The sequence below is a fragment of the Crotalus tigris genome, unplaced genomic scaffold (assembly GCF_016545835.1).
Source record: "Crotalus tigris isolate CLP2741 ecotype Arizona unplaced genomic scaffold, ASM1654583v1 scf7180000019587.205037, whole genome shotgun sequence".
Taxonomy (NCBI): Eukaryota; Metazoa; Chordata; class Lepidosauria; order Squamata; family Viperidae; genus Crotalus; species Crotalus tigris.
In genome coordinates this window covers 25,668-165,000 of record NW_024097608.1, presented here as the reverse complement: position 1 = coordinate 165,000, position 139,333 = coordinate 25,668, and the positions used below count along the sequence as shown (strand labels likewise).

The 139,333-nt window shown below is 39.8% G+C and overlaps 1 long non-coding RNA gene across 1 annotated transcript; it reads right to left on the bottom strand.

The window, feature by feature from the left end:
* Nucleotides 1-17,710: 17,710 nt before the first annotated feature.
* LOC120317291 lies at nt 17,711-80,697 on the bottom strand. The gene is made up of 4 exons (XR_005559204.1): nt 79,986-80,697; nt 72,849-72,925; nt 42,688-42,810; nt 17,711-18,014 (listed from the first exon to the last, which is right to left on the bottom strand). It is a non-coding gene; the product is annotated as an uncharacterized LOC120317291 (long non-coding RNA).
* Between the last annotated feature and the right edge of the window lie 58,636 nt (nt 80,698-139,333).

Below are 139,333 nucleotides of genomic sequence, written 5' to 3'. Positions count from 1 at the left end.
GTAAGTGATATATAAAACTCATTCAGGAACCATATTTATGGCTTCTAATCAAAGGATTTAGCAGTCAGAATTTTTCCTCATTCATAATGGATTGCCTGGTATAATTAGACTAATTATGTATCCATCTTACAGTTGCTCTGATTTATGAACCTAGTTGCCTGGCTTGTTTCTATAATGAGTGGAAATATCTCAGGACCCTGATTCACTAAATATGATTTAGAGCATACCTCTTTGAAATGATAGGCAGTCGATATTCTTTCTTGACCTTTCATGCTAGTTGAGGCTTCACAGTTAATTTGGTGTAGCATGATGGGTAAGAGGTGATCTATCATAGTACCGACACAATTTTCATTTTGTGATACAGGTGGCAGGTCTGAAGCAGGAGACTCTGACTAGAGCTGGACCTCACAGGATCAGACATAAAGAACAGATTGTAAAAGGAGATTTTGACAGATGTCATTCAAAGAAGAGAAAAGCTGTACCAATGAAAATTCATAAGATAAAAGGAACAGCAGGAAAGAGTAAACTGCAGGTATGAAGAGGGGAATCTATTTCTTTTAATGGAACTGCAGAGGGAATCTTTCTAGTTAGAGTCCTAAATTGCTTGGCTCCTATGTCTCTGCTGGCCAGCATTTGTTGGGATTTTGTTTAAAAATGTATTTATTTATTTATTAAATTTGTTTTGTCACCCATCTTATCACAAGGTGATTTTGGTTGGCTTACAATGTTAAAAAGAATAAAACTATACAAAACATGTATATAATATGAAATAAAGTAGTATAAAAATGCAATACAATAATTTTGTAGTTATTGTTATTGTTTGATCCAACTATGGCCCATAGAATCAGTAAGGTATCCTCAACCCTAGAAACTCAACCTTTACCTCTCAGCACCTTTTCAGATTTTGTTCCAATTGGAAAAACTCCCTATGCTTTCCCAAATCCTACCTACAGTTACACAACATTTCCTTTCCTTTCTCCCTTTTAAAAAATGTATTTAAATATCAATATATGGAAACTGATACTTTGTTTCCATGGAGCTGAACTATCAGTTCTTGTTGCAAAGTTACTACAAACCTAAAGAAGGATATAGAAACCAAAGAGCTGTTCTCCTATTGCTTTAAATATTGTAGCATCAGAACAATAATTCTAATTGTTTGGAGAGTTACTTTAGCATTGAAGGGGATAATGTGAGCAGGGAAAGTGAATACTACCATATGTGCAAACATCTGGGAAAGGAAAGGAAAAGCATAGAGACTGGAGAGGAGGGACAATTCCTAAAAAAAAAAAAGCAGGCAGTGGACGCTATCCAGGTTTACCTTCTCTGTATTGATAGAAAGGCAAGAAGAAGAGCGACAAGTAATCAGACCTTGTGTTAGTCATAGTCCAGCTCAGCCTTATTGTAAAGCCACTGCAATTCCAACTAAAATGCCTGAAGTTGGCATAAGAAACAGCTGGGAACAACACGGAGAAAAGCCACGAAGGAGGCAGTAAGGAATTGCCCACTGATGTACAGAAAAGCATATGTATTGCTGTCTGTAGAGTGTGATTTTTCTTATTCTCTGTTTGCTGGTTGCAGAAAAACATGAATGGAGCGTGGAGTGCATTATGGCAGGAGCAGTGATGTCATTATCCCTTTAATGCATGAAGGAAGCTTACTTTAGCACTTAGCCAGTTAGCTCACTGAATGCTAGATGTTGTAGCCCCTCCACATGTAATCAATGAACCACTACAAATCTTCCATACTTCACTTGCTATGCATCCAGAATCACATTTTATAACTGACTCCGTCATAATATCCATTCAAATGTTATTTTTCCTATGTAAGGGAAAAATTCAAGGATTTGAAAATACAAATGCATGAATGGATGCATTTCAGTCAAGAAAAAAATGTGTTCTGAACCATTGAATACTTTCTAGATATATCTATTTGTGATTATAATTTTCATTTGAATCTTCTTCCAATTTCTTACCACTGTGTATTATATCAATGTTATTCTCTTCCATAGGCTGTTCTCCATTGAAATCAATGGACAATACTATACAAGAACATGTACAGAAACCCAAAGTACTCAATCACACTTAAGATTATATTTTAAATTAATATCTTCAGTGCCCAGGCTATATTGATCCATCTGATCATTTCAGGTTCTGAAGCTTACTTTAAATGTGCTGTCCCTATTCAGGTCTGGAGGAATTTGCCCCTATTTTCCACCTTTACATATATAAATGGATTGTAGACATCTAAAATAATAAGTAATGAGGTAAGCAGAATCTTCTTCCTAAAAGTTACCTCTTCTTACTTCAGATATCTAGTGAAAGAATGAAAACTTTTTCAAATGCCTGAATTTAACTGGAGGAAAACATATCTGACACTCAATTTTATATGACTTTTTATATGTAAGTTTCAAGGCAAACCTAGAAGCTCCTTCTTAAATGATGAAGCATCCAAGAAATTTCAAAGGAACTTGCAGAGAAAAAAGGTCAGTCTTAATTTGCCACAAAGTTCAGCCCAATTTTGAGACAAATTTGCAGGTTCCTCGTAGCAACGTGAGTGAGAAAGTTTAAGGAGGAAGAAAAAGGAAAACAAATCAGCAGGTTGCTTCTTCAAGCTCTTCCAAAACCCAGAAACACAAAGGAAAGTCTATTATCTGTGATTTATTAGTAATCTGCAATTCCATTGAAAACAATAAAGGGAATGGAGCTACAAGTTTTCCCTTGCCAACTTCTCATCACCAATCATATTCGGACTTTATCTTATATGGATTTCAATAAAATTACAAACATAAAGTCCAACAACTGTATTGTTGAACTAGATGTAAATGAGAACTGGAGCATTTTGTATCACCAACATACAAAAACAGCATTAATTTGTGGGGAAAGTGTCAGCATTTCTGCTATGGCCAGTTTCCTTACCTACAGCTTCCCTATATATTCTAGAGTGCCATTGACATTAGCTACTGTATACATGTTATTTTCAGAGTCCTGATATTATTATTTTTTTCTAAAGACATGAAAAATCACAGGAACCTTCATAATAAGCCAATAAACAATTTTTATGTCTTCCCATTTAAAATGTTAGCATCAAATCATCCTTCTAAATAGCAAAACTATTTCTAATAATCCTTGTATATATTTTTTAAAGCATTTTACAATCCTGGTTCTGTTACACACTCCTTTTTATAACACGGGTAGTGAAAGAATATGCTTGCCTGCTTCATAATTAATCTTCATTCTTTTGACTGCATTAATACTGTTTTCTAGTGTTTGCCACTTACTAGTCAAAACATCACACAAGAGACTTATATATGCAGGGATGTTATGTACAGCAACAACAAATTGCATTAGACTATGTAATAGGAGTTATTACATATTTTAGAAAAAGAACTGGAGAAATTTACATTTACATTAGGCAAACTATGAAAGTCTTACAACTGCATAGTTTCTAGAATTCTTTTCAATATTTTAACATCCTAGCCATAGTAGACATCTGCATTTTTTTAAAATAAAGTATTGTGTATTTTCATAGAATTATTGTAGTGACAGATAGAAATACTAAGTTCTGAACTCCCATATATAATTTGTTTCCAAGACTTTGTAGATTGGGAAGAATGAGACGATTTGGTGGGGAAAATGTACAATGACATTTGCACATATTTGAAAAAAACATATTATCAATAAAGCTCAATTTAATAGAAAAAAACTGGGATATGCTAAAAAAAAGTTACAAAATTACTGAAATAGATTAGTATCTGAAAATGTGCAAGACTAAGGGGCTGCATTTTTATTCGTTGTCAGCCTCACTACACTAGTCTATCTCTTTGCAACAATAGTGTCAAGGCAGCTGAACACAACCTACTTCCATTCTTCAAAATGGTTTAGTTTTGTTTTACTTCTGAACCCAAAGATTGTATCAAAAATGTAACCACCCTGCCCAGGGCCATTCATTATAGGACAATAAAGGCAATGTTCATGTCTATTGTCCAAACTCTCAGCCAGTTCAGAATCCAACAACCAGATGAATCAGGCAATAAGTATAATGGGTCTAGGACAGGGGTGTCAAACTTCTGGATGCATCATAGCAAAATCGCACCCACCTCATTGCCGGCAATGGCAAAAAAGTCGCAATTTGTCGCAACACATCACGTGACATTGTGAGTTTGACACCTCTTATCTAGGACAACTGACTTTGGCCAACTCGCCAAAACCAACTGTGTCCTTGATGGGCAAAGCAGATTCCATTTTTGCTCCTGGACAGGATGAATGTAAAAAGATTAATGATGATGACAATGAAGATAATAATTACCCTTCAAGCAAAGAATGCTATTTTGCTGTAAGAGATGCAGAATAAGTGCCTATTCCATTATGTTCAATAAACTCAGGACAGTCATTTCTCTCAGCCAAATGATACCATCTAGCCAATCTTGGCTGTTCCCAAAAGATTAGGAAAGTTGGACCTAGTAACTACATGAATGGAAACTATCAGAAAATTCCTGGGCTGTAGCTTAGGTAGCAAAGCTAACATCCTCAAGGAAGGCAATGGCAACCATTTCTATATGTTGCCAAGGAAATGGCATGAGCATAACCTTGAAGTCACCGGGAATTCACTCAGCTCAAAGAAGATTTTAATGTACCCTAAAGGTTTGTTACAATGATATGCCTTATGAGCAAAGTAGGATACTGGATATATTTAAAATAAACAATTAAGTAAAGTTTGTAGGAACCACAGATCACTCTAACAGACTGTTTGTTTGTTTTTTATGTGAAATGAAATCCTTTGACAACTAATCCTTCCAATGCAGCTTCTTGCAATCTGGTACTCTCCAGATGTGTTTAGATTGCACTTCTCACGATTTCTAAGAAACATAACCACACTAGCTACATTTCTGGTGAATTCACTGTATTAGATCCCGCTAATTCAATTCCATAAATTCCACTGTATCTGGAAGGCACAAAATACAGAAACACCTCTTTACATGGAGTTGAGAAGATATGACTGCATCACAGAAGTCTGATGTTGTAATCATTGTTGAAATACAACATGCCAAAAGCTTTGCATGGTTTGGAATATTGCTCTACAAATGCAAAACATCATTGTTCTTCTTTTTCTTTTAGATATTCTGGTAAATATTTGCCATCAATCAATGCAGCCTTCCTTTAATTCTACTCTCAGGGAAAAACATATTTTAAGTCATAATTCCTCATCATGAATTGTGCCCAAAGACACAGCTTACTGCAAGTTATGTTTTCTTTTAAATTTAAAAAATGCAACTTATGGAAAATAAGTTAAAATATTCATACAGTATATGTATGAATATGTAGTATGTATGTGTTTTCTTTTAAATGTTTAGGTAAGACGATTATGTTGAACAGGTTTTTAGGAGCCCAATTTTCAGTAAAAATGCATTAAGACATCTCTGCTTCATAACATCAGATTTTACTTGGTTGTATGTTTTAAATCCCAATTACATATTGGGGAGTCATATGCCATTTAATTGTACACAGTAGTAGATATAAAAATGTATATGTGCAATCTGCAGATATAACCAAACTATAAGTAAATTAATAAATACAATTAAAGTCTTGTGCTCTCCTATTTGCTTGTTCCTTGTCTCATGTTACCTTGCACTATAGTTATTTATAAAAACATGCAGCCACTTCTGCAAGAACATGTGGGGGGAGTATAATGTTTTGGTGGTGGTGTAAAGAGAGAGAAAGAGGCAAGAAGGAAGGAAGGACCAAATATTAGTCATGTATACATTCCAGCCCTTGTCTTAAACATTTTTAAGTATGCCTTAGATATGAATGCAAAATTAAAAATGTGACTGCAAATTTAAGATTCTGAGCATTCTGTTTGCAAGAGACATGCAAAACAACGGGAATAGGTGATAGAACAACCAGCTACTCAAACCATTCATATTCATTTTTTCTGTGTCTACCAACTTTCCTAAATGTGTTGAGATACAGGATTTTCAGAATTTCCTGGGGGGTGTGTGTGAGGTAGAGCACACCAAAAAGGACTTTATTTCTTCTCTGCTCCTTTATAGCCATTAATCAGATGAAGAGAGGCAACAAAAAGAGACATGTATATGTCAAATCAAGAAGAGCCTGGAACCAAAGGGAGCAAACAATCCCTAAGATAAATTTTGAGACTGTCACATCACTTAGACCCTACAAATCAAAGATTTGCCCAAGATAGTTCATAAGTACCTCTAGGAATAAATATATGAATGCAGTAGAGATTAAGGTCAAATTCAGATATCTACCATCCATATCCTGGTCCAATCTTCTCATTTTCAATCCTAGTTAAATGTGGGAAGTAAGATCAAATACCTTCAAAGCCAAGCAGATACCAAGGAAAGGGAGAGCTGCAGCTTACAGTATTTATGCTTGCATAAACACCTTTTAAAAGGTGTTCCTTATCTAGTATCTTGTTAATTTCTTACTAGTACCTTGTAAATCTTTAGTCTGACAATCTCCTGTTGATTTATGCTTCCTTGCCTGGGAATTATTCCCTCAGCTTTCATCATATTCACTATCACCTCATGCTCATTGGTTCTGCAAGACATTGAATCAGCCCATGGACAGTGGAAATGAAACAGAAAAACAACAAAGGAAAATAGAACCAGTGCTCTATCCACATTGTTTTGTTTTTTCCTGTGATTCCTATAACCTAGGTTCAGTTAAGGTACACATGGCACTCACAATTTTATGTGATTTTTTTAATATGAGCAGTCTGTTATGGTGTAAACTGTTTTTGTAAAATTTATTCCTTTTTTAAAAAAAAAATCATTTTTAAAACAAGAATGGGATGGTGGAAGGGTGAGGTTAACATGAAGTCTAATGCATTTGGAGAAGGCTCTATGAGCCCCTCTTATGGTCCCTGTGGGTAGGTGCTTGAGAAGAGGATAGCTCTTCACTTTCGGAATATGGAACTCAAGTTTAGAGAGGCTTGCCTGTAACCAACTTCATTGTCTTTTCAGCAGCAAAGGCCCTTTTTTCTTACTGGCCTTTGAGAACATTAATTTACAAAAATCCCTATTCATGCTGCCATGTGTTTATTTCTGCTGTGTCAGCTTCTGTTGCTGTCAAGCGCTGGGGAAATCAGGAAATCCAGTCAGTTCAAATCAGTCTGAAAGGTTATTGCAAGCCTAAACTTTCTATAAGAATCTGAACCACTAATGGTCAAAGCAAATTGGCACAGATAAGAGTAAATGAAACTCAAGATGGGCTGGACTTAGATTTCTTATGGGTACAAAGGTACTTGTGACTGATGACATGTTTGATCCCCTCCCTCGCACTTAGCCTGGACATCTCCCGCATTGCTCAGTAACTGAATTAAACAATGTTGAGTTCATATTTACTCACTGAATGTATCCCACAGAAAATCTCAATTGTGCTTTAATGTAACTAACCTTGGAAAAACTTTTATACTAAAAGCAGCAAATACATTCTTAAATAAAAAATAATGGACATTTCCCCTCTTTTTCTATAGCTGGATGTAGCTCTCATCCATTTTGTTATCTGGGAAATTAACAGTTGTTGGAAACTATTAGAAACTGAAAGAGATGCACATTCATGTTGTTTGATAGAAATCTCCAAGTAGAGCTGAATACAATCAAGCAATCTAATTCTAATGGTTTGTACTATGTAGTAGGCTAATATTCTGCACCACTCGATCAAAATAGGAGGTTTCTTTTTAACAATAACCAGCTACATGTTCTCTGGAAACTGACAAGCAAACCATGAAGGTCGTTGACCTCCATAATTGTTTATCTGCAGGATTTGTCCTTCAAAGATATAAAGCTATCACATTTCACAGTTTTTCTCAGGAATACAAAATGAGAACTGATCTGCATCCTACTGAAATAATATTGCTTTCAGGATCACCACCACTACCTCCTCCTCTTTCTATCTTTCCATAGCTAATTGGAACTGCAAATAGTTTTTTTACAATAGTAATTAAGAATTGTCATCAGAACCAACCCACCTGCTGGTTCTAAGGCCTTCTTTGAAATTAATTTCTCACATACACCGACTCAAACAAACATGCCCATTTCAGTTATGAACTTATTTAAACTATGACACCATAAACCAGTATAAGCAACCTTTGATTCTGGGTCTAATATTGTCTTAACCTAATTTCTTGTGGCCCTTGACCTGTTTTCAAAACCCATCTTCAATAAATTGAACAATTGAGAATGATATATGAGCCTTTCCTAGCAGACTTGTTGCCTAGGGAAATCAGAGATAATTAGACATCTGAGACACAAAGTAGAAGATGTTAATGGGTAAATTAGATGACTTCATTTTTTAATTTTTTTTTACTCACAGGGTACTTATTTCAATCTCACCTACTAATTGGTACGTGGCCCAAATATTTTCTCCAACGGTGGGTAACTTTCTATAGTTACTTTTGATATAAACACGTGGCCAGAGAAGCAATAAGTGTCTGGTACATAGCTGAACTTCCTTCAGATTTAAACTGATAAGCTTCACTAAATGAAACAGTTGCATGAAGGAGTCAGTAGCACAGAATGGGATTTTAGGGTAAAGAAAGACTATTCTATAGAAAAGGTATCTCAGACGTGCAGCCCATAAAATACAGTATTATTATTTTGCATGGCATATGCCTCCCTAACACATGTAGGGGAATATAGACTGGATATAGGGCATCAACTTGCAAATCTCAGCAAAGTACTATAGATGCTCCAGCTCAGAAGAAAGTGTAACTCCATGATCAAACTAGGCAGCCTGAGGATCAACTGTAGTCATATCTCCAACCCCACTCCACAAAGAACCATCACAGCTTAGGCCCCGAATTTTCAATTTACTACTTGCAGAGCAGGCAGAGGTGCAGCATTACCATTCCTGCTACTTAGATAGGAATATTATCCTAATTTGTTTTCTTTCTGCCAAGTTGTTGGCTTTCAGCTTCTACCTTTTCCCAAAATGTCCATTCACTTGCATTGCAATTAGTGGCTGAAAATTGCAAGGAGGCCCTGAAAAATATCAGCTTCATCACCCATCCTGGGATGAACAGAAAGAAGCTGTGGTGGGGTTTGTGGAAAGTTTTATATCAAAATAAAATCATCTTCCCTTAAACATTAACAGAATCTACAATGGACTCAAATCAGTGTCTCCATTAGATAATTGATAGTCAGACTGAAACTAAGTTAATCAAGTAAAAATAGCAAATGAGGGAAAATATTTTCTCAAACTTCCTTAAACCCCCAAATGAGTTACCCAAACATTAACTACATATAGAAGGAGACTGTCTGTAAAAACAAATCAAGTTAATTAAAGTGATCTCCCAGGGGGCCTGCATGTTCACAAGAATAAACATCATAGATGACACACACTCATGCCCCTCAAGTGTCACCCTAGAATCAGTGAGTTAAGGGGAAGTGCAGAGGAGAAAGGGAGCTGAGCTTCTGGTTGGATCTCCATTACATTTTAACTGCCTAGAGGCTGCTGAGAAGAGCTGCAAGCTGTGAGTTAAGGGGTATATAGGTGAGAAGCAAAAGAACCCACCATAACCTTAGAATAAAACAGGCAATTGATTTTGAGATTAAATATTTTATTACCTTTGCTAAAATGAACACATATGTTTGGTATCTCCATTATATGATGAATTGTAAAAAAATAGTTTTATTACAGTATCAAAATTTACATACTTATGTCAAAAGGCCAACATCACTCAAATTATCTCCTGCAGAACTTGGCTAAGATCCATCGAACAACAAAACTTGCTCCCAACCCTCAACCAGGGAAAAAAACAGCTTAGACATTTCTACCTTGAATAATAGCCAGTTGCAATCCATTTATTAGATTGAATGGAATATTTAAACACTTTGTGATACAGCATTAGGAAAGAAGACTGCTATTCAATGAAAAATAGTTTAATATCCCATAGATCCAGAAAAATACTTAAAACTTCTCTAGAGTTGTTCTTTGGATCTAGACATTGACCGCAGGCACAAATTCTTTGAGGGTCTCTCGCTTTCATTGTTCTCATGGAATAATAGGAATACAACAATTTTAACATAAATAATGAAAACAACTGTGTCAACTAGCATGACATAAAAAAATCTGATTGAATTAACTAAAGCACATTTTTGATAACCTTTTTTTTCCTGGAAAAAAAGGGGGCTAATTAATGCTGCACTATATTAGTGCTGGAGCCACCTAATACCCACAATCATAATAGCTGAAAAAGAAAAAAGGAAAACAAACAGGACAATATCAATTTTGAATTAAACCCTCTTAATCATCCCAATCTTGGGAATTGTTGCATTCCTATTGTTGCTTTAAATACTCGGGTATGATTAAAAAGTCAAAGCAACAGTGTTTAATCACAAGCCTGTTGCACATTCATACAAATATTACTGCATTTTGATATATATATATACACAAAATAGCTATCAGACATTTTAATACACAGAATCTAATATTATACAGTGGAGGGGATAGGAGGGAAATTTTAATGTCAGCCTATTTATGTCCAAAAACTCAAGCAAAATGAAAAAAGCATTTTCAACCTCAGGTTAATGAAGGACATGCTTTCAAGAATCCTCAACATTTCCTCTGAAAGGATGTGATCCTCTGCAAGAAAATTTCTCCCAAACTCCAAATAAATACAGTGTTATTCACAAATAAACATTTGTGAAATAAAGTTTTATCTTATAAAACTGAAGAAACTAGCTCTCTGGTACTTAGAAGGGACTTGTGGTAGGGTTGAATTAAAGATTTCAAATGCTTAATATCTATAGTAGCATGATTCTAAAACCCACATCAGCAAAAAAGCAACTGGGAAAGGGATTTGTTGAACAACAGACTATGAGCCATTTCAGTGTGATGATGTATAGGCTCAGTGCACGACTCTGCATCAGCACTGCTACTGAAATCAATTTCATGAAATAAGGAGCACCTAATATAGCTAATTATTTTCAGGTACTTCACAAACTTTCTACATGGTACAAAAATGACATCATATGGCAGGAGTTGAGCACCACCCTAAAGGTCAGCTAACAACTGTAGCATCAACTGCACTGGAGCACAATTACTATATAGGAAATTAGTATTAATGAATAAGAAATGAGTCAGGAAAGGGATGGCTTGGCTATACTTTGGTTCAAATTACCTAGGATCCAACCTAAAATTAATCTTAATTATGTCTATCAGAGGTCTTCCAGTTCAATGATTAAAATAGTGTAACAACCTTCAGCCTCCAAATGGATGATTTTGTTTCTTATATCAAGGAACTCACTAAACTAGAAGCATAATTGTCACATCCAGAACACTTGGATTCATAGGAACTACAGACACCATGAAATCCAGCAGTCTATCCTGAACTATACTACCGGTAGTTGTGCAATGTGCAGATAGGTTATACTGAAACTTACGTCCTATAGGCTCTCTTTAGAGAAGAGGCCTTTTGGCTGCTCATTCTCTCTATAGCAAATATAATGCAGACTTGTGACAAAGACCATAGGTTCCACAAAAGACTTGAATACTTATTAATATCCTGAGTAGCTGGACATTATGGGAATTTGAACTCCACTTAGTCTAGATGTCTGCATGGTACACAGTAGCAAAAGAAAAGGGAACAAGAGGCAATTGATCCTTGAGTCATAGCAGAGTATCAGTCTCCATATGCTGATGACCAGTAACAACAGTATCATTATATATACTGGACCTCAAATGATCCAGTCTGGATGTACTCTACAATTGATCCTGGTGCAAACTTAAGTGTACACATTTGTGTATGCCATTTTCATTCAAGCACTATTACAAAGATTCAGAAATAAAAATTTCCTATCTGGAAAAAAAAATCAGGTGAACCACTTGGGTGTTGATGTTAGTGAATTTGCTGAATTTTTGGAAGTCACCTCTAATTGTTCATGGATGATGTAAATACAAATACTGTTTCTGCCTGAATTGTATTCCCACCTCCCAATCATTCTTTGTACAACAAAGAATACAGGAGTCAGGATCTGTGTTTTGCATTTTGTTGGCATTTTCTAGATACCTGGAGATAAGAATTTATTTTAAAAACTGCAATGAATAAAAATAATAATTTCAGAGGGAATAGATCAGAGACTATTTTTTTTTCAGATTTACTGTAACTAGATAATTGTGTGGGACATGAAGATAACAATAACTTGGAGAAATTAAAACCTGGGGATGGTCCAGTCCTGAAGTGTTCTTATCTTAAGAACACTGCCTAACATGCCCAGTATCTTCTCCAGTAACAGGACATGTGATTCATCACACAACTATAAACATATCAGAGAAGATATGTTTTGAATACAGATACACTTGACTTACAACAATTCATTTAGCAACAGTTCGAAGTTACAACAGCTGGAAAAAGTGACTTATAACCTGTTTTCATGCTTATGAGTGTTGCAGCATCTCCACAGTCAGATGATCAAAATTTGGGTGTTTGGGCATGTATTGATCTTCCCAGCTGGCTTCTGACAAGTAAAGTCAATTGGAGAAACTGGATTTGCCTAATTGCATGAATCACTTAATTCAAATACTGTTTCTGCTTGAAACTAGATTCACACTTAACTGTGGAAAAAAAGCTAGCAAAATCAAGGACAACTCACAAGGATGACTCACAAAATCAAGGATGACTCACTTATAGCCTTGATTAGCAATGGAAATTCTGGTTCTAATTGTGGTTGCAAATTGAGGACTACCTATAAACCTAAATCTCCAAGATTGGATTAACTGTATTTCAGAGTACTGAAAAGAACTTGGTGGTCTGACTAAACTGTTGCCTATTAAATGCAGAATCCTGGAGACTGGGGAAATTGGTAGATAAGGGCATATATCCTTCTTTTCAACAAAATGAAAACCTCTTAAACTATAGCTTGATTTGAATACCTAGGAAGATTCTAGAGCAAATAATAAATCAATCACTCCACAAGTTGGTTCTTGGTATTCTCTTAGCTTGGTTGTTTTCCTGCAGATATTTCTAGATAACATCATCAATCATGGGAAATTAAAGTTTAATGTTGATTATGTATAGTAGTTTGTCCTGCCAGTCTTAGTTTGGTGTCATTTTTTTTAAAGTTATCAAGGAAGAAACTACAGTCCAATCAAGAGCAGGAGGGCACGCTACTATAAATAACTAATCAGCAAACTATACTCTTCCATGCACTGATATTATTTAATCTAGTAACTAAGATCTGCAGAAACATCTGCAGAAAAACAACCAAAGACTCAACATTCTCTATTATTAGATCTATAAGCCCCTTAAAAATATCCATAAATTTCCACTGATTTGTCAGGAAAAAGTCTTACCAGACATTTGCTAGGCAGATATTTCTTGACCTCAAGAAAGCAAATGACATTGGATACTATAGTATGATGATCAAATATGGGTTTTATGCTGTATTTATTAAGTGATCCAAAACTGGCTTGAAAACTATGTTCAAGGATTTATTCATTAATGGTTCCACATCATTAAAAGAAAATCCAATGGGATGCCACAGAGTCTAGTCCTGGGTCTATGTTTTCAACATTTTTATAAATAACTTGATTCAGGGAGTTGAAGGAATGCTTAAAAATTTGCAGATGAAATGAAGTTGGACGAGAAAGGTTATACTATAGAATACAGTAACAGAATTCAATTTTGAGATGATAGAGAAATGAGAAGAAAATAATTAAATGAAATTTGAGACAAAATATTTATGAAACAGAGATCAAATGCACAGAGGTAAGATGCAATGTACTTGGCTTGGTAATGGTGGGTATGAAAAAGATCTTGAACTAGTACTTTGTATCTTTAATATAAACTAGCAGGCTATAAAAATAAGCAAATGCAATTTTAGACCACATTAACACAAATATGGTTTCTAAATTACAGCAAATTATTATTCTTTATTCTGCTTCGGTCAGATTTCATTTTTAATATTATGTCTGGTTTGAAGCATTTCACTTAAAGAAAGATCCAGACAAAATGGAACATACCCAGATAGTAATAATAAAGATAGTGAAGGGATCAGAAACTAAGTCCTCTGAGAGGAATTGGCCATTTTCATGGTAATATTTTTTTAAGCACCTTCAACAATTTCACATACATAAAAAAGGCCAAGACCTATTCTTTATCATCAGAAGATATGAAAAGGGATTATGTTACAGGATGATAGATTCCAATTGAATATCATACAAAACAAAACAAATCCTTCCTAGCAACAAGAACAATCTGACAATAATATTCAAAGAAGTGATGGGTTCCTTTTAATTTGGATGTGCTCAAGTGGTGAATAGATGACTATCAATTAGGAATCATTTAATATAATTCCTGTACAGAATAAGGGTTAGAATCAGTGGTCTCATAAACCCCTTCTAATTCTATGATTATGCTAGTGTTCCGCAGTATGGATTTCAGTGTTCAGTAAACTTAACCTCCTCAGTCTTTATTCATTTATCAGAGTCAAAATATTATTTTTTTTTCTTGCATTATCCTTAAAGCCATGGAATATTTTGTATATCAGCCTTCAGTTTTGAATGTCAGATTTTTGAAAGTTAGATGATTCCAGCATCCGTCATAGTCATGAAGGGTTTGTCATTTGTCTCTACGTTTAGCCCAGGTTTTACTCCCAGGAGCTCCCTGAAATATTTTCTTAGTACTACCCAATTTCACACTATTTTCTGATCCACTTTTTCAAGAGCAAAAACCCCTTTCCTCTTTCTAATTCACCTTATTGTTTCATCTGCTCTGAAAAATACACTTACATTGTACATCCAAAGTGAAAGTATTACCAACCGATAGAGTTTGCTTTGTGTAAAGTCCTGTTCAATTTATGATACATATAACTTATTTATTTTTGATACCCTGCAGAAATTGTGTCCATTATATAAACTGCTGGTTTTCAGACTAAAAATAGTGGCCAAGGAAGGGAATTTATGATATTTGAGAAACTGTTATTGAAGGTCATAAATCAATGATATGGCCATCATTTAAACTTTTGGGATAACTTTTAATGATTTCCTTTCCTTAAATGATTTGTGTTTGTTATGCTCTTTAGTGTAGTCATGATTTAAGCTGAAGCCTCATTCTAACTCTTCATTTTCAACCTAATTTTGAATTTATAACGTAGAGATGAGAAGCCTATATCCATTTTTCCAATTATTGGTGACTTGTCTGGAAATGGTGCAAGTGTCTATATTTTCCACTTTACCTCTCAATCTATAATTGACACCCTCACAGATACTACTATTATTAGCATTCAAGCTTTCTTAGTGTATTGCTTCTTAGTCCTGATTGCCATTTTTATAGCATATACATCCATTCTTGTCCGCCAATTATTAATATCGCCTTTCCATCAAACTCTAATTCAAATTGATTAGAAACAGCATGCTGCTCCATGTTCCAAGAGCACAACTTTCCCCTTTTCATGTTTTTCTGTGTGGTTTGTGTGTGTGTTAAAAATAAAAGCCTGCAAGTTTGGTATTTGAGCTTTTTTGTTTTCTCTTTAGATATCAGCATTGTCTTAACTATTTAAACAGAATGCATATAAATGCAGTGTTCACTCCACAATTCTGGAAGCAGTCCCTCCCTTTCAGCATTCTCCTTAATGCATATGTATGGATCTCCAATCAAGATTTAGCCATGGGTGGTACAATTGCAGCTACCAGAAACCATGTCTCCAGAGCATTACTGCAGGTACCTTGTCTTCAGCCTGGCTCAAGGATCTATTTCATCCCTGAAATGCTTGCTTCTTTTAAAAGCAGCACAGGCTTTTGATGCCCAGTTACTAAGAGTGCTTCAGGACTTGGCTATAGAGGAAATATCTCTTTTAATACAAGAAAGGCTAGTTTTTTAGAATGCAATCACCAAAGTGGATAAGAATAAAGTGATTCTTGGTCTATGTTTTTAGAGCAATGAGGCATCAGAATTTTAGTGCTTATATATATAGTTTTTCTTTTGCTACACTATTGGCTCTTGTGAGACTTGAATGTTTGGGGCATTTAGTAATAATCTTAGCAATTGGAAAGAAAATGGTTTCAGCTGCAGTTTGGCTATTCACCATTAACCAATATTTAATACACTCAAATATAAGATTACTCTTTTTTCAAATTGTAAAGACCAAAAGCACAATTCATTGGAATCTCTCTAGTGGTGGGATTCAAATACATGAACAACCAGTTCTCTGTGTGGACGCCACTTCTGGAAGTCCATTCTGGGCTGGGGACACCTCCCAGGCCCAAAACAGCCTACCAGAAGTAAATGGACGCCACTTCTGGAAGTCCATTCTCAGCCTCGGAGGCCTTCAGAACAGACTTCCGGAAGTGGCGTCCACGTACATTCCTTCCTTCCTTCCTTCCTTCCTTCCTTCCTTCCTTCCTTCCTTCCTTCCTTCCTTCCTTCCTTCCACAAATGCACTTTCTCTGAGAGTTTTCCTTCTGAATTAATTTGAACAACCTTGATGATTGTTAGCTATATTCTCCTGTGTGTGTAAAACCAAGCAAACAAACATGAGCACCAGGGAGTATTTAAAAGTTTTTAGTAAAATTTAGTAAAATTTAATACAATATCAATAAAATCACCGTAAAAATTAATAACTAATAAAACGCCTAGCTTTTGTCAGCGATTGCTGACATCATCAGGGCTCAAGGTCAGTGGGAGAATCCTCTTTTATAGATTGGTCAGAGTCTGCACTCGGCTCCTAGATCTTGTCATTGGGCCTGATGCAATAGGCTGTTTCCCAATTGCCGGTTTCTTATTGGCAATGATTACTTTCTTGCGTTTTTTATTTGTGTAGCTGTCATTGGGTGTTTTCTCTTTGCCAAATTTGGGGTCTGATAAGACATCCCCCCTCTCCTTTTTTGCTTTACTGTCACCCCTATTTCGTTTAGCTGCACTCCTCCCTCCTCCCCTTTCCCCACTCCATTCTGATTGCCGCGTCACATCGCACTGTCTCTTGTTTTCTTTGTGTTTTCCCCAGTCATGGTCTCCGCAGATGTTGTTCGAGTTGATTACTGTCACACCCTTGTTTCCTCCTTGCTCCTTGCTTGCGCGGTATCGTTTTGAGAGCTCTTCCGTGCTGTCCGTTGATACGGGCAGATCGGCATTGCAAGGTGGGGTGGGCGGGTCTTATCCTCCAAACATGTTAATGAGGTCGTTCCTCCCCTCTTGGAGTGGGGAAAGGGGAGGAGGGAGGAGTGCAGCTAAACGAAATAGGGGTGACAGTAAAGCAAAAAAGGAGAGGGGGGATGTCTTATCAGACCCCGAATTTGGCAAAGAGAAAACACCCAATGACAGCTACACAAGTAAAAAACGCAAGAAAGTAATCATTGCCAATAAGAAACCGGCAATTGAGAAACAGCCTATTGCATCAGGCCCAATGACAAGATCTAAGAGCCGAGTGCAGACTCTGACCAATCTATAAAAGAGGACTCTCCCACTGACTGGCATTTTGAGCCCTGATGATGTCAGCAGTCGCTGACAAAAGCTAGGCGTTTTATTAGTTATTAATTTTTACGGTGATTTTATTGATATTGTATTAAATTTTACTAAAAACTTTTAAATACTCCCTGGTGCTCACGTTTGTTTGCTTGGTTTTAAATATGGATATACCCAGGGATCATATCTTTAGTGTAATTGTATATATATATATATATATATATATATATATATATATATATATATATATATATATATATAATGTGTGTGTGTGTGTGTGTGTGTGCATGCGTGTGTGTGTGTATACATTGAAAATGCTTGTGGCAAAAGCAGAATGGAGTATATTAGTTGCAGATCTGGATACCTCACACTAAAGTCTATAAAGAAAAGACTTCTATTTTCCAGTGGTGGCCTAGAAAGTGTTTGGCATTGTCTCATTACTACTAAAAGGATTGTTGTGAAGTCCACTGATACTTGGAATCCTTCTTCATTTTGATAGTCATTCACATTGGCCCTTTGTATTGGCTTCCAGACAAGTGCTGTCTAATTCCAGGACACGAGCCTGCAGCATCTCCAAGTTTCCTCCACACAACCTGAAAAAGTAAATGGAAAAGGCATGTTAAGTCACTCATTTTAGCAAACAGAGATTAGCTACAGAAGGGTTTATTAGGTAGATAGTATTATCTGGTGTCATAAAAATAAAAACAATAAGTTGTAGAACAAACATCTAGCTTATACTATATTCTTTAGCTGGAATACTACATATTCTTAAAAATTGTTTTAATATTCTAATTATTGAAGACATTTTATTCTATTTTGTGCATATCAATAATAATAATAACAACAACAACAATAACAATAATAATAATGGAAGGGGCCTTGGAGGTCATCTAGTTCAACCCCCTACTCAGACAGGAAACCCTATACCATTTCAGACAAATGGCTGTCCAGTCTCTTCTTAAAAACTTCCAGTGTTGGAGCATTCACAGCTTCTGGAGGCAGGTTCTTCCACTGATTAATTGTTCTAACTGTCAGAAAATTTCTCCTTAGTTCTAGGTTGCTTCTTTCTTTGGTTAGTTTCCATCCATTGCTTCTTGTCCTGCCTTCAGGTGCTTTGGAGAATAGCTTGACTCTCTCTTCTTTGTGGCAGCCCCTGAGATATTGGAACATTGCTATCATGTCACCCCTCATCCTTTTCTTCATTAGACTAGACCAGTGATGGCGAACCTTTTAGAGTCCGAGTGCCCAAACTGCAACCCAAAATCCACTTATGCATCGTTGGGTGCCAGGTGGGTGTGGCCCATTGGGTGGGTGTGGCTGTGGTGGTAACGGCAGACTGGGTGGGACTAAAAAGTTCAATCAATCAATTCCAACTTTGCAAGATCTTTTTTTCCCCGTGAGAAGTTGAAATTGATTGATTGAACTTTTATTTTTGCACACAGCGGTGAAGGCTTAAAGCGAAAAGGTTTCATAAAATCCAGCTGAAGGCCTAGGACTGGGACGATGGTGCGTGTGCCCACAGAGAGGGCTCTGAGTGCCGCCTATGGCACCCGTGCCATAGGTTCGCTACCACTGGACTAGACATACCCCAATTCCAATAACCGTTCTTATATGTTTTAGCCTCCGGTCCCCTAATCATCTTTATTGCTCTTCTCTGTATTCTTTATAGAGTCTCAACATCTTTTTTATATTGTGGTGACCAAAACTGGATGCAGTATTCCAAGTGTGGCCTTGCCAAGGCATTGTAAAGTGGTATTAACACTTCACATGATCTTGTTTCTATCCCTCTGTTAATGCAGCCGAGCACTGTGTTGGCTTTTTTGGCAGCTGCAGCACACTTGAGTGGCTTATGCATATTATCATTTTGTATCATCTAAGATACATTTCATAATAGTTTTCAGTTTAATGAGGAACAGAAAATATTTTTCCAGAAGACAATGCTGGAAGCTAATGCTGATATAACAAGAAAGTGACCTCTATCTGATGAGAAAGGACAGACTGCACAACTGAACATGCAGATTAAAGGGCAGTCAGTTTTCTTGTAAACTTTACACTATCTATGTGAACAGCAACAATTGTATTAAATCCTAAAGCCTTTTTAGTGCTCTGAAAATGATATTGTTATTTTAAGATGAAACATAATTACTATATAAATGTAATTTACATATAAAAGGTTGATTCCGAACTTGTTTTTATGTTCCATTAAATTCATTGTGAACTAATTCAAATTATTAACTTGACCTGCAGTTTTTAATATAAACTAACTGCAACTATTTATATTTTGAATTACCCCACAGATGTTATTATGCCAGAGAAGTTCATTAGCCTATAATATGATCACATTCATAGGGTATGACCAACACACAACTTTATGTATGTATAAATACATTGCACAGACCTCTTAGCTGATAGGATCAATGACAAATGAATATTATTTTGCAACCCAATTTCTAGAGATCTTAGCTTGCACTGAAAAGTGCAAGCGTTCATAGGGTAAAAGTGGACATTGACTCTTCTTCTTTATTGCATCATTAAAACATAGCAAAAATGGCCAGTGTTCTCCTTATACTTTTCACGGAATGCTGCACATGGTTTGATACATAAACACTATGTGAAAGTCACAACTTATCAAGGCCATGATGGGAGGTGGAGGTCAATATCAAAACTAGACTGCCCTTTATTTTTCTTACATCATGCCTTGACTTCTTTAGCTTACTGTTTCTTGCTTCTTGTCTGCATTTGGCAAAATATTGCTTATGCCAAAAGGAAATGATGTGATAGGTATGCAGGCATATAGATAATATACTGTAGCACTGTAAAAGACAGCAGGTTTGTGGACTTGGGGGATCTTTTTCCTTAAAGAGCCATACTGGAAGAAAACCTAAGTTGTTGCATCACCTCTCTGTTCCCTGAGCAATAATTATGTTTGCCTTAAGTAATTACTTTTCAGAAAATAAAATAATATTTTACGGATACATATTTGGGCTGAGGGGACCAGTTTAGTATAGTGGTTAAGCCACTAGGCTAAAAACTGGAAGACCATGAGTTCTTTGGCACAAAACCAATTGGGTGTTTTTGAGTCAGTCACTTTCTGTCAGCCTTAGAAAGAACAAGGCAAGGTCAAAACCACTTCTACTAATCCTTGCCAAGAAAATTGCAGGGACCTGTCCAGGCAGTCACCAGGAGACAATATGACTCAAAGGCGCCCCCCCCCCAAAAAAATTGTGCTGAATTTTTTCGTCTTTGTACCTGTCTCTTGATAAATAAATTGGCATACATTAGTATCAGCATTATTAATAAGTAACTTATCCCTCTCCTAAATAAGAAGCCTCCCAATTCAGTGGCCAGAAAATATGTTGCATTTTGCCTAATTCCAACTACTAAATTGCTTCAGACTGGATTGCCACCTGTATGATGGAAACTGAGAAATTTAGCAAGTGATCCAAAGGGATGTCCCCAGGGTGCAGAAAATAGTCAAGATCATAACCACAATGGTGTAACAATAGCACTTAAGATTTATATACTGCTTCATAGTGCTTTATAACCTTCTCTAAGCAGTTTACAGAGTCAGCATCAACAATCTGGATCCTCATTTTACCAACCTCGGAAGGATGGAAGACCGAGTCAACCTTGAGCTGCTCAGAATTGAACTCCTGAGTTAGGCTGAAGAACTGCATTCTAACCACTGCACTTTGTAATTGAAGCTCTGCCTGTTTTTATATGTATAGCTGACACAATACATACAAAAAAACAGGGAAAGCTTTTATTGCTTTCATGGCCTCCATCTTAACTTTTTTTTAACCACATTCTGAGAGACAGCCCTCCCTAAATCATACTATTGTGTTTTCATGTTTTGATATTCTGGAAGATCAGAAACCAAATCTGCAACTTCAATTTTTTTCCATTTCTTTATATAATGAAAAAGGAAGTATCAAATGATTGGCAAGTCTGCCTTCTCATTCAGAGTCTTTTCAATCATTATACTTTGAATGTGCCTAGTCTAAATAGGAATGTCCTAAAACAAATATACTATCATATATTGATATATTATGACTAACCACTGAGAACTACTAAAAGAGTGAAGACCCCATCTTCAAATCAAAGCACTGGCTATAAATACACATAAGCTACATTGTTTTAGGAATTATATCCAATTCATGTATCTAAATGAATAGAAGTTTTCCCAATAAATTACATTTAATTCTATCCAAAGTTCAAAAGATTGAAGCTATATTAGAAGACAAGAATGCACAAAATTTAAACATATCATTTTCATTTAATACTGATTTTTAGAAACATGAGCTTTTCCTTATAATGAGGAAAACATGTTAGGAAAAGGTACCAGAATTAAATCCAAGAGGTGGAGCATTAATCTTACTGCCAGAGACAATAAATAGTTGCAAAAGTGTTTTAGTTCTGATGTTATAATAAAAGTTCAGTTCAAGCTGTGCTCTGTAGCATACTGGGAAGCTTCAGACAAGTTCCCACTATCTAGGGAGCCTTACAAAAAAGTAGAACACAACAAAATCTATTATTTTATATTTTTTTAAATGAATACATATTTCTTTAGATTTCACCAATTACAATTAAATAATTATAAATGTTAATCTGATTTTCTTATCCCAAATTTATAATAACACTCTTTATAGTAATTTTGAATTTGGAACCGTTTAAACAGAAAAAAATTTAAAGGGTCTTGTTCCAAAATGCTAGAGAATTGGTAAAATGCCAGGCCACTGGAGGACAGCAAATGATAGAATAGAATTGCAGTTGGAAAAAATGGCTTAAGCTGAGTGCAGTACAAAAAAATCCAAATGAAAACATCCCATGCATATGGCTGTCTAACTTCTACTTGAATATGTATAATAAAGAGCTATATCTACATGGAGGGAAACAGGCAGTAGGGTACCTCTGCATGCTTGAACCTGATGCTCTTCAACATCTTCATAAATGGTTTAGATGAGAGGAACACAAGAAATTTGCAGATGACACCAAGCTGGGGGGAATTGCCAACACTTTGGAAGACTCAAGATTCAAAAGGATCTTGATAGACTTGAGCATATTCAACAAGATGCATTTCAGTGGTGAGAAAAGTAAAGTCCAGAACTTAAGCAGGAAAAATGAAATGCATTGTTATAGAATAGAGGGTACTTGGCTCAAAAATAATAACTGTGAGAGAGATCTATATATCCTAGTAGACGTAAGTATGAACCAGTAGTGTTGTAACTGCCAAAAAAGCAAACAAAGTACTAGGCTGCACCAACATAAGAATAGCATCAACGTCACAGGAAGTGATTGTACAACTCTATACTGTACTAATGAGGTCACATTTGGAGTACTGCATCAAATTTTGGTTAACACAAAAAAAGATGTTTGGGCCCTAAAAAGAATGCAAAAAAGACCAACAAAGATGATAAAAGGTCTGGAAACTAAATCATATGATAAACCGCTATGGGAACTAGATATCTTTAATCTAATGAAGAGAAGACTTGGGGAGACATGATAGCAGTATTCCAATACTTGAAAGACTGTCATAGGGAAGAGAGTGTCAATTTATTCTCCATAGCACTTAAAGGCAGGACAAAAAGCAATGGGTACAAGCTTGTCAGCAGGAGATTCAACCTGGAAATAAGGAGGAATTTCCTGATAGTGAGAACAATTAATCAATGGAACAGCTTGCCTCTCAGAGTTGTGTGTGTTCCATTGCTAGAGGTTTTCAAGAAAAGATTGGACAACCATTTGTCCAGAATTGTATAAGGCCTTGGGCTGGGGTTTGGACTAGAAGACTTCCAAAGACTTTCCAGACCTATGATTATATGATCTCTGTGGGCTAAAAGTTTCCTCATAAATTTCTTGCTTTGTGATACCTAATTTATGGGAAACATCTTTTGATGTGGATGGACAAAGACAAAGGCAACTCTAGGCTGCATCAACATAAGTCTTTTTGCCCCTAATTCATGCAAAATAATTACTGCATCCAATTGTGGCTATCTTAAGAGGGATTCAGAGAAACTGGAACAGGTTCAGGAAAACGTAACAATACTGATGGCAGGACTAGAAACTAAGTGCCACAGATCCTTGTTGAAGGAATCTGGCTTGTTTAGATTTCTTGTTAAGTCTTAGAGACTTAATAAAATAACTATCATCAAACTCTGAAAAGATATCATACCATGATCTGTTCTCAGTGGTTCCAGAGTGCAAGACACAGAACAATGATCTTAAAACAAAGAAAGGCACATCCTACTAAATGTTAGGAAAAAACCCTCCTAATAATAAAAACAGTGGATAGTGGAACCAATTACCCAAGTGAGCTCTCTTCACTTGATGTGATCAAGGTAGAGGCTAGACAGCCACCTGTCAAGGAAGTTTTAATTTGGATTCTTGTCCAAGAAACTGGAGTCAGTAATTTACATGGCCTTTCAACTCTATGAAGCAATGATTTGGAATTTGCCTTTTTTTTTAACAGCAGCTGCACATGGGGTGGACATTTCCATTGAACATAACTCCAATAATCCTTTCCTTTTAATTAGTATGGGAGAACCAGAGTTTCTCAGGACAGGAAACAGAGTTAACAATACTATAGTTGTTCACTGCAAAGCCAAAAGGTACAAGCAAAATGTCAATTAAACCATGTGAAGGGTGAGAGAAAGAAGCATCAAAATAAAATTACAATAAATATAAAGAAAAAAATATATTTTTATGTTATCAGAGGCCAACATGAATATTGTACTAGCCTGTTTCCAGCGTGCAACAAAGATTCTTATCTATTCATGCTGTGCTTTAAGTGTCAGAGAACCTATCACGTTGACCAGATCAGAAAAGAAAACTAGAACAATACATCATTGAAATATGCTGTGGTGACACTATCTTATAATCCTGTGCTTTTCCTCCCCTCCCCTGTAATACTCCAGGGAGTATGAGTCTTTTTTTAATATTTTCTCCTTGGATTCAATGCATGCTTCTGCACCTGCTGTGGCTTCTGGATGGCTTCCTCAAGGTCATCTCTATGGCTCTCTACATTAAGCTGTGCATGAATTTAGAGTCTAACCACATCAAACCACACTAGATTGAACATCCAAGAAACTCTGAAGTCTTCCAGTGAGCCTGACAGTCATTGATAATTCATACCTTATTAATGTGTAAGTTTAGATTTCTGTTCTGCCAACATGTATCCTTTTATAGTAGTTTATACTTTATTGAATTTGCCATTTTGAAGCCCTAGCTTAGTAAAGATAGTTTTTTTATTCTATTTACAATACCTTCTTGATGTTACTGCTCTCAATAGTTTAGTATCAGCAGCAGACATGTTCAGCCATAATTTTAGACCATCTATACTGTATGTGTACAAGTTTAAAAGTACTGGATCCAATTCTAGGGGACCATATCACATTTTGTGTGATAATTTCCCATTTATACATGTTCTGATTTCCATTGTTAACCAGCTGTCAGTTTATTAAAAACACTTGTACCCTTATTCCATGGCAGCTGAGTGTAGTGAGGGATTACATCAAGGCTTTGGGATAAAGGTCTAGTACAGTGGTGGCAAACCTATGGCATGGGTGCCAGAGGCGGCACTCAGAGCCCTCTCTGTGGGCACACGTACCGTCACCCCAGTCCTAGGCCTTCAGCTGGGTTTTATAAACCCTTTTCGCTTTAGGCCTCCACCGCCGTGTAAAAAAAAAAAAAGGTTGAATCAGTCAATTTCAATTTCTCACAGGAAAAAAAAAGATCTTACAAAGTTGGAATTGATTGATTGAACTTTTTAGTCCCACCCAATCTGCTGTTACCACCGCAGCCATGCCCAATGGGCCACACTTACCCAATGGGCCACACCCACCTAATGGGCCACACCCACCCGGCACCCGACGATGCATAAGTGGGTTTTGGGTTGCAGTTTGGGCAATTGGTCTCTAAAAGGTTCACCATCACTGGTCTAATAAATGAGATGATTCTTTTTATAAAATGGGAAGGAAATAGCATAGAAACAGCACACCATATACCAATTCTTAATGTCTGGTTTCACATAATATACTAAGTCCTATATCTTGAATAACAAAACACAAATGCTTTGTCAAGCTTTCTCATTGATGGCCCCTCTATAATCTAGAGCAACCTATTCCAAATAGCCAGAACATTATCATTATATTTTTTAAGAACCATGAAAGCATAGGAGTTACCAAGGTTTTATTTCTCATGAACAATAACACATAAGAGTTGTTGTTATTACATATGCTCTAAAAGAAACAAATAAAAATAACATGCTATGCCAAAACAAATATGAACAAATAACCAAATGTTCAGAATTGCTGGTTTAATAAAGAGACCTTGTATTAGATCAGCGGTTCTCAACCTGTGGGTCGGGACCCCATTTGGGGTCGAACGACCATTTCACGGGGGTCGCCAAACAACGCAGTCCACCATTTTTTTCCCCTTTTTCTTAGCTGTGTTACTCCCTTTTATTCTATTGGCTTTTGAAAGCCAATAGAATAGACTCTCTTGAATAGAGTCTAATTCTATTGGCTTTCAAAAGCCAATAGGAATTGTCCAGGCTGTCTCTGCCCTGCTGAGCCCACCAAAAGTTCCATTCTGCAAACGGTGCTGCAAGTTGTCTGCAGCGAAGGCGAGCTGTCTGGAAGTTTCCACCCTTCCCTGCTGAGCAACTACTAAAAATGTAAGTAAGAGGGCCAGAGGTGTGAGGTGGGAGGCCGGCAGGTGCAGGGACGGTTGCTGGCGTGCGTGGGGCCCAGCGGGTGCCTTACCTCCCTTGGGCTGGTCCAGCTGGTAGCCCAGCCAGTGGTCGGCCTGCACTGTCTCTGCCACTTGCCAGCTACGCCTCGGCCAGCGCAGAGGGCGGCACCAAGGATGCGCAGCGCTCCCGGGCAGGGAAAGTCCTTGACTTATGACCAGTTGGGTAGTCCTCAACTTACAACCGGTTGGAGGTCACGGCATTAAAAAGGTTGAGAACCACTGTATTAGATAATGTCTGTCTTATTCCAATTTACTATCCTGACTCCATTTTAATCTTATCAAGCATGTTATGAATGTTGAAATGAGGGAAGGTGGCAGGATTATCCTATCTTTTCAAAGAGTATACCTAATAGAGCTTTGAACTCTTGGATGTTATAGGAACAATTGTATTTTGACTTATTCTAAATAACTCTATTATATTGCTATTGTCAAATGCTGGCTATATAGTCTTACCACCAAAAGGATATATTAGCATTTTCCATTACTAATAAAAAGCAAGTGTTGCCTTAATGCTAAAATTTGCATTTTTTTCTTTTAAAAAATTTTTAATCAAATTTTGAAAGTGCAGGAAAATGCAAAACAAAAACAAAAAAGCCTACTGACCTTAGTAAAAAAAAAAAAACAGGGCTGGGATGCAGAGTTGTAAGAGAAATGTGCTTCAGCATACTTCATTTTGTCTTCTGTTTTTGAAGCTCAAAATTGTATTCTGGGAAATCTTATGAATTTTTTAAAATGCTGACAATGTACTTTGAAAGTATTTCAGTATGAAAATGCAACCAATTACTTTTTAATATTGTTTTGTACATTTACTGACTTTACAGGAATGTGGATATTGCAATGCTTAGGTCAGCATTATATGCTGTATATTTTTGTTCCATATAGAAGGTTGTCCAGAATCTAAGCAATCTGCTTTATAGCTCCATTTAGATGTTTATGAAGGACAATACAGTGAGACTTTTTTTCTTCTTCTGTAAATGTGGATATCTATCCAGTCTCATTCTCACAAATAGAAGGCTATGTCATAACTTTAAAATATATTTATGTAAAAAAATGAAAGCTCTAAAAGATTATATGGGGGGACAATTTATAAATGCATCTTCAGATCTTTTATTTCTCTGCCAGACAAGAGAATAAATGTTTCTGGAGGATTACCTCCATCTCTTCAGACTACTGGAGGAACTAGGCATGTAAAGTGAATGCAAAATTGAGTTCAAGGTTCAATGTGCTGCTTTTTGAAAAATAGTCTGAGTAGGTTTTGATCAAATCAATGATCTCCCATTTTTGTTTGAAACAAGACCTATACATTCCTTTCCAGGACTTGCTTGCTAGTTTCCCTATAATGTTTGTTGTACTTTTGGTTCTAAACCTGTTCCATTTTGTGTGAAAACAGGATTGGACACAATTCTTGAGGTAGAATATGACCAATGTAGAATAATGAGGAGATATTATTTCCCAAGATTGTGACATGAATGTAAAAAAGCATGTCTTCAACTACTATCTGAAGAAGATGAGGCAGGACTGTTCAGAGTTGTTCCAGAACAAAGGACAAGAAAAAAATGGGTTTAAAATACAGGAGGAGATGTCTCTCCATCGAGGCATTGAAACATAAATTGGAAGCTCAGCTGTTGGGGATGCTATAATAGTGGATTTCTGCAGTTGGAATGGATTATCCTGAAGATGATGTTACATTCTATGAATGAATCCACCAGTTTTGTTGTTTAGAAACAATTATTTTATTGATGCAGCTGAATTTTTTGTAACATTACCAAAGGATGTTGCTGAATCATTTTCAGCTTGCAGTCAATTGCTTTTTTTTAGCCCATTTCTCTACCCTATCAACTTCTTGAGTTCCATTTCTGAATTCTACTATATCAGCTATCCCCAAATTTGATTGGTATTCCCTTCACTCCTGCTTATTGTTATTATTATTAGTTATTAAATTTATTAAATTTAAAACATTAAAAATGTTTAATAGAGGCCCAAACTGTAATCATGGCATCCCACATACTTCAATTTAGTTTCATGAGGAATGAACAATGAATATTCTTTAATAATTCACATCAATTGAATTGTGATGCCACCTAATCCACACTTTTAGCTTTTTAATCAGAATAGTATGAGATGGTTTGTCAAATACTTTGTTGAAATTAGAATATAAGATGTCTCAAAATTCCCATAATTTACAAAGAAAACTTCCAATTAATACATGAAATAAGGTTAGTATGCAAGTCTGGTTCCTGACTAATCCATGATGATTTCCGTTAATAATTATTAGATCTGTACAAAGCAATGTAGATTCACTGTGATGAAATGACCGCCACCATGAAGCAAACGTGATTCACTTAATCAAAGTAAAAAGGCACCAATTTACCTAAACGAAGTAAATCATAAACCACTTCGGACCATCACCTCAGGATAAGACTTCCCTCAGCCTTTTCAACCTGTATTCACTGAAGTGCTTCCAGATATGACAGTTTCAGAATTGCCCATAGCAATTTTGGCAAAATACCCAGAAAAGCCTCAGGCTGGTTGCCTTTGAAGTAAGTAATCCTGCAGCTTTCATTGAAGCTATTCTGGAAATGTTTCAGCCAATGCTCTGGCAGAAGGTTCCTGAAGAAGGCACTTAATAGTCTTCCCCCATGGCTCAAACTCAGAGAGAGACTTTAAGAAAATCCTTGAAATGTAGGAAGATGAAGCCTCACAAGATCATAAACATTTAACATTATTATACGATTTTAGTGATATATCATTATTATTACTATTATTATTATTATTATTTCATAATAATAATCAAGTGCCTAGAAATAACAGGAGTCAGTAGAAACATCAGAAAATTTGTGCAAAGATCGATGGCACAATGGAAGACACAGTTGCAGATCAATGGTGAGAAGCTGGGAGAGGTTAATATCAAGAGAGGAATATTTCAAGGAGATTCATTATCACCATTACTATTTGTTATTGCACTGTTTCCTCTGTCAACAATACTGAATAACTCAGGACATGGCTATCAAACATCAAAAACATCTACCAGACTATCCCACCTCCTTTACATGGATGATCTGAAGCTGTATAGAAAAACATCATCTGAAATAGAATCGCTGCTCAACACTGTCCGTATATATAGCCAAGATATTGATATGGAGTTTGCTTGGACAAATGTGCCACACTTACTGTCAAACAAGGAAAAGTAGTGAAAACTGAAGGAATCAAGATGCCCCACAAAAATAACATTAAGAGTCTGGATGAGGAAGATTACTACAAATAGGTATCCTTCAAGCTGACAACATCAAGCACACTGAAGTCAAGAAAAAGATTAGAGGTGAATACATCAAGAGAGTAAAGAAGATCTTAAAGTCCAAACTCAATGGAGGAAATACCAGAAAGGCAATCAACACCTGGGCAATTCCAGTCATTAGGTACACAGCTGAATAGTGGACTGGACTCAAGCAGAACTAAAAGCAATGGATAGGAAGACCAGAAAAATAATGACAATGAATCATGCCCTTCATCCACACAGTGACATTGACAGACTTTATCTACCAAGGCAAATAGGTGGACATGGAATGCTACAAGTACATCAGATGGTTGAAGAAGAAAATATGGCTTTGGAAGAATATCTGAAGAACAATGATAAAGACGCACTGAAATTAGTATATCAGGAAGGCTTACTGACTACTGGAGAGACCAAACTGGCCTACGAGAAAGACCAAATGAAGAACAGAATAGAGGCATGGGAAGACAAAGCACTATATGGCCAATACATTAAAAAAAATAGCTGGGAAAGCAGATAATAACAAGACCTGGCAATGGCTAAGAGCAGGAAAATTGAAGAAAGAGACCGAGGGACTAATTCTGGCTGCACAAGACCAAGCCTTAAGGACAAATGCATATAAAGTCAAAATTGAGAAGACAGCAACAGACAGTAAGTGCCGCCTATGCAAAGAAGCTGAAGAAACAGTGGACCACCTGTAAGCTGTTGCAAGAAGATTGCACAGACTGACTACAAGCAGCGGCATGACAAAGTAGCAACAATGGTGCATTGGAAGATCTGCAAAAAGTATCATTTGCCTGTAAGCAAAAACTGGTGAGATCATAAAATAGAGAAAGTCATAGAAAATGATAAAATTAAACTGCTCTGGGACTTCAGAATTCAAACAGACAAGCACCTGCAACATAACACCCCATACTTAACAATTGTCGATAAGAAAGACAAAAAAGTCTGGATAGTGGACGTGGCAGTGCCTGGAGATAGCAGAATAGAAGAGAAAGAACTGGAGAAGATAACAAAATACAAAGACCTACAAATATAAATAGAAAGACTGTGGCAAAAGCAAGCAAGGGTAGTACCAATAGTCATAGGCTCCTTGGGTGCAATTCCAAAACAACTGGAGCACCACTTGAACACCATTGGCATTGACAAATTCGCTATTAGTCAATTGCAAAAGGCAGCCTTACTAGGAACTGCTTCCATCCTGCGATGATATCTGTAATACCATCAAACATCACATCTGCCTATCCCAGGTCCTGGGTAAGGACTCGATAGGTAGACAAAATGCCAAATCCAGTCTGAACATCTGGCTGACTGTGCAATGATCCATAATAATAAAAAATCTCGGAGGTGTTCTAGTCCAACCCCCTGCTCAGACAGGAAACCCTATACCAGCGGTTCTCAACCTGTGGGTCGCGACCCTTTCACAGGGGTCGCCTAAGACCATCAGAAAACACATATTTCTAATGGTCTTAGGCAGGGCTTGTCAACTGCCTTCTCTTCCCCCCCCCTCTGCTCCACCTCACTTGTTTGTGGAAAATATGCTGCTTGGTGGCAGTCTGCAAGAACTCTACCAAATGTGCCCTGCAGGGGGCGCATGAAGGGCGCAGGCGCAGAGGAAGGCCCTCCCTCCCCAGAGACTCATTGTGCAGCAACCGGATTGACTTCTTGTGCACGCAGGTCAGCGAAGGGGAGGCTGCCGCAGAACCCAACTCCTTCACCCGTCAGCTGGAGACCCCTGAACTTGCGCTTGTCAGCCAGGAGGTCTGGTGTCGGCCGCCAGTCTCCTTTGCCACCCCGCCCATCCTCGCCTCCTCTGCCCGTTCATGTTGAGCCCGCTGGGACTTGACAGGGAGAAAGGGAGGGAAGGAGGAAGGGACTCCTCCTCCTTTCCTAAGCTTCAAAGCACGATCGGCTTCCCAAGGGGGCAACAATACTCATGAAAGCGGGGGGGGGAGAAGCAAACGGGGCGAGAAAGCTTGCAGCGGGCTCGAAGGAGCACCTGTCAGCGTTCGTGATGAGAAATTCCCCACAAACACAGGGAAGGGGTGGAGAAAAGGAGCCCCCTTTGGGAGGAAACCGCCACCTTCTTCTCCTTGGCTTTGCACTCTTCTGTTCCTCGGCAGCTGGGCTGCCAAACCTCTGTTGGATGGAACTTCCTTTCCTTCCCTCCCTCTTGGTCTCTTCCTCCTTCCCTCCCTCTCCCATTGTCCCTTCCTTCCTTCCTTCCTTCCGCCTCCCTCTTTGTCCCTCCTTCCTTCCCTCTTTCCCCTTGTCCCTTCTGTCCTTCCTTCCTTCCCTCTTGTCCAGGATTGGGGTGAGCCTCTACAGCTGATCTGCGCTTCTGTAGCTGTAGCTGCTCTCCTTGGCTCCTGCCCAGCAAACTTGCTCGAGCTTTGCTAGAAAACATGCCGCTTGCTAATTTAGCAGAAGTGTGAATCAGCTGTAGCCTGGCGCTGATCTGGGAGCTTCTGCAAACTTAGTAAGCAGCATGTCTTTCGACAAAGCTGAGCAAGTGAGCTGGGTGGAGGTTTCCTCTGTCTCTGCCTTTGCACAGGCAGAGACAGAGGAGACCTCCACCCAGCTCACTTGCTCAGCTTTGCCGAAAGACATGCTGCTTGCTAAGTTAACAGAAGCTCCCAGCAGCCTATCCCCCTCCTCTTGTCCCTTCCTGGGCATGGAGGGGGGGGGAGGAAGGAAGGGACGAAGAGGGAGGGAAGTAAGGAACAATGAGAGAGGGAAGGAAGGAAGGAACAATGGAAGGGAGGGAGGGAGGGAAGGAAGGAAGGAAGGGAGGGAGGGAGGGACAAGGGGAGGGAGGTAGGGAAGAGACTAAGAGGAAGGGGAAGGAAAGGAAGAAGGAAGGAAGGGACAATGGGAGAGAGGTAGGGAAGGAGGAAGAGACTAAGGGAGGTGAAGGAAAGGAAGAAAAGAAGGAAGAAAGGGACAAGGGGAGGGAAGGAAGGCAGGCACCTATCCCAGTCCCATCCCAGAGACGCACAGATTCCCTCCCACAGGCACTCTGCAACCTGAGTGATCAGCTGGCCATGCCCCCTGGCCATTGATCACGTGACCCTGGGACACTGTGAATGTCATATGTATGAATCAGTTGTCAAGCATCCCAATATAAATCACATGACCCTGGGGATGCTGCAACAATCATAAGTGTGAAAAATGATCATAATTCGCTTTTTCAGTGCTGTTGTAACTTCTAACAGTCACTAAGCGAATTGTTGTAAGTCGAGGACTACCTATACTTTCCCATTTTTTCCTTTTTGGGGGGGGTCAAGTTTTTGATATCCCCCAGCCAGCTGGATGGGGGGTTGGGGGTCACCACAACATGAGGAACTGTATTAAAGGGTCGCGGCATTAGGAAGGTTGAGAACCACTGCCCTATACCATTTCAGACAAATGGTTGTCCAGTCTCTTCTTAAAAACTTCCAGGGTTGGAACATTCACAACTTCTAGAAGCAAGTTGTTCCACTAATTAATTGTTCTAACTGTCAGGAAATTTCTCCTTAGTTCTAGGTTGCTCCTCTCTTTGATTAGCTTCCATCCATTGCTTCTTGTCTTGCCTACAGGTGCTTTGGAGAATAGCTTGACTTCTTTTTTTTGTAATGTTTTTTATTAATTTTCTAATATTAAAATTATATCTTTGAAAAACAATGTGGCAACTGAGTTACAATAAATCAATTAAGTACAGATATTACTAATACAAATCTCCAACTATTTCAGCCAATAGTTACTCTCTTTTTCCCTTAATACGTACTGTCTTTTATTAGTATACTTATTTTATAAATCAGATACAAAATAACTTTCTTACATTTATCAATAACTCTTAGTTTATGTATGTCTTGTTTTAACATTCCAACTTTTAGACCATCAATAACCTAATAAATTTTCCCAATTTTAATTTCCATTAATATTTAAGTTTATCTTGACCCCTTCTTCTTTGTGGCCACCCCTTGAGACACTGCTATCATGTCACCCCTCGTCCTTTTCTTCATTAAACTAGACAACAACCGTTCCTTGTATATTTTAGCCTCCAGTCCCCTAATCATCTTTGTTGCTCTTCTCTGTACTCTTTCTAGAGTCTCAACATCTTTTTTACATCGTGGTGACCAAAACTTGTTGCAGTATTCCAAGTGTGGCCTTACCAAGGCATTGTAAAGTGTTATTAACACTTCACATGATTTTGATTCTATCCCTCTGTTAATGCAGTCTAGCACTGTGTTGACTTTTTTGGCAGCTGCAACACACTTTTGGTTCATATTTAAGTGATTGTCCACTAGGACTCCAAGATTGCTCTCATAGTTACTACTATTAAGCAAGGTACCACCTATACTGAACCTGTGCATTTGGTTTTTCTTGCCTAAATGTAGAACCTTACTTTTTCACCATTGATTTTCATTTTGTTAGATAGCGCCCAGTGTTCAAGTCTGTCCAGATCCTCCTGTATCGTAAGCCTGTCTTCTGGAGTTTTGGCCATTCCTGCCAGCTTGCTGCCATTTGCAAATTTGATGAGTTCTTCATCTAAATCATTGGTGAAGATGTTAAGAGTACTGGGCCAAGAACATATTTTACAGTATATGTGGCCCAAGACAATTCTTCTACACTAAGTGAGACTCAAGCAAGCCAAAAGTTGGACATCCACGCCTGAAATACTGGTTGCTGGGAAAACAATGGAAGGGGTCCATAACTCTCCACCACAGCATGTGAATCTAATTGGCTAGATTCATCTATGGCTTGATCCATCAGGACTCTTATATTCTTATGCAGGCCATTGCATAACTGAACTTGTTCCATCAGGACTGAACTACAGAAAACATACTTTAGGTGATGGAAAATCACAAAATAAGTAACTAGAGATGAATAAATGAAGACCAACCATGAAGCAGGAATGAAACAACATTTTTTTTACTTAAATTATTTTTTTACACACAAAATGCCTTTACTACTAGAATTTGTTGAACAAATCTAATAATGAACATGTATTTGGAAATTTTCTACATTTGTGATCTATCCTATTATATATAGAAGAAGAAGCTGAGCTGGAAGGCAGAGTTAAATATGTCATCAGTTTGGAGTAATTGCATTGTCACAAAATAACTAAGTCCCATCCCTTCTCCACTCCCCATGAATTTTTACCCTTATTTAGTGCCAATTTATCTTTGACCTTTAGTTGACTAGATTCTTGAATTACAGGTAGCAATAATAAACTTTTCTATGCTTTGCCTGAAAACATTTTGTTACCAAACTATCACAAGTACAACTGTCACAAACATTGATGATGTTATCTAGTTGGTAATGTGTGTTCCCTAGTTGGCTAATGAAACACGTGCAAGCAAACAACCAAGTCCGAGAGCACCAAGAACTCCACAGATAGCTAATTCAGCATTGTGCAATGTGGTTTATGCATTTATGCATAGTTTTTCTCCAAGCATCTTTCCAAAGTAATAATAATAATAAACTTAGAAGAGACCTTGGAGGTCATCTAGTCCAACCCCTTGCTCAGGCAGGAAACCCTACACCATTTCAGACAAATGGCTGTCCAGTCTCTTCTTAAAAACGTGCAGTGTTGGATCATTCACCGCTTCTGGAAGCAGGTTGTTCCACTGGTTCTGTCAGGAAGTTTCTTCTTAGTTCTAGATTGCTTCTCTCCTTGATTAGTTTCTATCTGTTGCTTCTTTTTCTGCCTTCAGGAGCTTTGGAGAATAGCTTGACTCCCTCTTCTTTGTGGCAAACCCTGAGATATTGGAATATTGCTATCATGTCACCCCTCGTCCTTCTCTTCATTAAACTAGACATAACCAATTCCAGCAACCATTCCTTATTTGTTTTAGCCTCCAGTCATCTAATCATCTTTCTCTGTACTCTTTCTAGAGTCTCAACATCGTGGTGACCAAAACTGGATGCAGTATTCCAAGTGTGGCCTTACCAAGGCATTGTAAAGTGGTATTAATACTTCACATGATCTTGATTCTATCCCTCTGTTAATGCAGCCTAGCACTGTGTTGGCTTTTTTGGCAGCTGCAGCACACTGCTGGCTCATATTTAAGTGATTGTCCACTAGGACTCCAAGATCCCTCTCACGCTTACTACTATTGAGCAAGGTACCACCTATACCAGTGGTGGCAAACCTATGGCACAGGTGCCAGAGGCGGCACTCAGAGCCCTTTTTGCAGGCACACGCGCCATCGCCCCAACCCTAGGCCTTCAGGTAGGTTTTATAAAACCTTTTCGCTTTAGGCTTCCACCACTGTGTACAAAAAAAACAGGTTCAATCAGTCAATTTCAACTTCTTGCAGAAAAAAAAAATCTTGCAAAGTTAGAATTGATTGATTGAACTTTTTAGTCCCACCCAGTCTGCCGTTACCACCGCAGCCACGCCCACCCAATGGGCCAACCCACCCAGCACCCAATGATGCATAAGTGGGTTTTGGGGTGCAGTTTGGGCACTCGGTCTCTAAAAGGTTCGCCATCACTGACCTATACTATACCTGTACATTTGTTTTTTCTTGCCTAAATGTAGAATCTTACTTTTTTCACCATTGAATTTCATTTTGTTAGATAGCGCCCAGTGTTCAAGTCTGTCCAGATCCTCCTGTATCTTAAGCCTGTCTTCTGGAGTGTTGGCTATTCCTCCCAGCTTGGTGTTGTCCGCAAATTTGATGAGTTCCCCATCTATCCCTTCATCCAAATTGTTGATGAAGATGTTGAAGAGCACTGGGCCCAGAACAGAGCACCTCACTATACATTCCCCTCCATGTAGATGCAGTTCCATTGAGGACCACACACTGAGTACGGCCAGTCAACCAGCTACAAATCCATCTGGTGGTGATGTTGTCTAACCCACATTTTTCTATCTTATCAAGTAATAGGTTGTGATCTACTTTGTCAAATGCTTACTGAAGTCCAAGTAAATTATATCCACACCATTCCTCTGGTCCACTAATTTTATCACTTGGTCAAAGAAAGCAATAAGATTTGTCTGGCATGATCTGTTTTTGACAAACCCATATTGGCTTTTAGTAATGACTTTGTTTGCCTCTAGGTGTTCACTGATTACATTGTTTAATTGGCTTTTCCAGAATCTTCCCAACTATTGAGGTCAGGCTGATAGGTCTGTAATTTCCTGGATCCATTTTTCCCCTTTTTGAAGATGGGAACTATATCAGCTCTCTTCCAGTTCTCTGGTAGTTCCCCAGTGCTCCAGGATCTTTGAAAAATATAATTCATTGGTTCTGAGATCACATCTGCCAGTTCCTTGAGAACCTTGGAGTGTAATCCATCTGATCCTGGTGATTTGAACTACGCTAGACAGTTGCTCACTTACCACTTACCACTTTCTTGCCTATCTTAACTTGTGTTTCTAATCTGTTCTTTATGGTACTATTTTTGATATGATAATTCATTTACCTGAATTTCTAGTTCATCCTGTTTACTGTTCATACTCTGTGCATTGGTATATAGACATTTAAGTCCTTTATGACTGACTGTTTACTTTCTATATAACATATATTTTCTTATCACCTGTTAGGTTAGTGCACTTTGTGTGGCACTTGTTATTAAAAGCTTGATTTTGCTTGACAGCTTGTCCACATACACATCTATGTTACATGCAGTGATAACCCTATAATTTTAGATTGCCGGGGACAGGGATGTTCTGTATGAATTAATTCACTGTCCCCATTGTTTAGTTTAAATATTCCACCAGAAAATCTGTGAATTTATTGCCCAGTAACTCAGTCCCTTTCTTGGATGGATGCAAACCATCTCTTTTGTACATTTTTTCATTGGACCAGCTACAGACAACATGACTAATATAACCAAAGCCTTCCCCTTTACACCACTCCTTTAGCCACATATTGAATTCTGCTATACTGTATGCTGGCCTTTTCTATTTTGCTCCTTATACACTGGTAAAAACCTCTGAAAAAGTAAGCCTACAGCTATCCTGCTAAATTCCTGCCCTAAGCTCTGGAAATCAATCTGCACAGAGAGTACATCTTTTTGGGACAGATCGTTAGTGCCAAGATGTACAATAGCATCCACATCACAGTCCTTGCTGGGATTCTTGACTATTTTAAAAATACACTTCTTGTCCCTACTGGCAGTAGCACCTGGAAGACACCTGACCTCTTTTGAAACCAGAAGGTGGCTTCTCTTTTTGGATGCCTTGCTCTTCTTGCATGACTGATGTGTAATACCCAATTCACACTTCTCCCTGTCAAAAACAAGTTTTTCATCTCGGACCATGATCCCCTGCTTATTTAAGTTATCATCACAACTACCTTGACCTGTCTCCTTAATATCAGCAAAGGCATTGTATCTGTTATGAAGGACACAGCAAAAGCTTTGTGTTTATGGTTCATAGCTCTTGCCCTGCCAGATCCCACGGTTGTCCACACTGCCCTTCTCCTGCAGGATCTATGTGGTAGAGGGGGCTGATAGCGTGGAGGCTCAATAGAGTAGAAGGCTGACTGGATACCTAATTTCTGCCTGAACAGCACAGATTACAGACCCTAGATAAATAATCTGTCCTTACAGATAGGACAGTTTCCAAGTTTGAAAAGAGTACTGTGAAAGACAGCTGCAAAACAAGTGTTGCATTGAACTAAGCCAGACATTCTGAGATGAAAGGAATCTCAGACACACTTGCCCTGAATGTTCTGCTGCTGTTTTTGATTTTTAGTTATATGATTTTACTTTCCTCTCCACCTTCCTCCTTCTTAACTCACAGATTGTAGCTCTTCCTAGCAACCTCTGGGCAGTTTAAATGCAATGGGGGTCCAATCAGCAGGGGCTCAGCTACTTTCCTCCTGCACCCTCCTCCTTCTTAACTCACAGATTGTAGCTCTTCCCAGCAACCTCTGGGCAGTTTAAATGCAATGGAGGCCCAATCAGCAGGGGCTCAGCTACTTTCCTCCACTAACTACAAAACACAATATAAAATGACTGTAGGAATACCTTTTCAATAAATGAATGAATGAATGAATGAATGAATAAGCAAGTAAATAAATAAATTTTTAATATAGGGAATCATGTTAACTAAAATAATAATTATAATAATAATAAAATTAATAAATAAATAAATAAATAAAGACAGATAGAAGCTAATGAAACTGTGAACGTTGAAGTAATCTTTCCCAATCTTAAAGTATAATAGATCTTATAATAATACAGCAAAATGATTTGGAGCAGATTAAGGACAGATAAAAAGTATTTGTTCACATAAAATGTATTTTAGATCTTTTTAATAATCTTTTATAATTAGTTTTATTACGTGCTTTTATCCAGCATTAGACTATATTCAATGTATTTTTATTGTCAGGTCAGTATGATTCAGTTTTTCTGAAGGTAGCTATGTTTTGTTATACTGTCTGTAAAACTAGGCAGACCTTGGTCACCCATTGATTACATCATTAATTGTAATATATTGCTATGTCTTCCTGTGTTGATTCTGTTTAGTTTTGTTTTATTTGAATGTTTAATTTATGTGTTGGCCTTTGACTATAATAATAAAAATCTAATTGAATAAAATGTATTATCAATTTGTCAATCAGAATAGACCTGAAAGGAACCTTGGAGGTCTTCTACTCTAACCCCTTGTTCAAGCAGGAGACCCTATACCAGTGGTGGCAAACCTATGGCACAGTTACCAGAGGCGGCACTCAGAGCCCTCTCTGTGGGCATGCGCGCCGTTGCCCCAGTCCTAGGCCTTCAGCTGGGTTTTATAAAATCTTTTCACTTTAGACCTCCGCCATCGTGTACAAAAAAAATAAAAGGTTCAATCAATCAGTCAATTTCAACTTCTCGCAGGAAAAAAAAAAGATCTTGCAAAGCTGGAATTGATTGATTGAACTTTTTAGTCCCATCCAGTCTGCCGTTACCACCGTAGCCACGCCTACCCAATGGGCCACACCCACTCAATGGGCCACCCAATGATGCATAAGTGGGGTTTGGGTTGCAGTTTGGGCACTCAGTCTGTAAAAGGTTCACCATCACTGCCCTATACCATTTCAGATAGATGGTTGTCTAATCTTTTCTTAAAAACCTCCAGTGATGAAGTGCCTACAAGTTTCGAAGGCAAGCTGTTCCACTGATTAATTTTTCTCACCATTAGGAAGTTTGTCCTTAATTCCAGGTTGCTTCTCTCCTTGATTAGTTTCCATCTATGGTGTTTTGTCTTCCCTTCTGGTGTTTGGAAAATAAGTTGACCCTCTCTTCTTTGTGGCAGCCCCTCAAATATTGTTATAATGTCACCCCTAGTCCTGCTTTTCTCTAGACTGGCCATACCCAATTCCTGCAATCGTTCTTCAAATGTTTTTGTCTCCATGCCCTTCTTTGCACTTTTTCCAAAGTCTCAACATCTTTTTTGTAATGTGGTGACCAAAACTGGATGCAATATTCCAGGTGTGATCTTATTAAGGATATATAAAGCGGTATAAATACTTCACGTGATTTTGATTCTCTGCCTCTGTTTATACAACAAAGGACTGTATTAGTGTTTTTGGCTGCTGGCTCATATTTAAGTGATCATCTAGTAGAACTCCGCTTACAGTTATGCTTTTTGAGCCAGGTTTTACCTAATCTATACTTGTACCTTTGGTTTTTCCTGCCTAGGTGTAAAATCTTGCTTTTCTCTACATTAAATATCATTTTGTTGGATAAGGCACATTTTTCAAGTCTGTCAAGATCTTTTTGGATCCTAGCTTGTCTTCTATTCGTGCCAGCTTAGTGTCATCTGCAAATTTGCAAAGTTCCCCTTCTATTCCCTTATCTAAGTCATTTATGAAGATATTGAAGAATACTGAAGACTACTAGGCCTAAGACGGAATATTAAGGACTGCTTGTTGAGTATGGTTTTTCAGCCAGTTACAAATCCATCTGGTGGTGATGCTTCTATCACACATTTTTCTAGTTTACCAAGAAGTAGGTTATGATCTACTTTGTCAAATGCCTTGCTGAAGTCTAAGTATATTATACTAAGTATATTCACTGGTCTACTAATTTAGTCACTTTGTCAAAGAATGAAATATGATTGGTTTGGCATGATCTATTTTTAGCAAACCTGTGCTGGCTACTAGTTATAACTTTGTTTCCAGATGTTCACAGATCTGGTTTTTTTAATACTATACTATACTATACTATACTATACTATACTATGCTATGCTATGCTACGCTACGCTACGCTACGCTACGCTACGCTACGCTACGCTACGCTACGCTACGCTACTCTACTCTACTCTACTCTACTCTACTCTATACTATGCCAGTATCTTCCCAGGTATTGATGTTCTGCTGATTGGTCTATATTTCCTGGGTCTTTTTTCCTCCTTTTTTTTGAAGATGGGCACCATATCAGCTCTTTTCCAATCTTCTGGTAGTTCCCTGGTACCCCAGGATTTTTTAAAGATATGGTATAATAGTTCTGAGATAACGTCTGCCAGCTCTATCAGAACTCTGGGATGTAATCCATCAGGTCCTGGTGATTTATATTCATCAAGGCCAGACAGGTGTTATCCTACCATTTTCTTGCTTATTGTAATTTTTTATTTCTAATCTGTCTTTTACAATTATGTTTTTGGTAGGCTGAGCTATAGTTTCTTTTTGCATGAAGATTGATGCAAAGAATGAGTTAAGCAGCTCTTCTTTCTCTCTACTACCTGTTACTTCCTTGCCATTTTCTCTGTTTAGTGGACCAACTGCTTCCTTGACTTTTTTGTTGTTGTTTATATGTTAAAAGAAACTTTTTTATTATCTTTGACTTTTGTTGCAAGTCTGTGTTCATTCTGAGTCTTTCCTTTCCTGACTTCTATCTTTCCAGATTCAGGCTATTCTGCCTTAGTTATGTGTCCTTCTTTTCATTTTTTGTACTTATCCTTTTTGTCTTTCAGTTTATCAGAGAGATCTTTGTGCAACCATGCTGGTTTCTTCTTGGATTTCTTGTTTATCTTTTTCAGTGGTATTGTGTTGGACTGGGCTTTTATGATCATATTTTTCAGTGTTTCTCAAGCTTCTTGATTTGCTTTTCCCTTTAGGATTTTTATCCATGGAATTTATCTTAGGCTCTCTCTGAGTTTGTTAAAATCAGCTCTTTTAAAGTTCAAGGCACTGGTTGGATTATATTCTATTGCTTATATTTGCATTATATTGAATTCCAATATGATGTGGTCACTCTCACCCAAGGTTCTGGCCAAGGCTTAAGTTTCCTAAAGTATGTTCTGACTTTAAGTTTTCTTTGAAAATACTTTAAAAACACTATGGTAGACATGTTTACCAGTAGGCTATTAGCATGATAACTGAGACTTGCATGTCCAGAAGCAGTTTCAATTCTACACAACATCCTTCTGATTTTCACATCATCTTTAATTACTTCTTCATGCCATTGTATATTCCATCTGTTTCATTCTCATTCTGTATTATTCACAAATATGCTGTGAAATGTAAAATGGAGGCAGGATCATGGCACACAGTTTTTCTAATAGAATATCCAAAATCTAAGGCAATACACTAGAAAGTTACTTCCATTTGATGAAAAAACAAGCTATTGCTCCAAGGTGGCTAGAGGCCAGATGTTTTGTAGATTACAATGTGCCACCACTTCTTTGCACTCTATGTCTTCCAATGGCCAGGAGTGTATCCTGCAGTAATGTGGTAAGATTCAATATTTTAATTTCAACTTATGAGAATATACAACAAGGGATTTTTCTCCTTCATGACATCCTGTTTATAAGCTTTCCTGAAAGATGGTTGCCCATTCTGTGTTGGAAATAGAATGTTAGACTAGATCATCTTGTATAGACTAGATCATCTTTGATGGTTTCAGTTACCAGATTTTGGAACTTATAGTTCAACATAACTGGAAAGCAGTCTGAAGCAGGCTGGACTAGACAGACAAGGTGATATGATTTTCCATGTTTTTCCTCTATAAATGTGATTTTCAGAATGTGAGGAAAAAAAGCCCTATCCATATGATGTTGGATGAAAAGACAAGGCCCTTTGTAGCTCACTAATGCAAACCTTTCAAACTTGGAAGACAGAACACACTAGTTCACAACCCAAATCAAGACAGATAATAAATAATGATTTGTGAATAACATGTAAGAGATGAGAACTAGCATTTAGGGTTTATTATGTTTTCCTATGAAATATGCTGATGCTTTGAAAACAATGGATTATGAATGGTTACAGAACATACAAGTTGGAGATTTGGCATATGTGCCAAGCACAGCAAGGCATGTTACCTTGAGGGCATTAACCATCGCTTCAGGCTGCTGAGAAGATAAGGAGGCCTGTTCATTGAAGCTAGCTGGATGGCTCGGAGAACAGACATTCCCATCTGCCTCTGATGGCATCCTAATGGGATCCTTAGTAAAAAAAAATCAAAAGCTATTTAATAGTAAAAAGTAGGCCAAGCTAATCAAATAAAACAATTCACATACCCACCCTTCCTCTTTATTTTAATTCCCATTGGGCAAATACAAAATCTCTCTCTCTCTCTCTCTCTCTCTCTCTCTCTCTCTCTCTCTCTCTCTCTATATATATATATATATATATATATATATATATATATATATATATATATATATATATATATATATTCTGAGGTTTTCACGGGTATTTGTATGTAGGTCTTTGGTCATTCGGGTTTTCTCCCACATCAAATTGGAAGTGTCTTGGCGACGTTTCGACAAAGACTCATTCGTCATCTTCAGGCTGGTGTTTTCGGCTTCGTGCTTCTAGAAGCACGAAGCCGAAAACACCAGCCTGAAGATGACGAATGAGACTTTGTCGAAATGTCAGCAAGACACTTCCAATTTGACGTGGGAGAAAACCCGAATGACCAAACACCCCCCCCCACACACACACACACACATATATATATATATATATATATATATATACACACACACACACACACAATTCTAAAACGTGTATCATAGGCCTTCATAAATATGGTAATTGTGTGAAGTTTCTACATATTTCTGTCATATCACGATAGTGTCAGCCCTATCAGATAGACCAGCTTAAGAAACAGATGTGTCTGCCTAAAGCTACTTTTATTAGAACAGTTGTAGCACAGTAACCTTGAAGTTTGAATCTGCTACCTTTCCTCCTTCTTTTATCTCCATGAGAATTGGGGAGGGGTCATTTATATAAATCTCTTTCTTGATATGGGCTCAAATTACATTTATCTGATTGCTTCCTTGGTAACAGATCTTCCCACTGTTCATCAAGACCATATTCTAATCTATAAGCTCTACAGATAACAATAAGACTTCATTAGTCTCAGGAACCAAAATTTCTAACTTCAGTCCAATACAAATTACAGCACGTTTAACTCCTACTACAAACAAGTTCAATTTAATATGCCTTATTAATTTTCACAAGATTTAAGCACAGTTGATTTCATGAAATTGAGACCCAGTGTTTTATTTTCACAAACACAACAGGACCACACTGTATTAATATAAGATATGGTATCCATCATTATCAGTAAAAGGAAAATGGGTTTACGAAAAAGTCTCAGATCCATAAACTACACACTATCCATTAAAATGTCTGATTACTATCTCCATTTTCCAATGATTTTACTTGTTTTACACAAATCCCTCTGAAAGTAAAGTTCAAAATGCTTTCTGCGATGTTTAAAGGAGTTCAAGGTGAAACTGCAGTTGCTGGGGCAACCTAATCCAGCCATTTGCTTTGGTAACATGCTAAAAATATCCTTACTGCAAGGAAGGTAATAATAGCTTGGCTAGTCACAACCAAATCAAATCAGATCAGATTCTTCAGAGATGCTTGTGATATTATCAACCAGATTTGCCTCTCCTCCACCCTGCCATTTAATTAAAACACTGAGGAGAAAAAGTTGTGGGGGAGGGGAAGGAGCAAACAATCTTAGTTAAGGATTGTCTTAAGTCAGAATGAACATTTTTTTCAGGCCAAGGGGGAGATAATTTTCCACAATGAATGAATGAACAAATGTAATATTTTGACTCACTAGTTTAATTGGCTTCTCTATCTAATTTTAGAACATGTGTGGAGAACAGATCACATTTTAGTTTGTATTTATGCAGAAATAATGAATATTCAAAAGGGTTCAGAAAGTTGCCTTTGGTTTTTGTATGGACAGTTTGCTTTTGTGCAAGCTCAAATCTTGCAAGTTTTGGAACATCTTAAACCTGTCTGAATCTAACTCCTGCCCATTAGCTCTATCCCTATTTATCTCCACAGCATTTTACAGGAGTTTGCCTTAGTAGTAAATGCCTTATTCCACCCAATTGCTTAGGCATTTTATTATGCAAGTTAAAACAAAGTTTTTCTTATTTTTAATAAAACCCATTTTAAATCGAAAAGTAAGGCTGATGTTCTCTAGCCATCTATCTCAAAGCTATTGGGGCCAGATATATGTTACAGAGTTGATTTTCCTTTTGTTATCTCTATTATGCCCAGTTTATGGCTGGAGAGAGTTTCATTTCTATCACATGCTGTCTTCCACTCACCCCTGAGTCTGGGAAGATGAAGGTGGCAGTGCCAAACTATTATACCAATGTAGCCAGATACTTTGCCATGCACTCCAGGAGAAGAGAGGTGGAAACAAAAGGGGCAGGTCGAAGAGTCAAGACTTTTTCACCCACAGCATTGCCCTCAACATGTCAACTATTCACTACTGCTGCTGTCAAACCCCCACAAGGCAGAAAATATGCTCAAATTCTACTTGAATTGAGCTCCAAAGAGATTTGCAAAATGGTGAGCTATCATAATATTGTATAAATGTCTCTTAAAATTGGTATCATAGCTGCCTTTCATTCAGACATTTCCCGCATTAGTCGCACACACTCTCACACAAATACACTTGAAGCACTGTCAAAACAACTAAAATTACAAGTATAGGAATGTACATGCTAGTTAAACTTCAGTGTTAGAAAAGAAATATCTTTAATTAATATCTATAATTAATCCTTGTACTTCTATATTCTGATACTAAAGCAATAAGAAAGATATTTTTTAAAAAATATGTGGTTTTAAAAATATATATTAAAAGGCTGCATGATTTCCTTTCAGATGCAGACCATATGACTTTATCAACATTTACACGACTTTGTACTCTCCAGGCTAAGGTAATAATAATGTTTATTAGAATTATTATTTAAACAATACTTGCTGCAGTAATATTTATCAAATTATTTGCCTTCAGGAAGACATTAATTTATTTGCTAAATAGCAAGTCCGTTTGGCATAATACCAAAACTTATACAATATAAAATGTTCTAGTTCTTTTCTTGGGCAATTGTGACCAGACGTTCTGTGGATGTCCTTATATGTTTTTCCTATATATTTATAATTTAAACAACATGATTCTTTGTGGTGGTTGGGGGGTACAAAACAATTAAACAAAATATAGGAGAAAAATCAGACATGTCATTAAATAGAACTAAAACAATTCTAAAGGTAGGGGGAGGGTCATTCCAAAGGGCAAGGACAACCACCAAGAAGGCATACCTCCTGGGTCTAATAAGGTGACATTGTTTCAGAGAAGAGACCTAGAGCATAGCCCTATTGAACATAAGGGATAGGTAGATACCATTGGAGACAGAGGACACTCACCAGTAAGTTTTAAAAGTGATAACCAGCACTCTGAATTGCTTCCAGAAGCCTATTGGGAGCTAGTGGGGTGTTACAAGATTTAATGATGCATGCCCAAAATTACTGATGCTGTTGTTCTGGACCAACTGAAATCAGATGGTCTTCAAGAGCAGTACCACGTACAGTACATTGCAATAATCCAACTGGGAATTGACTAAGGCATGAATGACATAAAATATAACTGGAAGAAGCTGATGAATGCCTTTCCTTCCTTCCTTCCTTCCTTCCTTCCTTCCTTCCTTCCTTCCTTCCTTCCTTCCTTCCTTCCTTCCTTCCTTCCTTCCTTCCAACATTAGACAGAGGCTAATTAATAATAATATAAAGCAATTCTTTATTAAATTATATCTAATTCTTGTTACCATCAAGTTACTTGAAGCCATTTTAAGGGATCAGGAAACTGGAAGCAGATAAATATCCCTGAGGGAAATTTTGACAGGGAAAAAAAATTTATGCAACAGCTTAGTCATAATAGCACTCAAGGAAATCATTTTCATTTCTTTAGAGCTGACACTTAAAAACTCAGATTATGTCTGAGTATACTATATGTTCTGGAAAGTTAATTATGTTTTCCTCAGTCTTAAGCTAGAGCAGTATTTCTCCAGATTTGGGAGCAATTAAACCTCAGAAGCTCCAGCTAAAAGAATCCCAGTTACAAAGTAATGGGCAATTCCCCCTCTTTCTCTGATGCTAATACCAGTCTTTTCTATTTTGCTGTTCTCCAGATACATTCAATTTTAACTGCTGTCCTATACTTACTAACCAGTAAGAGACTGATGCTAGCTAAGGATTATGGGAATGTTAGTTAGTTCAATATAGTTGGAGGGAGTAACATTCTGAGAAATTGATGAATGGGCCAGCAGCCCAATGCAAAATATTGAATGTGATACATTCATAGATCCCAAAACAGTAGACCTAGGAACAACCCCTCATTCAAAGACCAAAGTTGCGACAATCCTGAATGAGTGATACTTATGACCAGGTCTCAAAGTTTTGACTGCTGCAGTACTCCCAGAGTCATGTGATTTGGATGCTTGGCAACCATTTGCACTTAGGATACTTACAGCTTCCCACAGTAATGTGATCACCCTTTGCAACCTTCCCTGTTTGGCATCCCACAAACAAAGTGAATGGGGAAGCTGGCAGGTACTGCAAGTCATTCCTGCTCCCATCATTGATAATTAGCTGGTAATTAACTGATAATCAGCACAATTCATGTATTTCTCATTAACAATCTCATGGCCCCAATGTGCCAGTTTCTAGGCTATTTTCATCACAATTCCTCATAAGTATACTGCAGTGGTTATCAGGATATGGACAGATGTAGTAACTCTAAATGTTTCTAAATAGTCTCATAATAATTGATATATCAATCTAATCTGAGAAAGATACTTAGCATTTGTGCTTTCACAGAATTATTAGTTCCTCTCCCCATCAGCTCACATTTTTCCTAGCTAAACTGAGATATAAGGTCTCAAATGACATGAAATAATACAAAAGCAGAAAACGTGAACACTCACAAGCTTTGTAGAGAAAAGGCACTTTATCAGCCATGCTGATAGCACCATGAAGAGAAGCTCCCAGTAGCAATTTGTAGACTGCATTGCCCATGTAATGGATATGCCAATTTACTTTGCAAATCACCACACAATGGGACACAGAAATATGAGAGCAAATTCACAAGAGGAGGTATGACTATTTCTGCTTCTCTTGGGAGTTTTTGTTTCTATATACTCTTTATGAATTAATGGAGCATTGGAAGTAGTAAACTTGACAAGTATATTTGAGAAATAGAGGATGTGCACTGATTGGTTCATATTCATGTTCTTAGGTTCTTCTCTGTGCTCAGCTAACTAAGCAGCAGAAGGTATTACCTATGAACTGCACAATATCAGGCATGTGGGTGAAAACAAGGAGGAAGTGTCAATTTGATGCAAACTGAAAGATCCTTGTGCAGTCAGATGCAACTTGTCCCAGTGGAAGAGGACTAGAAAGAGACAATCCCAGTTCTACTGTAGTAAATCACACAGAGAGGCAGTAGGAAGCCTCAACTCTTGAGAGATATTCAACTCAAACTGAGCTTTCCTGCATTTCATTAACTTACTATGTCTCATAGCTCTCCAGTACACTGCTTAAGAAAAGCCAGCCTAAAGCCTTTGCCATCAAAAGTAAAAACAAACATTTCTCCAGCTCTGCAGCATTGCTCTTTTAAAAATGTGTGGGGTTTTTTTTTTTTACTGTAACTCAATAAGGGCTGGAATAAGTGCAAAACCCAATGTTGTGTGCCCAATTCATTGTCTTGGATGGTATCTCGTTTGTCATCTTGCTTCTTTCAGAGAATGTCAGGCTGGCTGCCACTTCCCCCAGCAATTTCCCCTTGACAGGCAAGAACAGCCAAAACCCAGAGAGTAGGAGGGAGTACATCAGTATCCTGAGGACAGGCACCCCTGAAGAAATTTTCCAATAGGCTTGGTTCTACTCAGCAGCTATTGCTCATTTGGCACTGGAGGATGCATTTGGGAACAGCTTCTGCTCTTTAATCTCAATAAAAGAAAGAAAAAGCCAGCTGACGAAACATATTGTGTCCTGATGGTCAGCTTGGCATCCTAGCTTTAATGTCATTCCTTTCCTTCCCGTAACTAGCTTAACCTTTAGGACAGCCAAAATAAACTATGTGCCTGCAAACTGGTCTCAGGAAATTTCAACAGCTTGGAAACCAAACAAATACAGAAAAAGAAACAATATTAATGTATCTGGAACAATGACAAAAATTCAAATACAGAGATAAAATCAGAATTATGCAATAAGAGCTTCTTTTATTCTACTGAAAATTAAATTCCTTGAGGGCTTTGATTTTGTTGCTGTTCTCATGGCCAGCGTCATCAGCTGTGTCATAATCAAGAGCAAAATTAAGGCAAATTTTAATAAAAAATATCTAAAACTAATTCTACTACTAGTTATTTCAATGTAAGTTCATTTGAATACAATACAATTTTGTTGGTATTTATTTCAAAGACATCCCACTATCACAAATAAAAGGAAGTTTAAACTGCAAAAAACAACTGTATAATCCAATTCTCAAAACATCTCTCATTTAAAAAAATATTTCCAAATAAAAAATAACATAAAATAATTAGATGGTTATAAAAGCCAGAGCAATCACTATTATCTGTTCATCTAAACATAGCTACATTTAAGATTTTGATCCATTCTTGTTTTCACACTATGGCAAAAGAAGACCAGAGAACAAACAGGACCCCTACTTATCTGTAAGATTCCTCCTAATAAGAGGTGAGATAAAAATGAATTCTGCAGATAACACTGCCATTATTGCCACCTCCCTCACCCAGCCTAGCAAAAGATTTTAGTGTTGAGGTGAGAATGTCCTTGTCTAAATCAGGAGCTTTTCAATTCTTCAAGCCACAATACCCAATAGTAAAAAAAAAAAAGTTTTTATAAAAATATAATAATTAATATCTCTTACAAAGGTGGCTGCCTTGACTAGTTTGTTCATATGCCTCTGTTCTGGCAGGATGAGTAGAAATAGCTGGTTAATCCAAAGGCTGAAACCTGTGACATATATTGAAGTAACCAAGGAAATGCTAAAATTGTTGCCTCATGTGCTCTGCACTGCAGGAACTCTGTGCCACATCATATCAATTTTCATTCATTCATGTTATTTGTTTATTCATTTATTTATTAAATTTCTATGACCACCCATTCACGTAAGCTGACTCTGGCTGGTGCACAATCTTTGTTTATTATGAAACAAATGCTATCACAAGGGCATCCACTGGGGGTTCTTAAACAAATCTTACCTGAGGGGAGGCACAGAATATGGTGGCCAGATAGGAATAGCTCCTTGTCAGTCCCAGGGAATACTCTATTAAAAGTTTCAGGAACCACTATCCCTTTTAAAAGCTTCAGGAAGGGGAGACATTGGAAGCAGAGATATTGTTAGTCAAAGGAAAACCTCTGCCACATGCATGTTCAGCGGAAGATTAATAGAAATGAGTGGATCCAAGTCTTTCAGGAATAGAATCTTGCAATATAATTTTGGAAGTTTGCTTTTTTGAAATCAGCTGGTTGACTCCCTTATAAATTCATTTTGTATTTTAAAGGAAGATGTTCCAATCAACTTTACCATGAGGGAGGCAGGGCTGTCCTGATGACTTGGCTTTGCCACCTTCCTCACCTTCTGAAACAGGGTTCAGGACTTGATTCGCCAAAGATTTTCAGGGCAGGGAGGGAAGGAGGAGAGAAGGAAGGAAATCTATTTCTGACTTCCCTTTCCTCATTTCCCTCTATAGCATGGTTCTCAACCTTTTTAATGCCGCGACCCCCAATCGGTCGTAAGTCGAGGACTACTCAACCGGTCGTAAGTCGAGGACTCCTCAGCTGGTGCAGTACCATTTGCAGAATGGGACTTTTGGCGGGCTCAGCAGGGGAGAGACAGCCTGGACAATTCCTATTGGCTTTTGAAAGCCAATAGAATTAGACTTTATTCAAGAGAGTCTATTCTATTGGTTTTCAAAAGCCAATAGAATAAAAGGGAGTAGCACAGCTAAGGAAAAGGAGGAAAAAAATGGCGGACTGCGTTGTTTGGCGACCCCCGTGAAATGGTCGTTTGACCCCAAATGGACCGGACCCACAGGTTGAGAACCACTGCTCTATAGTTTCACTCAGAATGAGGCATTCCAAAATTTGCTTCCTGGTCTTTTTAGGATATGTGGTAACAAGTGTGGGACTATTCTAGTGAATCCACAGCCCACCCAGAAATCCTATGTCCTTCTCTGGGGTTTTCTGGAAGTCACTGAGTCTTCAAAAGGGGTATTATATGGGGCTGCCTTTGAAGAGCCTCTGGAAACTTCAGCTGGTATGAAATGTTAGTGTGTGTATAGTACCTAGATAAAAAGATGTTAGATCTCTATTCCACAAGCTGCACTGTTTACCTGTTTGCTTCTGGGTTCAATTTAAGATTCTACAATTTAAGTCCTACATGGCATGGAAGCCAAGTTATTCGAGGAATCATCTCTCCTTAATCACGTCTACCCATCCCATTGGGTCTAGCAGAAAGAGCATGTTGCAGGTTCTGTCCACAAAAGAATATCATTTGATGGAATGGGGGGGAGCCTTCTTTGCTGAGGCACCCATTCTAAAATATCATTCACCCTACTGTCAGAAAAACATTGTTGATCTTCCAGAAGAGCCTGAATAAATGGCATTGGCAGCTGACCTGCGGATCTGTTAGCAATAGTGTAGAACCTGCAAAGTGACTGCATTGTTAGTGAAATTGACTGTCTCTTACTGATTATGGATTTTTAAAAAATAGTTTTATTATTTAAAATGGCTTTTTGTTAAAATAATAATGATGATGATGATGATGATGATGATGATGATGATGATGGTGATGGAAGGGATCTTGGAGGTCATCAAGTCCAACCCCCTGCTCAGGCAGGAACCCTACACCATTTCAGACAAATGGCTGTCCAGTCTCTTCTTAAAAACTTCCAGTGTTGGAGCATTCACCGCTTCTGGAGGAAGGTTGTTCCATTGGTTAATTATTCTAACTGTCAGGAAGTTTCTCCTTAGTTCTAAGTTGCTTCTCTCCTTGATCAGTTTCCATCCGTTGCTTCTCGTCTTGCCTTCAGGCGCCTTGGAGAATAGCTTGACTCCCTCTTCTTTATAGCAGCCCCTGAGATATTGGAACACTGCTATCATGTCCCCCCTTGTCCTTCTCTTCTTTAAACTAGACATACCCAATTCCAGCAACCGTTCCTTATATGTTTTAGCCTTTAGTCCCCTAATCATCTTTGTTGCTCTTCTCTGTACTCTTTCTAGAGCAGCGGTTCTCAACCTGTGGGTCGTGACCCTTTTGGAGGTTGAACGACGCTTTCACAGGGGTCGCCTAAAACCATCGGAAAACACATATTTCTGATGGTCTTTAGAAACCAAGACACCGCTCCTCTATCTGGCCGCTGCCGCCCTCCTCCACCGCCCTCCTCCTCCTCTGCCACCTCCAGGGTGCCCTTCTCCTCCGACAGCTCCTGCTCCTGCCGCCACAGCGCCATCGCGCATGCCCCCGATGCCCCCCTGGGCTGGCTCAGCGGCCAGATAGAGGAGCCGAGCCGGATCTGGGCTGCTGTAGGCACTGCCGCTGGGCTGCTCTGCCGTTGCCGCCACCTGAGCTGACCTGCAACACTGAGCCGAGTCGGTCTCCACGCCTCCTGGTTGCCCAGCCGCGTTCTGCCCCTGGCCGCCCTCCGTACCATGCAGGAGCCTCCCCGCGCCGCCCGGCCAGCCTCCCTCGCCGTTGGAGGCCACCTCGGTCCTCTGGCGCCTGGCGCAGCCGTGGGGCTGCTGGGCAGGAGTGGCTCCTTCCTGGCTCACTGGGCTCTCGGCCTCGGAAGCGGCCAGGGGACGGGGACGAGGGCAAGGCAGCAGTGATGCCCGCATGTGCATCAGAGGCCAGCCGGCCGGGCCGGAAGGAGAGAAGCGGCGCCTTCCGAGCGGGAGCTGGCACTCCGGCTGTGCCCCTCTCGCGTGCAATGGAAAGGGGCTCCCGCGACCCCACCACTGCGATGGTGCTCAGAAGGCTGGAGGGTTGGGCAGGTCTCGGGGGGGCGGCTGGGAGAGGGCAAGAGGTGCCGGGATGAGGATGGGGGGCTCCAGGTTGGTGGGTGTGAGGGCAGCCGGTGGCTTCGAGGTGCGCGGATCCTCCGCGCAGCTTCCAAGGCCCCAGATGTGCCGTCGCTTAGCTCTCCACCAGGCTCTCCACCAGAGCCTCCTCCCCCTCCCCGGGCAATTCTGCGGAGCTGCTTGTGCGTCATTGGCAGCGCCTCCCCCTTCAATCTCCTTCCTTCCTTTTCCCTTCAATCTCCTTCCTTTCCCCTTCAATATTTTTTCCTTCTTTCCTTCCATCTCCACCCCTTCCCCTTCAATCTCTCTCCTTCCTTCCTTCCTTTCCCCTTCAATCTTTCTTCCTTCTCTATCTCCTTTCTTTCACTTTCAATCTTTCTTCCTTCCTTCCTTCCTTCCTTCCTTCCTTCCTTCCATCTCCATCCCTTCCCCTTCAATCTCCTTCCTTCCTTCCTTCCTTCCTTCCTTCCTTCCTTCCTTCCTTCCTTCCTTCCTTCCCCCTTCAATCTCCTTCCTTCTCCATCTCCTTCCTTTCCCCTTCAATCTTCCTTCCTTCCATCTCCATCTCCATCCCTTCCCCTTCAATCTCTTTCTCCTTCCTTCCTTCCTTTCCCCTTCAATCTCCTTCCTTCTCCATCTCCTTCCTTTCCCCTTCAATCTTCCTTCCTTCCTTCCTTCCCCTTCCGTACCTCCCAACATTTTTGAGCAAGGAAGAGTAAGCTTCTCCAGCGAGCATTGCTATATTGTTTTGGTGATTAATCACTATGCTTTAATTATGTTCAATTCGTAACAATGAAAATACACCCTGCATATCAGATATTTACATTACGATTCATAACAGTAGCAAATTACAGTTATGAAGTAGCAATGAAAATAAGTTTATGATTGGGGGTCACCACAATATGAGGAACTGTATTAAAGGGTCGCGGCATTAGGAAGGTTGAGAACCACTGTTCTAGAGTCTGAGCATCTTTTTTACATCGTGGTGACCAAAGCTGGATGCGGTATTCCAAGTGTGGCCTTACCAAGGCATTGTAAAGTGGTATTAATACTTCACGTGATCTTGATTCTATCCCTCTGTTAATGCAGCCCAGCACTGTGTTGGCTTTTTTGGCAGCTGCAGCACACTGCTGGCTCATATTTAAGTGATTGTCCACTAGGACTCCGAGATCCCTCTCCACAGTTACTACGGCAAGGTACCCCCTATACTATACCTGTACATTTGATTTTTCTTGCCTAAATGTAGAACCTTACTTTTTTCACTATTGAATTTCATTTTGTTAGATAGCGCCCAGTGTTCAAGTCTGTCCAGGTCCTCCTGTATCTTAAGCCTATCTTCTGGAGTGTTGGCTATTCCTCCCAGCTTGGTGTCATCCACAAGTTTGATGAATTCCCCATCTATCCGCTCATCCTAATCATTGATGAAGATGTTGAAGAGCACTGGGCCTAGAACAGATCCCTGGGGCACCCCACTACACACTTCCCTCCATATAGATGCAGTTCCATTGAGGACCACTCGCTGAGTACGGCCGGTCAGCCAGCTACGGATCCATCTGGTGGTGATTTTGTCTACCCCACATTTTTCTATCTTATCAAGTAGTAGGTTGTGATCTACTTTATCAAATGCCTTACTGAAGTCCAAGTAAATTATATCCACAGCATTCCTCTGATCCACTAATTTTGTCACTTGGTCAAAGAATGCAATAAGATTTGTCTGGCATGATCTGTTTTTGACAAACCCATGTTGGCTTTTAGTAATGACTTTGTTTGCCTCTAGGTGTTCGCTGATTCGTTGTTTGATTATCTTTTCCAGAATCTTCCCAGGTATTGAGGTCAGGCTGATAGGTCTGTAATTTCCTGGATCCATTTTTTTCCCTTTTTTTGAAGATGGGAACTATATCAGCTCTTTTCCAATCCTCTGGTAGTTCCCCAGTGCTCCAAGATCTTTGAAAAATATAGTTCGGTGGTTCTGAGATCACATCTGCCAGTTCCTTGAGAACCTTGGGATGTAATCCATCTGGTCCTGGTGATTTGAACTCGTCTAGGCTGGACAGGTGCTCACGTATCATTTTCTTGCCTATCTTAACTTGTGTTTCTATACTGTTTTATGTCTAATTATTTTTTGTATTGTTTTGTGTTTTTAACTTCTCATATATGAGATGGGTGGGCTATACAAATTGAATGAGAAAAGAAACAAATTATCTGCATAGTTATGTTAACAGTTTGAATCCTGATATTCAATAAGTGACTTTGGGCCAGTCACTCTCTCAGCCCAACCCACCACACAAGGTGGTTGTTGTGGGAAAAGGGGCGTTGTCTTACCTGAACGCCTTTTCTCAGCATGACGATGGAGAATCCACCAATGGGTTATGCTTGTCTTCTGCCCATAGACTAAGTCAGTCAATTTTCCTCTGCCTCTTTCAGGGACCTTCATTCTCCAGTTCTTGACTGAGGCGAAGTTGCTGACTAAGATTTCGTTTGTTGGCTCAATCCTCTGCCCTGCACAGAACCTGACTGGCCCTAAAGGTGGGAGTGGATTCTCCATCGTCATACTGAGAAAAGACGTTCAGGTAAGACAACGCCCCTTCTCCAGCATGACGAGTGGAGAATCCACCAATGGGACGTACCAAAGCCTCACTGTCCCTGTGGGAGGGGAGCAGTCTGGGCCTGTGTCCCATTTTCTGTACTACAAACTGGAGGACCCTCCTGCCAAATGAGGCTTCTGCAGATGCGAACCTATCTAACTTGTAGTGTCTTATGAAGGGGGAAGGCATCGCCGCCCTACATATTTCCTCAATATGTTTAAAGTTGCCCACGCTGCTGTGGTGGCAGTGCTGCAAGTGGAGTGTACGGTGATTTGTCTGGGGACTACTAGCAACTGTCCTGGTACGCCACTGCTATGCACTTCCTGATCCATCTACTGATTGTGGAAGTTGTGACTTTTTGACCCTTTGTGTTTGAGTGGAAGGAAACAGGGCGTCCGACTTGCGGAAGGGTGCCATTTGCTTAATGTATTGCCTTAAAGCCCTCTGAATGTCTAAGGTGTGCCACTTGCGCTCCAATTCATGGGAGGTCTGAGGGCAAAAATCTGAGAGCACCTCCTGTGTTCTGTGAAACAGGGAGTTAATCTTAGGAATGAAGGAGGGGTCTAATCATAGGACCACCCTGTCTCTGTGTAAGGTACAGAGATCCTCTCTAACTGATAGTGCTGCCAACTCTGAAATGCGCCTAGCTGAGGTAACTGCGATTAGGAATGAGACCTTAAGAGTCAAAAATTGTAATGTGCGTGTCCTGACAGGTTCAAATGGAGGTGAGGTAATGGCTTGCAGGACCTTGGACAGATCCCAAGAGAGATATCTGTGTACCACTGGTGGTCTGCTGTTTGTTGCGCCCTTAATGAAAACCCGCACTGCCGGGTGCTTGGCTAGTGGTTCAGAGTTGCCATATGTAAGGATAGAGGATAAGGCGGCCACCTGCCTATGAATTGTGTTTGGTGCTAAGCCCTTGTCCAGACCCTCCGCTAGATAGTCTAAGATCCTCGGATAGAAATACTAAGAGGGTCTAGCTGCTGCCTTGTGCACCAGCTGTAATAATTTCTCCAAGTGGAGTCGTAAATTCTGTTGGTTGAGGATCTTCTTGAGGCCAGAAGTGTCCTAATGACTCGCTGCGAGAAGCTTTCCCTTTCTAAGAGGCTCCGCTCAAATGCCAGGCGGTTAATTAGAGCCACTGTGGTTCTGGGTGAAGTAGCGCCCCCTGACTGAGGGAGATTTGATTGTGCGGAACCCTCCACGATGGGGATGCAGAAAGACTTACGAGGTCGGCAAACCATGGCCATCTTGGCCAGCGCGGTGCAATGAGTATCACCTCTGCTTGTTCCTGCAATATCTTCCTGATGGTTGCCTGAATCAGAGGAAGTGGGGGAAGGCATATAGTAACCCCTCCGGCCAATGTCCCTGGAGGGCATCTGCTCTCTCTGCTCCTGGAGATGGGAAGCGGGAGAAGAATCTTGGGAGCTGAGCATTCTTGGGGCTGGCAAACAGGTCCAGTATTGGGTGACCGAACTGAGCTGATGCTTCCCTGAAGAGAGTAGGGTGTAGGCTCCACTCTGAGTAGTCTATTGTTGCCCTGCTCAGAGAATCCGCCTGTTGATTTGCCTCTCCTGATATGTGCTCTGCCCTGAGAGAGGCTAGTTGTTCTCGGCCCAGGCTTCCAGCGATTTGGCCTCGATCATGAGGGCCCTCGACCATGTGCCCCCCTGCTGGTTGATGTGGGCTTTGGCTGCCACATTGTCGGTGAGCACTAGGACATGTTGATCCATCACTGCGCTGTGAAAATGACAGAGAGCCAGATGTATGGCTCTGAGCTCCAACCAGTTTATGTTGTGTTTCAGATCCCCCTTGGACCCTGTGCCAACTTGGATTGAAGATGTGCTCCCCAACTGAATAGGCTGGCGTCTGTGGTCAGGGTGACTCAGACTGTCTCCTTGAACATGTGTCCCCTTGTCATTGCTGGAGACAATCACCATTTTAGTGAATTTATGACTCCTGGTGGTACCTTCACCTTTCAGTTGGAGGCGACAGTTCCCTCTTTCTGGAACGGGAGTAGGAACCATTGCAAGTCTCTGGAGTGTAGCCGTGCCCACGGCATGATCACTATGCATGATATCATCTTCCCTAGTAAGCTGGAGAGCGTGGCCAGTGTGGTGGTCCGCCTTCTTCGGATTAGCCTGACCAGGGCTTGAATGCTGTTCCTGTGTTCTCAAGAGAGGTAGACCTCGCATCTTAATGTGTCTATTACTGCTCCCAAATAAAGCAGATGGGTCGATGGGACCGTTTGACTCTTCTGAAAGTTTATTGAGAACCCATGGTTCTGAAGAACCTTTAGGGTCAGTGCTATGTCTGCCTATGCCACCTGAACTGATGAGGACTGAATGAGAATGTCGTCCAGGTAGCATTGGATGCGCACCGGATTTGTCTGCAGGTATGCAGCGAGGGTCACCAGAACCTTTGTGAATACTCTGGAGGCGGAGGACAGGCCGAAGGGAAGAGCTCTGTATTGATAATGCTGCCCTGTGAGGCAGAACCTGATAAACCTTCGGTGCTCTAGCAGGATTGGGATGTGAAGGTAGGCCTCTGTCAGATCTATGGACATCAGGAAATCTCCCTTTCTGACGCTCGCTAAGATTGACTGAAGAGTCTGCATCTTGAACCTCCTGTATGTCAGGTGGGTGTTCAGAGTTTTTAGATCTAGAATTGCCCTTCACCCCACCCCACCCCGAACTCTTTGGGACTAAAAATAATATGAAGTAGAACCCCTGCCTCTGTTGCTCCTTCTGCACCGGCTCTATCGCCTGGATGTCCAGAAGGTGCAGGATGGCCTCCCTGAGGAGCTGCCTTTTGGTTGGATCTCTTGACAGTGGACAAGACATGAATCGGATCGGGGGTTTGAAGATTAATTCCAGTGAGAGGCCGAATCTGACAGTGTTTAAGACCCAAAGGTCCGTGGTGGTGGCCTGCCATTTGTGTGTGAAGAGGGCCAGCCTGCCACCAATGGGGGAGTCCTCCCTGCCATCACTTGGATTTGCAAAAGGGGTGGGCCCCGCTCTGCAAAAAGGCCACTTTGACTGGAATTGTTGCCTAAATCTGTTCCTGCTGCCTGGTCTATCACCCTGTCGGTCTGATCTGGGATGATAGGGATGGGAGAAAGAGTTCTGCTCTGGGCCTGCTTCAAATCAAAAGGACAGTCTGCGAGGGAAGGAAGGGACTCTCCTCTCCATTATTTTGGACTGGTGGACCAACACCTTGCGTTTATCCTTGTTTTCTACCAGATAAGGGTTAAGAGCTTCACCAAAAAGCTTGCCGCCCTTGTAGGGTGCTGCAGCCAACCGCCACTTTGTCTTGATGTCGGCTCACCATTGCTTGAGCCACAGTAGTCTACGAGCAGCAGTTTTTGTGCAACTGCCCTTGCAGAATAATTTGCCGCGTGTAAAGAGGAATCTGCCAGAAATTCCATTGTCGGCACTAACCTTCTTAAGTCCTGGTGGGTTCTCTCCTCGTCCCGGGAAATTCTCGCCTGGAGTTGGCAGAGCCAAAGTAACATAGTGCTAGCAAAAAAGGAATTAAAAATAGATGCCTTGATTGCCCACGCCGAAGCCTGGTGTGCCCTGCAGAAGGTAAGATCCGTCTTCCTATCCTCAGACTTCAGGAACTTAGCTGCATCTCCGGCTACGGTGGATGGGGAAAAAGGCGCAGCTACAGGCTCGTCTACCTTCAGGACTTCTATTACCTCCGCTAGGCCAGGGTCTATATTGAACAATATAGGGAATAAATTGTTGTGTGTAGGTGGGTTAAGAAAACACCTCATTGTTTGTGACCTAACTAGTTGAAGGTCCCTCCTGAGGATCAAGGGCCTTTCAATCTTGGTAGTGCTGCTGGCCTTGTGAAGTAAGGACTTGAACAGGGTGGGGTTAAAAATAGACCCATGAACGGTGGAGGGTCTGGGGATATGCCATCATCCTCTGACAGACCCTGATCTGACTACTCACAGTCCTCTGCAGGAGACTTCCTGCCTCTGGAAGATTGAGAAGGAGAGATTGATTCCTGGTACACAGAGGCCTCCTCTTGCGAGAGGAGGGAACAGCCTCTTGAAACCATGGACCTGGTCCTGGAACAATGGTGTCTTGAAGAGGCCATGGCCTGAGCAATGGCCTGAGATACCAGAGATTGTAAATGTTCCAAAGACAATGCTTTTTGGAAACCTGTCAGCATCCCCGGACCTTTGGGCCCTTCACAAAGGGGGGATTCAATTGCCTGTACTGTGTCAGCCTCTGTTTCCAGAGGTTCCTGACCAGGCTTCTTCAGGCCAAATATTTCCTCCTCTTTGTAATTAGGTAGGTCTAGCTGCTGTGTCTTGCCTCTTTTCAGCCCTAGAAAACTGTTTTTCCAAGGCCTGGTGTCTACGCTTGGCCTTCTTATCTGCTGCCTTAGAAGACCTTTTGCCAGAAATTGCTTCGGCCTTGATTCTGCTTGCCGCCTCCTGGTTAGATGATCTTGGCCTCTTGTGCCCAAGAGGGTTTATGGAGGATTCCTGCATTGATTAGTGTCTGCCATTTGTGTCTGCCATTGGCAGAAAGAGATATCCCAACTCAAAAACTGGGAGAAATCTCAATAGAGGCCTTATGCAGGTTTAGTTCAGGAAAACAATAAATTGACTTTTACCGGTTCCTGACTCTCCCTCCTTCAAAGAGCTATTTGATCAATTGAATGAAAATTTGTTTTGATTTTTTTGAATTTATTTCTTTTTGAAAAGGAGGGGTTTGGCTAGGAGGAGGAAGGGGACGCTGCTGCCAACTACCCTGAGAGAGAGAAAAGGGGAGAGTGGTCTGCTTACTGTCCTCCTTTCCCTGCTCTGCAAAAAAATAGACATGAGGAGAAAGAATGGCGACTGAGAGGCCTCTGGACACTCTCCGTGGCTCAGTTGTTTGTCGGAAGACTGACAGAGCCCGGTTGCACCCACCTATTAGCTGGACTCTCAGAAGAGCTGCGCGGTGAATTCAAACACTCCGCCGGCTGGCGGAGCTTCGATAAAATTAACCGGGTGATTACTACACTCTCCGCAGCACAGCTGATCTCCAGGGAAAACCCCCTTGAGCTGTATCAATGTTCGCGGCCCAGCTGATCACTGGGAAAAGCCCTATGAGGCGTCTCACTCTCCGCAGCTCAGCTGGGCTCGGAAATGCCTGCGGAAGATCTATCAGCTCTCCGCAGCTCAAAAACTGTTGGAAAAGCCACAGAGATCTAACAGTCCCCCGCGGATCAGCTGGCTACAGAGAAAACCAAATGCTGAAAAAAAATAAAGGAAAACCCCAAGGAAGATCTGCTGATCCCTTGAGAAGGAACTCTAGGAGGAAGAGAGGTGCTGGGGGGGATCTGAGGCTAAACAAAGGCCTTCCCCACACCCTGGAGCTCACTGGGTGGTCAACTAAAATGGTGCCCCAGCTCTTTGTTCAGTCCGATCGATCCTGAGAGCCTTGCGGTAGCGCTGCGATTGCCTGGCTAAGAGAAGAAAACGAACAGCCGTTCATCCTTCTTCCTCTCCCTCTCGACATGAAGTAATGAAAATGAAAGAAAAATATAACCTGATTCAAAGAATTGCTTCTGGAGCCAGAAATAACAGTCTGAATTGGCTGAGACTAAGTCGAGAACTGGGGAATGGAGGTCCCTGGAAGAGGCGGAGCAAAATTGACTGACTTAGTCTATGGGTAGAAGGCAAGCATAACCCATTGGTGGATTCTCCACTCGTCATGCTGGAGGAATAGGAAGAGAAAGATATGTTGGATATGTTCACCATCTTGGGTCATTTGTGAAAATAATAAATGTGGGACACAAATAAATAAATAAAAATAGGAGAATTGGACAGTTAGCACATTCAGTTTTGGTATTCTCTGGCTCTGGGCCATCCAGTTCTTCAAAAGAGCAGCAACAAGATCTCCAGCAGTTCTGAGAAGTATACATGACCAACAACTTCTAGAAGAATGATGGGGGAAGGTTATTATGCTATTGAAAATCAAAACCATTTCCCTCTTCCATCAAAGAAATCTTTGGATGTATCATTAGAGAAGATTTTTAATGGATTCATTGACTAAAGCTGCCCATCTCACCAAGGATATGGTAAAAAAAAAGATCAAATCCAAAAAACCAACAGGGTTCACTCACTAAAGAATATCCAAGTCCGTAAATGCCACATGAAAGATATACTGGGTCTGGATCATTCAGATTTCTGGGACAGAGCAGTCCTACAAAGCAGTTACATCAACAAATAAGGCACATCTCCTAAATCCCACAAGGCAGCTGACGGGATCTACAGCATGCCAATCCTACCAGATCTGATGCGGTAAGCAGAGACAGGGGTTCCATGATAAAATAAGATATGATAAGATAACCTTTATTATCATTTTTTACTATGGACACAACGACACACATCAAAAATGAAATTTAGTTGCCTGCTCTCAAAGTGAAACACATACATGATACACACCTAAAAGCCTGCCCTGTGCCACGCAGGGCTTTATAGATAATGACCAACCTCCTGAATTGTATGTGGAAGCCAGTGGGAGCTTGGGCAGCTCATGGACCAATGGAATGCTCAAAAGTATCTGTGTCATTGCATTCTGAATGAGTTGAAGCTTGCAAATGCTTGTCAAGGGAAAGCCCCACATAGACCATATTACAGTAATGTATTCCGTGAGTTTACCATGAGTAAGGTCTCCTAATCCAGAAATACATGCAGCTGGTCACAAGATGACCCTGGGCAAAGGCCCTCCTAGTCATGGCTGCCACCTGCTTTTCAAGCAGGAGCTGCTAATCCAGGAGGATATCTCCTGCCAGTTATGGTTCTGCTGAAGAGAATGGCAGAGAAGACTAAAGGAAAAGTGAAGAAAACAAATGAAGGATAGTGAAAATCAACAGCTGTAATTAGAATGGTGTTTCTGAAGTTTCCTTGGGCTATGCTGTTCCAGCATAGCAACTTCTGCATAAATCCAATATAAAGTGAAGTCCACAAGTATTTTACTGTTCAAGCAAATTACTTCCCTCTGTCATACAATCTTCATTCTCATAAAATGGCAAAGTCAGTAAAATCACATGCACAGGAATGACTAATTATTCAATTTTATTTGACAAGGCCATGTTGTGACAGTGAGTATAATCATCCCTGTCTGAGAAGAAAAGCTTAAAGCAAAAGTGGCTCTGGGGAAATAGAAATTGGAAAGGGAATGGCTAGTGACTAAGGCAGTCTGCAAAGATTCACCTCAGATATGTAGAAATGAGTTTAGGAAAACATAAAGTACAAAATGAAATAAAGCTAAAAAGCCAGGCAAAATCCAGAAGCCCTAACATAGTGGTTCTTGAACTGGAGGTAATTACTCCAAGGATTTAATTTGGACATATCCTGGGGAAAATGGAGCAATTTGCAATTGAAGAAGTGTTTCTTCAAACAGTAATAACAAAAGGAAGACAAAAGAAATGGTGGGCTTACTATTTGCTCCAAATGGAGAAATCTTAACAAATCACAAAGAGAATAAAGAGGAACTCTTATTTGCCCCTGTCTTTATATTCAAAGGGGAGGGGGGTGGAATATACACACATTGGGGTGGTCAGTTAAGATCTGGAAAATGATCTAATTAATATGAATGCCTGCAGGTCCCATGCCCTGATGAAGTATATCTTACAACATGGAAGAAACTATTTGCAGTAGTTCTTTAACTGTTTTACCCAATTATCATTTTTCTCAGGCTTGAATAATGTCATTACCCCACAAAAGTAAACTGTTATTTTACCCAAATGTCATGGTAGCAGCTGTCCCAAAGTGGATACTTGACACACAAACAAGCAATTGTAAATTGCTCCATTATCCCCAGGATATGCCCAAATTAAATCCTTGGAGTGATTACCTCTAGTTCAAGAACCATTGGTAACAGTTTTTGAAAATTTCCTTTTAGGAAACCTGAATTGCCAGGGAAATATTAGAAGACCTGAGAACAAATAGTTCTCTTCTTCAAGAAAGGGGGGGAGGAGCATCCCAGTAATTCTCAGTCAGTGAGCCTAATATTAATACCTGGAAAGATGTTGGAGCAGATAATGGAGCGGGTCACTTGTAAAGTCTTTTGAAGACAATATTGTGATTGCTAAAAGTCAGCATGGCTTTGTCAAAAGTAGGTCATGTGAGACAAATCTAATTTCCTTTGAGAAAATAAATACTTCAGAGGGAAAAGAGAATGCTATGGATATCATTCCCCTGAATTTCAGCATCTTTTTATAGGAGGAGATGATACTTAAGGATATGTTCAGTGAAGACAGCCTGAAGGAACTTGAAATTTCAGTCTACAGAAAAGAAGTCCGAAGGGAGACATGGTATCAGTGTTTAAATACATTGAAGGGTGCTAGAGAGAAGATGACCAAGAACTATTTTCTATTGATATAGAAGTCAGAAATAATTGACCTAGGTTTTGTTTAAATATAAGGGAAAAACTATATAATTGTTAAGTCTGTACAACAGCAGAATAATCTACCTATGGAGATTCTGAGTTCCCCCTTTTTGAAGAAGAAGGAAGGATGGTTTAATTGATTTTCCTGCACACTGAGGAGGGTTGGAATGGTTGTTCCTTGTAGTCCCCTCCATATCCCTCATTTTCTGATTCTATGCATTACTAAATTCATCATCATCATCATCATGTTAGCCATTGTCTATCCACTGCAGGATGAAGGCCTCTTCTGAATATTTCCAACTAATATGGTCCTGAGCTTTCTTTTGCCAATTGGGCCCGCAATACTTGCTGGTGTCGTCAATCCATCTTGTTTTAGGTCTCTTTCGTAGACACTTTTTATCAAGTAGGATCCATTCCATGACTGCCTTGGTCCACCTGCCAACAGTTCTTTTTGCTATGTGACCAGCCCATTTCTATTTCTTTTACTCTCTTGATGATATTGTATACTCTAATCCATCTGCAGGTCTTTCTATCTTGTCGTTTAATGCCAAGCATGTATATTTCCATGGCTCTTTGCGCCACTCATAACTTTTGTATCAATTCTGAGGTTAGTGTCCTGTTAGAGCAGGTAGCACACACTGATAAAAACTTTTCCCTTCAGGCATAGGGGGAGGTTGTTCTTGAAAATTATGCTTAGCTTGCCGAAAGCCTGTCAACCACATTTAACATGCAGTTCAATTTCCTTTATTGTATCACCTTCCACTGAGATCCATTGGCTAAGGTATATGTAGTAGTTTACTACATATCCAGATATAAAAAAATTTCTTTCTTTGGTGAATTTGTTAAATATAACTTGGCTCTTTTTCAGGTTTATTTTTAACCCAAATGGTTTTCCTTCTTTGTGCAGCTCTTGTATGTGTCTTTGTAGCTCTTCTGGGTCTTGTGAGAAGAAAACGACTTCATCCACAAATCTTAAGTGATTTAAATAAGCACCACTGATTTTTATTCCATGTTTTGCCCAGTCTAGCTTGTGAAATATTTCTTCAAGGCACACTGAGAAAAGGAAAGGCCTTGTCATACACCTTGTTCTATTATATGTTCATTTTCACTTTAAAAACATTAAGGCAAATTGTGGCCATTGTTTTTTCATATATTAATTGTAGTAAGTTTATATAAGCAGTATCTATGCCTTGGTTGAGCAATGTTTTAATTAGTACTTGCTGGAATACTGAGTCAAACACCTTTTTGTAGTCAATGAAAGCCATGTACAAAGGCATGGTGTATTCGTTGTGCCTTTCAATGACTTCCTAAATAACCTGGATGTGATCCATTGTGCTGTAACCACTTCTGAACCCTGCCTGCTCTTTTGGCTGTGCATCATTTAATGTTCTTAATATTCTTTTTGCTATTATCTTAATGAAAACCTTATAGATGACTGAAAGAAACTTATTGGGTGATAGTTCTTTAAATCATCTTGGGACCCTTTCTTTTGTGCAAAAATCATTTCAGCATTTTTCCATGAGTTAGGTATTTTTTTTCTCTGAGGCATCTTAAGTATAGTTTTGCTAGTATTTTGTGTAAACTGTGACCACCAGCTTTCAGCATTTCAACCGTAACATAGTCATTTCCTGAAGCTTTGCCATTTTTCATTGATTTTATGGCATTTGATACTTCCTCCACTAGGATATCTGGCATTTCTTCTTTCGTGGGTCCATTACTAAATTAGTTATTTAAAAAACTAAAGTCTGTTATCCCATTAAAAATAAAACCTGCATCAAAGAGGCTGTTCATATTTCTGAGCTGGCCAAAGTACAGACATAATAGATAGTACTTTGTTATATTTATTTGCTGCACAGCTATTAAAGATAGAATGCCTCATGAAACTATGGTGGCAACCTAATATGCTACCACAGAAAGAATTAAATACATAGGGATCCAAATCCAGCCTTTTAAGAACTAGCCACTCAAACGCTTCACTTGGATGAGCTGCAACCACTTAATAGTGTTGCAAAATTCAGACATGTACCAAAGTATTGCTCTTGAATCCTTGCAATGCCCCTTGAATTTCTGATGTGTTGAATAAATACATTTAACTTTGAACTATTTTCTCTTAAACTTTTCCCAATCTCTCCCTGCCCACAATTCCATACCCTTGCTGTGTCCTGTTCTCTGCTGGAGACTAATGTTCTTTAAAACAAGACCAACAGCAGGTTTGAAAAGACCTTAGATATTGCATCCTCTGGTAATATCCAGTCACCAGCATATTTATTTCAATGCAATACATATCATGAGTTCAAAATGTTCTTGGTCTCTCTTATAATTCCTCCTAATGCCCCAGAAAAGTACTCAGGGGATAAATTGTGGAAGATACAGACATTGAATCCAGTCATGAGATAATATTCATAGTACAATGCTAAGCAAAAAACTGAAGGGATCTCTAAGACAGAGATCAAGAGTTAGACCTATCAACATTTTGAGCCTATAAACGGCTATTTGAAAACATCAGCCATGAATTCTCAGCCTAGATGTAACTGGAACTAGCAGCCTACATTTGACAATAAAGAAAATATACCTAAATATTTCTAGGACCAATTGTCATGGCTGAATGGCCTGGCCATCACCCAAGCCATGGAAAACTGCCATATTGTAAAGATAACTATTAAATCAGTTTCTAAGTGGACCTTTCTTGTTAACTGATGAATTTGCAAGTTATTGGCAAAGCAGAGAGGAAGTCTTTACTGATCTGACTGCTGTTGTAAGGAAGCTCTGTGCAAATTAAATTGATTCTTATCAATCTCCAGTTTCCACAGGCAGCAAAATGTAGTAGCAGTCAGAAAAAGAATACTGTATTATTTTGTCATTATAGATTGGCTTTGTCAGTGGCACTATGGCTAAGATGTTTTTTAAAACAGTCATCATAAACTTTTCTCTGGAAGAGGAAGAAATACAATGCTAGGGACAGTTTATTCAATATCTATTTGATACCTTTCTTCAGCAAATAGTATATCCCTATTTTAAAGCTGATATTTTTTAAAAGTCTGTTAAAAGCCAACTTCAACTATGAAAAAAATCAGAATCAAGCCAAAATACACAATGCAAAAGATAATAAGAAAGATGGCCCACCCACCCACCCCACAACAAATGAGCCCATTAAAAAGCCCTGAGATCTCAATATTCATCCATCCAACAGAATCAAAATTATGAAAAAGAATGATAAATATTTATTATTTCTTACAAAATAAAATGCAAATACCCTAAAGTCTGAGGGTGAAGGGTTCATTCTCCAAGATTGTGGGTTGTTTCCGAATGTTTTGTTACCAGGCTAGGTAACATCCTCAGCGGCATTTAGGGATGTCTGTGTCAGTGATCTTCTATTTATAAGGGCTTCAGGTGTGGGTGTGTCAAGTGATCACAAGACCCTTACTTGACACGCCCACACCTGAAGCCCTTATAAATAGAACAGCACTGACACAGACATCCCCTAAACGCCGCTGAAGATGTTACCTAGCCTGGTAACAAAATCTTTGGAAACCAACCCACAAGCTCGGAGAACAAACCTTCACCCTCATCCTACACCCGAGCTGTAGATATTCACCACTATTGTAAACTCTAAAGTGTTCTTGCGCAAACTATGTTCAAATGGATGGAAATGCGTAACTCTGATATGCTCACCATTTCTTGGTCTTTTATTCAAGATCAAATATAGTTACTGATTGATAACTTATTGTTCTTCCCCTGTGCCTTTGTCCTATACATCTACAAGAGTCACCCAAACTATGATTTTACAATGAGTCAATATGATTTATGTTAATTTTCAGGGACGCCACAAATAAGAAAGATGATTGCAAGGCATTTACTGTACTAAACTAGCTCACCAGAATAGTCTGGAAATAATCCCCCTGGTTGACCATTCTTAAACTGAGAAACCAGAGAAAATAGCTCTTCTATTACGGACAGAAGATACAATAAAGATCAGAATATGTTCTCTTTTCACTGTGCCTGAAGAAGATTTCCATATCACTCAAAGGTTTGGTGTATACCAATAAAAGTCACTTCCCTGCATTGGGTCTTCTTTTAGTATGGAGGGTTTTGGGTTCTTGTTGTTGTTCTGTAGGCTCCATTAGAAACCAGTTTTTACACCAAAACCATTAAAAAAGAGAGATTGGACATCAAATTCTCAGTAATGATGATTAAATGTATTTCTACCTTCTCTGACACAAAGAGTGAAAATATTATTTTCCCCCTTTTCATTCACTGTCTAACTTCTGCAAAAGCATGTTGTGTCAATAAGTACCGTACCTCTTCTTTAACCTATTTGGATGTGTTGCCATGGAAGTTGAGAATTTAATTTCTCAAGTGCTTGAACATATTCTTATATATTTCTGGCAACAAAAGGAATCCTTTTATTTTCTTCAGATATTGTTGCCCTGATAATAATTTTGCTGGTTCATAGTTCTATTAAAAGGTGATACTTTTTAGCAATATTTGTAGTATTCATATAGTTAAAAATTTGTAATGAGTTGGAAGATTAAAAAAAACAGATTCAAGGGGAAAAAGTCAAATGGGAACAAGATGAAATCTCTTTAAAGTATTGTTTTTTAAAAAAAAATGGCTTCACTTGCAATTTCTTCTATCTGCCCCAATAATACAACTCCCACCCCTATATTAAGTGTGTCATGGTATAACATGCTGGGTGAAAAATGAAAACTGACAGGCACATTTCTTGTGCTTAGTGCCAATTTATGCTGTTCCTCTGTCTCTGGGGTTTCTATCCTATGACCCCGACAGGTTTATCACTGAATGCTACTTCTCTATGCCTCAAGTAAGGTTTTAATTTCAAAATATAATTACAAACTCTGCCTCCCCTTCAGAGAAACTAAATGGCAAATATCTTGACAGCTTTCTTCCCTGGGCAGATAGATTGTTCAGGAATGATGCGCTATGTGTCACATCACATCAGTCAGCCAAGCATGTCAGAAGCTTTTTGACCAGAAGTGCAATATGTTGTAGATTCATTTTTAATACACACATCTCAAATATGACTATTAAAAGCTTTTAAAGCATGCATTAACCACAAATATGGAATTGAAAGGAAAGACAAATTGCAGTGGACTTTTTTTTTCTTTTTAAACTCCAAAACAGAAGGTGGATATCAGGTCTAAAAGACTAATGATTCTTGAGGAACCATTCCTCCCACCTAATTCATATTAGCCTCCTATTCAAAGTGTTTCCAAGACATAATGACTATAAAACATTCACAAAGTCTTGTGCAGTGTCATAAAATGATTATATGTGTGCCTTAGTGCATCTGTTAATTCATTTTGATATAATTTATGAGGGAAGGATTCAGCAGACTGATATAAATCTTTACAAGAACCTGTTGATTCTAATCTTTCATCTAAGGCCAATGAGTCAAAATAAATAAATAACCTGTCTTGTATAAACTAGAAGCATAAATATTGATTAAGTTATAGCCTTGCCCATCATTGTAGTATATATATTTAGAACATGCCACAGATGGTCTAAGGAATATCTAGATCACATTTTAATTAATTAACTTTTTAACACAAAAAAACCCAATCACATATACAAATGCACAGACTGGAGAAAGTTCCATACTAGTATGCAAATAAAGAGGGAAAACAGACACATACATTAGGGAAAATTGCATATAAGGTAAATATGAATTGTCTTTCTTCACGTATGCTTTTTTAATAATATACTGCAAAAGAAACTGGATATAAAATATAGCGTACATATGAAACTAACATTGACTAGAAGCAGAATAAATTCACCTAAGAAGTTGGAAGCATATCATACATGCTATGCAACTTGGTACCTATGTATGATATAGCACATGGACAGTCTTCGTATCAGTATGTGGCAAAGAATACCACTGGGTGGTCAAAAAATATTTCTTACATTTCTTGCTGTATCTTGCTGCTTTGACTTAACTATGACAATTCAGATCAGTACTCCTAATTCCTGTGTAGCTTGGAATTGATAAGTATTGCCCTGGGAAATCAATTCCTACTAAAAAATTCTTAAATACAAGTATGGCTGATGAGAGACAGGCACAATCTTTTCCCCCCAAATTCACAAGGCAACCACAAGTTTTCTGATCAAGCAATGTCTAGATTGAATCTAAAAATCACCTGTCAGCACAGAGTTATGGAAAATTAAGTTCAGCACATTTCTATGCAGCAAAAACATTGGTACTCCTCCACTTTTTCCCGAAGATTCCCAATCTGCTATGAAGTAAGTTGAAATGGGCATTTACCACTTTTGTTCCATAATCCACAGAGCATACACTTTACTTTTGATGTATGACTTGCATATTCTGAGATATAGTATTTTTCTTAAATAATGGAGGTAAATATCCCTCCCCATAACTGATATACTCCAAATGACTTCGATTTCAATTGCCAGTGTCTTCTGTCACTGGTCTTGCTGGTAAGAATTCAGGAGTTGCTAGACAAAATAAGAGGTAGGAGATTTTTGTCAAACCAAGGAAGATACTATGGCTTTCATCTATACCCATAAGTCCCCACAACTGACAACTTTACACATGTCTTGTCTGCCCTAAAAAAAGTTTATTTTTTTCTTCCATTTCTGTTCCCAACTAATCCCTTCTTCAGACACTGAAAAAATAAATATAATCAAAAACTTTGCAAAAAAAAATAATTAAATGCGCATAAGACCTGTATCTGAATTTCTAAAACAGGGCTACCAATTATCTGGATACTTTGAAATAACTTCTCAAGCATTTAAATATTCCATACAATGTGACTAGGGAAAAATGACTGATGAGTTCATGCAAGCTTGTAACTTCAGAATTCTTTAATCATTCATTTATTATGCAAAACAGGTTTCAATCTCCAGTGAGATTTTCCTAGTAAAGTTTCAACACTTGAAAAAATGAAGTGTGAAAAAGAGTTTAATCTTAACTACCCTAAGCACAAATGCTAATATGCTCATTAAAGAGACATTAAATGGAAAGACGTAAAGTGGATGATTGCCCTAATAAGAGATTTTAGTTGATTCAAACCATTTCCGTTTTCTAAAATGCAAATATCTATGTAAAATCAAGCTCAATAGAACCAGACAAACTAAGGAGATCTGCATTTGAGCAGTTCTTACACAATCTGAAAAAAGGAAACCCCACAATACACTAATTTGTTGATATCCATTGCAGTGGTTCTGATAATGATAAGGGAAATATATAAATCCTTCTTGAGAATGTGAGTTTCAATCTAGTCCTAGTTCATTCCATGTTGTCATATATTCACATAATGTCCTAATATGTACTGCCTCTTAAAAAAAATTCCTACTGAGTGCACATGCAGAAGGTTCCTCTTTAAAGCCTAGCCATTATTCAAGAGCTTTAATTGCTTAACTCCCCCATATAGTTCTTACTCCCTGCCTCAAGTGAATCAGAGACCAACCAACAACTATTAATGTTCAATAAAGACACCCACAGGAAACTGTTGTCTATACCCACAAAGAGAGATAGAGAGAGTTTCCATGTAGCTACTCCTCCTCTTTTTCCACTCTTAGGAAGCCAAGATCAAAGAGAACTCTGAACAGAATACTATAGTCGCTGAATTATCATAGTTGCCTTTCTTTGTTAAGTAAATATATGGCCCAGAGTTTGACAGAATTTATACTTCTTGAGCTATAAGCAGTGCTTTTTATGTAAAAAAAAAAAAAAAAAAAAGGTGCCGGAACTCACACACGTTATATAACCCGCCTTGCCTATCCTACAAGGTTCCATCCAAAAAAGGTGCCGGAACTCCGTTCTGGGCGTTCTATGACAAAAAAAGCCCTGGCTATAAGTGTGTTTTCTTAGTAGTTGTTTGGGAATATTTGATGGAAAGCAGTATCCTAAGTGCAAAATTTAGAAGAATACTGCACCTCATAATATTCTTGTTTTTCTTTATGATTGTTTGCTAAATCAGTTGTTAAGGATTTGGACCATAACTGAAATGACAAGGCTGAAAATTGCCACGCTGTATCTATCTGACTATTATATGCTCCAGATACAACACTTCACTGCACAAGCAAGAACTGCACGATAAAGTTTCCACGACATGTGTGATTGAAACTCATGTACCAGAAATATTTTCCAAGGCAATTAGACTGCCTAACAAAATAACCTTCATAATCATCTTACAACTAAGCAGTCTATCTCCCTGATTTCTTTTCCTCAATGGCTATGAAATATAGATATTTCATAGATTCAGAGGATAAATAATGAATCCACAAATCATGGGATGCCTCTGAATGAAATGCCCTAGTTCAGTGATGGCGAACCTTTAGAGACTGAGTGCCCAAACCACAACCGAAAACCCACTAATTTATCACCGAGTGCCAGGTGGTGTGGCCCACTGGGTGGGCGTGGCTGTGGTCATGGCAGATTGGATGGGTGTGGCCAAGGTGGGTGTGATCACCTCGATGTTGCTCATGGGGAGGGATGCCTGTGTGGGCCGAGCAGGGTTGGGGGAGATCCAGGAGGTCTCTGGCAGATGGGGTGATGGGCAGGAGGCTCGTCCTGCTGGGTAAGGCGAGGCAGGGCAGGGGTGCCATTGTCACAGGGCAAGGTGAGGCAGGGGCCGGGGTAGCTGCTGCCCGACACCATCAGCTGCTGCACACTGAGGCCAGTGAGTGCATGGGTGCTGGGATGCATCTGGCCATCTGGGACCTTGGTGCATTAGCGGGCAGTTGGTTGAAGAGGGATGGTTGCCATCTCCGGGGCATGGCACGCGTGCCCACAGAGAGGGCTCTGAGTGCCGCCTCTGGCATGTGTGCCATAGGTTCACCATCACTGCCCTAGTTACTGCATCTGCATCATGATCTATTCCATTTCAGCTACATATTTTGTTATTTTGTATATAACTCCTTATCTAATTGCTTATTCAATGAAGAATTTGAGTCCCTTGATCCAGACAACACTTAGGATATTGACACTGACAGAAAACACTTCAACTTCCCAGCTACGAAAGATATAAAAAGCATTCAGATACACACAATCTCCTCTGCAGCACAGTGAACCATTCCCTGGCATAAATCAGTATTAATGTTCTATCTCTAGACCTCAGCTACAAACTAGTATGCCTAGCAACAGAAATCACCCACCTGGGGCAGCATGCGATTTTCCTCCTCCAGCTGTCTTACTCTTGCTTCCAGCTGCCTAACATAGGACAAGGTTGATTCTAAAATTAAAAAGACAAAAGAAAAGGACTTGTATTATACAAAAAAGTCTGCTTTGGCAAACTCAAGGCCAGAATTACTCACCAATAGATTTCTGGCTTTTGTTTTCGTCAAAAACTACAGTACTGTCTCTAAAATATATAGTAAATGTGTTCTCTTTTTCATGGGCTACAAAGCGGAATGTGATGTATCCATGAAACTTTTAATTTTCCATATGTGTAAATGCTCAGACTGATAAACTAGAGCAGAGATGGGTGAGTATTGGATTCCCCTTGAAGGGTTTTTCAACTACTCCGAACAGTTGAGCAGTTCAATTTGTTCTATGCTCAGTTGAGGAACACAGAATTTTATTAGTTATGACATACTGTCTTGGACTCTACAGAATTAAACAAAACTTTCTAAAAGTTGTGAAGACTTAAATGGAAATATTTGCTTCCAAATTGCTGTCCTCTTATTTTAATTCCAAAGTGCACAACTTAAAGGCCTCTTTTACCTTTGAGATTGAAGACTGCACTCCAGGACAAGAAAATTAACTAATAAATATAAATTAATTTTTAACTTATATTAAATTAATAAGCACTATCACTTGATTCTCCCCTTCTATATAAATTTATTTCCCAAATAATTTTTCCATTTTCATCTATATCAGTGGTCCACAACTGTTCCAGCTCAGCAGACCAGCAGCGGCAGCAGGGAGGGGACAGGGGATGGTTTTGTGTGTGCGCCACTTACACAAATGCAGTTTCACACACTCTCACACTTGCCTTCTACTTATGAGGCCAACAGGTTCCCAATGGGCCACTGCCTGGCACCAAGCCACAGACCAGGGTTTGGGGATCCCGATCTATGTACTACAAAGGATATACATATATAAAATGATTCTCCTTCACAAACCCATATAACATCTTTGAAAAAAAAATCCTTCCTTTTCATGGAAGCTGAATATTAATTGCCTGATTAGAAGGTGGAGCAGAAACCATCTAATGGATCCAGAAAGTGTTACTCCTTACACTTGTCCTCTATGTACAATTTAGGTTTTTCAATTTTATTTTAATTTACACATCTTTCTTTAGTGCGTAAGACATAAAAGCAAGAAGATGGTGTCAGCCACATCTGATACCCATGCTCCTTCTTTCATCCTTTTCCAGAGGCTTCTTGGGTTATGGTAAATAGGAAGAGGAGGAAAAAGAGTACTGGAAGCAACTTTTACTTGGTAGCTTCATCTGCCATCTTTTATCTTTTATTGGTTTTATTACAATTTCTTTAATTGTGAGCCGCCCAGAGATGTTGAGTCAGGCAGCACGCAAGTTTAATAAACTATTTATTATAGTTCATAGCAGTCGGCCAAATATTCAGACTGGATTTGGCATTTTTATCCATCCCAAGGACCTAGGATATGCAGATATTGTTGTTTAATAATATTAAAGGTATCATTGCAAGATGTGTTATTATCTGTTCACAAAAATGTAAAATCAGAACTCCTACTTCTTTAGCTGGTGTTGGGCTTTACAACACACTGAGTTTTTCCCAAGAACCTAGGATGTTATAATATATCGGCATAGTATATGGGCAGATCCAATGTAATAAATATTTATTATTATTATTATAGTCAGCCACCCAGTCAGCCAGAGGTCTGAACCAGATTTGGCATTTTTATCCACCAAGGACCCGGGATAGGCAAATATTATTTAAAGAAATATAAAATCTTCTCTTATTCTAGATGCCAGTACCATTGTAGATACCTTCCTCCATTCCTTCTGATCTTCCTGCTCCCTGGTATAAACGGATTGGACTTGTTGTAAATGTCAAAATAAGCCACCCCAGCAGAGACACAAAGGAAGATAAATGATGTTACAAAGGCAGAGAGAAGCAACTGAGGCAGAAATTATGGGTTTGGAAGAAAGGATAGAGAATCTTCCATACCACATTATCTTTCTCAGGAGGCACTAGTTTCTTCATTGAACTATTCCCCCGCTAGCAGACTATGTGTGATTGCATTCCTCCATTCTAATTGCAATCTCAGCTGATGCCTCAAAAGCCTCAACCTCAAACAGAAACAGCAGAAGATACTCAAAACCTATAGAAAAATAGGAAGTGGTAACTATTTGAAAACAATTACAATAGACAAGATATTACAAGATTCAATGGAAACAAAGCCTTACTACAGTCCCTGTCTATAGGTTCGATAATGCTACAGGATTTCTCCTTCTCACCAAGACAGCAACTGCTTGTTTAAAAAACAGTCATCTTGACAGAAAGGCCACACACAAGCTCAACAATCTTACGTAACTTTGCTGCTGCTGCTGCTGTTGAGATAAACTAGACTATTATACGCATATTATCTCATCTGCTAAGCAACCTATTAAATAAGAAGGAACAGTGATGAATGAGGTTTCATTTTTTTCCATTCCAAAATTTGTTGGAAATTTAAATAGGCCCTCACTCTGGGAGTGAATGTGAATTGCAGATGATCAAGGTAGCAATCCATTGTGGTTTGACACAAGTGATTAATATACAATGTACAATGCAGGCTAAATATAGGACTCTGAGACAGCAGGGGAAGAAATGATCCAAGGTTTTATATGCTTTGCTGTGGAAAGTTGTCACAGTTAAGTGATGGGTGAACTTTGATGATTTGAAAATTAGCATACCCTGGCTGCAAAATTTCATTACAGCAATCCTCATCTTTGGGCCCACCCACTGTTTACTCTGGATTCCTGCAATCGAGATCAGTTTTAATTTTCAGCAGGCCATTATATTGGTGCTATTTTATGGATCTAATGTATTGGAAACACCCACACTCCTGGCCTCCCCAGTAGATGATAAGTTATACAAAAGTGGGAGCATCAGCAGCTTTCAATAAGTGTTAATTAACAAATTGATTTTTATTTCATTTTGCCTCTTATACATTTTCTGTGGATTGAAGCAGTCCCTCTTATAAACAAGAAGTTAAGGCTAAGAAACTGCATTGAGAAATACAGATTTCCAAAGCGCCTGAAGGCAGGACAAGTACAGACATAATAGATAGTACTTTGTTATATTAAGAGGAGACTGGACAGCCATTTGTCCAAAATGGTATAGGGTTTCCTGCCTGAGCAGGGGGTTGGATTAGATGACCTCCAAGGTCCCTTCCAACTTTACTACTACTATTACTACTACTACTACTATTATTATTATTAAGATATATATGTAGGTCTTTGGTTGTTCGGGTTTTCTCCCGCGTAAAATTGGAAGTGTCTTGGTGATGTTTCGACAAAGTCCCATTCATCATCTTCAGGCTGGTGTTTTCAGCTTCGTGCTTCGAAGCACAAAGCTGAAAACACCAGCCTGAAGATGACGAATGGGACTTCGTCGAAACGTCGCCAAGACACTTCAAATTTTACGCGGGAGAAAACCCGAACAACCAAAGACCTACATACAAACACCATATATATATATATATGGAGAGAGAGAGAGAGAGAGAGAGAAAGAGAGAGAGAGAGAGAGAGAGACAGAGACAGAGACAGAGACAGACAGACAGACAGACAGATAGATGGTGGGAACAGAAAGGAAGCAAAAGGAGGCCTCATACCTTGTTTAAAGCATGGACAGGAAGGTTAGGCGAACTGATATCCTTCAGGTTCCTCTCAGCATCATACTTCAGATGTCCCATCTTTCATAGATTTCTCCCATTTGTGAATAGGATACCCTCCTTATACTTAGAATATTTTTGTTCAAATCCCAATTTAGCTATATGCTCAGAACAGTAAAAGGTAAGCTGGGCAATTCACTCCTTCCACACTTATCAAGGCCTTTGATGGTTTTATTATAATGTTATAAATAAGTATAGTTGCTGTTGTATATGTTTTTTTTTTAAAAAAATCCCTCTTTTTTGGGATGCACCTTTATCTCCTCAGGCAAGATGAGATATACTAGTGTAGGCAAAACCATTAAGAGTGCTTGGATGAATCAGGCACAATAATTCTGTTTCCAAGAAGAGCTAGCTGGATGACTCTCGAAGGTCACAAGCAGAACATCTAACTCAGCGGTTCTCAACATGTGGGTCACGACCCTTTTAGGGGTTGCATGAGCCTTTCACAGGGGTCGCCTAAGATCATCGGAAAACACATATTTCTGATGGTCTTAGGCAGGGCTTGTCAACCGCCTTCTCTCCCTCCCCCCCTCCGCTCCACCTCACTTGTTTGTGGGAAATATGCTGCTTGGCAGCAGTCTGTACAAACTCTACCAAATGCACCCTGCAGGGGGCGCATGAAGAGCGCAGGCGCAGAGCAAGGCCCCATCCTCTCCAGAGACTCATTGTGCAGCAACCGGATTGACTTCTTCTCGTGCACACAGGTCAGCGAAGGGGAGGCTGCTGCAGCACCCAACTCCTGTGCCCGTCAGCTGGCGACCCCCGAACTCGCACCAGCTGATGCAAGAGGGAGGGAAGGAGGAAGTGACTCTTCCTCCTCTCCTAAGTTTCAAAGCACGCTTGGCTTCCCAAGGGCGCCACAATCCTCACGAAAGCGGGGGAGGGGGGAGAAGCAAAGGGGGCGAGAAAGCTCGTGGCGGGCTCGATGCAGCACCTGCCATTGTTGGTGACGAGAAATTCCCCACAAAGGGGTGGAGAAAAGGAGCCCCCTTTGGGAGGAAACCGCCACCTTCTTCTCCTTGGCTTTGCGCTCTTCTGTTTCTTGGCAGCTGGGCTGGCAAGCCTCTCCTGGCTGGAACTTCCTTTCCTTCCCTCCCTCTCCCATTGTCCCTTCCTTCCTTCCTTTCTTCCTTCCTTTCCTTCGCCTCCCTCTTTGTCCCTCCTTCCCTCCCTCTCCCCTTTGTGCCTTCCTTCCTTCCTTCCTTCCTTCCCTCCCTCTTGTCCAGGATCAGGGCAAGCCTCTACAGCTGATCCGCGCTTCTGCAGCTGTAGCTGCTCTCCTTGGCTCCTGCCCAGCAAACTTGCTCACTAGAAAACATGCGCTTGCTAATTTAGCAGAAGCACGAATCAGCTGTAGCATGGCGCTGATCCTACAGCTTCTGCTAACTTAGCAAGCGGCAAGCATTCGGGAGAAGCTGAGCAAGTGAGCTGGGCGGAGGTCTCCTCTGTCTCTGCCTGTGCACAGGGAGGTTTGCCGGCAATAAAGCCCCCAGCCATGCTGGCAGCCTATCCCCCTCCCCTTGTCCCTTCCTGGGCACGGAGGGGGAGAGGAAGGAAGGGACAAAGAGGGAGGGAAGTAAGGAACAATGAGAGAGGGAAGGGAGGAACAATGGAAGGTAGAGAAGGGAGGAAGGGACAAAGAGGGAAGGGAGGGAGGGAGGGAGGGACGGAGGGAGGGAGGGAGAAAGTGACAAGGGGAGGGAGGGAGGGAAGGAGGAAGAGACTAAGAGGGAGAGGAAGGAAAGGAAGGAAAGAAGGAAGGAAGGGACAATGGGAGAGAGAGAGAGAAGGAGGAAGACACTAAGAAGGAGGCGAAGGAAAGGAAGGAAAGAAGGAAGGAAGGGACAATGGGAGAGAAGGAGGGAAGGAGGAAGAGACTAAGGGAGGGGAAGGAAAGGAAGGAAGGAAGGAAGGAAGGGACAATGGGAGAGAGTGGGAAGGAGGAAGAGACTAAGAAAGAGGTAAAGGAAAGGAAGGAAAAAAGGAAGGAAGGGACAATGGGAGAGGGAGGGAAGGAGGAAGAGACTAAGAAGGAGGTGAAGGAAAAGAAAGAAAGAAGGAAGGGACAATGGGAGAGAGGGAGGGAAGGAGGAAGAGACTAAGCAGGAGGTGAAGGAAAGGAAGGAAGGAAGGAAGGAAGGAAGGAAGGAAGGAAGGAAGGAAGGAAGGAAGGAAGGAAGGGACAATGGGAGAGAGGGAGGGGAGGAAGAGACTAAGGGAGGGGAAGGAAAGGAAGGAAGGAAAGGACAATGGGAGAGGGAGGGAAGGAAGAAGAGACTAAGAGGGAGGTGAAGGAAAGGAAGAAAAGAAGGAAGGAAGGGACAAGGGGAGAGAAGGGAGGGAAGGAAGGCAGGCACCCACCCCAGTCCCATCCCAGAGACCCACAGATTCCCCCCCCACAGGCACTCTGCAACCTGAGTGATCAGCTGGCCATGCCCCCTGGCCATTGATCACGTGACCCTGGGACACTGTGAACGTCATAAGTATGAATCAGTTGTCAAGCATCCGAAAGTAAATCACATGACCCTGGGGATGCTGCAACAATCATAAGTGTGAAAAATAATCATAATTCGCTTTTTCAGTGTTGTTGTAACTTCAAACAGTCACTAAGCGAATTGTTGTAAGTCGAGGACTACCTATACTTTCCCATTTTTTCCTCTCTTTTCTTGGTCAAGTTTTTGATAACCCCCCCCAGCTGGATGGGGGGTTGGGGGTCACTACAACATGAGGAACTGTATTAAAGGGTCGCGACATTAGGAAGGTTGAGAACCACTGATCTAACTGAAGGCCTTATTTTTACATTTGTCTCCAAGAAGTGTATTCCCTCTATATACAGCTTTGCAAATCTGCCATCAATCTTTGATTTTTACTTTAAATCATGTATATGAGTTATAATCATCTAATTTTGTTATTGTAAATTCCTCAGGTTAATTTTGTGTGATGCGTAAGATACAATCTGGTATATGTCCTGAATCTACTGATTACACATATGTTATTAGAAAGTATGTCTTGTACTTAATTAAGAATAGAATAGAATAGAATAGAATAGAATAGAATAGAATAGAATAGAATAGAATAGAATAGAATAGAATAGAATAGAATAGAATAGAACAGAACCTTGCAGGTCTTCTAGTCCAGCCCCCTGCTCAAGAGCTAATCAAGAGCTAATCCCTAACTTCCAATAATTATCAGGGTCCATAGTTTTTGTAATGTATTGAGGTGAACTACTTGGAATTGTTGAAAAAACGATCATAAGACTCTGTCAGTTAAGAGCCAGACTTGCTGTCTACATGCTAATTATCTTGTGTTAAAGTGGGAACTAATATTTGAATCCTGTTGGCTGCCACCTAGTTGCTGAATGTATAAATAGGGATGGAGCTGCAGCTATCCAGGCTTCGGTATAAACCTTTAATAAAGAGTTGTTTGCTCACCTGCTGTCTCGTCGATGCCTCACAGAACACCAAACATAACAGTTTTGTCTTAGAATTCCTCCTCCTTACTCCCTCCAAGCAGAAGTCTAAAAATGCACTATCCAAAAGGCAGACAATAACATAAGAGAGAAATAATTTAATTAATGTTTGAAACCATAAATCCCCAATAAAGTACATCCTTCTTCAATGTACTTCTTGCTTTTCAAGTCTTTAAGGATAGCTTTTCTTCCCCAGGAATTGTCAGGTTTTAGAGCAGTGGTTCTCAACCTTCCTAATGCTGCGACCCCAACCATGTGGTCATAAGTCGAGGACTACCTGTATTTCCCTGCGGGCGGGGCAGGAGGAGGCGTGCACGCTCCACCTCCTCTCCTGTGGCTGCACGTGGGCCGTCACCCAGCAACCACCTCGGCCCAGGAACGCCGTGCATGAGTGGTGCCGCCCCCTGCGCCGTCCGAGGCGTAGCTGGCAAGCGGCAGTGACGGCACAGGCCGACCACTGACTGGGCCACCAGCTGGCCCAGCCCAAGGGAGGTAAGGCACCCACCGGGCCCCACACGCACCAGCAACCCTCCCTGCGCCCGCAGCTGCTCCGCTAGCCTTACCTTCGCCACCGCACATTCGGTGCAGCGGCAGGCAGGCCCAGGTGCTACTGGGCGGCCATGGCATGCAGCAGCGAGGGCGCAGGGTGACCACTGGCTGGGCCACCAGCTGGCCCAGCCCAAGGGATGTAGGGCACCCACCGGGCCCCACGCATGCCAGCAACCCTCCCTGTGCCCGCCGCTGCCCCGCTAGCCTTACCTTGGCCACTGCACGTTCGGTGCGGTGGCAGGCAGGCCCAGGCGCTCCTGGGCAGCCATGGCACACAGCAGTGAGGGCGCAGGCTGACCACCGGCTGGGCTACCAGCTGGCCCAGCAGAAGGGAGGTAAGCCACCCGTTGGGCCCCACACGCGCCAGCAACCTTCCCTGTGCCCGTCGGCCTCCCACCTCCCACCCCTGGTCCTCTTTTACTTACATTTAGTAGTTGCTCAGCAGGGAGGGGTAGAAACATCCAGAAACCTCGCCTTAGCTGCAGACAACTTGTAGCACCGTTTGCAGACTGGGGCTTTTGGCAGGCTCAGCAGGGCAGAGACAGCCTGGACAATTCCTATTGGCTTTTGAAAGCCAATAGAATTAGACTCTATTCAAGAGAGTCTATTCTAGTGGCTTTCGAAAACCAGTAGATTCTATTGGCTTTCGAACGCCAATAGAATAGAGTCTCTTGAATAGAGTCTATTCTATTGGCTTTCAAAAGCCAATAGAATAAGAGGGAGTAGCACAGCTAAGGAAAAGGGGAAAAAATGGCGGACTGCATTGTTTGGCGACCCCCGTGAAATGGTCGTTCGACCCCAAATGGGGTCGCGACCCACAGGTTGAGAACCGCTGCTTTAGAGTGTTAAAAAAAATATTTTTAAAAGAAAAATATATTTTTCAAAGATCCTGGAACACAGGGGAACTACCAGAGGACTGGAAAAGAGCTGATGTAGTTCCCATCCTCAAAAAAGGAAAAAAAATGGATCCAGGAAATTACAGACCTATCAGCCTGACCTCAATACCTGGGAAGATCCTGGAAAAGATAATCAAACAACGAATCAACGAACACCTAGAGGCAAACAAAGTCATTACTAAAAGCCAACATGGGTTTGTCAAAAATAGATCATGCCAGACAAATCTTATTGCATTCTTTGACCAAGTGACAAAATTAGTGGATCAGAGGAATGCTGTGGACATAATTTACTTGGACTTCAGTAAGGCATTTGATAAAGTAAATCACAACCTACTACTTGACAAGATAGAAAAATGTGGGGTAGACAGAACCACCACCAGATGGATCCGTAGCTGGCTGACCGGCCGTACTCAGCGAGTGGTCCTCAATGGAACTGCATCTATATGGAGGGAAGTGTGTGGTGGGATGCCCCAGGGCTCTGTTCTGGGCCCAGTACTCTTCAACATCTTCATCAATGATTTGGACGAAGGGATAGATGGGGAACTCATCAAATTTGCAGACGACACCAAGCTGGCAGGAATAGCCAACACTCCAGAAGACAGGCTTAAGATACAGAAGGATCTGGACAGACTTGAACACTGGGCACTAACTAACAAAATGAAATTCAATGGTGAAAAAAGCAAGGTTCTACAATTAGGCAAGAAAAACCAAATGCACAAGTACAGCATAGGTGGCACCATGCTCAATAGTAGTAACTGTGAGAGGGACCTCGGAGTCCTAGTAGACAATCACTTAAATATGAGCCAGCAGTGTGCTGCAGCTGCCAAAAAGGCCAACACAGTGCTAGGCTGCATTAACAGAGGGATAGAATCAAGATCACGTGAAGTATTAATACCACTCTTCAATGCCTTGGTAAGGCCACACGTGGAATACTGCATCCAGTTTTGGTCACCACGATGTAAAAAAGATATTGAGATTCTAGAAAGAGTACAGAGAAGAGCAACAAAGATGATTAGGGGACTGGAGGCTAAAACATATAAGGAACAGTTGCTAGAATTGGGTATGTCTAGTTTAACATATAAGAGCCGAGGTGACGCAGCAGTTAGACTGCAGTACTGCAGGCCACTTTAGCTGACTGTGTTCAGCAGGTCAGCAGTTCAAATCTCACCGGCTCAAGGTTGACTCAGCCTTCCATCCTTCCGGGGTAGGTAAAATGAGGACCCAGATTGTTGGGGGCAATGTAAATATATATATACATTGCTTACTGGTGTACACTGCTTAGAGAGTGCTTACACTTAAAGCGGTATATAAGTCTCATAAATAATAAATAAATAACGAAGAGAAGAACAAAGGGGGATATGATAGCAGTATTCCAATATCTCAGGGGCTGCCATAAAGAAGAGGGAATCAAGCTATTTTCCAAAGCACTTGAAGGCAGGACAAGAAACAACGGGTGGAAACTAATCAAGGAGAGAAGCAACCTAGAACTAAGGAGAAATTTCCTGACAGTGAGAACAATTAATCAGTGGAACAACCTACCTCCAGAAGCAGTAAATGCTCCAACACTGGAAGTTTTTAAGAAGAGACTGGACAGCCATTTGTCCGAAATGGTGTAGGGTTTCCTGCCTGAGCAGGGGGTTGGACTAGATGACCTCCAAGGTCTCTTGCAACTTTACTACTACTACTACTACTACTACTACTACTACTACTACTATTATTATTATTATGGATCATCGCACAATCAGCCAGATGTTCAGGCTGGATTTGGCATTTTGTCTACTTATTGAGTCCTTACCCAGGACCTGGGATAGGCAGATGTGGATGTTTGATGGTATTACAGGTATTGTCGCAGGATGGAAGCAGTTCCTAGTAAGGCCGCCTTTTGCAATTGACTAATGGCACATTTGTCAATGCCAATGGTGTTCAAGTGGTGCTCCAGTTGTTTTGGGATTGCACCCAAGGCGCCTATGACTATTGGTACTACCCTTGCTTGCTTTTGCCACAATCTTTCTATTTCTATTTGTAGGTCTTTGTATTTTGTTATCTTCTCCAGCTCTTTCTCTTCTATTCTGCTGTCTCCAGGCACTGCCACATCTACTATCCAGACTTTTTTGTCTTTCTTATCGACAATTGTTAAGTCTGGGGTGTTATGTTGCAGGTGCTTGTCTGTTTGAATTCTGAAGTCCCAGAGCAGTTTAATTTTATCATTTTCTATGACTTTCTCTATTTTATGATCCCACCAGTTTTTGCTTACAGGCAAATGATATTTTTTGCAGATCTTCCAATGCACCATTGTTGCTACTTTGTCATGCCGCTGCTTGTAGTCAGTCTGTGCAATCTTCTTGCAACAGCTTACCAGGTGGTCCACTGTTTCTTCAGCTTCTTTGCATTATTGTTATTATTATTATTATTATTATTATTATTATTATTATTATTATTATTATTAATCTACCAGGACAAATAGGTGAGCTATTTGTTTTCTGGTAAGTGCATCCTTGATTGCTTCGTCTTTCACTGGTACACTGTTGTCCTTTCCCCTTGCAATCAAATCAGAATCCAGGTTCCGTTGCCTCTGTATCCGCACCACATTTAACTATTAGTGCAATTTGTAATCTTGATCAACCTTGACCAATTCTGATACAAAAGAACATGGACTGAAATGCTTAAGATAAAAGAATATATGGACATCAAAATGGCATTACATCCAAATACCTCAACTTTTTCTCATCAACAAAGATCCACTTTCTTTGGCTGTTCTATTGGACCCAAGGGTAAAAATGGTGCTCTGTTATTCTAAATCAAATCTTCCCATGAGAAGAAAAGGCACAAACATCTGGCAGATCTTTCCTAGCCATACTGAAAATAACACATGCAATCAAATCACGTCATCACCTACTGAACTCAGGGATTACAATTTAATCAATGTGCCTGAGTCTCAACCAAAACATATAGGTATCAGAATCAACAATTGGCAAGTAAAATTTGTGAATCTTTATTGTCCACATAAAGGATAAAGTAGTCCATCTGGAAGTCAAACAAGGTCAATTTTTTCATCAGTCATCTGTTTTTTGCTCAAGCTACAAAGATTTTAAGGTCTTTTGGCTAGAATTAAAGAATAAATCTTCACCTCACAGCTGCTACATATCATCTTTGAAAACCAATATAAACTTCAGCTCCTTCATTGCTGTTAGATATTTAAATAGCCTTTAATGATTTTTTATAGCTCTGAGGAATTCTACTTTCTACAAGCATAAGTTATTGTCGTTAAATCCACGGATGGCAGCTCTTTATCTATCTTAGCAAATACACCCATGGAGTTTGACAGGAACTAATGTAGAGAGACAGTTTTCTTTTTTCATTGCACCTTGCAAGCAGTGAAGGGAATACAGCTAGATCCTGAGGAAGGTATAGCCCACAGCCCACCATTTCTAGTGTCAGTGAAGCATATAGCTTTTACATATATATTTAAAATGCTGAGAAAAAAATGAGATCCCAACTCAATCACTAATACTACATAAGTACTCCAAATAAACTTCCTCCCTGCCAATGTTATTTTAATAGCTCTCCTTCACTCAATATGTTCATAGGAGGATAATTTATTCAGGAGGTTTTGATTTGGATACCTGCATGAAGAAGGAAATTGGATTTAAGGACAGGGTTTTGGGGGGAGGTCCCATTAAATTAGTAGCTTATTGTGCACCATCAATCTGTCCTTCAGAAAATATTCTCCACTGTGGCTTAATGAAAAGTTTTAAAAACTAGTGACAAAATCTTGGACAATATACTGGTGTATGCTTTCATAGCTAGTATCTGTTGAACAGTATTGGGCCTCAAGCTTTAATTACCGTATAAATGGCTGGATACCATAATTGTTGGAGTGCTGCCTTTGACACTGGAGACTGTGTCAGTAGACGTCCCTAGTCAAAGACCCCCTAACATTTCACAAGGCTACCTCAAAATCTGAGAGTAACACAAACTAGGAACGTCATGCCAGTTTGAACATCACCTATATTAACAAGCTATATGTCAGATGTTGGAGAACCAGGACAATCTGATGATAAGTAAGCTACTGGAACAAACCAACACAACACAAGAGAACTTGGAATTGATGGAATGATATTACAACAGTAGGACTAAAGAGAGGGGATATATGAAACATATAAGGGAACTATGGATGGAAAGAAGACTTGCAACTGAGGCTAACAAAACCTGTTTCTCATAACTAACTGAGAAACAGCTAATTATCCAAAGCTTCAGCATAGTGAAGAGGAAACTGCTCTCACAACTAGATATAGATCAACTACACATTATATCTCATGCTCAAGATCTGAGAGAAGAACCAATATACAGCCAACAGTTGAATCTGGACCTTTAAGAGAATCTCCTCCATGTACAGTTGCAGATATGAAGCAAAAGATCATAGATTAACTAGTACAGTCAACCCTGGTTACTGTAGGTTCAGTGGAGAACTACCGTCAGACAGTATGCTGGAATATACCAATAAAGCCTTCACAGCAATTCCTACTACTATCATAACTCAAAGCAATGGTATACATTATCATAACTCAAAGCAATGGTATACATTACAGTCATTGTAGTCCTGGAGATCCTACAAAAAGAACAGAAATACATACTCTCCCTGGAAAATGAGGTTAGAGGCTAAGATCAAGAAAACCTGGTGGAGCTTCCGCTGGGGAGCGATGTTGATGGCGGCTACTTTGTAGCCGTCCTCCTGGGACGGCGTCAGATCTGCGGAGCGCAGCGAACATCAGCTGGCCCACGGCTCGGAATCCCCTTCCCGGCCGAAGGGAAGGGGTAGAGATTGCAAGAATAGAGGTAGAACCTCTTAGCCCCCTCTGGATTTTTCTTTTGAGGGGGCAGAAGGAGCGTTCCCTCGGAGTTCCTGCTTTCTCCGCCTCCCAGCTGTTTTTGTCTCTTCAGAGACAAAAGGAAATGCCGCTACCATCTCCGCGTTTAAAGTGTCCTGGTGAGTAATATTTAAAGCGGACAGAGCAGTTTAAAAGATTTTTTTTCCTTAGTTTAGTATTTTATTTTAATTTTTTTCTAGTTGACTTTGATTCTTTTCCCTTGTTTCTCTTTTGACGGCATGGAGAGTGAAAGTAAGATGGCGTTCTGAAAGTACTTTGTTCTTTTGTTCTTTACTTTTTTGTTCCCGGAAAGAAAATATGGACTTAAATGAATACATCTATTGCTTTTAACTTTCTCCTTTATTTTCTGATCGTGTTTTGGGCACTTTTCTTGGCTTTTTTTTTTTTTAAACTTTAAGAATTTTAGTACTTTTTTTTCTTTTTCCTTTTTCCTTTTAAGAGGAAAGAGAGAGAGAATAATACTTTAAAAAATGGCTTCAAAGAGGCAACCGGCCTCTATACTTTCTAAGGTGGTTTCCTCTCCTACAACTCTAACTGTACAACAACAACTTAAAGCTACACCATCAGTATCGCCTCCACCTTCTCCTCCTTTGCCAGGCTTATCTGCACAAGAGATTAAAGATATAATGGGAAATGCTGTATCCCAAATTAGAGATGAAATGAAGCAACTTCTTGAACAGAGCAAATCTGAAAGCAAAGAGGAAATGAAGGATCTTCTTAAACAGATTAAATCTGAAACCAAGGAGGAGATGAAAGACCTCCTTAAACAGAATAAATCTGAAAGTAAAGAAGAAATGAAGCAGCTGTTAGAGGACAATAACACTATTTTGAGGCAAGATATAGTAACAGCTTTATCAGGCCTGGCTTCTGTGGTTGTGAAATTGGATTCTAGAGTGGAGGAGGTCACAGATAAAGTTGATTTTATTGAAGATAAATTCCAGAATATGGAAAGAAAGGTGGAAATTTCACAAGAGGATATTCTTATATCCCAGTACAGGGAAATGGAGCATGCTTTGAGAATCAGGGGTTTGAAAGAAGATATGAATCAAGATTTGACAGAGATGGTGCTTAATGATCTAGCTCCTGTTTTGAATATGGATAAAGATGAATTACGCAGAGAAGTGGAAAAAGTTTACAGAGTTAATTCTTGGATTGCGAAACAAAAGAATTTGCCAAGAGATGTGGTGATTTATTTTACAAAGAGGCCTCTGCATAATGAAATCATACAAGCTTATTACAATAAGAGATTTCAGATTGCTGCTCAAGATGTCATTATTTTAAAGGAAATTCCATCAAGAATTTTAAGAAACAGGAAAGACTTTGCTTTTTTAGCTAATGAACTTAAAGCAAGATCGATGTCATTCAGATGGCAGATTCCGACGGGTATTGTTTTGAGCCATGCGGGGATGCGTTATAGGCTTAACACGGTTGCTAAAGCCAAAGAGTTTTATAATACAGTCCTGGGAGCAGGCTCATCTTTATCTATGATCCAGAAATCTTCGGGCGGCAAAGAGGTGGAACAGCAATCTGAAGGATTGGGTCTGATTTCTGTTGGGAAGTCACAAGTGGAATGGCAACGTCAAACAGAGGTTAAAGAGCAGAGGATGACCCGTGCAGCACACAGACGCAAGGAAAAGGAACAACAGAAGAAAGAACCCAAAGAATCTTCTTCTGAAAGTGCTTCATTGCCGGTGGGAGGAGCAAGACCCAAGAGTTCTGCAACACATTCATCAATGGCAGATCTTCAGGCAGTCTTCTCCAGGCTCCTGGTTAAGGGAGATGGCAAAGTTCCTGACCTGGAATGTTAACGGCCTTAACTCCCCTCAGAAAAGAAAGAAAATCTTTCATTATTTAAAGCAACATAACAATGATATTATCTGTTTGCAGGAAACTCATATTTTACTTAAAGATCAAAAATATTTAGCTAATGCTCGTTTGGGATCTCATTTTGTATCTCCTGCCCCTGGGAAAAAAGGGGGAGTGGTTATTTATGTTAAGCAAAATCTACCAGTTTGTCTGGTAGAATCAGATCCTCAAGAAAGATATGTAATGATAGAACTTGGTTTATATGGTAAGAAAATACTTGTAGTGGGATTGTATGCACCAAATCAGCAACAAGAACAATTTTATAAACTGTTACATCAGAAAATAATTTCGCTGGACTATAGATCTGTGATATTAATGGGGGATTGGAATGGTATTTTAGATACACAAAGGGACAAAAAAGATTCCTCTACCCTTTCTAAACAGGCTAAATTACCCAAAGCCTTTTTTGATCTGAAAGAGGACTGGGAATTGAGAGACTATTGGCGTGAACGTAATCAAGAGGAGAGAGACTTTACCTTTTTTTCAGATAGATATCAATCTCTTTCAAGAATTGATTTTTTTTATTACAACTGACTTATATAATAGGGTAAAGAACGTAAAAATTTTTCCTAGGTCATTGACAGATCATAGTCCAGTTTGGATGGAGCTGATTTATGAAAAAGAGGAGAGGAGATCCTGGAGGGTGAATGAGAACTTATTTAGACAAGAAAAGAACGTTCAAAAGTTAAAGGAGTGTTTAAAGGATTATTTTGTTTTGAATATGTATAAGGGGACATCAACATCAATGGTATGGGATGCAGGTAAAGCTTGCGTGGGATTTTGATAAAAATGAACAATGTTCATAGACAAAAGCAGACTCAGAAGCGTAAGGAACTGAAAGATGAGATTAAATCAAAAGAAAAGTTTTTGATTTTAAATCCTTCAGATGAAAAGGTTAAGGAATCTATAAAGTTCTTAAGAACACAATTTAACATGTTGATGGCTGATCAATCTGCAACTAATTTTTTGTTTATGAAACAAAATACATTTTGTAATGCCAATAAACCAGGGAGATGGTTGGCCTATCAATTAAGAAAGAAACAGAGACAGAGAACAATAGATAAAATAAATTATAATGGTAAATTAGTGTATCAGAAGGAATTGATTAAGAAATCTTTTTTAGATTATTATCAAAAATTATATAAGACTACTAATGTACAAATTTTAGATATAAATAAATATTTAAGGGAGGCTAACTTTCCTAAATTGACAGAAGATCAGAAGCAAAAAATTAATGGTCCAATTACTAATGAGGAAATTGTGACAGTTATTAAGCAATTAAAATTAGGTAAAGCGCCAGGTACGGATGGTTTGACACCTATTTATTATAAAACTTTAGTAGAAGAGATGACTCAACCTTTAGGTGAGCTTTTTAATAACATATTGCAGGGTTCAGAGATTCCTCCGTCATGGCGCAGTGCTTTCATATCCTTGATTCTAAAAGAGGATCAAGATCTTACTTTACCAAAGAATTATAGACCTATATCTCTTTTAAATGTAGACTATAAGATTTTTGCAAAAATTTTAGCTAATAGGCTTATGACGGTTGTGCATCAGCTTATACATAAGGACCAATCGGGTTTTATAACTGGCAGGTACATGAAAAATAATGTTAGACAAATTATTAATATATTAGAATATTTAGATAAGAACAACCAAGTTTCTGCAGGGCTGATATTTTTAGATGCTGAAAAAGCTTTTGATCAATTGAACTGGCATTTTATGTTAAGAGCAATTGAGGAGATGAATTTTGGAGAAAAAATATTACATGCTCTTACTGCTATATATCAAAAACAAACGGCACAACTTATTGTTAATGGGGGTTTGTCAGAGGTTTTTACAATAGAAAAAGGTACTAGACAGGGATGTCCTTTGTCACCATTGTTGTTTGTCTTAACATTGGAAATTTTGTTGATTAAAATCCGAGAGTCGCAGGAAATAAGAGGAATAGAAGTTAACAAAAAAGAATATAAGTTAAGAGCTTTTGCAGATGACTTGGTGGTTACTTTGTCTCAACCTACTTATTCTGTAGTGAAGTTATTACAGCTGATATATCAATATGGATTAGTTTCGGGTTTCAAAATTAATAATAATAAGACTAAAATATTATCTAAAAATATGACTACTTGTGATAAACAGATTTTGGCTAATTTGACTGGTTTTGAAATTGTTGATAAGATAAAATATCTGGGGGTTATTTTATCTGTTTCTAATGTAAAATTGTTTAAGAATAACTATGAAAGGTTGTGGGTCAGGGTACAAAAAGACTTGAAAAATTGGGAGAACTTACAGCTATCTCTCATGGGAAGAATTGCAGTGATTAAAATGAATGTCCTGCCAAAATTTCTCTTTTTATTTCAAATGTTACCTATTTTAAAGAATGAGGTTAATTTAAATGAATGGCAGAAAGGCATTAATAAATTTATCTGGGCAGGGAAAAAACCAAGGGTAAAGTTTAAAATCATGCAGGACTTCCGTGAGAGAGGTGGACTCAAGGTACCGAATTTGAAATTATATTATGATGCTGTGGTTTTAACATTAATTAGTGATTGGGTAAATTTAACAAATTTAGAGATACTCCATTTGGAGGGATGGGATTTACTTTTTGGTTGGCATGCCTATTTAATATTTAATAAAAAAGTGGACTGGGCCTTTAAATCTCATATTATAAGGATCTCTTTACTTAGGGTTTGGAAGAAATATTATAAAAGTGATTTTAAAATACCATTATGGGCTATACCTTGGCATGCGATAGAGGGGATAAAGAGAGGTGTTAAAATGGATACGGTGTCTTATACACAATTACTTAGATGGGATGGTCAAAATTGGCAGTTAAAATCTTTGGAAGACCTAGTACATGAAAATATTACCTATTCTTGGTTTCAATATAGACAATTAGTAGATAGATGGAAGATGGACCGTAATTTAGGCTTGCTTAGAGAAGATGAAAATCTTTTTAAGCAAGTAAAGGATCAAAGACAAACTCACATTAAGAGAATTTATGGGGTGCTAGTGGAACTGGATTCAGAATCAGAATTAATTAAAGACTGTATGATTAAATGGGCGCAGAATTTTGGTGAACCAGTTCTACTGGATACCTGGGAAACTATCTGGGTGAGAAATGTTAAGTTTACACAAGCCCAGAATTTAAGGGAGAATTTTTATAAAATGTTTTACAGATGGCACCTTGATCCACAAAAGATGTCTCTCATGTATCCTGACTTACAGCCTAAATGTTGGAGATGTGGCTGCCTGGATGCCACTTATTATCATATTTGGTGGTCGTGTAAAAATATAAAAGCTTTTTGGATTAAGATATGGGTGGAACATTCAGAGATTTTTTAGAAAGAGGGTAAAATTTACTCCACAATTGTTTTTGCTTGGTATTGTTACTGATTGTGATGCTAAGGAGGTTATATTGATGTTGAATTTGATTACAGCCGCAAGGCTGTTAGTAGGTCAATACTGGAAGAAGGAATCTTTGCCTACTTTGCAAGAGTGGTTTTTTAAAGTATCTTACTTGGCGGAAATGGCAAAGATTTCGGCTTTCCTAAAAGAGCAAACACAAGAGAAATTTTTTGCTGTATGGGAAAAATGGGTAAATTTCATACAATTTAAATTGGATATGAAAAAATATCATTTAGTTTTTTTATAATTTGTATAAAAACTCTACTTTTTCTTTTTCTTTTCTTTGTTTTTCTTTTTTAAATACTTTCTCTTTTTAAGGTTTATAATTCTTTTTTCATATATATTTTATTCTTAATTATCTTATAATTTTGTTAATTTTTTTTAATTAAGCCTATATTCTGCTCTGGGAAGCTCCGGGGGGGGAGGGAGGGGGTGGTTTGGGAGGGGTTGGGGGAGGGTTCTATTGTTTTGTTTTGTTTTTTGTTGTTGTTGTTGTTATTGTTTTTTTTCTGTCTTTGTAAAAGTTTTTAAAAAATTTTCAATAAAAAAAAAAAGAAAACCTGGTGAGAGGTTAGTCAGCTGGTGGAATTATAGAAGGGTGTGAAGATGAGGGGTAATCTTCAAGGGTGTAAAAATTAGGGATAAAACCCAGTTATTGAAAAAATACAAGGCTCTGACTGCATTTGAAGCCCTAGAGACTGCTAAACAAAGGCTCAAAGCACTGGCGATCAGATCAGGGAGATACACTAGAGAAGCAGAAGCCAAGAAGCTAAATACCGTATTTTCCAGGAAAGCCTATGGCTCAATGTCACACATATCTGTGGATTTGTGAATGCCTGGTGCTATACAAAGTCAACAAAACATTGAGGACCTTCCTTAAGAACTCAATGGGACTACGGAAGATAACACTGGAAGTCAACTCAAAACAGCTCACACATAGTCTTCATATGTGGCATACACCAAGATGATGCACTGTCCTGCTGTTCTGTACTGGCTTGAACCCTCTCAACCAGATAATCACAAAGAATGGGTATGGTTACAAATTCAAGAGTGGAATTACCATGGCCACCTCCCCTCTGCAGCCTATGCAGAGAGGCCTGAGGAATCAGTCCAACATATAGTGGCAGGATGTAAGATGTAGAAAGGAACAGCATACACTGAATAGCGCAAGCAAGTAGTTGGCACTGTATGCATGTTTATTTTTTATTACCCATTAACAATGTTTTCTGAATTTGCAACAGTGGAGAATAAAACTACATTATCTAAAACTACACAATGAACATAAATTAAACAGATCAAAAGAAAAAGACTAATATTCAGGTAGACAGGCAGATGAGAGAAAGAAAAAGCTTCTATTATATATACAATTATGGACAAAGTAATACAAAATCTTATCTAGAAGGTCTCTGTCATCATAATATCCAACGCCATGTCAGGCTATTGTGTAGAAGTATCAGAAGAGACACTATCTCTATCTCCTCCTGACCTAGAAGGTTTTGTTGCTATTGGTTTCTTTCTTTTTGTATTTTTTTTCAATTGGAAGTAATGACAGAGGAACAATTATATCCATTCAGTAATACTGACAGAAATGGACTGTCAAAACAGTGAAGACTACAAACTGCTGGCATTACATAACTACATTTGCCAAATCCTATTAACAATTTTGTTGTTTATCTTGGGCCTTTTTGGAGAGAAAGAATTCAAAATCAAGAGTTAGCAGATAATTAGTTACAGATACTGTCTATTCACTAGTTGATATGCTAGTGTAAATTGCAAAAAAAAACATGGAATAATATTAATGTTAAGTATTTTTATGTTACTACATTTCTGGAAAGAAATGCCACATTGAATAATTTCTGGGATTTTCATATTGTTTCTAATTTTAAGCTACAAATCAGGATAGAATCCAAAGTGAAATACCGCAAATTATACAGGTAATCCTTGACTTATGACTGTTCATTTAATAATGGTTCAAGTTCATGACAGCCTTAGAAAAAGAAATTATGACCTGTGATATGTGATCACAATTTCAGACTTTTCCAGTCAGCTTCCGACATGCAAAGTCAATTGGGGAAGCTGGATTCATTTAATGGTGATGTGATTCCCTTGCTGACTATGATTAATGGTCCAGCCCAGTGATGACTTGCTTAATGACCGCATTGTTTAGTAACTTAAATTTTGGTCCCAATTATGTGGTTGTAAGTTGAGGACTATTTGTATTTTAGTTAACAATAACAATCAACTTTTCTGAACTTTTTCTTGCTGTTATTTTTGTTGAAGCAGATTTGGGGTTTTCCATATGCACCTTTAATTCAAGAAAATCCAGGAGTTTTCTCCAACTTTTTCTCCTTATTAAACTTGCTTTCATTCTGTGGTTAAACCATTTAAACATGAAGAAAGGCATTATAAAAATTGATCTCATGCTGTCTTTGTTAAAATCTGACTTTACCTGGTGATTTCTTGTAGAACAAATTGGCAAGTTTGCTCCAAAGGAGATTTTCAAGAACACAATAAAGACTAGCAATACCAGTAAAATGATTATGGTCATCAGTTTGGGAAGCTGATGTTAGATATCATCAAAGGGAAGGCAAACTGCTATTTATTGTAGAGAGCAAACCCAACTCCTAACACTGATTATGTTACCTAGTTTGGTAATGAAATGTCTGCAAGAAAACAATCAAAAATAATCAGAGAGCAACAAGGACCCCACAGTTCAAGACCCCTAAGCTACAAATATTCTCTTCCATTGTTACCTACTGTTGTAGGAAAAGGCACTTTGGGAATTCTTTGTCTCAGGTTGCAAATTTGAGAGGTCTTTGGTGCTCTTCATTCTGATTTGGAAGGAAACATATTTGATAGCAAAAGGTTGGATTTTGCAAGTAAGCAAAGCACCCCTTGCTTATTCTAATTTCAAGCAGCAGAAACAGCCCAATTTGTTATCGAATTAGAAGGGGAGCATTCGCCTTGCCCAAGAGCTTTAAAGCTCTGTGGGAAACCTTAAAAGGTTACTTGCTTGCACTGAAACATGACCAATTACATTTAACCCAGCTTTATCTCTCTGCCAACATTCTGTGGTAATTTGCTGAAAAACAAGCAGGCTTGAAACCATTTATTGATTAATCACTATGCTTAATCAATTAATTCTTTAATCAGACATTTTCAGATTTAAAATCTGAGTCTTTAATGAGATTTTAATTTGATCAACCACCTGGATCTCAGTTTTCCCAAAGGAGTGGCTTGGGGCCTATTCCATGAGAGCAAATAGGAGGGGCAAAAGAGGGGCAAAAGTGCATGGTCGTTGCCAAGCAACAAACTCACTGGCTCATCTTGGTGCACATTAGCAGCAAACATTTTCTCTAGTGGAGAAAAATGAAGAACAGCAACTCTGTCTAACCTTGAAACTAGAAGAGAGATTTCTTTATTTTGCTCATTTGTACTATTCAATAGCCAGCTCCTTTGTTTAAGAAAGGCATTCAGGTGCTGAATTCTGATATATTAGGTAAGGCAGCCCTATTACAACTGTTACTATTGAAGTCACCTGTTGAGTCCGTGGCGGGAAGCAGACACGAGAAGCAGTTGAAGTTCTCAGTTTTCTTTATTCTGCGTTCAGCTTACAAGTAGATGGCTTCAGCAGCTCCCAAAACCTCCCAAGTTCTTATATAGACATTTCCCGGGTAAAAGCGATACTTTTCCCGCGCCAGCACCCGCGCATGCGCACGGCGCTGGCGACAGCCTGTCTGGTCCCGGGCAGCTTTGCACCTGCCTGGGACTGCCTGCAAACGCCCGAGCCGTTTGCAAGGCTCGGGACATAACACCCCTTTCCCCTGGGCTAAAACTACTACCAACATATAATCATTTATTTTATGCAGTGTTCTGCTTCTCAGTGCTCCTATCGTTACCTGGCTTTTGTTTAGCCAGCAATGTTATGTAATTCTCTAAGTATTTAGGAGACTTCTTTGCTCTCTGTGACCTTCTCAGCTCTGGGTTACTAGCATGAGTTCCCTGACTGGAGGGAGATGTGAGCCTGTTCTCCTTATTTTGCCTTGGTGCCTTCCAAGGACTGTGCCCCGCTGCCTGGCCTGCTTGCTCGCCCACCGGGCTCGTCAGGCCAGGGCTTCTGTCACTTTGTGACCTGGTTGACCTGCCTAGCTGTAGGCCCTCGGGCCCCTTGAAGTGATAGCCACTGCTGGGCGTCTCTGTTGAACCTCCTAGGTCCCATCCAAGACCTGTCAGGAGGCTGTCCATTCCCTGAACCCCGTTCTGTGTCCGGGCTTGTGTGGGTTTCTGTACTTTCCCAAAACTCAGTTACTCCCTGATTTGGGCTAGAGGTGTTGTAGTCGGGACTTGGTTCCTCGACCACCTCCCTGTATGTTTGACCCCCTGTAGGATTTGGGGTAAGGTCAGGCCAACCTTGGGAATTGTGTGCCAGCTCTCTTGCGGGGAATGATTTGTTGGGATGCCCCCGGGTATCCTCCGTGACTGGAGTGCTGTGTGATGTGTGTGGAAAGTGAGTATGCCCCCGGGGTGACTCCCTGGCTGGAGTAGGCGTGGATGCCTGGTAATTAGGTAGGCTCATAGATTCTTGTTCGGAGCTCTCGCGGAACCCTGGGATGGGCCGTTTGTAGCTCCATCAGTGGAGATGGGCAGCAGCTCGTGCCCTTCCCTTTGCTCCAAAGGGTCCCCCTCCCCCCCTGGAAAAGACCCAGGAGTCTCATCTGAAAAGTCCCGCCGAGGGCGGAGTTGGTCGATGTGCCGACGCAGGACACGACCGTTGTCCAGTGCTACCTCGTAGGAGAGAGGACCTGTGACCCTGGAAATAGAAGCGGGGACCCATGTATGACCAGGCCCGTAATTGCGAGCCCAAACCGGGGCACCCACAAGTAGTTGTCTAGGTGCCCTAGGATGTGAGGTGGATGAAGGCAGTCTGTCCGGATGCAACCGGTCAAGTTTAGTAGTAAGTTGACGCCCCCAACGAAGTTCAGCTGGGCTTCTCCCTGTAGAAGTGGACGGTGTGGTGCGCTAAGAAAGGAGAAAGTCAGCCAACCTGTGATGCCAGTCCCCATAGGTGAGTCTTTTCAATGCGTCCTTTGTGATGCGCACCATACGTTCAGCCATACCGTTGGTGGACGGGTGGAAGGGTGCAGACGTGGCATGACGAATCATGTTTGCCTGTAAGAAAGCTTGGAATTCGGAGGAAGTGAATTGAGGGCCGTTGTTGGACACAATGACATCTGGCAGCCCGTGTGCAGCAAAAATCCCCCTCAGTACCTGAATAGTCTTTGCAGTGGTGGAGGATGAGACAGGTACAACCTCAAGCCATTTCGAATGGCTGTCAACAAGGAGTAAGAAGAACTGGCCCTGAAAGGGTCCAGCGTAGTCAATGTGCACCCTAGACCATGGGGACTGTGTTTCCTCCCATCTATGCACGGGAGATTGGGGCATCTCTGGGCGAGATCGTTGGCACCGGTGGCATGCATGCACCTTAGCCTCAATATCTTTATCTAAACCAGGCCACCACAAGTGGCTGCGCGCAAGAGCCTTCATACGAACAATGCCAGGATGACCCTCGTGGAGGGATTCTAAGACCCTAGTCCTCATTGAGGTGGGAATGACAACTCTGTTTCCCCAAAGCAGACAACCCTGAGAAAGGGACAGCTCGTTCCTTTTGGACCAGAAACTCTGAAACTCAGGACTAGGGCAGTGCTCAGGCCAACCAGACAAAACCCAGGAACGGACACGTGAAAGTGTGTGATCTGTACCTGATTCAGCGGCAACATCCCTGGCACTAAGAGGGAGCTCGGGCAAGGCTTGGATTGATAGAATGTTGACAGCTGGCGCAGGGTCGGCTTCTACTACTGGCAGAGGCAACCTACTGAGACCATCAGCATGGCCCATTTCTTTTCCAGGCTTGTGGAGTAAGGAAAAATCATATGCAGACAAAAAAATAGACCACCTAAGCATTCTAGGGGAAATGATTTGGGGAGTCTGCTTACGTGTGGTAAACAGTCCCAGCAGAGGCTTATGGTCAGTGAAGACCGTGAAGTGCCTGCCATATAGAAAGTCATGGAATTTTTTAATTCCAGCAACAACAGCCAGAGCCTCCCTGTCTATCTGAGCGTAGTTGCGCTCAGCAGAAGACAATGTTCTGGAGTAATATGCAACAGGAACCTGAGTTCCATCAGACCTGAGGTGGCTCAGGACAGCTCCAACCCCGTAAGGGGACGCATCACAAGCGATGCACACAGGAAGAGACTCGTTGAAATGTGCAAGTACACTGTTAGAAGTGAGCAAAGCCTTGACTTTGTTAAAACAACCCTCATGCGTTTGTGACCACTGCCACACTGCTTGCTTGTCTAGTAGCCTGTGAAGAGGCTCAGCTACACTAGCTTTTTGTGGAAGAAAAGAATTGTAGAAATTCAGGAGGCCCAGGAAGGCCTGAAGTTCGGCCTTGGACTTTGGCCTAGGTGCTTCTAAAATAGCAGTCAGTTTGGATTCAGCAGGGTGAATCCCAGCAGCATCAATTTTGAACCCCAGAAATTCAGTAGAAGGCACCCCAATCATGCATTTGTCTTTTTTGAGCTTGAGGCCTGATTTCCTGAATCTTAACAGAACAGCTCTTAGCCTTTCAGCTAGAATGTGTGTGGAGTCTCCTGCAATTAAGACATCATCAAAGTAGGGGCAAACCCCCGGTATGCCCCGCAGTGTGTTTTCCATTACGCTTTGGAAAATCCCAGGAGCGACATTCACTCCAAACTGCAGCCTTTTTACCTTAAAGGCTCCCCTGTGGGTCACAATAGTCTGAGCTATAGCAGCATCATCATCAACAGGCAGCTGTTGATACGCTTGAGCTAGGTCAAGCTTTGCAAAAACGCGCCCCCCCTTGAGGGAGGCCAGAATATGACTGACCACAGGAACAGGATAGGCATGTTTCTGCAATGCCTTATTCAGAGTGCATTTGTAGTCAGCACAAATGCGAATGTCCCCATTTGCCTTTAGAGGCGTGACAATGGGTGTCTCCCAAGGACTGGAATCAACAGGTTCTAGGATTCCCTGTTGGATCAGTTTGTCTAACTCAGTGTCAATTTTACTCTTTAAAGCAAAAGGGACCCTTCTTGCTTTAATTCTAATGGGAGTGACAGTGGGGTCTAGCTTTAAGGACACAGGGGGTCCTTTGAATGTGCCCAGCTGGGGGCTGAAAACATCTGCAAATTCTTTGCAGACTTCCTGTAGGTCGAGTGTTTGTAAACTGTTGAGTCCTGTGACGTGTATCCCCAGGGCCTCAAACCAATCGAGTCCTATGAGACTCGTTCGTTCACCCCCTACTACTAATAAGTCTAGTGGACCTTCAAAACTCTTGTATTGCACGTTAAGGGTGGCCTCCCCCTTAACACACACTCTTGAATTTTGAAAATCTGTTAACACAATGTCAGAAGGCCTTAACTTGGCCTGAGTTCCACTACCGGAACAAATCTTCCTAAATGTATGCAAGGAGATAATTGAAAAGGCAGACCCTGTGTCTAGTTCCATAGATAATGGAACCCCTTGTAGCTTCACCTTGAGTGACAGCTTTTTCTTAATGGGCTTGTGTGTGCCTGTCCTAAGGATGCTTCTTCGCGAAGCGCAAAACCCTACCCTATTCTGGCTGGGGAATCTGGTACCTTTCAGGCGCAGTTCTTCCTGAGGTTGTACCTTTCGTCGGCCCAGACACACAGCTGCAATGTGTCCTTGTTTGCCGCATGCCCGGCAGGTAGCGGAGCGGAACTTGCAGTCGGTTCTCCTGTGGCGACCTCCACAGCCGATGCACTTGAGCGGAGCTGAAGAGCTTCCCTTCTGTTTTTCTTCCTTCGTGGGGTGGAGACGGTCGACTTCCTCGTCCGGATCCTCCTCGGAGTTTCTTTGGACGTCTTCCTGGTGCACGGATGCAACCTCTGGACTGTTTCTGATCGGCCGGATGTTCTTGACAGCGCCGCCTGCTGCTTCTTCTGCGGTGACTTCCCTTAAGGCATCTTGGTAGGACAATTCTTCTTTAGCGAAAAGTCTCTGTTGTAGATCTCGATGCCTTAACCCGCACACGAATCGGTCCCTCAGTCGTTCTTCAAGGTCTTTGAATTCGCAGTGCTTGGCGGCCTTCCGTAATGCGGCGATGAATTCTTTGGCCGACTCACCGGGCCGTTGATCCCTCTGCTCGAAGGTGTGGCGCCATGCGATGACGGACATCTTGGGGTGGAAGTGCTCCTTCAGTAGCTTCTTCAGATCTGCGTAGCTTACAGACTCTACTGGAACAGGTGCTGCAAGGTTTTCTGTGATGTCGAAGGCGTCTTGGCCGCAAACACAAAGCAGGGTGGCAGCCTTCAAGCTTTCTTCCCTCACTTGGTTTGCCTTGAAGTAGTTCTCCACCCTGGCTACGTATGACTCCCACCGCTCTGGATGTGAGACGTCAAATTCCGAAAGCCTTCCGATTTTTGCCATCTTCAGGAGACGGGTCTATCACCAGCCTACCCCCGAATGCGCACTGGATTGGCGGGTAGCTGCCGAATCGACGCCGTTCCGCCGCTCAGGACTCACTTGGGTAAGCTTACACTTCTTCCTTTCCAGGCGGTGTAAGGCAATCCCACCTTCGTCGCCAGTGTTGAGTCCATGGCGGGAAGCAGACACGAGAAGCAGTTGAAGTTCTCAGTTTTCTTTATTCTGTATTCAGCTTACAAGTAGATGGCTTCAGCAGCTCCCAAAACCTCCCAACTTCTTATATAGACATTTCCCGGGTAAAAGCGATACTTTTCCCACGCCAGCACCCGCGCATGCGCACGACGCTGGTGACAGCCTGTCTGGTCCCGGGCAGCTTTGCACCTGCCCGGGACTGCCTGCAAACGCCCGAGCCGTTTGCAAGGCTCGGGACATAACATCACCTATACAGGAAACCCTCAATCTAGGCCCACAATAGGGACCAGAACATCCATCACTAAGCACTGCAGTCATAAAGTGTAACATTGTGTGGACTATATCTCTTAGCAACAGCAATCTCTGTGCTCCCCATTCCCATCGTTAACTGAATTCCAACGGTCGTAGGTGAGGACCCACGCCAAGCCATTCTGGGCTTGGTGCCTCCCTGTAATTGAATAAGTAAATGAGTTTGAGGAGGAAGGGGAAGTGATGCTGCCTAGGAAACAATCAGACAAGAGAAGCCCTAGTAGCTTAACAATCAATGACAAAAACCTAGGAGGACCTGCCCTAATGAATCAAGCAATTGAAAGTGGCAGGTGGAAAGTGAGTACTTACAGACTTGCAAGATTCTCTAGTGCAGGGGTGTCAAACTGCCGACCTGTGGGGCAGATGCATCATAGCAAAACCGCACCCACCCCATTGCCAGCAATGGCAAAAAAGTTGTGATATGTCGCGACACATTATGTGACGTTGCAAGTTTGACACTCCTGCTCTAGTATAAAATAGAATTAGTTCATCTAGTTGTGTTTCATGTCTGTTACTTAGGAGGGCTGACATTCTAGACTCTGTAGAGTACTGTAAGGGACTGCCTCCTCTTCAACTCTCTCCACTCACCTATCTCCTTCTGCCACCCATCTCTACCTTTTTGGCCATTCTGCATTATGTCTTGCAGGATAGCAAGCAGCACAGAACTGCATGCCTCTGGAGCTGTTTGCCATACTGGGGCTCAGGGGCTTCTTAGTACACCACAGCCCTAAGGCTATAAGAAGATTTTGAGCTACAGTTGAATTTGGAAGCCTTAGCCACACCAGCAGCATAGTGCAAAGTCACAGCACCCTGAGAAGCCCCAAGTACATTAGCAGCATAGCAGAAAGCCATAGCCATTTTGGGAAAATTCAGCTTCTCCAGTCCAGGCCCAGCTACCCTTGCCCCCTGCACTCTGCTACCCTGGCCAACCTTTGCTGTCTTCTGGCTCTTCCTGCTAACAAGCTTTGCCCATAAGGGCCCTTCATGAGGCAACCTCTGGTCATCTTTGCCAGGTCTCCCAAGGAAATCACTGTGTGCAAGCTTGGGAAGAAACCTTTGTGTGGCCTACAGTGAGGCATGCTTTGGCAGCAGTGAGAACAAAAAGACTGGTAAGGTCAGTTAGGGTGGGAGGAGTCCCAAACTGCAGAGGGCCAAAAGGGCATAGATGGGGGAAGACAGGCAGTTTGAAGCAACCCAAGCACTCAAATTCTGGTCACATGACCATGGGGTCCATTATAGCAGTCTAACTTCAAGGACAGTAGTAAATCCCTTTGTTCGGTGCCTCACTAACTTTGAATAGTCGCTGAACAAATGATTATAAATTGAGGACTACCTGAATTGTAATGGGGATTATAGGAGACCCTCCCACAAGCTTAACCAAGGTAACAATTAATTCTTTGGTGAATAACTGCACATAAGAAGGCAAGTTGCAGAAACAACTTTAGAAAAGAAGATTTAAAAAACAGCTAATGAAAAGTAAGTATGTTCAGTGGCTAAGAGATTCTGACTAATTGTTGGGAGAGTATCAGAAAAAAAATGGATTAATGATGGGGTAGAATAAAATATCCTAGATATGGCTCAATAACATTTTAATCAGAAGCATCCTTACTTTTCTTTAAGTCTCACATTAATTAAAACATTGCTCAAAATTGCCAATTTCACACTGGGATAATTAGACTTATTTGCAATCATCATCATCATTTTTAGTCATTGTCTATCCACTGCAGGATGAAGGTTTCTTCCATATGTTTCCAACCAATACAGTCCTGAGCTTTCTTTTGCCAATTGGGCCCACAATACTTGCTGATGTCATCGATCCATCTTGTTTTAGGTCTCTTTTGTGGACCCTTTTTATTAAGTGGGATCCATTCTATGATTGCCTTTATCCACCTGCCATCAGTTCTTATTATGTGACCAGCCCATTTCCATTTCAATTCTTTTACTCTCTTGATGATGTCATATACTTTTGTTTGCAATGTACTACTTGAAAACTAAAATATTCCCATTCTTAAAAGCTTGAGGGATTAGTAGTCACAATAAAGTGTTACTGCTGCTACTCTTTTTACTTTGTGCCTGGAACCTAGCAGAGCAGAACACTTCAACCCCATTTTTCTACCTCAGAGAATAATTGTATCAGAAGCATAAAAGCTATTTTGGCCAATTAATTATTCCTGTTTTAGGGATGAGGAGAAATGCATTTGTTTGTATATAAATTGATATTTATATATTTCCTTAATATAGAAATAAAGTGAAACATAATTATCAATCAATATTTTCATTTTATGAATTAACAATGCAATTTTGTTAGAAAATATAACAAAGAAAGCATACGCTGGGTGAAAACAACATTCAGACGTGTTTTATATTATGAAAGCTGATTAGAAAAATATGTTTATTAGAAAAGCTGCAAACCAAAATATTTGTCACAAGAAATGTACAAAAAATATGTAAGTATTTTCATGTGGATTTTAAAAACAGATTCAAATTCATATAGATATTAGTTCCAATGAACTGATAGGATCAACAAGAGAACTGAGTACAACAGATTCTGACTATTTTACTCATGCCCAGCAATTCTGGGCCTACTAACTCATACAATCACTTAGCAGACCGCTCAAGTCTAATTTCTAGGTAACGGGGAAATGCTGTATGTTGTCCTAACCTCTGTAAAACAGGAGCTCCAAACTTTGTAATAGCACGAGCAGTAAAATAAAAATGAATTTGTGTTACGCTTCAAAAATAAAACTAATGATTTCATTGCAATTAAGGTTTGCAAACAAATATATGTATGTATGTATGTATGTATGTATTTGTTTGCAAATCTTAACTGCAATGAAATCATTAGTTTTATATATATATATATCACTGTATCTGTAATACTGGCATAGTAGTTATTTATTCTTTTGTTACTACCTAACAAAATATTTTCTATTTTGAAAAGTTAGAAATTTAAAATAATGGATAAAAGCAACATTTTATTCATGTATACATCTACACATATCGCAGCAATACAGATATACTTGCTTCACCAGAAGACACCAGCCAGTGAGAAACCATCTGCCCCCAAATCCTTGCTGTGCTAGGTGGATGGTTATGACAGACAGCTAGACCCACAGATTTAGCCATTTCTCAAAACTCATTGACCTTTGCTCCTGGTTTGCCTGCACAAGCATCCCCAAATATAGTAGAAACTAATTTTAAGAGCATTCTAACTTTATCTGAGCAATTCTGATCAGCTTTTAAAAAATGATGATACCCCCAATCAAGAACTGCAATGTAAAGGAAAAGTGATGTAAAAACCACAGAAGAATTCCCTAATAATTTTAATTCTCCTAGATTTTTCTCACAAAATAATTTTTTTAATCTACTGCATACAGTCTTCAAAATGACTTCTCCAAGAATTTATAGACTAGCAAGCTTATTTAAGACAACTGTGACTATATTTGAAAGAAAGAATGCAGCTACCACATATAACCCAAACAGGAGTTTATTGAAGAGTCCAACATGTTGATTCAAAGAATGATCATTTGCTGAGACACATATGGCACTTTTGAAAAAAATAATAATCTGCATGCTAGTTACCATGAGAATTTTAAATAAACTAGGATGATTTCTGAATTGCATCACAACACTGAACATTCATTAGAACACCACCACCCCTTTCCTCCTGTTTCTGTAATTAAAATGAGTACATGGAGCCCGATGGCTAAATTATCAAGCATCTCTGATTATTCAGCTGAGGATCAGAAGTTATACTCTTTGCATCCTAGTAACTGAAGAGGTTGTGTAATGAGGAATCTGGCAAGGAGAAATATTACATGCATCCAATAACAAATATTTAAGGAGTTAACACTCTGATTATTACTAGATTCTTACTTGCATACAGTATTGTTTTACAAATACAAGCTAGCTTTCAAGCATCACGTTTTAAGATATTAAAACATTAACTGTACTAATGTGAGAAGTTCAGGAATGATTGCTTTACTGGTCATTTTAAGTAGGAAGAAATTTGTTTACTTCATTATCTTAATCCAAATCTGCTTAATTTGCATTTTTCCAAAAAAAGACTCTTCATTCATCAATATCACAACATACTATACATGGGGCTGACCTTGAAAGGTATCCTGTGAAGCTTCAGCTGATGTAGAATGTAGCTGTGTGACAAATTCTGGGTACTCAAAGAAGGGCATATGGAACACTTCTGCTCTGCAAGCTGCATTGGATATCAGTTTGGTTCTGGGTTGAATTCCAGGTACTGGTTGTGACCTATAAAGCCCTACATGGCATGGGGTCAAGCTACCTATAGAACCATCTTTGTCCCATTATATTGGCCCATTCCACTTGGTGAAACAGGGAAGTATGTTGCAGACCCCATCTGTTAAAGAATTCCCACTGACAGAATCTAGGAAGAGAGCCCTCTCTGTCATTGCCCCCACCCTCTGGATTATTCCCCCTCCTAGAGATGAGACAAACCTCCCTTCTGAGAAGAAGTTAAAATATGGCTCTGTGGCCTCTCAGGGCACCAACCAGTCCCATGGCTGCAGGATCCCCTGAGCTCCTCTCCCCTTTTTAGCTATTTTTTTAACGTTTTAATCATCTTTGCCTCCTTTTAAATTCTAGATTTCCTATTTTTTTTTATTTTGATATGTTGTTTTTATATTTTAACATTTTATTGTATGCCACCCAGGGTCCTTCCCCAAGGGAGATAGGGTGGTTCAAAAAATGTGAAAATAATTAAACAAATAAATATTCTCAATGAACATTATAGGGAAATATACAGAAAATGTATTGATTTAATTTACTAGACGTATAAACTGTAAAGAAATTCAAAGTGGCACATATTTATCAAATGTATTTGCCACCCATCTTGCAGTTCAAAGCAACTCAAGACAGTATATCATGCTCCTATTTTTCCTTCCATTAACAGCCCTGTGAAGAAAATTGAGCTGAAAGAAAATGACTGGCCCAAAGTCACCTGGTGAGTTTCCATGGCAGAGGATGGATGACAACCAGGGTCTCACTGCTTCTAGTCCTAACTTTAACTATCACACTATGTATCTCTGCATCATGGACTAGGATAAGCAGCCACAGAGGATAGCTAACATTTTTTATCAGTGACAGATTATAGTTTGCTGCTACAATCCATGTATAATGCTGATGAAGATTCCATCTAATAGTATATTACTGTGCTTTTGTGACTAAGAAGGCTTACTGCTTATGGACAGTAAGGTATACCTCTTACCACTGTAGAGGGAAGTGATGAAAAAATACTCTTATTAAATTTATGACCACCAATCCATTAGATTTTAGGTGACTTATAAAATCCCAAAATTAATTAAAACAATTAAAATATACATAAACAGACAATACATTATACATTATTCTGGAATAACTCTCATCAGTCCAACAAATATGGTCAATGATTTATAGTAAAAAAATATTTAGAGGGTACCAGCTTGCCTATCTATCCATGGATACATGGCTTGCATTTATTTTGGTGGGACACAAATTAAAGAAGATATCAAGAAATAGGAAGCTGTCCCGAGAAAGATGCCAGTATGATGGGAAACCTGGAGAACAATTATATAAAGTTCACTTAAAAGAGTTGAATGTGCTTAGCCCTAAGATTAACATGACAATACTTTTTAATATATAATTGTTTTACAAAATAATGGAGTAGACTTACTCGCTTTTGCTCCAGATGGAAGGACTCAGATAATGTTAAGAATTTGCAGGAAAGCAAGTATTTGTGAATATATGAACAATTTGACTATAGAAGAATATATAGTAAAAGATGGTGGATTCTTCTTCACACTTCTCATTTATGCAGAAGCTGGATCACCCTCTATCAAAGTGTCTATATAGAGACATTCTATATAGAAATGGCTAAAATTTCTGCTTATTTAAAGGATCATACGCAAGAAAGATATATTATGGTATGGAGAAGATGGATAGATTATATTCAGATTAAATACGGAACTGAAAAGTTCCACTTATTTTATGATTAAAAAATAAGTATTATTAATAAAAAGGTTTAAAGGGAGTTAAGGGTTAAGTATGATAATAATTATACTTAATTATAAATTATAACTTGTATAAATTGTTAAACTTGTTTAGCTTATGATTAATATATTTGTTAACTTAATTAGATTATGTTTAATATGTTTGATATACCCTGTATTTGGTTCTGGGAAGTGGGGGGGTAGGGGGGGTTATTGGGTTTATTATGTAATTATTAATAAAACTTTTTAATAATAAAAAAGAGACATTCTAAATAGCAGCTTTTTTGAGCAAGGACTTGAACTATATAAACCCCAAAGTCTCTTTCAACCTAATGCTTTATAATTCTATGCAAAGGATGAATCGGACTTGTTTATATATGTCTTAACTTTGTTGCTATCATAGATAGTAAGTGACAATTTAAGATTGCTCAGTTTTAAAAAATAATTTCACTGTTCTTTTCCTGGAGATGATTTTGCTGGTGTCATTTTAGCAAAAGAACCTGTGATAGCCCTGGGGATTTCCAACCTTTTTTGTTTCCTAATGGAATGCAGCCAAAGAGTTTATTGATGGATTCTCTGGTTGGTTAATTCAATTTTGCACAGCTTTTCCTGACATGATGTAAAAATTAATTTAATGTGGCTGGATATCTCCCAGTGGAAATGTTTCATTGTACAGAAGAAACTAACAATAGTGTTAAAGTAAAGTAAGTTACTGCACAAACTGTACTTACTTCAAAATATGAAATTGGAATAAACTGCAGTAGGTTGATAGTAGGATAGGTAAATTTGACAGAATTAAGCTCCTACTGATAATATCTCATATTCTGTCAGTGCCTCCCTTGCTGAACAGCATTCCCTCCCACAAAGATCTGGATGGCCCCAACCCTGCTGTATACTTAAGTAAACCAACTATCTGAAATAATATATATTACAGTGAACACAGCCCAGTTAGAACTAGTACTTTTATTTATGTTGGCTTTAATAGATAACAAAGCTCCACTTTAACTTTAACAGTTACAGGGTAAATGGATTTTTATTTCATTTCATTTGAAAACTTCTTCATAAATATGATGGAAATAACCACAGATAGTCCTCCAGTTACGATGGCAATTCAGACCAGGATTGCTGTCATTAAATGACATGGTTGTATTGTGTGATGTCGCATGACCACATCACTTAGAAACACCAGTGTCAGGAGTCCCAGTTGCTGTTATAATCCCAACACACATGGCTCATTAAATTGGAAAAGGTGGGAGTCCCAGATAAGGTAGTGCAGAAAGGCAGGAGTGCTATTTAGTAAGAGATACCTGTGATCTTATATGAGTCAGGCGCCCAAGGGCCTGGATCACAATCAGGTGACCGCGGGGATGTTGCAATAATCAGCACTTCAAGAAGTGATCATGTCAATTTTTTTAAGCATCGCCATCACTCTGAATAGTCACTGAATGAATGGAGGCAAGCCAAGACTACCTGTATTATTAATTTTTTTCTATTAGCTATTCTATTCTATTTCGACTGGTTGACTGATATCAAAAACATTTTTTAAAAGTATACTTTTGTCTTGAAATGATAGCAGCATATTCAACATCACCACTATTTACCCTTCTCATAGTTCTGGCTATAAAAATGCTCTTTTATTATTCAGGTTACATATTTCTTGAATCCTGTTCATTCTCTTTCCCTTTGCAGCAACAAGTTAAAAGTTCTATCTACTTATTCAACCTTAAACATTACTCAAGTAACACAGTTCATTAAAATAGATTTGCTGATTTGCTTGAGGTCTTCTACATATTTCATATTCACAAAATTTAATTTTAATTTGACTCCATTTGAATAAGCATTTCACAGGTAACACAGGGCAGTGTATGTATATGTTATTGTTATTTTTACATATTATATAAATATTGATTTTATTCTGCTTTATTATTCATTGGCCAAAGTCTTAAGCATTTGAGCATTTTATAACTATTGTAACTAGCATGAAGTTATGCTTTAATAATGTGGTTATTTTAGGTTTGCTACTATAATACTTAACAATGCATGCTGAATAGCTGTTACTGGATTACAAACATTACAGCAAAGTAATTGTTTATTTATGCAGCTATTGCAGGTAGCTGGAATATCCTAACCTAGTTAAATAGCACCTAACAATCTTATAAGCGCCATAAAGAATCTTATCTGATCCCCTATTATATTCCAAAAAAGAATTCATATTTTGGTTTTGATCTTTTCCTTTTTTTAGCTCCTCCCCCAAATGTTTGCCCAAAGCAACAATTTCCACTGACTCATTTTATCCTCTCAGTAGTGAAATAGGTTAAGGCATTTTTTAAAAAGGAAAAATCTTACCCAGCATAGATATAACCTTATTAGCAGTCTACAAGAGCCAAAATTCTCTCTAAATATTCTTCCATTCTTGGCAGAATCTAGAGCAAACAACTTCTGTTCAGTGTTGCCAATTATTAATTATAGGTTTAGACATCCATTTTTTCTAAGGTCAGTTCCAATCATGGCATCTTTCTCTATCAGCACCAATAAATAATATCCCAACAGTTTAAAAATCTACTTTAAGAAGACATTTCCACAGTGCATTGTCTCTTGACAATATACAACATATCTGTTAAAAAAAACATGGCCTATAATGTATATTCAATTCAGTCTCCCAGATTGTTGAGCTCAAAGATTTAGATCAGTAACAAGTGGTACTTAAAACAAAAAAATGTTATAACACAAAATGTTCCTGCTCCAAACTATTCTGTCCTTCTCTACAGAACTCCACTCCATCACTTTACTGTTTTCTGTTCTTCTGCTTAACAATCCATGTATAATCACTGCCTCAACGGAACCACATCTACATGGAGGGAAGTGTGTAGTGGGGTGTCCCTGGGCTCTGTTCTGGGCCCAGTGCTCTTCAATATCTTCATCAACGATTTGGACAAGGGGATAGATGAGGAACTCATCAAATTTGCAGACAACACCAAGCTGGCAGGAATAGCCAACACTCCAGAAGACAGGTGTAGGATACAGGAAGACCTGGACAGACTTGAACACTGGGCGCTATCTAATAAAATGAAATTCAATGGTAGAAAAAGTAAAGTTCTACATTTAGGCAAGAAAAACCAAATGTACAGGTATAGTATAGGGGGTACCTTGCTCAATAATAGTAACTGTGAGAGTGATCTTGGAGTCCTAGCGGACAATCATTTAAATATGAGCCAGCAGTGTGCTGCAGCTGCCAAAAAAGCCAACACAGTGCTGGGCTGCATTAACAGAGGGGTAGAATCAAGATCACGTGAAGTATTAATACCACTTTACAATGCCTTGGTAAGGCCACACTTGGAATACTGCATCCAGTTTTGGTCACCACAATGTAAAAAAGATGTTGAGACTCTAGAAAGAGTACAAAGAAGAGCAACAAGGATGATTAGGGGACTGGAGGCTAAAGCATATAAGGAAAGGCTGCTGGAATTGGGTATGTCTAGTTTAATGAAGAGAAGGACGAGGGGGGACATGATAGCAGTGTTCCAATATCTCAGGGGCTGCCACAAAGAAGAGGGAGTCAAGCTATTTTCCAAAGCGCCTGAAGGCAGGACAAGAAGCAATGGGTGGAAACTAACCAAAGAGAAAAGCAACCTAGAACTAAGGAGAAACTTCCTGACAGTTAGAACAATTAACCAGTGGAACAACCTGCCTCCAGAAGCGGTGAATGCTCCAACACTGGAAGTTTTTAAGAAGAAACTGGACAGCCATTTGTCCGAAATGGTATAGGGTTATCTGCCTGTGCAGGGGGTTGGACTTGATGACCTCCAAGGTCCCTTCCAACTTTATTATTATTATTATTATTATTATTATTATTATGGATCATCGCACAATCAGCCAGATGTTCAGACTGGATTTGGCATTTTATCTACCTATCGAGTCCTTACCCAGGACCTGGGATAGGCAGATGTGGATGTTTGATGGTATTACAGATATCGTCGCAGGATGGAAGCAGTTCCTAGTAAGGCCGCCTTTTGCAATTGACTAATAGCGAATTTGTCAGTGCCAGTGGTGTTCAAGTGGTGCTCCAGTTGTTTTGGGATTGCACCCAAGGAGCCTATTACTATTGGTACTATCCTTTCTTGCTTTTGCCACAGTCTTTCTATTTCTATTTGTAGGTCTTTGTATTTTTTTTTATTGAAAATTTTTAAAGTTTTACAATAAAATACTCCCCCCTTCCCACCCCCCCATCACCCTCCCCCCTCCTTTCCAGAGCTGAATACAGGGTTAAAAACAACAAAAAACATACAACTTAAATGAACATCAAACGATTATACATACATCCAAAAAACAAAATTTTAAATACTTTAACTCCAGTACATAAAAACAGGGATTCTAACCATTACCCTTAACATAAGTTATTCAAAAGCTAAATAATACTTTCTAATCTCATATTTATTCTGTATAAAATTCACCCATCTTTTCCACACCAAAATATATTTCTCTTGCGATTGGTCTTTCAGATAAGCCGAAATTTTTGCCATTTCAGATAAATAAGAAACTTTAAGAAACCATTCTTCTAAAATAGGCAAAAAGTCCTTCTTCCAATATTGCCCAATCAGCAACCTTGCCGCTGTAATTAAATTCAACATTAAAATAATTTCTTTATCATCACAATTAACAATAATATCTAACAAAAACAATTGTGGTGTAAATTTTATCCTTCTATTAAAAATCTTCTGAATATTCCACCAAATCTTAATCCAAAAAGCCTTTATATTTCTACATGACTACCAAATATGATAGTACGTTGCATCCAAACAACCACATCTCCAACATTTAGGCTGCACATTTGGATACATACGAGACATCTTTTGTGGATCAAGGTGCCACCTATAAAACATTTTATAAAAATTTTCTCGTAGATTTTGAGCTTGAGTAAATTTGACATTCCTCACCCAGATTATCTCCCATGTATCTAATAAAATCGACTCATCAAAATTTTGAGCCCATTTAACCATACAATCTTTAACTAATTCTGTTTCTGAATCCAGTTCCACTAAAACATTATAAACTCTTTTTATATGAGTTCGACTTTGATCTTTAATTTGTTTCATCAAATTCGCATCCTCCCTGATAAAACCCACTTTTTGATCTATTCTCCACCTTTCTAATAATTGCCTATACTGGAACCAAGAATAATTAATATTTTCTTGCAGTAATTCCTCCATAGATATTAATTGCCAATTATTCCCATCCCAATTAAGCAATTGTTTATAAGAAATACTATCCATTTTCACTCTTTTCCTTATCCCTTCTATTGCATGCCCTGAAGTCCCCACAACGGTATTCTAGAATCTGATCTATAATATTTCTTCCAAACACGCAATAAAGCAATTCTTAAGATATGGGACTTAAAAACCCTATCCGCCTTTTTATTATAAATTAAATACGCATGCCATCCAAATAATAGATCCCATCCCTCCCAAAAAAGTATATTTAAATTTGTTAAGTTGATCCAGTCACTAATCAGTGTTAAAACCACCGCATCATAATACAGTTTCAAATTCGGCACCTTGAGTCCACCTCTCTCTCGAACATCTTGTATAATTTTAAGCTTCACTCTTGGTTTTTTCCCCGCCCAAATGAATTTATTGATACCCTTCTGCCATTCTTCTAAATTTACCTCTTTCTTTAAAATAGGTATCATTTGAAACAAAAAAAGGAATTTTGGCAGAACTTTCATTTTAACTGCAGCAATTCTCCCTAACAACGATAATTGCAATTTTTTCCAATCGTTCAAATCCTTCTGTATTTTAAACCATAACATTTCATAATTATTTTTATACAATTTTACATTAGAAGCAGTTATATAAACCCCCAAATATTTGACCTTTTTTACAACTTCAAAGCCCGTCAATTTAACCAACGTCTCCTTATCCAAATTAGTCATATTTTTAGATAGTATTTTAGTTTTATTATTATTGACTTTAAAACCGGAAACTTGTCCAAATTAATTTATCAACTGTAACAACTCCAATACAGAATAAGTTGGTTGAGACAAAGTAACAATCAAATCATCTGCAAAAGCTCTTAATTTATAATCATTCTTATCAATCATTATTCCCTTTATTTTAGATGATTCACGAATTTTAATCAACAAAATTTCCAGCGTTAAAACAAACAACAAAAGAGACACTGGACAACCCTGTCTTGTACCCTTTCCAATTTGAAAAACCTCAGATAAACCTCCATTAATTATAAGTTGTGCCGATTGTCTTTGGTAAATACCTCAAAGAGCTTGCAAAATTTTATTTACAAAATTCATCTCTTCAACCAACCTTAACATAAATTGCCAATTTAACTGGTCAAAGGCTTTCTCAGGGTCTAAGAAAATCAATCCTGCAGAAATCTGATTGTTTTTATCCAAATATTCTATTAAATTAATAATTTGTCTAACATTATTCTTCATATATCTCCCAGTTATAAAACCTGTTTGATCAGTATGTATCACTTGATTCAATACTGTCATAAGTCTATTGGCTAAGATTTTTGAAAAATTTTTATAATCTACATTCAAAAGAGATATAGGTCTATAATTTTTTGGTAACCCACTTCAATCATAACATATCTCCCTTGAGGATCAGAATCTATTAATACAGCTGATAAATTTTTCTTAACATAAATAACAACGCCCCCTTTTTTCCCAGGAGCAGAAGATACAAAATGAGAACCCACTCGAGCATTAATCAAACATTTTTGATCCTTTGAAATAATATGGGTTTCCTGCAAACAAACAATGTCATTATTATATTGCTTCAAATAATGAAATATTTTCTTCCTTTTCTGTGGAGAATTAAGGCCATTAACATTCCAGGTCAGGAGCTTTGCCATCTCCTCCATCTATTAGCCTGGAGAAGACTGCTTGAAGATCTACCATCGAAGATTGAACCAATGAAGATCTCTTAGGTCTTGCTCCTCCCACAGGCTCAGAAGCAAATTCTTGTGTAACTTCTTTAATTTCCTTCTTCTGTTGCTCCTTTTCTTTTCGTCTATGCGCTGCTCGGGCCATTCTCTGTTCTGTCATCTCAGACTGCTGTAACAACTCAGCCTGTAATTTTCCAGCTTTCATTGATACAGCATCTTCAGCCAACTGCTCTCCCTCCTTCACTTCCAAAGCTTTAACCATTATAGATGGTGATGAGCGCGCTCCCAGGACCGAAGTATAAAACTCTCTTGCCTTAGAGACAGTATTAAGTCTATAACGTATCCCCGCGTGACTCACCACAATTCCAATTGGAATATCCCATCTAAATGGCATCTGTCGCTTTTTAAGTTCATCTGATAAAAAAGCAAAGTCCTTTCTTCTTCTTAAAATTTTAGATGGAATCTCCTTTAAAATTATAACGTCCTGAGCAGCAATCTGAAATCTCTTGTTATAAAATGCTTGTATAATTTCATTACGTAAATATCTTTTTCCAAAATAAATCACCACATCTCTTGGCAAATTTCTCTGCTTTGCAATCCATGAATTAACTCTAAATATTTTTTCAATTTCTCTGAATATCTCCTCTGGATCCCTCTCCAAAATCACAGCAATATCATTTGCCACCACCTCTCTCAGGTTTTCTTGCATATTTTCCCTCAAGCCCCTGATTCCTAAAGTGAACTCCATCTCTCTGTACTGAGACATAACAATTTCATCCTGTGAAGTTTCCACCATTTTTTCCACACTTTCAACTCTATCCTCCAATGAATCCACTTTGTCTGCAACATCCTTAATACGAGAGTCCAGCTTTTCAACAACAGAAGCAAGTCCTTTCACAGCCAATACTATGTCCTCCCTCAAGATTTTATTTCTCTCTTCTAAAAGCTCCTTCATTTCTTCTATAATTTGACATACAACATTTCCCATAACGTCTTGAATATCTTTTACCGTGAGTGGTGGTACAGACGGAGAGGGTGATGGTGATCTAGGTTTAGGTTGTTGCGCTGGTAATATTGCCGGAGAAGAAGCCACCTTAGGCACAGCAGAGGTCGCTTGACGCTCGAAGCCATTTTAAAAAAATTTCCTCCTTCTTAAAAAAATCAAAAAGACCAAAAAAGGAAACAAAAAGGAAAAAAAACCGTTTTCTATCTGTAAGAAAAAGAAATATTCCACCTCTTACAAACACCCAAAGTCCCAAAAGGTTCTGAAACTATTATAACAAAAAAAGAATAAGTAATAAAGTAACAAAACTCCTTTCACTTTCCTTCCGTCTGCTTAAAAAAAAGGGAGAAGCCTCTCATCGCCATTTTACTTTCCCTCACTATAGAAAAAAATATAATTCTTTAGAGTTAAAGTTCAAATAAAGCATAAAAATACAATCCACTGATCAGCTCTGTCCACTTCAAAATCAACTCACCAGTTTACTTTAATTGCGGATGTGGGAGCGGCATCTTGCTTTGTCTCAAAAACAACAAGGGACAAAGGCATCTGAGAAGCGGAGATACCCTGAACTCCGTGGGAGCTCACCCTTCACCCCCAAAAAACCACTTTGGGATTTCAGAGGCTCTACCACTATTCAGGGTAAAAAAACCTCACTCTTTCCTTTTGCCCGGGAAACAAGTTTCAAACCACGGAACAGCTGATGTCTGCTGTCCTCGGCGGTTTTAACGCTATCTCAGACGGATGGCTACAAAGTAGCCGCCATCGGCAATGCAGCGCTACCGGAAGCCAGGTCTTTGTATGTTGTTATCTTTTCCAGTTCTTTCTCTTCTATTCTGCTGTCTCCAGGCACTGCCACGTCCACTATCCAGACTTTTTTGTCTTTCTTATCGACAATTGTTAAGTCTGGGGTGTTATGTTGCAGGTGCTTGTCTGTTTGAATTCTGAAGTCCCAAAGCAGTTTAATTTTATCATTTTCTATGACTTTCTCTATTTTATGATTCCACCAGTTTTTGCTTACAGGCAAATGATATTTTTGGCAGATCTTCCAATGCACCATTGTTGCTACTTTGTCATGCCGCTGCTTGTAATCAGTTTGTGCAATCTTCTTGCAACAGCTTACCAAGTGGTCCACTGTTTCTTCAGCTTCTTTGCATAGGCGGCACTTACTGTCTGTTGCTGTCTTCTCAATTTTGACTTTGTATGCATTTGTCCTTAAGGCTTGGACTTGTGCAGCCAGAATTAGTCCCTCGGTCTCTTTCTTCAATTTTCCTGCTCTTAGCCATTGCCAGGTTTTATTATTATCTGCTTTCCCAGCTATTTTTTTCATGTATTGGCCCTGTAGTGCTTTGTCTTCCCATGCCTCTATTCTGTTCTTCATTTGGTCTTTCCTGTAGGCCAGTTTGGTCTCTCCAGTAGTTAGTAAGCCTTCCTGATATACTAATTTCAGTGCATCTTCATCATTGTTCTTCAGATATTCTTCCAAAACCATTTTTTCTTCTTCAACCATCTGATGTACTTGTAGCATTCCACGCCCACCTATTTGCCTTGGTAGATAAAGTCTGTCAATGTCACTGCGTAGATGAAGGGCATGATTCATTGTCATTATTTTTCTGGTCTTCCTATCCATTGCTTTTAGTTCTGCTTGAGTCCAGTCCACTATTCCAGCTGTGTACCTAATGACTGGAATTGCCCAGGTGTTGATTGCCTTTATGACATTTCCTCCATTGAGTTTGGACTTTAAGATGATGATGATGATGATGATGATGATGATGATGATGATGATGATGATGATGATTTAAATCACTTCAGGGAGTTGCTCCTCCTTCAGTTTTTGTTTAAAAATTGCTATTTATGTGACTTAGTCAAAATTTTCTTCATATGCAATGGACTTAAAATGGACAATGAGCTCGCAACATGTAAGCTTTTTGGTGATGGTAAAAATTCTTTTAAATCTTCACACTAAGCCCATAGTTCTAAAAAAAAGCTTCTAATACTTTCTATACAAAAGCTGTGTTTTGCTGAATATCATGTTTAAGAGCATTTGTTCTAGCCTTTTGTTTGCAGCTTATAGAAAAGTTTGGTCATCTCCTACAGTACTAAGGCCTGAAGGAGGAACTAGAACAAATGTAGAAAGGAGTCTCAGTGTTACTAGGAGCACTTGGGGCTGTGACTCCTAAGTCAAGACTCTCTCAACTACCAAATATATAATGTTTTAATTTTTCTTTTCTTTTTTAATCACAAGTAAATATATAATCCACGCAAATATGAAGCAGCTTCTTAAATTTCCCATTCCATTAACTCCATCCCCCATGCATACTTTCATAAAAAATAGAAGGGATGGTCTGTATTGCCAGCAATAGAACACATTAATTATTAAGGAAAATACTACTAATTATACAAGCATTGAGATTATATTTGACAATCAATGTTGGCATAGACTGTCTCTCCTTGAAGCATTGAGGCTTCCACTTAGCTGGAAAGCTGCTTCAAGTATTCTCTTAACTGTTTCCATAGAAAAAAAAATATTCACAACTGCTTTGTTTTCCTGATGATCTCAGCAGAAGTTTTGTCTATGCATGCGCAAGCCCTCAGGAGTATATGATTTAATTCATGTTAACAAGTTTTGCTGAATGCTCCTCTAAATGCTTTGCATAGCTTACTATTATGCTTCTCTTATGCTTCTCCATAACATATAGAGAAACTTTAAGTAGCCAGAAAGTATTACTCATATATTTAATTTCTATCCTATCCCAAGCATGAGTTAATGTTTTCCTCTTCAATAAGTGCAAAATAATTTATTCTCAATCACAGAATTTGCCTCTTCCAGAGCTTTTGTCTAAAGGACAAATGTCCCAGAAACAATTTCCAAAAAAAAAAGACCATTTTTGTCTCATTTCATCAGAATATTCACACAACTATTTAAAAAACTATTTGAAAAACAAGCAGGATCTTTCATTCAGTAGAAGGCTCCTGACGAAATGATTTGCTGTCAAAAAGGCACTAAGCTTTTTGATGAGCTTGCCAATTCAATATAATTTTTTTAAAATACAGAGGAAATGTTTCCATATAAGTGTTTCAAGCCAAAAACATTATTGTGATGATTGTAAAAATGAAGAGGCCAATCAACTACCGGTAAATCAAAACATAGAAGCACTAATCGGTCTACTATATGCTTAGATTTCAAAGTATTTTCTTTAGCATTCAATTGGCGATCAAAATTCTAAACGTAGTTACTGTATAGCAGTTAATTCCAGGTACTTTCTGCATCCTGAAAGCCAAACCCTAAAAATGTAAATAGTTCTATTTATCATTTCTTAGCAAAATCAATAACAAGAATTTTAAAAAATATTTGAGATACACAACATGTTTCCTTATAGGAAGCCCTTCAATATTGCCAGCCCAATTTATCTTAAATTTAATTTGTGCCCCTTTGAAAAAAATGCACACTTTATAATAAAAGAATCCCATGATGGACCGAGTTGTCCCTTGATCTGCTTAGTTTATTCATTCCATCCCTTACCCAATCACATAAACAAGCAAGACTCACTCTAATTTCTAGCTAGCCTACATACAGGTAAGTCCTTAATTTATGGCCACAATTGGAACCATAACTTCTGTTATTATGTGATGCAGTCATTAAGAGATGATTTAATTTTACAATCTTTTTTGTTTGCTACAATCCTTAAGTGAATACCTCTTTCCCCACTGATTTTGTTGGAAGCCCCCTGGGATTGCAAATGGCTATCACATGTTCCAAGGATGTTGCAATAATAATAATAATAATAACAACAACAACAACAACAATAAATTGACAAATTTGCCATTAGTCAATTGCAAAAGGCGGCCTTCCTAGGAACTGCTTCCATCCTGCGATGATATCTGTAATACCATCAAACATCCACATCTGCCTATCCCAGGTCGATAGACAAAAATTCCAAATCCAGTCTGAACATCTGGCTGTGTGATGATTAATAATCATAGTAGTAGTAGTAGTAGTAGTAGTAGTAGTAGTAGTAGTAGTAATAGTAGTAGTAGTAAAGTTGGAAGGGACCTTGGAGATCATCTAGTCCAACCCCCTGCTCAGGCTGGAAACCCTATGTTAGAGAATTTTAATTTCTGTATTGGTGAAGAATAAATCAGAAGCTCTCACAGTTGACTGCATTTAGCTGATTCAAAATAACTTCTTTATATTCATATAAAAATATTTACAATACCATACATTCTTCTTTACAGCAACATAGCACAAATGAAGACCTTTTACAGAGAAATACAGAGACAGACCTGAGACTGGAAATCCAGCTCCTAACTCAATATTCTTTTGCCCAGACTCAGTAGCACTTTCTTCACATTGGCTGACTGAGTTACCACATGACTCTTCCTGCTCATGAATATTCCAACACCCTATACCAGGGCTTTTCAACCAGTAGTACGGGTACCACCTGTGGTACATTGGCACCTGGCAGGTGGTACGCGACCATCCTAGAAAAGTGGTAGCGGGGGAGGAGAATGAGCTGAACTGGTGGCAGCACCGCACAAGCCTGAGCGAGAGATGGTTGGAGCTTCAGGGCTGTCAGGGCTCAGCGGAAGCACTAGGATCAACGCCAGGCTCCAGCTGGAGCTCGGCGCTGATCCTGGCACTTCTGCTGAGCCCAGAAGAAGCACTGATCAGCTGGAATGTTGCAGCATCTCCAGGGTCTTGTGATTTACATTCAGATGCTTGGCAACTGATTCATATTTATGACAGTCACAGTGTCCCAGGGTCATGTGAAGTGACCAAAACCTGCTTCAACCACCCAGCAGAGGGGGGGGGGAGAATAAAAACCAAACACACCCCTACCCCACCCCGCTGCCAATCCTCAACAGAAATGCTCGTAACAATGAAAACCTCAGACAGGAGGAAGAGTGCGGCCAGGCGGGCAGGCAGGTGTCTTGCTCGGCTGTGGCTTGGGGGGCACTTTTTTCAGTGCCATTGTAACTTTGAACAGTCACTAAGAAAACTGTTGTAAGTCAAGGACTACCTGTACTTTATCACTTTTTTCCTTTTTTTTTTTTTTTTTTTGGTCATCAAGTATGGTGGTACTCGGATGTTGCCGTATCCTAAAGGTGGCACAATGGGTGAAAAGGTTGAAAAGCCCTGCCCTATACCATTTCAGACAAATGGCTGCCCAGTCTCTTCTTAAAAACTTCCAGTGTTGGAGCATTCACCACTTCTGGAGGAAGGTTGTTCCACTGGTTAATTGTTCTGTCAGGAAGTTTCTCCTTAGTTCTAGGTTGCTTCTCTCGTTGGTTAGTTTCCATCCATTGCTTCTTGTCCTGCCTTCAAGTGCTTTGGAAAATAGCTTCACTCCCTCTTCTTTATGGCAGCCCCTGAGATATTGGAATACTGCTATCATGTCCCCCCTCGTCCTTCTCTTCATTAAACTAGACCAGTGGTTCTCAACCTGTGGGTCGGGACCCCATTTGGAGTCAAACGACCATTTCACGGGGGTCGCAAACAAGGCTGTCCGCCATTTTTTTCCCCCTTTCTTTGGCCACACCCCTGGCACCTGGTGATGTATAAGTGGTTGGGAGTCACCACAACATGGGGAACTGTATTATGGGGTCGTGGCATTAGAAAGGTTGAGAACCACTGAACTAGACATACCCAATTCCAACAACCGTTCCTTGTATGTTTTAGCCTCCAGTCCCCTAATCATCTTTGTTGCTCTTCTCTGTACTCTTTCTAGAATCTCAACATCTTTTTTACATCGTGGTGACCAAAACTGGATGCAGTATTCCAAGTGTGGCCTTACCAAGGCATTGTAAAGTGATATTAATACTTCATGTGATCTTGATTCTACCCCTCTGTTGATGCAGCCCAGCACTGTGTTGGCTTTTTTGGCAGCTGCAGCACACTGCTGGCTCATATTTAGGTGATTGTCTACTAGGACTCCGAGATCCCTCTCACAGTTACTACTATTGAGCAAGGTACCCCCTATACTATACCTGTACATTTGGTTTTTCTTGCCTAAATGTAGAACCTTACTTTTTCCACCACTGAATTTCATTTTGTTAGATAGCGTCCAGTGTTCAAGTCTGTCCAGGTCTTCCTGTATCCTATGCCTGTCTTCTGAAGTGTTGGCTATTCCTGCCAGCTTGGTGTTGTCTGCAAATTTGATGAGTTCCCCATCTATCTCCTTGTCCAAATCATTGATGAAGATATTGAAGAGCACTCGGCCCAGAACAGAGCCCTGGGACACCCCACTACACACTTCCTTACCAAGGCATTTTAAAGTGGTATTAACACTTCATGTGATCTTGATTCTATCCCTCTGTTAATGCAGCCCAGCACTGTGTTGGCTTTTTTGGCAGCTGCAGTACACTGCTGGCTCATATTTAAGTGATTGTCTACTAGGACTCCGAGGTCCCTCTCACAGTTGCTACTATTGAACAAGGTACCACCTATACTACACCTGTACATTTGGTTTTTCTTGTCTAAATAAATATATGCTAGTTACGCAAATTTGGATCACATGACTATAGGGATGCCACAACAGTTGCAAGTGTAAGGACCAGTCATAAATTACTTGTTTCAAGAGTTGTTGCAACTTCAGTCCTTAAGCGAATTGTCAGGACTATCTGTACATTATCAATTACATTTTTACTGTTCATTCTTTTGCTTCTAAGAAATTATTAAACAGTCAGTGGAGCATGTATGATTGCCTGAATAGCATTTTGTTTTAAATCTCATCAAGAATAGATATAATAAATGAACTCCTTAATCTTGTTTTTACATATAAAGCTGTTGCATTCCATGAAGGATTATCTGACAATTTTGCCCAATCTAGTCTAAGAAATTAGCAGCCCTCCATGTTCTCAGGCAAAGGCTCTTCCTATTACCTACTGATCTTTTAACTAGAAATGCCAGCGTGTGACACTGATTATTGCCATTCTATCTCATTTAAGATGCTGAATCTTTAAATCAGCAATCTGCAATCTTTGTTCTCAGGAACCTTGGAAAATAGACATATGTCCACATTTTGCACATGGGAAAATTAATTCCAAGAGTTTTGAATAAAATTAAACTATAACTAAGTTTTGTTTTTAATTTTTAAAACTTTACATGTACACACATTCATTAAACAACTGACATTTTGAAGAAACTTAATTTCATTGTTCCTGGAGCTCTACAACAGGGGTCCCCAACTCCCAGTCCATAGACCAGTACCGGTCTGCGGCATGCCAGCGACCGATTCACACAAACAAGCAAAGCCCCATCCGTGAGATGCAGGTAGCACACAAAACCATGCACCCTCTTGTCCATGGAAAAACCATTCTCCACAGAACTGGTCCCTGGTGCCCAAAAAGTTGGGGACCTCTGCTCTACAAATATAATTATTATATACAGATGGAAAATGTCTATGGAGATTCTCAGTTATCCCAGTCATAGTTATCTCAAAGGTGGTTTTTCATGAGGCAACTGGACTTTCTTGTCTTCAAAGAAAAATAAGAAAGTCCAGTTGCCCCATGAAAAAGTACCTTTGGGACAGAGATGGAAAGAAATTTATATTTCTCATACTAAGGAATGGATTCAAGATATGTATTCTTTATCACTTTTCCAAATATCTTTAAATACTAAAATGATTAGATAAAGATAGATTTCTATATGGTCTAAATTTATAAGATTTGCTAAATGGTTTAAAAGCTGAATTAACTTCATATGAATACAACACAGATGATTTTTCCCTTTTTTCAGTTTCCTTTATCCTTTATGTTTAGTGTATATTAATTACTCCAATATTTATATATATAGCTTATTTATTGTGGCATCACTGTTGTATTATTTTATTTTTTACTAATTTAAAAATTTATAAGTATTTTAAAATATTCATGTAATATTCATGCATTTTTCAACATTCTCACAATCACAAATTTGTGACTTTAACATTTATGATATTCATTTCAATACTAATCTTTTTCTTATTTTATTTTATTTTTTATTTTGGTTCCTTCTAGTCAGTGTTTACTCCTGGTGACTAACTGGACATGTGCTTGCAAAATTTTGGAAGTGATTTACCATTGCCTGCTTCCTGCGGCCCTAGAGAGAGTAACTGGCCCAAGGTCATTTATAGACTTCCAGTTTGTACACTGGAACCATTACATGCACTGGTTCCATACATTCTCATACAGACCTCTAAAATATTCTCTTCAATATCCCTTTAGTTAAGTGTCATTGGAAATTATTTTGTTTGTTTTACTTTTAACTCTATTCACTATACTGGAGGATCCTTGTTTGATCCTCTTCATCTAACATTTGTTTTCTTTACTACCATCAGAATTATTTTGCATTTTTCTTGGAGTCTCTAAACTTTATATATTTCTTGCTCTCATGGGTGATATTCTGTTGTTGTTTTGATTCTTGTATGCTGCCCAGAGTCATTATTGTGAGATAGGTAGCCACATAAATAATTTAAATTAATAAATGTAACTGAAGAAACGTTAAAATATAGATGAGATTTGTTTATGAAATGCTGCGGTGACTTGTTTAATACATGTCTGAAGAGCACATCTATATGTAACAGAACAATGAATGCTGTTACTGTTCCTTTGTACAAAGGAAATGGTAGCCAGAATTAAATTAATTGTAGGTTAATGGCACAATGAGCAAAATTTGGTAAATGTGGTGCAGCTTTTGTCCTAGGCAGCATGTGTGCATACCAGATCTTTACGCATTCAATCAGATATAACACTGAAATTTGAGTAAAGGTGAAAAGGAAATATTATTGTATGTTGATTTATTAAAAAAATATGATAGTAAATAGGCATAAATTAAGGAATGTTTTGCATCAATGTGAAATTAAATGATGGTTGCTGAACCTAATGAAAACACTTCACAATGTATGTGAATTAGAATAAACTGAAAGCAAATGAACATTAAGCAGGTAAAAGACATCAATATGTGTAGTCCTTTTTTTTACTGCATTTCTAGATGAGATTTATAGGTATATTGGTGGACCTGTGTACTTGTATGCAATTTTGTGTGCTATTGGTTTCACAAATAACAACAGTTCTGTAGTCAGTGTTAGACTGTATAATGTAACCAGGTATATAAAATTGAAAATGAATCCATCAAAGGCTAAGGTTGTTGCATTTCATGAGGAAAATGTACTATAATAAATGATTGCAAGTACTACAAAAATGGTGAAAAATTAGTAGAAAGGTAGGGACTCGTATGTGAGCTGTTACTAGGAATGAATATTAGTTGAAATAAATGGAAATTTCAAGTTGGACAGTGATTAGTATTTATGTGTTGCTTATATGTAAGGGTGTAGGTCTATACATAATGTTATATATAGTATGTTTAAATGTGTGTTGTGTATGTGTACACTTTGACAGCAAGCTACTAAATTTCATTTTTAATGAGTGCCATTGTGCCCACAATAAAAACACAATAAAGGTTCTCTCTCTCTCTCCCTCCCTCCCTCCCTCCCCCTCTCCCTCCTTCTCTCTCTCTCCATCCATTCCAGAAATACATAAATGAGTACTAGGTATGGCAGGAGAAACACCAAATTAAATTCCATGCTGTGGGAAAGGGTTTTTAATTAAATTTATTAGTGAATTTATCCCGTCTTGTTGTTTATTCCAATAATCAAAGCAGTTATTTAAAAAGTGTTAACACTTGTTAAAAAGCCATTTAGAACATTCCTTTCATTTAATAATTTTAAATCTTAGAAGAAAGGTTAAAATACTGTTGCAATATCTCAATAAGATATCTGAATATTCTTTACAGCGATTTGGATGAGATTTTTTTCATGCTATTATTAAAACTTCACACACAACACCCACCTGAAAACAGAGTGACAGCAAAAGCTAATATTGAAATATAAACTGAGGTGAGGAGAATTACTGTTTACCCTCTACCAAGTTTCTGCTAATGATAAATTTTGTCAACATAAAAAGTGAAAGGCAGTTTATGCTTCCCACTACAGCTAATAAATTGCTAACTTAAAATCAGATGTCTTAAAAGATGAAATTACCTATTATAATCTAATCCAATGTCAAACCAGTTTAGTTTGGTTCAATCTTATTTGACAATTAGTATTAATTAAAATACTTTAGAGGAAATTTATAAAATTAGTTTATATTGATTGCTACACTATATTGGGTGATTTACACTTCCATGTACTGAGCGATTTACACTTCCAGATCCTGGACATCAATTAGCTCTCAGGCAGAGGTACAGACACCTTTGCAGCAACTGTAATTGGAGGGCTTTCATAAAGAAAGTAAGTTAAGCATCTGTAAGTTAAATGATATAAGAAGAAACTTCAAAGGGAGTTTATATAATCTTTCAGAAAGGCACCTGGTGTGTTCCTCTTATTTGATTATGCTGTTTCTTTCTGATTTTTCACAGATCATGTTTTATACATGTGTACTACTTAGCAGTAATATACCAAGAGATTTCTAAGAGATTAAGTAAACTCTGCTTATCTTATTATTTTCACAATAGTTTTCATGTGGTACAGTGCAGGTATTACATATAAGATATTTAACTGGAATCATTTATCAAATGTACACAACGCCATTTGATCAGTTGTCCATTCTGCTCAAAACCTGGAAATTTTAATTTCAGACAGACCAAAAACCACCCATTATTTTATATTATTATCATGAATATAGGGCATATATACAGCTTTTCAGATACTGAAAGAAGGTACAATATGTGATGTAAAAGAGAGGGGGTAAAACCCTGTATGTGAATTAAAACACACATACAGTCCCAACCCACAACAAATCATGACTAATAGACATAAAAGATCTTAAGAAGTAGAAAAAGGAAAGCCTGTACATTTAGCAAAATTATGATTATACACCATTAGTACTCAAGTACCTTTTTTTCAAGAATAACAACCATTTCTTTTTTCTCTCAATGTATTACGTTTACTATAGGTGATAAATAATCCCTTATGAAACTCCACATTGATTTCATGATCAGTTTGTAACATATTTTTAAAAAATCTTTACAAATTAAAAAGGAATGAGATTATTCCTATTTTGAATTTAGGCATCAAGTATATTTATAACTATTGTCTGAATAAACTATACTTTTTATACAAATACCCTTTTGTAAACAGCTAAATAAATTCTGTAAAGTAGCAAAGCCTTAGTGCATTGAAAAAGATGCTAAAACCGAAAAATGCTTACAGGTTTTCTGGAATTCCTGGTCATCCATGCAAAAAACACTTTTACTGCTTTGGAATGATATATTCTCTCCTATATTCATATTGTACAATTATCACCAAAAATATTCATCAGAACTTTGAAATGGCAAGTTATTTGCCTAATATAGCCAAATAGCTGTATGGAAAACAGAAATCTAATTTTCATTCTGAATGTTAATACCCTCAGTTCTATCTTTGTTACATCATGTGCAAGACTTGGATTTCGGGGGAGGAAATTAAGGGGAAAAAAACCCCAGGAAAATATAGGCATACCTTCCAATGATTATTGACAGATTTTTTTTTTAATACAGAAATCCATTTACTATGAATATAACATCACAGCCAAAACTGTATTGAGTCCTTTTAATGTGGTGTCCAGAAGCAACGAAAATAAAAGGTATATAGGCAGATAATGTGGAAAACACTAGTCATCACATGCCACCACTCCCCCCCCCCAGTATTCTTAATAAAGAATTTTTGTCCCATTGTATAGGTTATTGTTTGGTATATGGTGATGGTACAATTAGCCAGTGTTAGTTCATAGTATTATTTGGCTGCCAAAGTGTGTTTAGTCTGTGCTCATGCACTATCTAGGGCAGTGGTTCTTAACCTTTCTAATGTTGTGACCCCTTAATACGGTTAGTTCCTCATGTTGTGGTGACCCCCAACCATAAAATTATTTTCGTTGCTACTTCATAACTGTAATTTTGCTACTGTTATGAATATTAATGTAAATATCTGATATGTAGGGTGTATTTTCATTGTTACGAAGTGAACATAATTAAAGCATAGTGATTAATCACAAAAACAATATAGCAATACTTGCTGGAGAAGCTTACTCTTCCTTGCTCAAAAATGTTGGGAGGGAGGGAAGGAAGGAAGGAAGATTGAAGGGGAAAGGAAGGAGATTGAAGAGGAAAGGAAGGAAGGAAGATTGAAGGGGAAAGGAAGGAGATGGAGAAGGAAGGAGATTGAAGGGGAAGGAAGGAGAAAGATTGAAGGGGAAGGGATGGAGATGGAGATGGAAGGAAGGAAGGAGATTGAAGGGGGAAGGAAGGAAGGAAGGAAGGAAGGAAGGAAGGAAGGAAGGAAGGAAGGAAGGAAGGAAGGAAGGAAGGAGAGATTGAAGGGGAAGGGATGAGAGATGGAGATGGAAGGAAGGAAGAAAAGGATTGAGGAAGGAAGGAAAAGGAAGGAAGAATGGAGAGAAGGAAGGAAGATTGAAGAGGGAAAGGAAGGAGATGGAGAAGGAAGGAAGGAAGGAAGGAAGGAAGGAAGGAAGGAAGGAAGGAAGGAAGGAAGGAAGGAGAGATTGAAGGGGAAGGGAAGGAGATGGATGGATGGAAGGAAGGAAGGAAGGAAGGATTGATCTTTGGAGAGTCATGTTTTTCCAGATGGTGATGAACTGCAACTCCCAGCATTCCCCACTCTTCCACAGTGCTTTTTAGGGCTGCTGGGGATGGTAGTCCAGTAAGGTCTCACACAGAGAGATGCCCTCCGACGGCGAGGGAGGCAGGTCGGGTGGCGTGGGGGAGGCTCCGGTGCGGCACGAAGGGCGGCCAGGGGCGGAGCACGGCCGGGCAACCAGGAGGTGTGGGGATCGGCTCAGCGCCACAGCTCAACTCAGCTCAGCCAGCTGTAGCAGCAGCCACACCAGCAGCAGTGCATTGCCTGAGCAGGGCGGGAAGAGAGGGGGTGGTGGTGGCAAATCATGAAAGCAGCGTCCACACATTCAGGGTGCAAACGCCTTGGACCATTTGGCTCCCCTATCCCTTTATTTACTGATCTGCCACAAGCTCATGCAAACAAGCCCCAAGGAGTTCTGAACAAGTGGTCGTTTTAAAAAAAAAAGCTTTCAGCAACAAGGCAGAAAGGGGAACTCGCTCATGGCTCTTTTTTTCCCTTTCTCGGCAACTGGGAAGGCAGTTTCTTTCCTCTCTCTTTCTCTCTTTCCTCTTTCTCTCTTTCCTCCCTCTTTCTCTTTCTCTCTCTCTCTTTCCTCTTTCTTTTCCTCTGTTTCTCTCTCTTTCCTCTCTCTCTTTCTCTCTCTTACGGCAGTATTGTCGGGGGTCCCCACCACCCCTGGCCTCTGCGCATCCTCAGTCGAATGGGCGGGGAGAGGGAGCAGGATGGTAGGCAGCAGGTCCGACGGCAGCGACAGGGCAGCATCGTTGGGGTCCCTGCCGCCCCTGACCCAGCTGCCGCCCCTTCTGGGACTCCGTGCTGCCCAGCCTCGCACTCCGCCCATCTACGGAGCTGCGGTGGAGGCAGTGCCTGCCCAAGCTGCCTGGGGGGGCAGCAGGAGGAAGGAGAGAAGGGGGACAAGGAAGCAGTCGCCCTAGTCAGGACTCTGCGTTGCCCAGCCTCGCCCTTCGCCCATCCAGTGGAGCTGTGGTGGGGGCTGGTGCTGCACGGCCCCTACCAGCCCCTCGTCCAGCCCAGCTGCTCCCCCCAGGCACCCCTCTTGTCCTGGCGCCCTCCCAAGCAGCAAGAGGAAGAAGGGGAGGAGGAAGGGGAAGGCAAGGAAGCTGCCGCCAGCACTGGGCCCCAGGAGGTGGCTCTCATCTCCTACCTTTGCTGCATCTCCTTCTTCCTTCCCAGCAGCCTGGATTCCGGCGCGCCTTCCCGTCCAGCAGGTTCAATGGTCAGGCTGGCTGGGGATTGCAGGGGCTGGTCTCCCTTGGGCCGCAGTTTGTGGGAGGAATGCCCTGCTCAGCGGAGCCTCCAGCGGGCTGCTCCCAGCAGGGATTCCGGGGCTTCCACAGGAGCTCCAAGCCACGAGGCTCTGGCCGTGCTTCTCCCAGGGGGTGGGGCACCCAGGCGCAGGGGGGGCACCTGGATGGGGCACTCAGAAGGGAAGCGAAAGTGCCTCTCTGTCTCTCTCTCTGCAAATGGTGGAGGAGGCCGTGTGGAGACAGATGCGGAGCAGTTTCTCGGTTCCCAAGACCATTGGAAATATGTGTTTTCCGATAGTCTTAGGCGACCCCTGTGAAACGGTCGTTCGACCCCAAAAGGAGTCGCGACCCACAGGTTGAGAACCACTGATCTAGGGTGTGCCACAGGGGTGAATTAGCTCTACATCAGAAAGATGAGTGATGCCTTGTGGAGTCATCTGGGGCCTTCTCTCATCATCAATGTTGCTTTGCAGGTGTTGCATGTAGATAGGTGCAGCAATAGCAGGAGTCCAACTGTCTGCATGAAACACTGCATATTCCCCATCAATGTGGTACCTATTTATCTGCTTACATGTAGCATGCTTTCAAATTGCTAGATGGACAGAAGCTGAGGCAAGTAATAATAATAATAATATAATAAAGTTGGAAAGGACCTTGGAGGTCATCTAGTCCAACCCCCTGCTCAGGCAGGAAACCCTATATCATTTCAGACAAATGGCTGTCCAGTGTCTTCTTAAAAACTTCCAGTGTTGGAGCATTCACCGCTTCTGGAGGCAGGTTGTTCTACTGGTTAACTGTTCTAACTGTCAGGAAATTTCTCCTTAGTTCTAGGTTGCTTCTCTCTTTGGTTAGATTCCATTTGTTGCTTCTTGTCCTGTCTTCAGGTGCTTTGGAGAATAGCTTGACTCCCTCTTCTTTGTGGCAGCCCCTGAGATATTGCAACATAGAAACATTTAATTCAAGAGCTGGCGGATTTTGCTTATAATGAAAACAGTACCTGAAGGACAGAAACTCAGATATGTCAATCAAACAATAGAAAATGGATGTTCCCGGAACGTGGAAGCTCCAGCATTTTCCAGAAGCAAAAACTAAACCCCGAGAAATACCAATATTGTAATTTCAGCAAGTCTGGTCAGTTAATGGTTTCAACTATTATTTCCATATAAGGAAGAGCACAAAAAAAAAATCTATTTTAATTAGAATCTCCTCTTTCCTTCAAAAAAAACCCCCACTGAAAATCTATGGCAATGTTTCTCACCCATGGCAATTTTAAGATGTATGGACTTCAACTCTCAGAATTCCCCAGTCAGCTATGCTGGGGAATTCTGGAAGTTGAAGGCCATATATAAATTTTGCAAGTATTTATCAATTATTTTAACTATCTGCTTGGGAAAGAAAACTGTAATCCTAATACCTCTAGAAGGTGAATCAGAAGAGAGGAAATCCCATTCAAAAGAAGGCTGAACATCAGCTGACTAGTCAGCAACATTTCCATTTGAGTAAGTCAAATTATTGATTTCAATTATTTTGGACCATATATCCTGTTACAAATCTGAAATAAAAAAGTTTAGCACTTCCACTTCAGCTGAACGAGATAAAAATCTAAAGCAGCTTGTAGTTTCAAACATTATCAATGATCATAAACATTTTCCTGAGGATGAAGGTCAGATTGCCCAATGCTCACTGAAAAAAACATTTCTTGTTAATTAAACAAGAGAAATAATATAAAGGACCATAGACTGGGAATTTGAATTTTTTTTTTAACAACAAATTTTGTTGTTTTTTTATTTCTTAGAACAAAGTGCTCAAGACGCACCGTGGTGCTGGGGCAATCAAACATCCAACAATAAAGCCATATATGAATAACACAAATTAATGCATTAAATATTCCCTCTCTATTTCCCTCAAATAGCATAATATATTTAAAATAATCCATTTAGAAATGGAATTTGAATTTTCAAATATTGCTCAGATAAATACAGCTTACTTGGAAAAAGGAAAACGAGGTAGGAGGAGATGATCCTCCTCTGGCACCAGGTTGGAAAAAATCTAGCTTACAAATAAGTTCTTCCTCTACTACAGTGGTTCTCAACCTGTGGGTCGGGACCCCATTTGGGGTCGAACGACCATTTCACAGGGGTCGCCAAACAACGCATTTTTTCCCCCTTTTCCTTAGCTGTGCTACTCCCTTTTATTCTATTGGCTTTTGAAAGCCAATAGAATAGACTCTCTTGAATAGAGTCTAATTCTATTGGCTTTCAAAAGCCAATAGGAATTGTCCAGGCTGCCTCTGCCCTGCTGAGCCCGCCAAAAGTCCCATTCTGCAAACAGTGCTGCACCAGTTGAGTAGTCCTCGACTTACGACCGGTTGAGTAGTCCTTGACTTACGACCAGTTGGGAGTCGCAGCATTAAAAAGGTTGAGAACCACTGCTCTACTACTTCAGAGATTCTAAATTATTTTCTCCTTTTCCAGATCTATGAATTTGTCAGCTTTTTTGGAGTCCTGTGAATTAGGAACATGGCATATATTGTTTTCAAACCCTGCACACAAATATAGAAGACAAATAATATTTTATCCCCGCATATATAATGCTGAGTGCCTATTACACAAACCAGACAAGTTGAAACTGCTGGATGACCCTAAATGGGAAGGAGACATATAAAAAACCCCAGGTTGTTGTTCTTTCCAGGACATGAGTCAATATACGATACAATAATGAACACTGCTTATGCTAGAAAGTGCTGCTATCAGTAGAAAGGAAAGGCTGGGAATCTTCTTAGAAAGTATAAGTGCACACTAAGTCTATAGTAAGGTCATTCCATGTTGTTATCAAATTCTATATTCTGCTTTTCTAAGTCCTATGTCAGTGGTGGCAGACCTATGGTATGCGTGCTAGAGGCAGCACTCAGAGCCCTCTCTGTGGGCGTGTGCGCCATTGCCCCAGTCCAGCCTTCCCCCACGGCCCCCTCACCAGCAGCCCCCCTGGAGGAGAGTCCCCCTCGAGCACAGCCAGCGCAGAGCAGTGCAGCCAAGGACATAGCAGCCGGGTAGCAGGGACAAGATTCCACCCTCACACCTCATAGCATGCAGATGATGCTGTGGGGTGCGGGTGGAGGGCATGGCTGCCATGGCACTGGAAGACTGCTTGGGTGATCTACGGCAGACCATGGAGGTGGTGCCCCGCGGGTGAGTGGGGCAGGGGATGGACGAGGGCAGAGCAGGCAGGGTGGGAGGTGGAGTGGGGGCAGGGGGCGGTTTGGGGGCACTCGGTCTCTAAAAGGTTCGCCATCCCTGTCCTATGTATTATTTCCAAAAGGTATATAACATGTAATCTTATGGGCTTTGGGTTTCTTCTGTATTTCTCTGGCAAATCAAAGACAGTTGTATATGTCAATAAAGAATCCTTTGTTGTATTTATCTTCAAACAATTTGGTTTCTTAATTAAGTGGGCATTTTCCCATACCTGACTGATTGACTAAGTAGTTGTGAGAAAAATGCCCACTTTGATATATTCATTCCACTCTTTCATCAATTACTATATATGGTTTTCTTTCTCTTTTACCCATTTTAATCTGAGACATAATGATTAGACCCAGAACAACCACTAACTTCCTGGCCAAATGGAAATCTGTACTCAGAACTCTATTCCAGTCTGTCATTGCTGACTACTGTCTCACATCCTTATTGAAGAAACTGAAAATCAAATCTTCAGAGCTCAGAGGCACCAATTCACCATCCTAGAGTTACCCAATGTGTTAGAAATGTTGTCTGCTTATAACTTACCAGTTGTCTGTACTTACATACATATTGATGCATCTTCAGATTGCCAAACCAAGGCCATCCATTTCAGGCATGAAGCAACACTTTATCATGGCAAATTGAACTGAATCATTTATTCAATGGACTGCAACCCTTGCACTGCTGCAGATTTTGTTTTCTGAGTTTAAAATAAATCAAAATCTCTTGCAAATCCATGTGTTGCTGATGGGGAAAGAATCATCATCCAAGCAATGTAGCTAAAAACTTCCTACAGCTGCAAACCAGCATTAACATTTTGAATTGCAATCGTTAACTCTATAGAATTTATATATTTTTAATCTGTAGGTTCAATCCACCAGCAATCTTTATTGAAATATTAACTGATATTTAAATTATGAATGTTTAACTTGGATGGAGCTCTGAAGAACATAAAAATTAAGCTGGAGGTTTACATAATCCAACATTTTGTGTCACCGTAATTAGTTGGATGCACCACAGAAACACATGAGCAAGATCTAAAGATGACAGCTTTCCTTCTACTGTTCTCTCAAGCAAATGGCGTTGAAAATATGCTCCCTTTGATTCTGGAAATAAAATATAACTATCCTTCATGAATTTGTCTACTCCCTTTCAAGCAACTAAATCAGTTGCTATCACATCTGATGTAAGCAAATCCCATAATTTATGTTCTTAAGGATCGCATTAAGCTAACTCTGTAATTTAAAAAACTGGATATTGAGTACACTATAAAGCTATAATCTAAAAAGGAGGTGAAGTGATTCCGTGCATTCAAGGAGATTTGGGATTTCTGGTTCCTAAGCAACAATATCTCTGATGTATTATGCTAATAATAAACTTGGAGAATGTGTACTACCTAGAAGTAAGAAACTAAAACTCATCTTAAAATATTATATCTTCTCTACAACTGATCTCCATGTTCAGACCTCCAGGTTAGCAGATGTTGAGCCTGACTCTTAGGCAGCAATGGGCTAAAAGGAGCTGAGAAGAAGTGCCTACAGAATTCTGGAGGTAGCACATGCAAGACAAACTAGTGGTGGGGTCACCTCACATATTCTCCATGTATACCCACCACATGCATTTGTCTCTCCACTGCAAATCTGAACATTGTTTCTTCATCGCTATTAATAGTAGAAATATTTTCCTTCCCTTTCCCAATCAAACCTTTTACTGACCACAATGGAGAAATGGCAATGTACAGTAGAATATTAATGATTCTGACCAGCACTCTTGTGGGGAGAGGAGAATGAGGTTCATGCTTTCTTTTCTTCATTCAGACTACTGGTGTCCTACAGTTCCCTTGGACTCAGTTCACAACTAATCTGTTGTATGGAAAAGTTAAACAGGCAAGGCTCTAAGGTTAGGGAGGCCCCAAGAAGAACAGGACACATGTAGCTCAAAGTTGTCAATATGTAATCTGGAATAATGATAGGAAACTTGCAGTTCATACACCCCCAGCATCCCATATAGACCTGAAATTTTTATTTGTTAACGTTTGTTTTGCCTTTTTATGGGCTTGAGGACCAATTAAGAGCCATATATGTCTTGAACTACTCCATTTCCTTTGCTGACTCATGATATGATAAAACATATTGATTGATATATTCTGTTTTATGTTATATTTTTTAAAGAAATAAAGAAGAGATTACTTTTCAGTATTTGTCCAACCGAAGAATGTGGGTTGAATGTCCAACCTCATTGTTGCTCTTATTCATATTATTGTTGCTATTATTTGAAGCCTCCCAAAGTATGCAATCTGCATTCTGCATTCTGACCATTCCAATCTATGACAATGGATAAGACTGTACTGTCTTGCTCACAAACACACACACACACACACACACACACACACTCATTCACCACAATGAGTCAATGGATTTTATTCAACACACACACACACATCACAATTCCAAGAAAGTCCACATGATGTTCATGTCTGGCTGCCACCTTCAGCAAGACTGGAGCGATACAAGAGTTTTTGGCAACGTCAATCCACAAAACCAGTACATAGCCCAGAGTCAATTCAGTCCAAAACATGAGTTCAAGATGCACAAATCAGAAACAAAGAACAAGGAACTGGACACGTTTTCCAGTAACGCCCATTTCTTAGGGCCGGATGTGCGAGGTTGCCTCCTTGCAAGTAGCCTGGCTGACTGGCCTTGCACCTGTCTCCTTTCTGCCCTATAAGTCCTTGGATTGGGAGGAGATGTGGATTCCACCTCCTCATCTTTGCTAACCACCAGCAGCTGCTCATGCTCCTCACCTGGAGCCTCCAGGCTAACTGTTGCAGTTGCAACTTCCTTAGTTCAGGCTCAGCCTGCTTGCCCATCCAATCAACCCAGCTGTGGCTGCTCCATCAGGCTGGAGCCCTCCACTCCCTGATCCAAGTCTCAATGCAACTCCATGCTTGCTTGCCTTGAGGTGCCAGGATCTGGCTCATCCTCTTCCTCCTCCTCTGAACTCACATCCAGAGAGGGGTTCAGAGGCGGGTCCAAGACAAGGACTCATCAGCAGAGACTTCTCTATGCTAGCACCAAGTTTTGTAATGCTCCTTTCCTCAATATAGAGCAGGCAGTGACATTATCACTTTCTCTATCACTTTCTGTCAGTCTGGCAGTGTCACTTTACTCTTGCACTTAGGATTTAATGTGCAGAACCTGTCCATGCCTTTTATCATAATTACTTCAGTAACTATAAAACACTAATGGAGGTATTTAATTTTTTATAAAATTTATTTCACTTAGTTTATTGAGACCAATCCTCTAAACACTGTACATATTATAAAACCATCAAATGGAAAATAATGTTTTCTTAATTCTGTCACACAAAGTTAATTGCAGATGACAGAGATCAAAACTCAAATATACAAAGCACATGCTCAGTCACTGAGCTATAACTCCTCTACAAGAAAAAAATATTTCATTAAATAATAGTCACCTCACAAGATGTCAATACAGTGCAATATTTTCCCCCAAAATTAGACATTTAGACAGGATGAGAGATTAGCAGTAAATCAAGATGAGTTTAACCTTTGCCCAGGTTCCTTTCTCCACCTGCCATGTAGTACAAATTATTTAAGGAAGCACCACAACATCCTGTTTCCAAAAGATTATTAAGTTCATTTCTTGATAATCTTCAAAGAAGCATCCTTTTTAATGGATGAAAAGCTGCAATCTGCTTTTTGAGCTGCAGCAAATTGCTTTTCAGGCTGTGGCTGAAATAGACTTACATTTGTTCAGGGACTAGAAATGCCAGTATACAGTTTATAGGGAGGGGCCATTCATTATTTTGAAATCTTGTGGTTTATTTTGGTTTTTCCTCATGCAAATCTGTTAAGATGGCTGCACATTTTTCTATGTGGCAAAAGCAACTCTGAACAGATTATGTTGCTTCCCTGAATGATTGGTCAAGAGATCCCTGGCATTTAAATCATCTTCTAAGAATGGGAAATGTAGTCTCCTCCAGAAGATATTGGTACAGTTAAAGGGCACTTTTGTTAAATCAGTGTTTTTGCTCAATCATTTCCTATGTCAATTTTTGTTCTAAATAATTAGCTGAATGGGCAGAATTAATAAATCCCATTCCAAAAATAAAACAAAAGATTAAACTGTTTCTATTCTGTAAGATTCTAGAATGAGATTTTAAAATTCAGAGCACAATAGCTTCCACGAACGCATGTAATCCTATTGTGCCATGATGAAGTTAGTGACATGGTGCCAGCCTTGTGCAAAGTGGATGCAATTACTTTCCAGCACACACACTAAGGCCTTGAAGCCTCCTCATCAGAGTTGAACTTGCTGGAATCCATAAAATAGGCAAACAATCCTCTCTACCCAACAGAAACTCCTACTGTATGGAAGAAATACAACATCCTCGTGACCAGGAACTCTTTGGTTTTAGCTTAATAGATGAAAGATTATTAGGGGAGTTGAATACAAAAGGGGAATGGCCACAAAAACTAAAAGGTTATTCTGTAATCAGTACATTCCACAAACTATTATTTTAAAAAGATCATATATCATCACTACTACAAATTGAGTTCTTAACTTTCAATTTTAGGCTGTTCCATAAAGACATTAACACATCTAGCAGTCTGAATGACCAAACTCTCACTCCCATCTATGCCAGTGTTCCCTTTCCTTTATAACTTCACAGGCCTTGCTGTGATAATTAAAAAATATCTCCTATATCTGACTACCCAAAGCCTTGATTACTCTCTTTATCCACTTTGATAAGGCCACACTTGGAATACTGCATCCAGTTTTGGTCACCACAATGTAAAAAAGATGTTGAGACGCTAGAAAGAATATAGAGAAGAGCAACAAAGATGATTAGGGGACTGGAGGCTAAAGCATATAAGGAAAGGCTGCTGGAATTGGGTATGTCTAGTTTAATGAAGAGAAGGAGGGGGGGACATGATAGCAGTGTTCCAATATCTCAGGGGCTGCCACAAAGAAGAGGGTGTCAAACTATTTTCCAAGGCGCCTGAAGGCAGGACAAGAAGCAACAGGTGGAAACTAAGCAAGGAGAGAAGCAACCTAGAACTAAGGAGAAACTTCCTGACATTTAGAACAATTAACCAGTGGAACAACCTGCCCCCAGAAGCGGTGAATGCTCCAATACTGGAGGTTTTTAAGAAGAGACTGGACAGCCATTTGTCCGAAATGGTATAGGATTTCCTGCCTGAGCAGGGGGTTGGACCAGATGACCTCCAAGGTCCCTTCTAACTTTACTATTATTATTATTAGCACTTCTCTCACACACATCATACTTTATGTCATTCCCCTTTCCTTTTCTATCCATTACAGTTACAGCTGACTACTACAAATTGATTGATGGAGGTATTCTAATCAGGACACAACTGTTGAGTCCGTGGCGGGAAAATAGACACGAGAAGCAGCTGGAGTTCTCAGTTTCTTTTATTCAGCGTTCAGCTTACAGGAAGATGGCTTCAGCCTCGCCCAAACGCCTCGCAGCCTCTTATATAGGCAACTCCCGGGTAAATGGGTTACTTTTCCCGCGCCAGCACCCGCGCATGCGCACGGCGCTGGCGACAGCCTGTCTGGTCCCGGGCAGCTTTGCACCTGCCCGGGACTGCCTGCAAACGCCCGAGCCGTTTGCAAGGCTCGGGACATAACACCCCTTTCCCCCGGGCTAAAACTACTACCAACATACAACATTTATTTTATACGACAATTTGCTCCCCAGTGCTCCCACTGTTTACTGGCTTTTGCCTTGCCAGCAATGTTATGTAATCTTCTAGGTACTTAGGAGATTTCTTTGCTCTCTGTGACCTTCTTAGCTCTGGGTTACTGGCATAAGTTCCCTGACTGGAGGGAGGCGTGAGCCTGTTCTCTCTATTGTGCCCTGGTGTCTTCCAAGGACTGTGCCCCGATGCCTGGCCTGCTTGCTTGCCCACCGGGCTCGTCAGGCCAGGGCTTCTGTTGCTTTGTGACCTGGTTGTCCTACCTAGCTGTAGACCCTCAGGCCCCTTGAAGTGATAGCCACTGCTGGGCGTCTCTGTAGAACCTCCTAGGTCAGTCCAAGACCTGTCAGGAGGCTGTCCATTCCCTGAACCCCATTCTGTGCTCGGGCTCGTGTGGGTTTCTGTACTTTCCCAAAACTCAGGTGTTCCCTGATTTGTGCTAGGGTTGTTGTAGTCGGGACTTGGTTCCTCGACTAGCTCTGTGTATGTTTGACCCCCTGTAGGATTTGGGGTAAGGTCAGGCCAACCTTGGGAATTGTGTGCCAGCTCTCTTGCGGGGAATGATTTGTTGGGATGCCCCCGGGTATCCTCCGTTGCTGGAGTGCTGTGTGATGTGTGTGGAAAGTGAGTATGCCCCCGGGGTGACTCCCTGGCTGGAGTAGGCGTGAGTGCCTGTTGTGTGGGTAAGCTCCATGACTTTCTTTTCGGAGCAATTGCGGAACCCTGGGATGGGCCGTTTGTGGCTCCCTCAGTGGAGATGGGCAGTAGCTCTTGCCCTTCCCTTTGCTCCAAAGGGTCCCCCTCCCCCCCTGGAAAAGACCCAGGAGTCTCAGCAGAAAAGTCTCGCCTAGAGCGAAGTTGGTCGATGTGCCGACGCAGGACACGACCGTTGTCCAGGGCAACCTCGTAGGAGAGAGGACCTGTGATCCTGGACACAGAAGCGGGGACCCATGTATGACCAGGCCCGTAATTGCGAGCCCAAACCGGGGCACCCACAAGTAGTTGTCTAGGTGCCCTAGGATGTGAGGTAGATGAAGGCAGTCTGTCCGGATGCAACCGGTCAAGTCTAGTAGTAAGTTGGCGCCCCCAACGAAGTTCAGCTGGACTTCTCCCTGTAGAAGTGGACGGTGTGGTGCGATAAGAAAGGAGAAAGTCAGCCAACCTGTGATGCCAGTCCCCGTAGGTGAGTCTCTTCAAGGCGTCCTTTGCGATGCGCACCATGCGTTCAGCCATACCGTTGGTGGACGGGTGAAAAGGCGCAGACGTGGCATGACGAATCAGGTTTGCCTGTAAGAAAGCTTGGAATTCGGAGGAGGTGAATTGAGGGCCGTTGTCGGACACAATGACATCTGGCAGCCCGTGTGCAGCAAAAATCCCCCTCAGTACCTGAATAGTCTTTGCAGTGGTGGTGGATGAGACAGGCACAACCTCAAGCCATTTTGAATGGCTGTCAACAAGGACCAAGAAGAACTGGCCCTGAAAGGGCCCAGCGTAGTCAATGTGCACCCTAGACCATGGGGACTGTGTTTCCTCCCATCTATGCACAGGAGCTTGGGGCATCTCTGGGCGAGATCGTTGGCACAGGTGGCATGCGTGTACCTTAGCCTCAATACCTTTATCTAAACCAGGCCACCACAAGTGGCTGCGTGCAAGAGCCTTCATACGAACAATGCCAGGATGACCCTCGTGGAGGGATTCTAAGACCCTAGTCCTCATTGAGGTGGGAATGACAACTCTGTTTCCCCAAAGCAGACAACCCTGAGAAAGGGACAGTTCGTTCCTTTTGGACCAGAAACTCTGAAACTCAGGACTAGGGCAGTGCTCAGGCCACCCGGACAGGACCCAGGAGCGGACACGTGAAAGTGTGTGATCTGTACCTGTTTCAGCGGTAACATCCCTGGCACTAAGAGGGAGCTCGGGCAAGGCTTGGATTGATAGAATGTTGACAGCTGGCGCGGGGTCAGCT